Source organism: Xiphias gladius, chromosome 19 (genome assembly GCF_016859285.1).
Source record: "Xiphias gladius isolate SHS-SW01 ecotype Sanya breed wild chromosome 19, ASM1685928v1, whole genome shotgun sequence".
Taxonomy (NCBI): Eukaryota; Metazoa; Chordata; class Actinopteri; order Istiophoriformes; family Xiphiidae; genus Xiphias; species Xiphias gladius.
In genome coordinates, this window is record NC_053418.1 from 19,355,258 (window position 1) to 19,477,153 (window position 121,896).

Consider the following 121,896-nt stretch of genomic DNA (forward strand, 5'->3'; position numbering starts at 1 on the left):
GGGAAGATTGAAATCGTTCAAGGGTCCAGCCAAAGAGCAAGGGGAGAGCTCTATCTGTCACCCTCTCCGAAACACTGGCCAACTCACGCCCGTGCGCACAGTTCTGCGGCTCCTTTTCTCCTCACCTTACAGGAACACCTCTCATCATATCCACCCTTCTCTGTGTGTAAGGAGTTGTAATTAACCAGGTTAATTAACAGATACGACAGTAGTTGACTACTACTAACTACCATCAACCTCTGAACGAATGTCTACGTTTTGTACTAAATAGTTGTATTATTTTGTAATTCCATGACAGGGAAGGCGTTGCTTGCTGCAGAAATGTTTATTTTTAACAAGCCATTTTGAATCAGGCTGCTCTTAAAATATGTGGAAAAAAACTTTCCACTTTTTCTCATGCAAAAACGCACTTAATGCCGCAGAATGAACCTATAAAAAAAATATAAATATATACATACAAAGTTTGTGGCCTAAAATTAGTTGAAAGAAGTGCATTTGCATTATTGGAAACAAGTGAAACTACCCCTTCTTAATTAACCTGTTTAACATGTTTAAAAGGGAGGGGGGGAATTATTCAGTGCATGCCCAAACCACCCTTCTGGTGAGCCAAGCAAAGCCACTTAATCAGCGCGCAGGTCCTCGGGGGTTGAGTGATCTTGGGTGATGTTGAACAGCTTTGCCATCAACATTGTCTCCCAGCCGCGTTATTAGTGTTCTCAGGCCACAACAAACAGTAACATTACACCTGATGTTGTGGAAGTGGAGAGGCGGCGGCGCCAGCCGGCGATGCATGACTGAGGCCGAGACGCGCGTCCACGCAGACAGGAACAAGGACAGACACGGGCTGTCCCACGGCAGGATATATGGAGGGCACTTATAGGTCTGAGCAGGGTTTTCAAAGGGGCGATTGAAAATGTTGATCGGTCCTTTATTTAGAACAAGAGGAGCAATACGAAATGAAAACACACAATGGAAACACGTTATAATAAGGTTTCAAAGCAATGTTAATGGATGCATAACTAATGTAGAACTCCCGGTGACGCAACGGATTACAGCCTCCATCCTAATCTCTCCCTCTCATTATTTAGAAATGATCAAATCACTTCGATTGTGTGTGTGAACGGTTGATGCTTTGATCAGCTAAAGAATGCTTCCCACAGTAGTTTGTACTGTATGTGCACACGTGTATTGCAAAAAACCTGCGGCCCCAGCAAAAAAAGATGAGACTCAGACTCACAAGCTCAAAACTACCCAGCTGGTTTAGTTAGAAAAACAACAACAACAACAACAAAAACAGCCTTTTCACACGGCTCATCTACAGGATGGATCCTCAAGAAGGGATAATAATGCTGGTGTTGCCTTCTATAATGGCCTTTATTACTGATATTTATAATGTGCTTTAGTGCTGAATGCAGTATATAACACATTTTCAGATCATTACATTGCCACAAAACTGATTGCTATATAGTGAACTTGAAGCCACCAGGCTCTCTTGAGGTTCTGGGGCTCCCCAGACTTGGTATTCCAGCCTTGGCTCCAACCCTGAGAAAATAATTTTCACAAAGGGATTTTGAACTGAATCCATGATTTACACAGAGTTAGTTAACCTGACCTGCATGGGTGTGTGTGTGTGTGTGTGTGTGTGTGTGTGTAGATTCTACACATCTTCTTACTGTGAGGCAAGTGCTAAGCCTTGATGCAGGGTGATCATATATTGCAAGATTCTTGGATAACTTTTCAATAATGATCTACCATTTTAGAAGGGTTGACAAGTAAAGGCACAATTTCATTAACATAACATGAACTTTTATTCTCTGGTTGATGATATTCTAATGAATTTCATCATTATTAGCTTGTAATACCCTAGTTTGGGATTTTGAACTATATATAATTGACTCCACTTGATGTTTTTGATGTACTCTATGGCCTATAATGAAGTTAACATCCCATCATAAGCATAATCGTTTTGTTGTGCCAGGTCCAGCAAAATCCAGCAAATTAAATATAATAATAATAATAATAATAATAATAATAATAATAATAATAATAATAATAATAATAATAATATTTTGCATTTGGTAGATTGTTGTGTGCTGTCTTCAACATCTTCATTAGCTTTAGATGCTGCTTTAGCTGCTTCAACTGCTTCCTTGACCTGTTGGTTAAACAGGACCTTAAAACGTAATGCAATGCTTAGGTTTTCAACAGTGATGTTCTATGCACTCCGTATACTGACAAACCAAGAAACCTGAACCTCAGAAGCAGTGTGAAAAAAACTCACAAGTTGACTGTGAATTGTTTGACACCTTGGGGATTTCAGGGTGTCCAGTTTGATGGGTAAATTACTTAATCACAGCAGGAGTGTACTCTGAAGGCTCGGAGCAATGCTCTCTCTGAGTCACTCCAGTTCCTTAAAATCAAAGCCTTTCCTATTGATTCAACCGCACGTTCCCTCACTGTAATATAAGAAGCTAGCTAAGTACCTTTTACCACAGAATACCCCTAATTCATCATATAGCAAAATAGGAGGTTGATAGCAGCTGAAAGAGGAGATGGAGCGGCCTTGCACTGAGTGAAACTGAACCCAGCCTTTCCTTTGGCCAATATGCAACTAAAGATGCTCATCAAAATGTTATGTGACATTGACTAGACTCATCCAGTGGTCATGAGATGTGAAAGAGTTTTCTTACATTCTCTCTGCTTTGTGGTTTATACAGACACTCACTGACGACGAAACATGCGAACTCTGGTGAAGATTCCTGTGAATGATTTTAAACACTTTCCACCTTACCAGACAATACAGGGGTCATTGTTACCCATATTAAAATCAGTGTTAACATTTTAACAATCATTTTGCTAAATCTTACTCACTATCACCTGCACCAGTTATCAAACTCTTCTGGTGCACCTGACCAGATACATGTCACTCCAACCAGTTCATGTATCATCTCCCGCTCTTCCACGCCCTCGGAAAACATTTTAATCTAGTTTGCTCGAGGGCATGTACACCTGTGGTAATGCACCATTTGTTTTAGTCAAGTTTCAGCCACGTTAGAGCCAAATTGCACCAGTGTTTGCGATAATAGTAACATCTTACCCAAACTATTACTGCCTTACTTATTCAGGATTCCTCTGGGATTCCTGGTAATGATACTGTAATGTTTGTGGTGTAATGGACTGAAATAGAAATTTTAAGATGACTTCAATATTACACCTAACGTGTTGAACATACAAGCCAACATTGCTTTACTTATGTGTACTATACCTACGTCTTTGATGGCAAATTTTGAGTGGTTGTTCTAAAAAGTATTTTTATAATTATTGTTTGATTAACAAAATTATGGATGACGAATTGCAACAGATGAATTCTAAGAGAGTAGAACAACAATCAAAATGACATATTGGAAATAACCATATAAGTTTGGTATGACAATCTGCTATCATTACGCAAGCTTTGGCTAAAGTGTGGATTTGTCCCTCTATATGAAATTACGATTTGTTAGATGAAGCTTTGTGTCCTGTATGAAGAAGTTGGTGCAACCTGTTTTTAGCCACTAGATGTCTCTGCCACATTGTGTTAATTCCGAGGGCTCCAATAAAAGGATGGATTTATCAACACTTGATGATCAATAAGGGAGAGAATATCATTCATTTATTATGTCAGATATTATAATGTCCCGCAGAGTGCTGATGAATTGACACTTTATGTCCAGTTCACAAATTACAGGATGCACTGATGCAAATACAAATTTGCAACAAATTCAGTGTCTCTTTAACACTGGGAACTTCTTTCTTTCAAACTACCACAAAAGCAAAGTAGACACACACACACACACACACACACACACACACACACACACACACACACACACACACACACACACACACACACACACACACACACAAACGCACACACATATATATATATATGTATGGCTCAGTCTTGTGTTGTCATTTTCCTCCAAGTCTTACAGAAGGTTTCTTCACGTCTTACAGAAGGGCTAAGACGTAGTGTAAGACAAGTGAAATTGATACTGAGGAAACCATAAATGATCTCTGCTTAAAACTAAAACAATGTTATGTGGAACAGGCCTTCCTCCATATTGGTGAAAACTAACTCTCTTTTCCAATGTTCAGTGTTCAGCTGGAGAGCTGTTAAAATAGTCTGGTGCTGCAAAAGAAAGCAACATTTGAGAGTGTTCAAGAGCATTTCAGCTGCACCAGTGAAGTGACTGAATCTGCTGCTCAACTGGCTTCATCAGTCTGATCGGCTAAGGCAGACATTAGGTGCATAAGAACAATAGTGTTGTGCAAATTCTAAAAATGGACGCTGACAAAATGCAGTGAACCTATTACTTACTATTTCTCTATCTACCTATATTTTCTGTGCAGCTGTGCAGCTAGAGTAAATGTTTACTTGAATGTATTCAGCATATCCAGAACCGAAACTGCATTGCATGTGATTCCAAGACAAAATCTAGAGATGCTTTGGCAGAAATGGAAAATGCTCTGTTTCATCTCTTTCCCCTGCCAGTCCAACGCTTTCTTCAGTAAAATTTGATCTAATTTTCTTTCTCGTCCTTGGGTATTTCCCCACAGAAATGTAGGGATAGTGATTGCTGGGTAAGATTGGAGTGGATCTAATCTTCCACTGCTCTCAGTCATACTCCATTTCACTGCACATCTAATTTGTCACACTGCTGATGAATATGCCACAAGTTTCATGGGAAAGAGAAGGACATAATGAATATAAAACACAGTGGGAGAGGGCAGATGCAATTGCCGTACCACACTAACCACAGTGCATTGTTCATTTGTCCCATCAAATTGCTGACACTCTGCATGCGCCATGAATACATTGCTTTCCTCCCTCCGAATTTGATCAAGAGGTTAAAACAGTGACAAACAATGGTGGGTTTGCTGTTTGCCTGCAGATTATAGGCAGAAGGTTCATGGTCATTTATGATTATCGGTTCAGTGTCCAAGGAGGGCATGCATCCCGCTGATGAAATCAATGCACTTTTTAGAGGTCTGCTTGTAAAAAAAAAAGCATGCATTTATTGCTCATATTTGGCTGACTTTGTGAGCATTGCAAGCAGATGTGTTTTCCAGACATGCACGTGCAGAAGGTCTATACAACATCGCTCCAACGCAGAAGGTACCCTAACACTGTATCTGAATTAAAAAAAACACAAGCAGATGGTATGAATTGCATCTGCATAATGATATTCTAATTTCGTAATTATTCATTATTACTCTGGTTATGATTGTCAGGGTGGTGATACACTCGGCAGCAGTCCAAGCAACAGGCAACAAAGTGAATAGGCAGGGTCAAAAATCTGTTCAAATGTTTCCTGGCAACAAGATGTTTCTGTGTGTTGAAAGCAGTAATTCCATCCCGATTGCCTTTAAAAGCTGCCCACTACATAACTGCAGCAATGTAACTGGGCAGAAAGACTCAGTGAGAGACAGATGTCTGCACTGACCATATGGAGAAATTCAAAACTGTCTTGTTCTGTCCATCATGCTTGTATTAAATTCATTGATGAGTTGAGAGTGAATGTCTCTTTAAAGAGGGAGATGATAGAATCTGTGTGCAGAGCTGCTGCATCACCTATCCATGAGACTGGAGAGCGGCTGATGAGAAAGCCCTTTAGGACTCTTCTCTAAATAGGCATGAAATTATATCTCCCTCTGACTGAGATTAGCGTCCATGGAGCCTCTTGCGTTCTGCCCCCTCTTTTCCTCAGGCTCTCAAACCAAACAGCCACTTTGCAGTTTCAGCTCGTTTGTCCTCAAGTTTAAGAAAGTTCATTTTCATCAGGAGGTGCTCTCTGTGTCCTTCATCTTCCTTCATGGGTCCTGCATGATTTTTCACACGTACAGAGTACTGAAGAGATGAGGTAAACCATAGAAATGTTATGTGCTCATGATTTGTGCTTAATAGAGTAGCTACTTTATTATTCATCGGAAAGAATCTGATACACTGTTAAATTCAGCACATGCACTACATAGTATCAAAATCAATTTACAATAGAAAGCACAAAGAAACTTATATATTAAACAATTTGTAGGCAAAGTTGCATTATAGATTTAAATGCAGTCTCAGTCACTCTAAAGTAAAGTCTAACGCCGGCTGTAAAGAAAAAAAAAAACTCACCAAAAGAGACAGTATAGAGACAAAAGAAGTTTCTATACTGTGAATTCTATCACTCTAAGAATGTAGGGACCAAATGCGGACAGAGCCGAGAGCTGTATGGTCAGGACGTCTGTGTTATAGAGACACTCCAGGCAGAGGCCAGTTAACAGTGATTTCAGAGGACATCTATTCGAAAGAGAACCTTGACCAGTGTAGGAAAACTGGCAGCTCAACGTTTCAGATGACGCCTGGCTAGACAGTGAAAGTGTCAGGCAAGCATTTGCTGGCCAGAGTAGCTCAGACTAGAAGAGGAGGGTTGCTGTCATGTTGGCTCACCACCTCCAAGGTGAAGTGTTTTGATACATTATCTGTTAGACTTGGGGGAAGAAATGGAGCTGGAGTCAATGCTGTGGACGTCAACTTTGGAAAACTGGTTCCTGGTATTTGAAACATAATGTGAACAGGAATTAAGCAAAGAATGTTTGCTAGCTCAGACAGTTAACTTGCGTCCGCATGACACTTGTTACTCTCACATGACACACTCTTCTCAGTGTTAACGCTCCCTGGCATCGGAGATGTGTCATACCCAGGCTATGATCAATACTTTTATATAACAATGTATCAAATGAATATGTATGATTTAAAAGGGGAGAGTTGTTTTGTTAGGGTTGGTTTTTCATTGCGGGGAGGTCAGAACATAGACCCCCACGTATAATAATAATAATCAACAATCAACAATGAAATGTGGCAGGTGTCTGATTACCTTGGGTCAAAGGATGGTGATCAGGGTTGCCTGGGTTACATGTTACTTTGTTTAGAATAAATTTAACTGTCTTCCCTGCTTTTTCCTGAGTTCCATGATCAGCTGGACAGTTGAAGCTGAACCCAACGTAGATGTAGTTCTTTAAAATCTGGTGCCAAGTGTTTGGGATGATGGCAGCTCCGAGGACCGATTTCTGTTTTCATTTTTCTTGTTGCTGAGGAAATTAGAAAAATGGTAATAGCCCTGGATATTAATGTGATGTCATGGGTGACACATTTATTCTAGATGTTGTGGTTTTTTTTGAAGGGGGCGGTGAGGAAGGGAATCGACGATCCAGAAAATCCAGCATTTTAGAAAGGTCAACAGGTCACGGCAGTTTGCCACTTTTATGTTTATGTGTTTTGTGGTTTTTGAGGAGACCTGTGAACATGTTCCCAAACATTTTATGGAAGGGGGGTTGTATTTGTACTGCCATAGCTGTGAACCATAGAGTCAGAACATAATTGCATCCCTAACCAGCAGTGGGAGGGAAAACATTTCATCAGCTCCCATCCATTAAACAACACATTTTGGGGTTTGCTGATAGATAAACCAAAGTCATGACGTCAGAGGCACTTTTCTGAGTGTTTGAGGGCAACTGATGGAGAAGAATGTCATTAAAGGACTTTTTAAATCGGTCCATGTTGATGTAAATCTGTGCCTGATGAGGGATCCAAATGAGTGAAAGAAGAGCAAAGCAACATATTTCATACCGTATGCCAGATATGATAAATATTTTATTTCTGATCAGCAAAAGACACACAATTGATGCATTTGTATCTTTCATGACTTTTCAGTACAGAGGAAAAACCCAAACATATACACAGTATGGGTATATATGTATATGGGTATATTCTAAAGTGCAAGTGATTCACAAGGGTCAATCATGCGTTACATAGCATCTGTAGCAGGAACCTCAGTAATCTCCTTAAATCCTCGATAACTTTTTGAATCCAATAGTAAAATAACTGTCACTTATATATGAATACAAAATAAACTCTACTAGTCACTGAAGCTTTTTGATTTTGTTTAAGCACAACAACATTTATCAATCTATTTCAAGTCTTGAGAGGAAAGAGTACCATGAAGTGCCAGAAGTGAGGGAGTCTTTAGTCTCTAGTATTGACAGGAGAAACAGTTTCACAAAAGTCACCATGGGTCAATTTAACAATACTCCAGTACCACCTTAAGCACCCTATACTTGAATTAAAATCTAAAACAGAAAGAAATCGAAAACCTTATACTTTTCTCACTTTTGTTTTTCCCAATAGCCTTCATGGGTCACCTAACTTGGGCATGTTCTCGTCGAAACAGACATTCAATATACAGGTACATTCTCTGAAATTACCGTTACATTTGACTTGGTGAGGAAACAGTCAGTTTGCCCTTGCCAAATATATATTGACACAAGGAATGTTCATAGAAAATAAATATGAAGACGTGGATAGACATTAAAATGCTTAAATGCAAATGTGGACTGATGCTGAGCTCACTGTGTGTTGGCAGAGTGGCCACAGTAGACGGGCATCTTGACAGCATCATACAGGGAAGTAACAGTTTAGCAGCAGCTGTTGGGTTTTGGATTTACCCATGGACAACAAAGATACAGACATATGTATCAATAGTACATGAAGAAGCCCTGACCCTTCAGGATGCGAAATATTCAAACTGAGTTCCATTCACTGGGTAAATAAAACATGTCTCAATTGCACATGTGCTGAATGTTTCAATGCCCTTTATAGTGGTTAAGATGCAAAGTGCATATTTAACATAAAATAGTAAGCTAGGATATACTACAGTGTGACTATAGCTCTTAACTTCCCAAATGATTCCTTCGGAACTGCTGTCCTTTCGCGCCAAATGACACAAAAGAAATGATCAGATTCACAGAACAGAACAAACACCAGTTTAGAAAAACCACAGAAACAGAAAGCGATACAGAGGAGCAATGCCTTCTCACTGTGAGTGCAGTATGAGAGCACACATGCTGCCGCTTTATTCATACAGCATCAGCTGGCGCTGAATGAAATAAAGGTCAATTTCTGTGTTGCTGTGAATCCTTTGTGTGTGAGATTATTGCATAGTTTGGAATTCTTAACATAGCTATTAAACTGACACTGAAAAATAAAGCATTTCTTTTTCTGGTCTGTGCTTCACTCTTATCAATCCAGGACAATATATACAGATTCACTTTTTTTTTCCCCAAACAGGACTGGTTTCAATTCCTTTCATGAAGTCAAATTAACAACTGTAACAACTGCAATCAAAATCTGGCAAGCAGAACCTTTTTTGCTCAATAATTCCTTATAATTTTGTTATAAAACAAGTTTTATCTTGACCAGCTTGCAAGGTTTGAATTTTCAAGAAAGGGAATTTAATGAATCAAACTGCTCAGTAGTGAACTGAACCCAGCCCTGGTTCCAAGTTAATCTCTATATTGCCTTTTCAATGTGCACAAAGATTTGCATTTTACTCCCAAACCGAAACTAACTGAAGCCATCGAATCTCTCATTAAAGTTACTGGCGCCAAACCACCATCAGCCTACCAGGTATAGGTAAAACAAACACCAGCATGAAGACCCTTCTCCGTGAGCGTGGCTCTGTACTAATCTGCTGACTCTGAATGATTGTCTTGATCTTAGATGTAAGAGAACTGCTTAATGTATGCAGTCTTCTGAGACTTTTTGTACTTTTTGTTTGGGTTCCATAGAGTTTATAAGTGTATATATTGATGTTCCCCTCATTTTTATTTTGCATTATGCGCCGTAGAAAGAAACTGTTAACCTTTTCAACCTTCTGAGTGACCTCTAGGTAGGAACACCACCACCATCCTGGACGACACCGCTCTCTTAAATGCTTCAAGAAAACATCAACTTCTCACTATGAGCGACGTGGTCCTTCATGAATCAGCGATTTGGTTATTTCACAAAAGAGATTTCTGTGTGTGCTATTTCTTTCTGTGCTCTTCTCACAGGTTTGAAGTGGGTGGGGTGGGCTGGATTTGGTCGTCACATATTTCCGTGCACCAATCAGGACTTGGCAACATCTGAATCGGAATCTGATGACGGCTGTGGGATGTTTGCTATGGTTTCCAGTCAGTGTCAATCAAATCTGATCAAACCACACCCACACATTCCTGACGAGGCAGATTATTTGGGGTTTTGAGCATTAAAATCCTAAATAATAACTATTGTTGCTTATTTAGTTGTGAATATTTATTGATATGGGAAAATACCTAAGAATTATAACCAAAACTCTCAGGGGCTTTGTGGCGACCAAGGGTTGAAGATGATACCAACAATACAGTGTGTACTCCTTTGAGACATGTCATCCTTTCTCTAATGTGTAATGTCAGAAACGACACGTTTTAAAAAAGAACATAAAAATCAGTAATAACACGAAAGAAATGCTTGGGATGAAGATAATAGCTGACATTAGCTACGATTAGAATTTGTCATACACGGCGCCAGCCATCTTAAGGAAAACTGATTTCACCCTATGCAAGGAGAAGCACCAAAAACCAGTGCAGAGCCACCAAAAAACATCACTTTGAGAGTACTTTGTGCTGGTGTTAGTTTTGCTGTGATTATATCCCCTCAGTCTTGAATAACGTGCCCAAAACCCCAGCACTGAACCAGCACATCTAGCAGCTGCAATGACAACCCTATTTTTAAACCAGAATGAAGCTATAGTTTTGTTGTGGTCCCTTGTAACACCCATAAAGTAGATCACCTGACCTGAATGACCAACCTTGTTCCCCTATGGCCAGCACAGAGTCATGACATGGGTCCCATTCAGTCACCAGAGTGTCAGCTCACTTTTTTTTTCTTTTTTTTTTGGCATAGAGCTCATGTTCAAATAGGAGCCATGACTGAACTGCTTTTTTAAACCTGGAAACTAATTAAAACTACAATAATGCATTAAAATAATAAACATTAAATAATATAGTAGGAAAATAAATATCATTCCAACAAGGCTTTTTTGTTTTAAATAGTCAAACTTGACACTGGAAGCCAGCGTGTATGTCATGTGATTCACCTCAGAGAATGATGATCATCAGTCCAAGAAGATGGCTGCTCTCAGTCTCATCAGTGAACGTGCTAATCAGCTACTGCACATACACCACTGCTTCACACTCAGTTAAGAACATGGATACAGATTCCACTAAACATGGTCCCACATATACTGTAGAGCTCAACAGTCTTAAGCGTTACAAGTGTCTGGATACAAGATATGCAAAAATGTATTTTTTTCTGATAGATAGACTTAGCCATGACCTGGACAATCCTTATGTGCAGGATGACGATTTAAAACACATGACCATGACTACATCAGCCATCAGAAGAAAAAAAAAAAGAAGAAAAAAAATTATAAGTGCTATAGCTATACACTATTTTGGTATTTCATGAATAGCATTCAGGGCAGTTTGAAGTTTTTTGGTCAGTTTAAGGTAACCTCTCAAAGGTTATGATGAAACCTCTGCAGACCTCACTCCGTATGAGCACTCTCTTTTAGAGGGCTTGCTATGGCTGTCTCAGATAACTTAGTATACAGTACATTTAAGTGTTATGTTAGTTTCAGAAAATTGATATGAAACTCACCTCCACATCTAATGCTCACAACTTGACTGGTCGCATTGCTGAAATATAAGATACGTCTACCAATAATTTCCCATTTCTATCAGTGAACTAATAATAATCCAACTACTGATTTCTATTCATGAATAAATGTCGGAATTATGAGATTGTGTTTTTATCTTTTAAAGTACGGACTTTGTGCTCTAGAGGCGTGAACCATGACGGCTGTTTTTTTGTTTCTTTCTTTTTTTGCTTGGCATCAAAAGACTTCTGAAAGATTGAAGGAGTGAACAGTACCATGTTGCACAGATGCAACAGCCACATGTTCAATACTAACTGTGAGCGGATACATTTGAAAAGAGTCGATGGAAGGGGGGGTTCTCTCAAGCCTAAAGTGTAGGATTTACAATATAACAACAATCAAACTCTGATATCAACTCTATGGGCGTTCCGGCATTCCCTAGAGGTGCATATTTCTGTAACTCCCAGTCTAGCGAGGAATGGATTTTGTCACCCCTAGGGAATAGAGGAGCTTTCGTGATGTTTTGAGGGGCTTGTGGAGTTTTTTGAATCTGAGTGGGAGTTAGGAGCTGTCACTGGCGGAGCGCTTTTTGCCAAAATGACTGGCAGAGTCTCTGTTTCGCAGATTAGGCTGAATCTTGTACATATGGGGACTCATGGACCAGCGCCAGCTCCCACGGCCCTCCGCTCCAGTTGGGATGGCGGCAGCTGCAGCCACAGCAGTGGATGGGCAGGGCTTGTTCTGCAGCAGCTGAATAAGCATGGTCATCTCTGGGCCCAGCCGTGACACCATGCTGGTCCTAACGCGGTCCACCGTGTCCTCATCACAGTCCATCAGGCTTTGAAGCAGCTTACCATAAAACCTACCACAACAACACAAAGCATCACAGAATGAATTTTTAAGAGCTCAAAACCGAAAGGGACAAAATGTACAACAATACATTTTTCTCAAATTGTCATATAGTATTTCTATGTATTTGTGCATGTGCTGTAAGGTCTGATGTTATCCATATGGGAGCGACCATCCAGTCACTCCTAAGCCTTGTGCTCCACCCTCCTATCCTTTTGTATCCACTCCCAAACTGCAATCCGACATGTATTACAATAACAATAGGAGCGAAAAAATCCAAACTTGATATTCCTGTTTTGTATTTCTTTCATTGCATGAAAGAATATATGAAGCAGATGGTAACCAGCACATAGAAATCAATACTAATATAGACATCTGTTATGCTACATAAAACAGGGCTAAAGGGGCATCTATTTGTATTTTTGTAATATGAACTGCACTTTGGGTCATTGTATCTCTCATTCACTTTAGATTACCAGCAGATACACTTCACTATCTTATCTTCCAAGACTGTCACTTGACAAGCCTTTTAAAAATGTGTACTACTGACATGATAACCTCAATCAACTTCTAAAGTATATACAGTGGAGGAGGAGCTCACCTATTGGGGAAGTGACTTGGCAGCTGTGCCACTTCACCAATAGCATCTGGATTAGATCGGGCAACAGTGCAGATGTCCAGCTTGCTGTAACACTCTTCTTGGACCTCAGATATCATTCTTTGGAAGGTGGAGCAGCGGCGGATGGTGGGGAATGCCTTCGAGGTGATGCCATTGGCAATGCACTTAAGGCTCTCCTTCACAAATGCTTTACCCTGTAAAAAGAACCCAAAGTGCTTCACACATTCTTGCCCTGACAGTTACACCCATATAATACTGCCCAGCTCATGTGCACATAGACATAGACAAAATGGCATACTGTATGTAGGCTTTGTGAAATGAATTAAAGCGTATACCTGAGTGTCAAATTTAGCAGCACTGTATAGGAAGGACTTGCAGATGTCATGCATGCCATCTGTGTCACAAGTTGAGTTTTCCAGGCAGGCGAAGGCTCCGCAGCCAACTTGGAGGGCACTGTTGAGACAGCGCGCCACATCTGCTGTGGGTATAGAAAATGAACCATCAGCAGGGGAGCCAACAGTGGGTTGACTGGGAATCACTGCACACCCACTGAGCTCATTACACGAGGGTTGCCAGGATTTCAGCTAAAAAAAAAAATGTGACAACCTAAAGAGAATTTTCATACTTTGGTGATTCACAAAAGACATACAGTCACTTGGGGCAAAAAGTGACTTGACTGGGGATTGGACACCTTACAACTCTGACACTCTCAGACAGTATTTGGCATTACTGTACTTTTCTCTTGGCAGAGACCTATATTCCACTGTTTGGTTCTTTTCAGCAGAGCTTGGATGAACAGCACCAGAAATACCAAAGAGTTTCCTGAAAATTGTTGGCGTGCCTTTAGACACACATAAACATACACTTGTACCAGTGGCACACACACACAAATGCACAGTGCCACTAGACTCTGTCTTCAATTATTATACACAGGCCGTACTTGTCAAGCTGAAATTGAGCGGTCTGGCTCCAAAACACTTTAATATTCTTAACTATTAACTAAGTACATGTCACAGTCCAGTTGCAGCTCCAGAATTGAGCTCATGCACATCTACATAATGAAATACACACTCAGAAAACTCTGCCATTTTCATATCAGGAGCATTACATGACTGGAAGAGTTATTAGGCTGATTAACCCACTAGTAACCCTGGTCCTCATCATTGTAAAACCTTTGAAACAGCCACCCTAGAGCAGCATTCAGTCCTTCGATCCATTTGCCAAAAAACAATCTTGGCCATAAGGGGCACGGCTCTAAGTCCATGCAGCCGACTTGAAATTTTACACCAAGACAGAGCTATAAAACATAATCTGTAAATCAGTGTATCCAGATAGTTGGCTTTGCTTATTCTTCATCCCAGAATCCACAGAGATGGCAAGCAGTCTGACTCGAATCCTTTGTAATAACCATTAAGAAATGTCACCGAGGATCCTAAGCTTACTTGGCAGACTTTGAATCTGGGGCCCCATGTTGACCTGCACAGTCAGATAAAGTCTGCCTGCCATCAGGGACCAGAGATTGCTCTCAATATACAGAGAGTGAGCTGCAAATCTTATGATGATGAAGCAATTCCTGCAGAAGGGATTCAGCATCCCTGTTACCCACTGCCTTTTATCACTGGGCTGTACCTTTTTGATAAGAAGGAAAAGTCAACAGTTGAATGAAGCCATGCAGATTTATGCTTTGCTGTGTCATTTCTTGATGGTTATTACAAGGGATTTTGACTTAGGTCTTTCTTTTCTTTGATTGATAAATGTCAGTTAATAGGGTTACATGTGTTAATAGGGCTGTGCACTGGGGCTGTGCCTATTTGTCCAAATAGGCACAGCCCCAGGGACAAACAGTGTAGCTTTTTCTGAGGCATGCTGAAGAAAAGGTACAATGGTGTAGCCTACTTCTGTTTTCTGATTTGAAGGCTACACAGGAAGCTTTGTGTTTTATGCATTGAAACCCCCTTAAGTCCACTATGATGCTGGATAGTCGGACCTATGCAGCAGCCAAGGCTACGAGAGACTATCAGCATGACACAGCCTGCACTCTCAGGTGTCAGCACCAAGCTCCATGCTCATCTGTTGCCGGCAGGACACCGGCAAAAACCACAGCGTTAATCCCGCAGCCCTCTCCGTGAATCAACGCGCTCGTTTAGACAGAAAAGGCTGCATAGGCCAAAAAAAGAAAGAAAAAAAAAAAGACAGAAAGAAAGAAAGAAAAAGAAAGGAAAATTATGAGAAAGAGAAATCTCCACATATTGAGAGAACAAAGGTAAGGCTATGCATTGTATCAATGGTGTGTAAGAAGGCAAGCTGGGCACTCTGAGATATGCAGATGGAAGCAGCGTGTTACTTACAAGGGCTGTTGGCAGAAAAGCGTGCTCTCCTTGGCGAATAAGACTCGTTTTGATCCAGTTCATATGCAGATGCGTTCAGCACCATCAGGAGAAAAAGTCCGGTCCTAAAAGGCATCGTCCTCTCAACACAGATAATACAACTAAATGTAAAGAGACGCCTCCTGCTTTGTCTGTAATTCATAAGAATAACGCTCCAAAAGCTTCAGCGGCGCCGAAAAAAACACACACACACACACACACACAATAAATGTAGGCTAGGACAAGTAGGCTGCCAGCAAATTCTCTACATTGGACTCCTCACTATCCTTTTGACTTGCATGACAGATTGCACCGATGTCAAGTCTGCATGGGTTTATATGGGAGCGCTGAACATTACGAGTTCGGCGCTTGGACCAATCAGAACGCAGCGTTCAAGTCCGTGGTCCTGGTCTCTCCACTACTAATTGATAAAATCATTTCACAGCGGCCGACAGTGTACACTGATCTTACAGCTCAACATCACGACTCTGGGTTATTACTTCTCGTAATGACCCTAAGAAACAAAACATAGGCTCTATATGTTTCTAAGAGTTACCTATAGGGACTTTTTTTTTTTTTTTTAAATCACCCTTTCTATTACCACACGCCACAGGCGATACATCAGTGGCTGTTTCGATCAATATAATTGCACCTGTTCTATCCACATGTGAGTTAGGCTTCGGCTGCACCTCACCTCATTACTGAAGCGGAATTAACCAGTTATCTCTATGATCAGCGATTGTGAGGTGATCCCCGATGACTTACGGACCGGCCACGAGGCTTGAAATAAGGGCTGTGCCCCTGATAAGTGGAATAAATGGGTATATGGGTGAGTCGTTTCACGATAAAAGCGATATACATAGAATAAGCATTTCTGTGGTGCACTTTCCCTGAGGGGAGGCTTGTCCTTCCTTTTTGGAAGAACTGGAGAGGACATTTTATTGTTTTTCTCAATCTAGATTGAGAGATTTATTTCCAAAGTAAGATTTCTTGGAATCAAATAGTTACATTGAAAAGATGGACTTTATGATCACTATTTCAAAGGGAGTCCAGAACTTTATTTTTTGACCGTCACAATCAAACCAAATGCCACAAATCTGACCACTTCTAACTTCACTTCTTCTAACGCGAGCATCGGTGGCTCTTTTTGAAAATCATTATTCCATTATGCAGAAATTAATATTTGCAGTGATATTTTTTATTGTTTAGCCATCAGTTTCTTTGAATTATTTGGAGAGGATGGTGTAGTTTTTTCTGAGTCAAGGGGCTTGTCCAAAGAAAATATTGATAACCCTGAGGCTTGGTTTTTTTTTGGGGGGGGGGGGTTTGTTGTTTTTTTTTGTTGTTTTTGTTTTTTTTTAAACAGAAACATGAGATTCAGTCCTCCTCTCCACCCCAAATATAACTAAATCATTTTTCTACCATCCCAAACATCAACAAATGGGAGAGTATTTAACCAGCCACTTTTTTTAATCAAATGTGGTGTGTACTTTACCAGACTTAAATGCCTTTGCCCAAATATCCACCCAGAACATTCAAATGACATGTCCTTTTTATCACTCTGGCATTTTCCTGACCCTTGCTCAGTGATGACATCATTGTTGCCTTAGCTTAGTGAATCTACTTAACGTGGAGATAGATTACCTGTGTTGCTGACATAAAATGTGAATAATGATTGCTGATGACCCAATTCGCCGTTCTCCTCTTCCTAAGACTGTAAAATGCTGGCTCAGAGTCCACTAACTTGCAGCTGCACGTGCCAGCACACAGAGGGTGATGTGTGGGACTCTAAGCTATCATTTATCATGGAGGCCTCACGCCTCTTCACCCAGTGCAATGCTCAACCATTACAGACCGACTCAGACACTATGAAGCGAAATTGTCCTGATAATCATAGAGTGGAATAAAAGAAAATGTTTAACAGTGATCTGAAAAGACTTTGGAGAGACGTCTTCATTAACTGAAATAAATTCCCTTTCAGGCACCTGAAAATGTTTGTCCTCTTACCACATATACAGTTCATTATAGGTGTCTCTGTGCGTCATTACATTTAGAAAAGACATTAGCTATTTTCCTACCATGCTCTGTCAAATCACTTTTCTTCTCCTGTGGTGTTTCAGGAAGCGCCTCTTCACGTCTTTCCTCTGTGTTCTGGTTATCTTTGGCAATCATTGAGCTATAACCCTAATTTCTCCCATGGCGCTGTCAGGAGTTTGGGCATGCTGTCAAGCTGTTGTCACCTTCTGTCTGCTGGGGAATCCAAATATGTGTCCCTGCCAGCTGTACCAATAGCCTTTCTAACGGAAAGATGATCTGAATGTATCAGCCATATGAATGAGCTATTATCTACTGTCAGAATCAATCATAATCAGCATCTCAGCCTAAGAAGGGCCTGAGTTACATGTTAGACAAATGATTTTTGCGGAATTTGGACAGTCCAAACTAAGTTGGATCACGGATGACTCTTTCAGATGAGACCAGAGAACATAGGTCTGTGATTTGAGTTACTTCATTGTGTGAGGATTTGTCCTTTTTTGGCACTAAATAGACCATTTTAGTGCTTTTTTTCATTTCTTTAAGAAACATGTCCATATTTCCAAAATGAAGTTTACCTATCCATTGTAAATTTTACTCTTTCTTCCCTTCTGTTACAATAAAGGAGTTTCCAGAATGATGGCTGGCTCTCCTCCCTGCAAATCAGGTGTGGAAAACAGTATGTCAAAGACTGCTTATTGGTCATGTCAGCACTCCTAAAAAAAAACCTGAGGGAGACAACAATGCGAACAATGTGTAAGATTTGAGTCAGATGCTGGGCTGATATTCATGCTCTCCATGAATATGTTGCTGCTCTTGCATCTATTGCTTTCCCATGCCGTGTCTCAGCTGAAACTGAAGACATGAGCTGAGAGTTTATTCATGAGTTTGGAAGTCGGTCTCATCCTTGTTAGCACATCACTGCAGACTCTTCCATGCTGGAATGAAGCCACGCCATAAACACATTTTCGAATACCACTCCTGCGTCCTCTGGGGGGAAAGGATAATGAATTCCTTTGTCAGGTAGAAGAAGGCGATTCACCTTGTTTTCAGAAATATAACAGACAACATAGAGGGCAGAGTTCACTGAAAGGACAAATCTGTTACAGAGAATGAACGTGCAGTCAAAACAGCCTGCTGCAGCTAGATGGTTTTGCATTCATTTACATTGAGGTGGATGAACTGATTCTCTGATTAGAAGTTACTTTGCATCTAAGTTGAATGTTGCCCTAAGCTTATTGCTGTTTGCCTGACAGCAACTTCCTCCATAATTATAAGATTACGAGATTGCTCATTATGAGCAAGAGATTTGAAATTAGTGTAACAAATGGGAGGTTCATCTTTTATCAAGCACCTGCAAATTAATCACAAATATCGCTAACACCTGCACTACAGTTTTTTAACGAGTTTATATAATGGGTTATATAAAAGCACTTGCAAGGAGAGAGTGCAAGTCTACCTGTGTCCACAAGAGGGACCTTAGTCAGATGTTACTGACTTACATGAGCTATTACTGGGAAGTTTCACCTCCAAACAGTCTGGTGTCTCTGGTGTATTGGTGGGATGGAGAGTAAACCTTACGATTTGTACACTTTGAGAGGTGGAAAGGATACAAGACACCCTGCAGGATTATAATCACATCCAAGTTACCCACATGTAAAACCAGTCAACAGTGATGTTTTGGCACCCACATTTAGATTTTTCTATGTGTGTTTTGATATGTGATGTTTGGTCATTTTGCTTTCTAGCAGCAGATGATTGCGGTGTTCACATGAGAATAACATTTAATTTTCTGAGGAAATATTTTGAACAGGAGGTGGGGCATGGGCAGCAGCTCTGCACAATCATGACAGAAAGAACCGTGCATTAGACAGAGCACCCTGCCATCAGCTGTCAGAAAATTGAGAGACCCCGAATGGGAAGAGAGAGACAGACAGTGTCGCTTTTAAATCTCAAGAAAAGATCTGAAATAAATACACATCCACTTATAAAGCTCTCAGAATGCAGAGAAATTTGATTAATTATAAAAAAAAAAATGTTGACAACCTTTCAAAACCCCTTCCACAAATCAAACTAATCACAGTTATATGTAGTCTGCATTGTTAGAGGAAAGTGTATTGAAACACCAGAAGTGGAGCAACCAGACTGAGATTTGGTTTCTGTGGGCACACTGAACAGCTAAACCCATTTACTATTGTAAGTGGTATTCACCATTCAGAAAGGCTGAAATTAGCAGACACCTCTGTGTATAGAGCTCTAATTTTGTTGTGGCCTTGTGGAGCTCCAAAGAAAAACTATGGTTTTGACTGACAAAATACTCATTGTCACATCACCAGAATGGAAGGTGTAATGTTTCAGCTTATTTTCTTAAGAGTTTAAATTCATTTCTTCCTCTGTAGTATCTGAATGGATGGCGTTTTTCCTCAAACAGATGTCTGCATGACTTGAACATAACGCAAAAACTCAGGGGATCTGCATTCCTGAATGTGTATCCGATAGGAACAGCATAGCAGGACTATACATCTGGAGGCTGGAATGAAAACACACTGCAGCTCTGCACCATGAAACGTTAGGAACAAAACGTTGCAAAAGAAGTTAATTGCTACAAATGTTTTCACATTTTCACTTCTATGCAAAGGGAATGAGAACAAAGAAAATGTAGAAACATACAGTACATAACATGTATAATGATCATGTTTGAGGAATATGTATGGACGATTGTGGAGGAACACTTTTCCTATTAAAATTTCTTTCTATATACATTATATACAGTATTCTGTGAAAAGGTATGGTTGGTGAAAACAGCTGGTGTGAAAACACTGCACTTCAATAACTTACAATGAAAACTTCACTGTGTATTATGTGCACAGGGGTCATCATGTTGAAGTTTGAGGTGGGGCGTCAAAATGCAATCCTAAATCCAAAATCCTCTCTAAATATTGTCCACTGCATTTCATTTTGTTCATTTCCAAGCCAGTTTTACAGCCAAAATTTACTTCATACAGCTGCTACCAGCAGAAATTGCAAATTGTTGGTAGCTTGAACATCACAATCGTAAAAAGACAACTCGCAGCATGTCCCTCAAATGCACCTCTGAAGAAGACTCTCTAAAGAAGCACTCTGCCACCTCACCTTTCCTTACATTGGAGATGCGTGCTCACTTGGTGATGGACTCGCTCGGGGTTGCTACTGCAGCTGAAGGCATGAAAAAGGGTTCCTTTCGCAGGCAATGAGAATCAAGGTAGTAAATAAATAGATTAAAACCTGAGAACAAATAAAACATACAGATTGATTAAACGAAGATGAATGAAATTAACCAGTGACACCATGATGTTCTTGTTCTGCACTGTCATCAGTGCTATCACCAAGAATTTTTGAGTGATATATTTTCATCAACATATTTTTTTCTGCTTGTGTGAGTCATGCATGTTCTACTCATGCTTCAGGTTATATAGTATTCTGTGACTCTTATCAGACTCCAAAACTGAGTTGCACTGATTTTTGCCCCTGCTGAGTCTCTTTTACCAGAGTTCACCCATGGCTTCAGCATGTCTTCTCCATCATCAGTATGGTGAAGTGTCATGTAGTCAAATACTAGCATCCGTGCGGCTGAAGTGTCCTTGAGCAAGATACTGAATCTCAGCTCCCAGCCCCACTGGTGTGGCTCTGTAGCTGACCCCGCACTTTTACCTCCCTGAAAGACTACTGAGATAACTAATTTCTCCTCAGGGAATTCAAATGATGTTGCTCACCCAGTTCAGGAGCCCAGAGTCCTCTTACAGGGACCAAAAAAGGGAGGCTTTGATATTGTGTCTGCTTGTTGTGCGTGTTTTGCTCCTGTTTTCTGTTGAAAGCAGCTAAATCTGATTGGAAACATTTTTAATGGGAATGCTTTTGAAGTAAGATGGTGGAAAAAACTATTGTCTGCTTGTGTGAGTCATGCTGTGGAAGATACATCTGAAATGCATTAATTTATCAGACCCACACTATTTCTCGAAGGGCAATGCCATTCACAGAGCTCTGTGAATCACTAGCTTTACAATATCATTCCCAGAGCTTAATTGCTCCTAATCGTGCAGTGGCGTTTTTGCAGTTTGCTGTTTGAGCGCCTGCTGTCTGGTAGGTTTTTTTGTGGGTAATATCCTCTGGTGCAGCAGCAAGGGAGAGTCCATTGTAATACAAAGAGGATTTACTTTGCAGTTTGCTTGAGCAACATCCACTGTAGATAAAGATGACTGACACCTTTATATATTCTGACATCATCATCAGAAAATCTAAGGAAACTTATAGTATCACAGTACTTGACAAAAATGTATGGGAGGTGAACTCTGGGATGTGCACTTCAAGAACCTAATGAAATAAAAGCACGTGTAGAGATTTGCAACTTTTTCAATGACTTATTCTTCGTGTCAGACCTTGTAAATCAAATGTCATGGCTCCTCAGTCAAACATGTTTGTGGATCAGTCCAGTGTTTAAATGCCAAAGTTTTGGTTACAGCCAAAATTGTCTGTCAAGAACAATGGAGTACTTTATCCGAGCACCTGAATTACAAGGTGGATTTTCTTGTTTTTACGGAGTGTTATAAAGATTTTAGCTTAATGTACAGTATAGGTTCATGTATACAGTAGGTATAGTCATATTATAAGTATTATCATTATTTTTTTTTCCAAAAACAGGACTAGCTAATTGAATAAGGCCATAGCTGTTCTGTAATACCTCAACAAATGTCATCAAATAAAATATACCTCTCGTAAATTTTAGATAATTAGTGTATTACCTCTATCCGTTCCACTGCCCAACCACACACTTGTATTTGTGCATTAACGCTTGCAAACATACACATACTCACACACACACACACACACACACACACACACACACACACACACACACACACACACACACACACACACACACACACCAAGCAAAATCACAGTCCTTGTACCTTAGAAGGAGTCCGTCTGTATGCAGCATGCAGTAGTACCTAGGCTATGTTCCCTTCACCCAGCCATCTGGTTTCAGTTCAGACCCATCTGGATCTGTCTCCAGCCCAGGCATCTCAGGAATACATTTTGGAGGGGTGCCCACATCCGTTCACGCAGACAAGTGTTTTCAATTACTCAATTTTAAATGTCTCTAAAACCCGAGTGATTGAGCTTTTTTTTTTCTTTCTTTCTTTTTTTTTAAGGCAGCACTACTTTAATAGAGCTGCTTCAAAGGAAGATGGGTAACCAGCACATAACACATCGACTGAGTTACACCTTGATGGCTGGCAGGAGCATGTCACCACTCAACTCTGCAAGCCGAAGCACAACTACAGCTCACATACTCTGCGATCACAGCACATACTTGTTTGCTGATTTCAGTGCTACCGCAAATATCCTCTGAGCCGACATGAAGGAACTGGAGAGCCGAGAAGTGATGAGAGCCATGCAAAGAGCTCATCTCATATTAGAACTGACAAGATGATTCCTCAAGCTCCCACACCAAAGGGAATGAGTTAGCTTTATGTGTAGTTGAGGTTTGAATCATGAAAAACAGAAGACATTTTACATGGGCCTTGAGCTCACATTAATTAATACTGATTTATTTCATAGGTATTGCAACATCAGTTACAAAATTTCTTAATTATAATTTCCTTATTCCAATCCGTTACATTTATACAAATCAAAAATTTGATACAGGAAGTTTTGGATTCTTCTTCTTGGTGTTTCAAGTATTTTGCGAATAAAGTAAAATGCAGTAAAACCAAAGGCCCATTTGTATGCATTTTAACCAGTTGCCTTATCTATTACTGACAAGAACTTTACCATTTCTTTAAGAGTTGTGTGTGTGTGTGTGTACGTCACATCCTCATGCATGAATCCACCCTGATGAATTCTGCTGTGTCAGAGTGATGCTTTTACCTGAATCTATTTTAAATTGTGACCAACAACGCATTTTAATGACTTCTACGACTAAACCAGTGGAGACCTTCCTCGGGATGCCCATGGGCATGTACTCATACAGCTGCAGTATTTCACATGGCTGTGTGATAAGGTCTATAGTGTAGCATTTATACATTGTCACAGGCAGTGGCAGTTAATCCAAAGGAAATACTGCCCCTTTTTTCAATTTGCATGCTAATACCATTCCTGATTTAATCTGATATGAGCTGCACAGTGGTAGCCCTCATATAAGTTCCCCATCAGGCATCCAGTCCCCATCGTTCACATCTATCTTGAATTAGTGCTGCAGCAGCTCTCAGCATCCTATTCAAATGTCGTAAGGCCTCCTTTACACCGACAATAGCACTGCGTCAAAAATGTAGCCTCCTCATTCATTTCGGTGAGACTGCTGCATTGTCATGGGGTGGAGAGACTGTGGGGCTGGGGGGGCAATCATAAACAAAGTATTGAAAATACTTAATCCTGGCTCAACTTTTGCCGCACACTGCAATGTCATCCAGCAATGCAGCTTATTGACCAATAAAAACTGAAAAAGAGAGGGCTTAAGCACTTTCAAGTGTAGCTGAAATTAGCAGCCGTTTGTTTAAAAAGAAGACCAAGAGTCTACAGGAGACTGTGTTCCACTAAAAAGAGACTGACCCCACTGGTCATCTGTACAAGCAGCTTATTATGACCCATAGTTGCATTTTATTGTCAGGTGACCTCTGGCAGCCAAACACAAAATACTGGACTTTCACACAGGAAACCGTTTCCTGTTTCAAACCGATAGTCAGTGTTGTTTCTTTCCTCCCTACCGTTCCCATAACCCTAACCGTGAGTTAATTATTGTAACCATGACGCCAAAGGTCGAACAAAGAACTTATTTTAACCCAAGCCATAATCTTTTCCTAAACCCAACCAAGTTGTTTTTGTGCCCAAACCTAACCAAACCGTGACCAGCAGACCATAAAGCAATGTGCTTTTTTAATTGTTTCACATCATCCCTACTTGTATCCGATGAACAAGTGAAATATCATTGAGCAAGCAGATCATTTGAATTAAAAAAGGGCATATTATTAAACTCACCGGCATTGTGTAAAACCAGGAAGTCTCACTAAAGCTGAGAGACACAAAATGTCTGTCTAGTAATCATGAATATCTATACAAAATTTTGTGCCAAACTGCCTAGTAGCTGTTGAGATATTCCCCAGAATAGGTGAAAGTTTTGACCTGGCGGTGGCGCTACAGGAAAGGTCATTAGGATTCATCCTCAGTGGCCCATAAACCCAACAGTGTTATGCTCATGCTACTAGAATAGCAAAAAATAGAAAATACAAGACTGTGTACATTATTTAACAACACTTGCTCCGAAAAGTATTCTTGAAAGTTTTTCCAGAATCATGAAAGACTCTTCAAACCATCTGCATGAAAATACAGTATATACTGTCCACTACACAATACAAAAGATCTTTAACGCATTTCCCGAGTTGCAGCTTTATTTCCTAATATAAACCAAGATGTTAGCCAGAAATGACATCTCTTTGCTAAATTTGTATGATGTGAGCAGAAATTAAAAAATTTTCTTATCAGATGTAATTGTCAGTATTACTTTCTATTATTTTATATTTCGCACAAAACATAGCGTTTATATTTGTATTGATTTGTAAAAAAAAAATCGTAATAATATGTAATTACTGACTTAGATGGAAACTAGAGTTGTAACTTGGGAAAAAAGTTGAAAATCTTTTTTTTTTTAATCTGCCGTAGAATTAATATTTTTCAAACAAATGGTTAAAGGGGTGTCGTTAAACAAACTTCTGAGTTGGTCACCGTTTATCTATCAGAAAAACAGATGCTTAGCTCTGTGCCACAAATGTCATGAAAACACACAGGAGGCGCAAACTGATGGGGGTATGTTGGTCTGAATGCAGCCCTACTTTGACCAATCAAAATATAAATTATTGTATGCTGTGTACTGAAAATGAAATTGGGCATTATTTGAATCTGAAATAAGCTATTGTCCAAAAGAAGTCAGCGGTGTTGATATATTGCAGCATGTGTCTTGTTCTATAATGGATAAATCTCGGTATGAACCTTGTCTGCATATGTATGGGCATTTATGGTTGAAGTCTACTCTGTGGTTAAATGGGTTTCCATTAAGGACCAATTATTTAGTGGAAAAAGAGATAAAACAAAATTAATGCACGAGTTTGTAAGTTAGATACATTCTTTTTGGAGCTGTTGTTCTCTGCTAGTGTTTTTGTGCGTTGCTGAAAAAATAAATAAAGCCTTAAAAATCCCCACATACACTAACAAGCTATAATTCTCACCATTACACTAATTCCCATGTTGTTAAATGTGTTTTATATACAGCTTTTTTTTAAATGACCAGAACTGAGCAGAGCATCAAATCAAGAGGATTGTTGTGGTTTTGTTTTATGATACTGGAGTGTTTCTCAATGGTCTTGCGGTATTCATCACATCTATGTGTAATCCATAATCAGGGTTATGCACATAGCACTCCATCAAGAGCCCTTCAACATCACTCAGAGAATGTTGACTTGGTAATTGAATTTGAGCATAGCTTATGATGGGAACATAAGCCAGATGCCAGGATGTTTATGGCTCTGTTGCTTTGTGGGCAGCAGTGTACACAACCTCTGGCTCTCTTTACAGCCAGATTTTCCATGCCCAGTGCATCCTTATGGTCAAAAGTAATTACTTGAGTTAAAGTAATGAAGCTCGTTTTAGCAGTGATATGCATCAAGTACATTCATTACAGCGCTCTGTGAGATGCTGGGGAAAAAAAACACGACTGATTATTATTCTTGTTCAAATGTGTCCACTGTTATCTTCTACTTCTATCACAGTATGTAAATCACACGCTGTGGTCTTTAAAGTCACCAGGTCTCATCCAAATGAGCGACATGTTAGACAGCGCTCTCCACTACCATCATGACATCACCACATGAGGGACGATTGTTTGGAAGAATGGTGTCCATCCCTCCAGCAGAGTTAAAGAGATTTCTACCGTATGTGCCAAGGAGAACTGAAGCTCTTCCAGAGGCTTCTGGTGGCCCAACACCTTGCTATAATACTTCCATTTGTCACCTATCTGTAGCCCTGTATTTCTAGGAATAACATCCATATTGTCATGTTTTACATCTAGTACCAATGTTCAGCATCAATGCAGAAAGTAGCGTGTCACTTATGTAGCGAGGTGGAGAGGGAAATGGAGTTTGTGTCCTGTCACAGATGTTTGACTTTTTATGAACTGTAAACACTATCTTTTTCGAACCTTCACGATATGTTTTAGAGAGTCCTAACCATAGTGTATTTTCCTGAACCATGAAATTTTCCAACCTTAACCACAAGGTATCTGCTGTGTGCAGATCTTGTAGAAAGCAAGAACTGTCAAAACATTGGAATTCAACCTAAGAAAAATTCATTGAATGTAGCGGATTTTTGTACCCAAGGAAGCAGTAATCTTCTCCACTTCAAAAGCACACATCTAGCAAAGCAACAAGCAAAACACTGCACGGGAGTAGTCCTACTCAGTAATGAGACAAAGTAAGATACAAGTTAGCTGGATGTAACTCCAGTCATATAAGTATATGTATGTAGCTCACCGTCATCTGTGTATCACAAATAATTTGTTTAAGTTTAAATAAAATAATACATACAACCTGTTGTATAAATTACTATGATGTTATCGAGTGTAATCTAATTAAAATGAACATAAAAGCATCTCAAAGTCAGGCCCCCAGGGTTGCAACCACCATGACAACCACAAATCAAACAGACATTACTACAGTCTAATTACAGACATTACATGTAATTAGACTGTAATAAGTGAGAGAGGCTGTGGTGATCGATAGAGCATAAACGAAAAATACAACATTCAACGGAACCAAACTTTTTACAAATACTGAAAGGCACAAATGAGCTGGACACAGAACACAAGGACCGTCCTGCTCCAAAACCAGCATCTACCAATCCTGCATCCACTGCAACTGACTCTGCTGCCATCTCCGCACCCAGTTGAATGTCATTAGCTGTTGTTTGTATCAATTTTTTTTCATTGTTCTGTTTATGTATCTGAGTTACTTGAGCTAAATGTTTAGGTTTCACTTTCCCAGTGCTCAATAAAGATTGATTACATAATTTGTTTTGGATTATGCAAAGTGCTTATGAGAGGAGAATTTGATAGTAACAATGCTGGTAATTACAAAAGGACAATTATTCACTCATTGGCAACATAAGCAACTTTTCTACACTGCTGCAGTGATCTAGCTGTGTAAAGCGCAGCCTTGACCTGCTTCTCCAAAGTTGAGTTCAAAGTACAGAAAAAAGCAAGAAGCGTCTTACCAAGCCACAGCCCACTAGTTTCATGGCAGACACCCTAACCACACAACCACTGCGGAGGTAAATCAGAAAGCAATGGGATTTGTAGTAAAAGCACTGTGCATCCTCACTGAAGTACAGCTTCCATGTCTCCCAGAGCCTCAGCAGCTTGGCCAATTGCTGTGAGAGAATGCAGATGGGAGAGATGCCCAGTAGTGGAAAACAGGGAATAAACTAGCTTAATGAAAGCATCATGGCACAGTGAAAAGCCAGTCTAAGCCATCAGTGATAATACCCTGGGGGTAGGAAGATGGGCTGGTGTGCGTGCTGGGGGCTGGAAGCTTGCCTAGATCCAGGAGCTCTGTTGGCCCTCTGTGGGCTCATGGCAGTCCACTTCCTCAGCATGCACCCCTTCCTGGGAGCAGCCAGAAAGCTGATATGCCATGTTACAGGTTAGGCTCTGAGGTACTAAGTACCATATCAGGCAAATTAGATGCTTAGTCGAGAATGGCAGCGGCCCAAGCTTGTCTTTTACAGATGGAGTTGCATCTGCATTCAACGTCCTTGACACTGTCAGGGGGAGAAAAAGCTCTGATTTTACAGAATAGCCACACTAGCTGTGTCTTTGTAGAGTTGTCGGACTGATGATCACCATCAGCTGGTCAGTAAAGAAGTGCAGCTAATAGATATATTTCCCCGCTGTTCAAGATTTCATGCAACTGTTGCCTTATATTTATTTTCTTTCAGTTAATGCCTCCAGGCGTTTATTGTAATTCATGCTTGAGTTGGATGTTTACTGTCACCTTTGGTAACAGTTGGGTGCCTCATCTCAGGAGCAACATGTAAGTTACAACTAAGTTACTGATTTGTGTAGTTTGGATCTTTTAAAGGTGCACTAATTGATAATTATTTGTCAGCAATGGGTCAAAAGACTATGTGTAACATGAAAAGTTCATAATGATGAACTAATCATCACCCGACTCTGCAATGCCCCTCAGCTCTACGGAGCATTCTTGTGTCTTTCAGGTCATTGTTTCACAGTTACGCAGCATCACTGTTCAGGCACTGTCTCGGCACTCATCACATTGTTTGGTTGTTTTCAGTGAAAAAGCTCATATAAATCAACTATACATTATTTGTCTAGCACCAATGACAGACAGACAAAGTTAACAACCAGTTGGTGAGCATAGTGGAGAATCAAGCAGCTAAAGAGCAAGACAGAGTTGGTTAAGACCAAAACAGAGTTGAAAGGAGAGTGTATATTGGTCCTACATTTGTCGTGACCTTGTTCGAAAGGTGCTGTAAACTTGCTTTCAGCCAGATAACCTTAATTAAAATTCATCCAAAAGATCAATCTAAGTGTTTTAATGCCTGTCAGCTGCAGTTACAGAATACACTGTGTAGTATTTTGCATATCAGTTTTTGTTTGACATTTATAAAAATCCTTGTATTTAATTCTCATTATACTTAGGGCAATAATGAAAAAATCATACAAACGTATGTATGAGTTTACAGTTTGCAAAAATGTAATAGCCCTCTATGTAATTTCATGTATAATATTTGACAGAAACAGCACCGTCTGCTCAGCCTTCATCCAGCCAGCCCACCACTTTCTCCTCCATTCTGTCATCAATTTTTTCTTAAGGGTTATATAATTTTCATTCACAGTCCAAGATAAAGATCTGGGAAAGGAAAATGATCTAACATCTATTAGACCCGGTCAACAGCCTTTTAATTCAGTATACTTTGTTTAAAGTTTTTTTTAATCCTTTTCTCATCGACTTTCATTCCTGCAACTATAAATAAAGTCTGTCAATAGAGGCCATTTTTCCCTCTCCACAGGGTGAGAGAGCTTCATTATGAAGTTATCTTCTCCAAGGCTCTGTTGTATAATGCCACCTATTCAGTACTTGCTGCTGTTTCACTTAGACAGATGTATCGCCCCTAAACTTACCTCACCCTCCATTTATATCCATGTATCTGATTTTTCTAGAAAGCAAAACACCGTATTAAATTTTAATCTGGAATCTTTAGACGCCATAAAGTATGGATCTGTGTTTCCAGTTACAATCTTTCGGCGCTCACACCACCGATACATTTATATAAAATTCATATACAGGCCATTCTACTGAATTGGTGCAAACTGCTGCCCCGCAACCAGAAAAACTAATTTAACAAGACTAGTCAAAAACCCAGTATATGGCTGGACAGCCCTTTACCTGTCTGCTTTTCTCCTACTCTCTGTGCTCGTATATACAGTATTTTAGTACAGCTGAATTCCCAACAAAGCTGTTCTCATTTACATGTTTTTCAGTTTCTGTTGTCAGACAATGGAACAAGTATGAAATAGTGACGGAAACGTGACCCATTAAGACTACATGTCAACCAGCAGTCACTTCCAAGGCCTTTCCAAACTGCTTCTCTGCACTGCCATAATCCTGATTTTATAACCGCAACGTCGTCTAACAAAATCATCATACACGTAAGTTAAAGACAACAGCTGTGCTGTGATTTCAGCTATATTTACTTGTAGAATGATAACTCCGAGAGAAAGTTAGAAACTCATTCACATCTCTGTCAATTGAATTTGATGCATAGAGAGGTGTACCTACGGAGGGAAAGGCCAACCTCGCGCTTGCGGGGCAACAATGACAATTCTCTAGATTTGTAACTAGGTTCTTTTGTGAAGAAAACCTGCTAAAGAGGTGTGAAAAGTTGGTAAATCTAGCAACAATGGCGCTAAATTGGCAACACTACCTGTAAACAACCCCCTGATGACGCAATAGAAACTTTTTGCGCCAAATTTGAAACAGCGACAGCCAATGGGGACACTCCCAACACTCGGCCAACCAAACAATAGTGTAACCAGGACTCAGTCACGTGTCACTTGGCTGGTGTAACTTTATCACTCACTCACTCTCTCAGTCACAGACATTCGCGTTTATAGGGATGCCATGTTGTTGTGGTGCATCCAAAAACCATTTAAGTATTCCGTTATCTATTGAAACCCAAAATAATATTTGAGACAGAAGTAAACTTAATCTATATAAAAATCATTCTTTAAAAAAAATCTTGTCCTGCATTTTCATGTCACTGACAGAAGAGAATACGTTTCAGTCCATGGGCTGAGACTGAAATTAGCCACACCCCTACATTTTTGGTCTTGAAGTATGCCTGCATCCTTCTCTCTCTTTGCTGGATGGTGAGTAGATAGGTCCAATCATTATAAGTAAATGTGTTCATAACTCTGAAAATCAATATAAACTGTAAGGGATGTCATCACCAAACACCAATTTTTTGCAATTAAGCCAAAAATTTGGTTTTTCCTGCACAGCTGTGTGCAGAATAGGTTCAGAATTGGGTGTTATTGTAGCAAATTCTTTTTTTTGGCTGTACAATTATTAAGAATTGTGCTAGCTAACCATGTGCTGACTAGTATCTTTGAGATAGGCCCACAATTATCTCACATTATGTCACAACTGAAACATGTGGTGAAGTTTCAGTTGTGACATGATTGTTTTGGTAGTGACAAAAGGGAACACTTAATCCTTTATTTGGGGGAAATAAACAAAATTTTAGCACAGTTATGCAAATCAAAAGTATTTTAATATAAACCCTGTGTCAGTTAACATTCTGTAATGTGGTTTAAATACATGTTGAAATATAACACTTACTTAAATGTGTAGTCCAAGTAAAAGATTGTTGATATGAGCTCAACAGCCAATCAAATTATACCCCTCCCTTCCATGCTCCTGAGTCAACGTGATGATTGGCTGGAATAGTGTGTGGTTCGGTCCAGAACTGTGTTTTTGAGTGCAAACAGAACGGTCAGCTCGAGGACCACGAGGAGATATTCTCTGAATTTGACTAAAAGTGTATAGACCTTTTTTGTGATTGTAAACAGTGATGACTTGTTTTGCGGATGGAGCCGAACTGGTGGTAGAAAGTGACAGTTAGCTGTGTCAGGTGTCAATTTACAACATAGGAATATGGATCAACCAGATGCCTTCTCCAATTTTTTTCAATGGATTGCCAGCAGAAGACAGCTTATATAACTGAAAAAGTGAACAATGAGGGAAAAACATCTGGACTTTCCTGGATCCAAGGATACCTCCCCCTGTAAGACACCATCAGTCACTACGTTGTAACACCAATAATATTATGTGGTCCCTTGGCTTAAGTGTGTGCACAGTCATTGTGTAAAGTAAATGTCATAGCACAGATGTAATGTTACCGTATGTCCCATTCATTCATTAAATGTTTGGATAAATACTGAGTCATGTTATAGCTAAACTGTCCATGAGCAATATAGTTTGTTTACATGCTCTTTCTGCTGACACACTAATGTTGCTAACATTGGTCAGTGGTGTTTACCATTATGAAATAGCCTACCGAGAATGCCAGCTTTGTGGTTGTTGCTGTTACTTATTTATAGTTATTAACTACATCATTGATTTTGTGTGTGATAAACAGAGGAGATTTTATCATTCCAGTCTGGCCGTTTAATGGCTTGCAACCATAAATGTCTGCATTTAGCTTCAAAGGGCGTCTACGACGACTGTATGCTATAAAATTAAGGTCATCATTTTGCATTTCTATTCTGACATCCAACAGCAAAACAAGACATTTTTTTTCTTTATTCCAGGCATCTTGCCTGTTTCCCTCCATTTTTTTCCACTGTTTTTCTGCCACCACAATATGCACGCAACTGCAATGATGCAACCGTGATGTCCACTCCAAATTGGTCTGTTAGATTATAAATGTGGACTGTACCTTTAAGTCAGCATGTTACATTAGTTCAGCTAAATACAGACGCAGGTGAATAAAAATACACAGGAAAGACAATCTGCAAGTAAATGGCATTGTCACTGTAATTAAGAAAAGATATTGAGCAGGTGTAGTCTGGCTCAGAGTAACACTGTTTTTGCCACTGATTTTGAATAATGTAGTATTGATTTCAATAGTTAACTTATGCATGGAAAAGACATAAAACACCAACATGCCAAAAAATCAAGATGGAAAAACTGGACAAGAGAGACAGAGAATACAGACAAAGGTTGAGGGATGACCCAGTGAAGTACCAAGAATACTTAAATGTAACTTGAATAAAATAAAAATGAAAGGGATTCTGAAACAGTCTACTTTGTAAGATGTTTTTTTAGGTAGAAGAATCAATGTGTGTGCATACTTCTTCTGAGATATTTACTGTCAGATGTGTGTCTGCTATATGTGCTGGCTGCATATGTGCAACATTTATGAGTGATTAGTTATTTTTATTAACATAAAATGTTGACAATCTGATTTAGCCGTGGCAAACAAAATATTGTGGTCACTACCAAAGCATTACTGTCACTACATAAAAGGGGCAATTACAACCAAAGCATGGGATGTTTGTCAAAAATAAATTATATTGAGTTATATATATATATATATATATATATATATATATACCTTCTTTTTACTTTATATATTATTGTGTTTTGGTACAAATTTTGGGAGAGGAAAAATATTACAAAACTGTCTGAAAACAAAATTTGAGAATTAAATGTACAATTAATTAATTAATAGAAATGAGTACCTTAGTTATTATACAATTTACATACATTACATACAAGTTTGGGAAAAAAATATATTTATTTCATGCTTCCAACTCTGACTTTGAACCAATTCTGTAGAATTTGTTTGAATCTGAACCAGACAGTGATTTTTCCCCTTTTTGTACATCACATTGTACAAGGTAAGTTTACATTTACAACTTTTACAACTTCCAAATATGTCCTCCTGCATCTCTGTGACTGGCTAAGATGGTGAAGTTGCCATGATTTTCCACCGATCCATCAAGACCTGAATCTAACTGTGAGAGCCAGGGAAGTGCAAACAAGGCGAGGCTGGGTCACAGACTCTCCTCTTTGTCTCTGTTAGCATTAAGGCGGATATTAACCTACAAATAGGAGATAAGGCAGATAAATTAAAAGGTGACACAAAGAGAAAGGACACAGTCAGGAAAAACTCTCAGTTATTTTTTCTCTTATCTCTCATCTCTATCACAACAATAACTATTGGTGAACTGGTGCACACACACGCGCACACACACACACACACACACACACACACATACATATGTATATATATATGTAAATATACATATATAAGCTGTAAACACAGTACTGAAACGCAATCACTTTAAAAAGATGATGTAGAAAACATATAGCAAAAAGTGCACCTAACAAACCAAAGTGTGATATTCTCTCTCTTTTTAGCTTTGTTTTGTTCTCCACCAGTTCCTTGGAGAAATATCTGTGTTTTTAGCTGCTAAATGCTCCACTGTGTTCACTAACTTTGTCTGTCTGCTATTTGGTGTTGGGCAGGTAGCACACGGTGGGTTTATCAGAGCTTTTTCTCTGCAGCTGCCTTCTGTGGCTAAAAGTAAATGTGTACCATGTTCACAATTTTAGTTTAGAGTGTTAGCGTGCTAACATTTACTCATTAGCCCTAAACACAATGCACAGCTGAAGCTGATAGGAATGTTTTTTGGGCAAATTGAAATTTTGCCCTCATGACAGTTCTGTGATATGGATGCTTGTAACACATTTCGTGGCAATCCAACCACTGGTTGTTGAGAGATTTAGCTAAAAAAAAAAAAATGTCAAACTGCTGTCGGCGCTAGAAGAAAAGTCAGGGGATCAGTATGCCTCATTTCCTGAAGAATATGAAAATATATTCTAAATTTCATGGCAATCCCTCCAATAATTGTTGAGATATTTCAGTCTGGACTGCAATTGACCAATATTGCCATCCCTAGAGAAAAATAATAAAAAGTTGTGCAGCTTTAAAGCCTAAGATCCTGCATGTTGCTAAATGTCTAAATACCTACTATTTAGACATTTAGCAACGTGCAGGATTTTAAGTTGAAAAGTAAGAGGTAAGAGTGAAGATTCTAGGAAGCAAATAAAACACACAGTCAAAATTAGTGAATGGTTCGTTGTATAGTGATTTGTCATTTTTCAGCTGGATGTAGCATGTTCAGCGAATGTGCTACATCAGAGAGTTAAAACCATGAGTCCAGTGGCTTTGGCATATAATCACAACATCTTTCAGTCTTTTCATTGGACCTGTTTTGGAAAGTTTGAGACCAGTTTACTCCTTACTGTCCACAAGCATTAGATTTAGAAGAAAGGGAACAGGAAAGTCTTGCTAAAGGTATTTTCTTGCGTGGCTGGTTTGTATGTGTGAGTCAAAGGGAAAGTAAATGAGTGGTGTTTTTATGACTCCTTTTCTGTAACACTTTGGTCCCGTGAGTTTATATAACTTTGCAGTATAAACCACATCGAAAACTCACAGTGAGTGGGACGAATAACGAAAACAAGAGGGGTCCTTGTAACCTTTCATGTGAGCATTCTTGGCAAATCCATGTTCACTTCCCCGAGCCATTTTAAATTTTCAGCTGCCCGGTTGGAGAGCTCTTGAAAGAGCTAGAGCTATGATGTATTAATCGGCACCCATATTGCTCATTAGCACGTGGATAGCGCTAATTTCAGTGTACTTTAATACTCACAATTACAGATTTGGTAGGGTTTTGTGTGTCTGAGCTAAGAATAGGCAAGTGTGTCCTTTTATTTGCTCCCACATACCAAAAGTGTCCAGAAAGGATTTGATAAGTTGGTTTAACCTCATAGTGAAATTGATGATTTTAACTCTGACTCAACTCTCAGTGCTTTCAAAAGCCTTGGTTAATTATTAGAGTTCAACAGACACCACCAGTGATGTTCATGGTGTTCTCGTCTGGTATTTGTTAGTGCGTATGTTTGCATTCTTGTCTAGGATGACAGATAAACCAGCTTTGCTTGCATGGAAAGCAGAATTGAAGAATGGTTTTGTGCACAGTGGGGAATGCATAAACCACAGTATCTGCAAATGTCCTCACTAGACCCCAGTGAGGTCTTTCAGGTCCCTGCACTCTGAAGATGTAATGGTTTACATTCACGGCTGGCAGCTTGGCGGGCCTTCATTCATAGTCATTAAAACCAGTTGCCGATTTTAATGTTGTTGCAGATATAATACCATACTCAATATCAGAATTGTCAAATATTTATCGCTTCACCCTGGAGCCTGCAGTATGTGAAGTATACAAGACTGGAAATAAAAACAATTTGATTTTTTTGCATATAACACATTAATGGAAACTCATCTTGCTGCATGTGGAACGCATGTGACACAAAATCTGATCAGGACGTTTTCCCACATTGTTTGTGTTGGTGAAGCATTTACCGTCATATAGATGAGCAAAGACAGACTTTCCAGCAATCATGAATCAGATTACTCATTTTCACTACTCTGGGGCAAAAAAGATTTTATAAAATGCTTGATTTTATAATAAAGGTCTGGATGGATTTGAAAGCAAAAGTTAGTAAGTTAGCAGATTTACCATAATCTTAATGATTAAAAAAAAAAAAAAAAGACTGACAGTGTCTACGGAGAATATCCACCCAAGTCTATTTTTTAGACTCTTTTGAAATACTGTATTCAGTGGAAAAGGACCTTGTAGAGGCTAATGTGAAAGTATTTAATTCAAATAGCGTGTAATAAGCTTTTGATCAGTAGCCCAGGCCAATTAGTGGTACAGTTGTTTCAGCTTGGTCTTCTCTTTAGTGGTTGCAACTCTGCTGAAATGACTGAGTAAAGGAAAAGAGAATTTTCTACTTCAGTCTGTTGGTCCCTACAAAACATTGTTCATTGCATAGAAGAATTACCCTCGTGACATTTAATCAACAGGTAAACATTTTAGAAATACTGTTATTTAAAAACTTGTCATGCAATATGTAATGTTTAGTTTTTAATTAATTTAAAGAAGAGTACTAGGTTGTTTTCCTATTTTTCTTCACTTCTGTCTTACTCCTCTCTGCTTCCCAAGTGCACTAACTGGGGAGGAGACATGATAATTCAAAGGAGGTTAAAATGAAAACTGCATAATTTAGAGACAGTGGTTTTATGTGGAAAAGGAGAGGCGTGCACTTAGTAACGCATCCAACAACACTGGCTGTGGCTTTGTTGGGGGTGAATATTTTCCATTAAGAAATTCATGAGCTTGTAAACAGCTCTGGTCCTGGGAAGCATGGATACAACTGTGATGATAACCAGCCTGTTTGGAGAAATACCACTCATTTTGTTTTCATTGACATACCCTTCTCTGATTTTCTGCACAAGAACAGCTCCAGGCACACTTTGCAATAAGCCTGTCACTAACTCTGCAGGAAACTCTGTACAGGCTCCAGGCCCTGTGTTCGCCTCTGTTCCAAATTTTATATTTTTAAAAACTTTTTCAGAAGATTATATGCTGTGTGTGTGTGTGTGTGTGTGTGTGTGTGTGTGTGTGTGTGTGTGTGTGTGTGTGTGTGTGTGTGTGTGTGTGTGTGTGTGTGTGCGTGTGCATGTTCACAGCTGCCTTTCTTTCAGTGTTTAGCAAACTCTGCCTGCGTGTGAGCATGCAGGTGCACCCAGAGCCGTGTGCTGGTGAAGATGAGTCAGTACAAAGTCACTTAGCAGCTTTATAGAGGATATTTGTAAACTTTAAAGGGCCACCTGTGAGCAGCCATAAAGCTGCTATTGTGCCAACCGTGTGTGAGCTGAGTCACATCATTTTACCATGCTCCGCTTGCATTTCTCACGTCTTCTTCTCTGGTCCAAGCTCTTTGGTGTGACACTGCTTACTGTGGCTGATGCCAACATCACAGTGAGAAATCCCCCTCATCTGTGGATGACGTCTCGTCAGCTTGCACGCAATAGATTTTAAATTGGAAACATAAAATAAACCCATCAGAATTTAGATTCATGTACAGAATAATTACCAAAGTCAGCGCTAATGTAAAAGCAAAGGTGATTTAGTAATAAAATAATGAAATAAAATAAAGCAAATTAACAAGAAAATATTGGTCAATTCAAAGGCCCAAATACAGTGGCATAAAAAAGTTTGGGCACCCTGTATAGTCAGTACTTAGCAACACCCCTGTGGCAAGTATCACAGATTGTAAACACTTGTTGTAGCAGGTAAGAGTCTTTCAGTTCTTGTTTGGGGGATTTTCACCCATTCTTCCTGCAAAGGGCTTCCAGTTCTGTGAGACTCTTGGGCCATCTTGCATGCACGGCTCTTCTGAGGTCTATACATACATTTTTGGTGGTTAGTTCATTTAGGTCGGGGGACCGTGAGGGCCGTGACAAAACCTTCAGCTTGCGTCTCTTGAGGTAGTCCATTGTGGATTTTGAGGGGTGTTTAAGATCATTATCCTGTTGTAGAAGGCCATTGTCTTTTCATCCTCAGCTTTTTTTAGAGATGGTGTGATGTTTGCCTCCAGAATTTGCTGGTATTTAACTGAATCCATTCTTCCCTCTACCAATGAAATGTTCCCTGTACCACTGACTTCAACACAAGCCCAAAGCATGATCGATCCATCCCCGTGCCTAACAGTTGGATAGGGGTTCTTTTCATGAAATTCTGTGCCCTTTTTTCTCCAAACATACATTTGCTCACTGCAGCCAGAAAGTTCTGTTTTAACTTCATCAGTCCACAGGACTTGAGGACTTTCCTAACAATGATTGTGAACAAGCCATAGCCCTAACAATTAAGGTCTGAGACCTTGGTAAAGTTATCTGAGAGCTCAAATCTCTTGGGGTGTCCTAACTCTTGAATGGTTAGGGTTTCCTTTTTTTTTCACTCTAAAATTTTACAAAACAAAAGGAAACACTAGTCTTGCTTAAAATGTTGAAAATTATTTTTCCTCTTTAACTTTATTTGTTTTGGAGATCAGTTAATCTTCTATCCACTTAACTATTTACAGTAACAGAAATTTTGACCAGGGGTGCCCAATTTTTTCATGCCACTGCAGATCTTACCACTGTCCTAATGCTTTCAGTCTGTACTGAAAGTGATTACTAACAAATGCCATGTTGGTCCATTAGAACATAGCTCTATAAAGTATGATAATACAGGGTCATGCTGTAGATTCAAAACAAGTCTGCATTACAGAGTAATTACTTCTTCTTGTGGACATGTTTTATACTATATTTTATTTCTTTTTTTTTATCTTTAATTTTGTGCAAAAATCTGGTATTCATTTTCTGTTCCCCCCATCGCAACGTGTGGTGCCAGAGGTTTTTAAGTTAACCTTCCTGGAAAATATTGGTTATTTTGCTAAATATGGGGCCTGCTGTTATTCACTTTAGTACGTCTCATGCACTTAATTTGTGTTCTGTGGAAAGTCTGGCTTTTATGTTCTAGGATAAAGATGATTTTTGCAAAAAATCCAAGAGCAGAAGAAGGAGCAATAACAGCAAATTCGTAGGTGAGTAAATGAAAAGTGGTAGCAACACAACCTTTCTTATGAAACAGTCAACATGTCAGTTAAATGACAAAGTATCACATTGTTATGTTTGAAAGCACTACTGATAAATGTGCACAAATACCCAGAAGCTGTGAACGATTGCCTTCTCAGCACTCAGAATCGTTAACACCAATTATTCACATCTTAAACGGGAAGCTGGGCAACTTCCTGTTCACTTGACTTCAGTTCCTCCTGTTGCTGTTACTGTATTGTTTATCCTGTGTTTCTTCCTCTGCGCACTCTGTTCACATGTAGATTCACACAAGCATCCGAGATGCCTTTCCAGGATAGAGTCTATCCATCATGAACACTTCAAACGACTTGCCTTTCAGTCTGCACTCAACAGTCTTTCCCTTTCACACTTAAGTTGGTTCCCATGTGTTTGGAGAGCTGTTCAATCCTCACTTGCTCATACTGGGACTCATCAGCATCCCAGAGACTCTCTTTTCAGACTTCCCAGGATGCACAGCTGCTTTTCTGTGCTCCCCTTGCTGGAAAGTCTATCTTTGCACAGATAATATTAGCTACATCCCCTGTTTACTCAATGCTGAAAACTGAACCATTGTATGTGGAGCAGTCAGGGTCCCTGGTGGCTCAGAGTCACAGCTAGAGACAGTGTAAAGGGTGTAGGATTCCCTCAAAGATGAAGGATAACACTGTCCTACCTGCACCGTGACTAGAAGACTGTGGGAATAAGATCTGTGAGAAATTTAAGGTGACAGTGCTATGTCCTCTAAAATGATCAAAACTAAAAAGAAAATCAAGCCTTTTTACTTTATTGACTGTCTCTATTGCTGATTGTGCATGCAGTTGATCAAAGACAGAGGGATCAGTTGTATGACTGCATAATTCTTATGAAATGAACTTCAGAGGTGGTTTTGAGATTTGTATTGACTGATAAGAATGTCAGTAGGTTTTGAATTTAAAAAAGCCCACACTGCAAAAAGTTTCATGTCACATTGTTCCTCATTTGTTCCTTACTCATACCCTGGGAACTACTTAGTATTTTGTTTTCCTTATTGTAAAGTGTCACTCACTATTTGTAAAGTCCTGAATGCTGAAATAAACATCTCCATATTGTCACATTTAGTAAAAAAAGAACTACAGAGGTTATATTGTTATTTTTTGCAGAAATTCGAACTTTTTCGAACTTTTTGTAACCACTTTTTCTCGCAAAAAGTCACGTAATAGCGAATTCTTCAATAAATCATAATGTAAATGTTAAATTTAAACACAAAGCTGAGTCTAATAATTAAATCCTAAATATAAATGTTACAATCTTAATCATGACAGGAACATTATATCGATCAGTAAGTTCCATCTCCATCATACTCATGCTGTTGTAGGTTTTCATGGTGGGTAGATGTCAGCTACTGAGATTCTAATATGTTTTATCTTCAAGAGGGAAATTTGTACTGTTTTTTAAAGGTTGTTTGGAGTGGTAAGGTAGCAACACTGAGCTGTGCACTTGAGCACTCACCACTTTACAGCTAGAGCCTGATATAAAGAAAGTGTGGAAGTGATATAGTTTGGAGCTTACTTTATCTTGGACAAACATTGCTTCCAAGAAAACCACAATGAGTTATTTGTAAAGTGGGAAATATCCTTCCCAGTTGCAGCTTTGTGACTCAACATGAATGAGGTGGAAGTGGTACAAGGCAACAGAGAACAGTGCTTTCCTCTGGGTTATGAGTGCAAAAGTTTGGTGTGTGTTCTCGTTGAGTCACAGATCCTTTTCCAAACCAAACTGGATCAAGGCCACATTACCTCCTAAAACTGCTGTACAAATGAGATTCAAAACCTCACTCTGGCACACCTTGCAGCTCAGTTTCACCTCCACATTGGAATAAACTCTGGATCAGTGCTTAAAGGAATAAAGAATTCAAACCAGCAACCTTTTATTAACCTGTCTAACATTAACTGAAGATTGTTGCTCTATGACCTTCTGTGCACTCAAAATCAACAACATCCTTTGTGATAGCTGAGGAACTGACTGCTTTCCTTGGCACCATGTCATACACAGGGAGATATTTTTAGGCCGTCCTGTATGAATTAGGCAGTGTTCAGTGTTCTCTCTGTGGGGCAGTTCAGATCTACCTGATTCTAGGGTTGCTATAAGCCCTTTTAATAAAGGCCAGATTGTGGGAAAACTGGTAGTTAATGTGACCCGGCTGTGGCTTGCTGACAGACGTTCCCACCAGCGGTGTAGGACAGAGGTTGCTCCATTTTCCTATCCACAGGAAAAATGCTATCAGCTCCCTCAGTGCTGCAGACTCTTTACTTGCATTATTTTCCCTTGAGAGTTTTAATAGCCTTCTATCTTACTCCTGACATCAGCTGCGAGATTCAGTGACTTCATTTTCAGTATGAGTCCATTCACTGCTTCTGTCTTAGAATGGCAAGAGCAAACTCAACTCTTCTGACTTGGATACAAAAATCCAGTCATATGCCTGGATACTGCTGAAAGTGACGGGGACGAATGAGAATGGTGTTTTATCGTGCAGATTATCTCCAACGTCGCAGGTTTTTAGAGACCAGTGGTTTAGGTTGAGTTTTTCAGCATCTATCTCATGTCTCCTTAAGAAATGTATCATCACCCTAGACCCTGCTTCTACATGTTGGCACTTGTTTGAGCTGCATATACCTTGGCTGGCTCCTTAGGGTCTGGGTTTTACCTCACACAGATATTGCCTGAGGTAAAATGATGTTCTCACAGCTTAAATTAGGCAGAAAAATAATACAGTGGAAATTATCCACAATATGAGAAGAGAGCAGGGGATGTCCATTTTTCAGTGCTCAGTGGGCTGCTTGGATTTCCTTTCTTTAACAGTGTTAAATTCATGCTGTATAGCAACAGTTGTTTTATTTTATAACCAAATTCCTGATGTTTTAAAAAAGAAGCTAGTGGCAGAGAAACTTGTGGCCATTTTGTTGTTTGTATTCATGTTGACGGTGGATCAAATAACTATGTGAATGCATACAGAATTACCATCCACCTCAACTCTAAAGAGCATTGTAGCATTTTTTAAATGTACTGTTTTGAATCACTTTTTCCACTCTTTACGTGTGTTATTTCCAGATGCAGTGGGCTGCTTTTTTCAGCTCTGGTAACCTCACTGTTTGATACCAGGACCAGGATGGCAGGAGAGCCAGCTGTTTTTCTCAGGAGTTTTTCACAGAGCTGTATATTTGACTTTGATTCAGAAACACAACTCCAAGTGAATGCTTACGTCTGCTGGATGTGTAAAGTGACAACTGTTTTCTAGCACATTTGCTGCAAAAAAACTTTATAAGGTGATCGTATTTCAATTTTGTCTTTACAGCTTGTTGCAAGTGGTTTCTTAATACTGCAACGTAGTATCCCGAATGTAACTATTTCAATATTTATCTTTTATCTACCCATCAATTCCTCTACAATAAAATACTATTTTTTGTCTTTTCAGCTTATTCCACTCATCCCTAGAGGCATATTCATTTAACTTATCATAGTACCAAAAGTCAGTCAAATGCTTATTGCTAGCATCTGGCTTGCGAAGCGTAGGCGGTAAAAGATTAACTGATAGACTCCATAGACCAGAATCCATAGCAGCCATAATAGTATTATACGTTAAAAGTTTGACTTTTTCGAACTAGAAAAGCTCTAACTTGTGTTTGTTATTCTATTACTTATGACATACAGTAGGGTTGTCCTGAGGCATTGTGGAAAATAAAACTCATGTAGAAGTTGGCAAAGAAAGCTGAGATTATACAGATGTTAAAAAAACAAAAAACGCTTTTCTTGTGAGTTTTTTGACTAATTTTATGCCGCTCTATGCAAAACCACACTCTACCTCAAAAAACAGATCCTTTCCACCTAAATCACATAACAAAGCCTCTAATTGGCACCCAGCTTTGTACCCTAAAACTTCAGACACACCAGGAGCATGGTGGAACATGCCTGTCTCCGTGGTCCTCTGCTAATGGAACAAGCTTGTCGGCATGAGACCGGTTAATTCAAGCTGCTGCGTGATAATTTCTTCTGGGTCTCTTTGGTGCCAGGCCAGCAGGTAAGGCCTACACAGCCAGAGCATCCTGCCCCATTATCCAGAGAGGACCTCGACTCTGGTTCCCACAAGATTTTTTTTAATAATTTGGCTCATTTCTCAGAACCCCCTTCAAACACGCAGGTATAGATTTGATTTGTTTTTGTGTAGAAACAGCTACATTATCCAGACTTTCCTTCAATTAAAAAAAAAAAACAGTCAAATTAAGTCTATTTCATTCTTAGTGATTTTTAGGTGCTTTGTATTTGCTTTAGCAATTTTACGTTTTTAGACATGAAGTTTGCAGCACTTCCACAGCAGATGTACAGAGAAAAGAAACAAGATATGACAGAGGTCGTCAGCTGGAATCAAACTCACCACTCCACTAGTACACAATACAGTATGTGCTGAGCTTAGAGCGAGACAAAAAGTCACTTACCCTCATAAACATCCCTCAGCGTACTGCTACAGAACTGACGCTCTTTAGTGGAGCTGAGGCACAAGCGTCCCTCACAGTGGGACAATGTGCTCGAGGATAATCAGCTCAATAAAAGTACATCTGCCTTTCACACTGCTGTTTACTGAGACTGCACAGGGTCACATTGTCCTGTTTTTTGTGTTTCACTCCACTTGACAAATAATTTCATGCTGCAGGATAAACATTAATCTATCCCTCTGTACATGAGGATTTTCTCCTCTTTAAAACTATTGCAGTGATTTTAGGAAAAGTTGTTAATCGCTGGGTTTATTAAAGGGATATGCCAACTGAATTTTGGAAGACGTTGTTTTCATGTTTCTTGACAGCCCTGTCTGTCTTACCTCTGAAAAATGATTTCATTGATTAACCTTAAAGTGGCCATAATAAATATTTTGATGATAACAATGTGAAAGCAATGTGAAAGGGGTCTCTCATGGTAGGTAAACCTACAGAGGATTATCACATACAAGCCGCAAGGTTTAAACTTTTGTTGAATAATGGTGGAGTGAGGAAACTAATAAGATAAAGTAATACTGTCACAGTATCCATTTTCAAAGTAAGGCCACTGAATTTATGAAGCAAATTTAGTTACAAGGAAACTCCATGCACTTTGCATCAAAATGCATACAGAAATAAAGAATAATAGAATAAAGAAAATACAAGACTGCAATTATAACAAAAAAGAAAGAATACAAAGAGATTTGACAACTTACCAGAGCTTTCAGCCACATTTTGGCCTTCATCAGCAGACTCACCTCCCCCGCTCCAATTATGTTATCACATGACTGAAACTTCATACTCAATTCACGTGATAATAACTGAACTGTGTCCATGACAACTGAGCCAACTGAATCTTCTGAGGAAGGCACCGAGATGTGGCTGAAAGCAAGGGAAAATTTCTAGTAAGTGGACCAATTTCAAAGGTCAGTAATGAACCTTCAATCTCAAAATACAATAATTTTTCTGCCAAACATCTGACAGCACCAATCCTATATAATAGTGGACAAATAACTTATGTATTGTCATTTGCACGTCTTCAGGCTGCACAACATTAGTATCATATCAACTTTCAGTTTGAAAGTTCCTCCTTTTTATTATATATACAAATATTATTGTATTGCCACGGGTGACATCATATTGATTTAATGTTACAAGAGTAATCTTGAAAATGTCAGTGTGTCGAACAGGTCGCAGTGCACTGCAGTGTTACTACAGTCTGTTCAGCATAATTACTTTTAATAGACCTTCCTTGCTTAGAGACTGGTGTTGAAAAGTAAAGATTCAACCCCTGCTGGATTTACTTCCTGTGTATGTGTGTGTGTGTGCTATTCTGCCAAAAAACACTCTTCACTCCCATGTCTGTTGCACTGCTTGCGCAGCTGATTTCAATATGTGTCTCTGAATTCAAGAAATGGAAAACATGCCAAACACTGTAATTTGTTAAACTGATTTTTACAATTGAGCCTTTTTAAAGTTATTGAATAAGCTCTGGCCAGACTCACTGTCAAAAAGGAGAATCATTTTACTGAATCACGTTATTTTTTGGAGGAAGGTTTTATTTATTGGAGAGATAATCATCAGCATTTGATGCTGCAGATGGTGGGAGGAAGATTCAAAATGGTGCACAGAAGCCAGAATGAAACTCCTGGACTTTACCCATGTAAGAATGAGGAAGAATGAAAAAAAAGTTTAAAAAAAAAAACCCTGTAGTGAGTGCCCAAGGGTGCCAAGGTGCCGCCTGAAGTCTGCCAAATTGTAATGGCAGTTTGTTTTTTGTTTGTTTGGTTTGTTTTTTAAAATTTATTTATGAGGATCTGTGATCAGTCGGGCAACTGAGGTTGAGATGCTTGGATCTTTGGTCCTGTGTGTCAGCTCTGCATATAATGGCTAATATAAACATCTGAGCACAAAGGCCCTCTCAGAGTATTTTAAAAACGCCCAGTTATTTGATTATATAGCAGAAGACTAGATTATATAATTACACAACAGAAGTGAGAAAGAAATTTTCGCTCAACTACTGTATATTTGTACTCCACAGTAGTAATCCAGACGATACCACTTATGAGGCTCCCAGACCTGGAACAATATTTTTGGGGTTTCCCGATTTTTGCAATGAAAAATATTTTAGTTCTCATAAACTAATTTTATCCATGAAAATACTGAACAAGTACATTTGGCAAGCATCTATTTATATGTTTTGCATTAAGCCCACTGCGGAAACTAACAATATTGGCTTCCCCAATTTTGTAAATTACATGGCAGAAAGTACAAGGTCTTAAATCTAAATTTGGTTGTTTTTGGCTTAGGTGAACATATTTTGGCAGAACAAATTGTAATAGTTTGTTTTATGAACACACTTGTTTCAAGACACGGTGCCATGGGAGCAGAGACGAGCAAAGTAAGCTCAAAATGTGTGGGCAGCAAAGGGCCAACCTCAGGTCTGAATGTTTTCCTACACGGACAAAGTAAAACCTGTGTATGAAGTTCTCAGTCCATATGAACAGGCTTATATTGACTGTGGTGTTATTCAACCAATATTTTTGTTTAAATTGTTATACGATATTGTCCTAGCACAATCAGCTAATTAAATTATATCTATAGTGATGTTAATTTCCAAGGCAACCAAACCAGACCATTACTTTTTAGCCATTATCTGTCCGCTGATCCAAAACTTTGGGCCAGTCTAAAATGACATTAAAATGACATTAGCAAATAACAATAATTTCTGCCTCAAGATGTATTGTGATAATTGTTATTGTTATTGTTATAGTGTTAATACTTCAGCTCTTTCTCTAATGCCATCATCAATTCAAAATTTTCATCTGTCCAACACATATGTTTGAGACAAAACACCTGCAAAACTAATGAAATTCCCATCAGCCTCAGCTTTACTTTGAGTTAAGTGCTAATTAGCATGCTAAACTATGACAGTGAACATGGTAAACATTATAACTGCTAAACATTAGTATGTTAGAATTGTCATCACAGGCATGTTAGCATTCTGATGAACAGTACCACAGAGCCGCTAGCAGCTCACATGTGGCACGTATGATAAGACAGAATAATCAATGTTTAATCACCTAAATCTAACAACAGGTGTACAAAAGCCCTTCCCAAAACATGAATTAAAGCAGTAAAGAATTAAAAAAAACAGTAGGTGCAATGGGAACTTACAAAAATAGTGAAAAAACAACATTACTTTGAAACAAGTATGTAAACAACATCAGCTTAAGGATATGTTAAAAAGAAGATACAAACTTGGCTGTCATTAATATTTCCAAATCTACATTTTAGTAGCCTACAGCCAACCAGTAGCTCACCAAGGACACCAGAGTTCAGTCTTTCTCACAGGGGGTTAAAATATCTTATAGCTAATCATGCCACTAAACCCCTCTTGATGCCGGTAAAGTGGTCACGCATAAAAGTATGAACATGGTTCCCTTCAATTGTAAAATCTGCGCAAACAAAGCAGGGTTTCTGGGATGCAAGCACAATCTTTGGTCTTCTAGAAGTGTTGTGGGCATAAACACTGGTGAAAGAAGGCATCTGCCTGCCAAACCTATTCACTGTAGGTAAATGAGTGAGATCTTGTCCTGCATTGTGACCCGTTTAAAATTATTAATTATCTGGCAGTGACTGTAAAAATGTCTGCGTACTTCTTCCTGTCCATGGTAGAACAGTGCAGCGTCTTATGTCTGTGGTCTCCCGAGGCCTGTAAGTTGCACCTGGCCACTCCTCCCATCTGCCTGACCCCGTCTGTCTCCAGCTTGTCCCCTTGTCGGAGCAGCCCACCCTCTGCCTGTCTCAGCTCTGCCGCTGAACAAGTCCGGATCTCGCCTGGGAGGAAGTGGAATGTTTTTACTGGGAAGTTTGGGATTAGGCAACCATTGCAGGATTTTCATTCCATCTCTTGGTAGTTGCACTCCAAAGGAAGCCCCCTTTTTTTCTTACATAAGTAAGCCATCGCCAGTGTGGATTAATGAGCTTTATCCCATGCAGAAAAAGCAAACGAGACTCTGTGTCCTAAAATTGCATTACAGAGTGTCCATGACTGAAGGGCAACAGGGTCTTGGAAGAAAGGCTTTCTTCTCTCGCAGCCCTTGTTTTATGCTGATGATTAACTAGCATAAAACAAGTTTGTAGCGAGTTAAAGTTCTCATTTATTAACCAGTGAAATCAGCCCTGCCAGTGTTTGTCAATTTTTAGTCTGTGTAATCGTGTTATTTCTGTTACAGATTTGGCTTGTCACTCAACCGATGGCCAAGCTCCTTTCTATGCTGGGGCTGGATACGGAGGTGCCAACATCCCAGTGCAGATATTATCTCCAGTTCCTGAGCTTACTGGTATTATCTTCGAACACCTACTGTGTAATCTACCCCTGAGCTCATTCGCGGCCTCGTTATCGTGCAGTGTGTCTCTATAGCACTGAATACATGTGAGTGTGTGACAGGGAAAGATGGACATTTCTTTTCCATGCAGGAGACCCCCAGGGAACTTCCTGTATTTTCGTAACCCGGATGAGAAGCTGTTGATAACATGAGTGTGTGGGCGCCAGCAGGGAAGGTGACATTAGCGACAACTCAGAGGAAGAGGAAGTCAATCAGCAGTGTGAGAGGGAGGAGGACAATAGCGTGGCATGAGAGGAAAGCCAAGTGGGGAAAGTGGGAGTAAACACACATGTGAGGTATCTCTTTCTGCAGGTCAGAGGGAATGTGGGGCCGTGTCTACACGTGCATGCACGTGTGCTCATTTGGGCATGGCGTGTGTCTGTGCATTTAAGTGCATTTGCATGTGTGTGTGTCTGTGTGCACGCACATGTGGGAGTGTGCGTGTGTGTGTGTGGGATCACGTAATTGTCTGTTTAGCACCTGACCGGGCCAGAAGTGAGTCAGCAGTGTTGAGAGGTTGAGCTGTATTCCCTGTCACACTGCTCAAAGTTTTGTTAACCTTTAAGACAAAAGGCTGTGACGTGTGTGGGCTTCCGCTAATCCTGTGAGGGAAGCCATCTGAATGTCATGTATTCTTCTAGCATCCATCAAATTCTGATTTGCAAATGTGTGGTTGAGGTCTCTCGGGAAACCATTCAGCAAGTCTAACTGAATTGTAAGGACATTTGGTCACTGTGAGTCTTCCTGCAAAGTGTTGCTCCAATAACACTCAAGTTCAGGCTATTGTCATTTTTACTGGAGACCCACACTTTGACTGCAGTATAATTAGATGGACCCACAGCACACAGGAAATCATAGAAGCTTCCACAATGATCTGCTGCTTTGATCTGCTGCCGACTGTCTTTCACTTTCAAAGGTGACTAAACTATGTGTTAATAAAAAGCAGTTGTTACAGGATATAAGGCCAAAAAACATATTTCAATGTTTTCAGTTATTCAGAAATGAGTGAGAGTCATACTCATTTGTACTTTTAAGATCTCTCCTAAACCTGTTTTAACTTCTCTGTCCATTATTTTCCACAAGTGACAGTGTAGAGTTTATAGAAGATAAAACAGACAGTGTAAAAATCTGAAGTACTCCACGGATTTTGAAAAACTGTTAAAATACCATTGCCCTCAAATTCACCATCTGACCAACAGCCAAACCAAAAACCCAATAAAGGCATGAAGCTGATCACTGCGGGTACAGTTTGTAGTGGCAATGTTTATTGCTGCCAGCGTGGATGTAGACTTCTAACCTTGTTTAAAAAAATAAATAAACATATTTATTACAAACATATTTATTTAAGTAAATAGTAGATAAATATGTTACTTTTGTGTCTAGTTATTCTTCACAATTCCTCTCTCATTAAACTGGCACAACAGGGTCATTTGAGCAAACACATGTAGACAGTCTCCTGCGTTTATCCTGTTTAACACTCTGGCTCACAGGACTGCAAGGATGGAACATAACTATCCTTCAGATGCAAAGCCCAGAGAATCTCTGCCCTGTACAACACAGCGTGATCTAATGTATCTACATCACTGGGGGTGAAATGTCACAAGTTTTCCCTGGAAGAATAAAGGCTGCCGTGTGACGCGTTCTTTCCTGTCAAGTCAGTGACGTCACCTGGGCTGTAGAATTACAACAGTAATTCTACACCTGAAAAAGCAGCCTTTCAAGCTGGCTGTGAACATGACAGCCTCATTTTTTTTTCCTTTTTCATGTGGGCATGCTGCTTCAGTCAACTCAGTGGAGAGGAAGTGATTAAGTTCCTGTAAGATGACTACATCAAAAGCCTTCAACCTGCTTTAACAGACCGCACAAGTGATGTACAAAGAGGAGCTAGGGTTAAAAAAAAATGATTAGAAAGACGGGGTTGGTGACAGATGAGCTTGATGTTTTTTTTTAATGGTGACTAGTACGCAGAAAAGTGAAGTATGAAAACCCACAACACAGTAAACGCCGGCTACATTTGCCTGTGTTTAGAAAGGCTTCTATGGAAACCTTCTTAATGGAGGTACTAAAGGCAGGATGATTCACAACAGTATGGAGGTGATCATGGGATTAGGAGAGTTGTTAGAAGCACTATAAGTGAAGAAACCCCTTACCCCTGGGGTGAACTGTCACATCTTTCTTTCAATTCTTTTCCTCAGACCACTACATTCATGCCCTATGGGAGGGGTAATCTGGGTACTCACTACTTCCACCCTTAAACTAAAGAGTTCCTCATGAGTCTTTGGTCTAAATGGTTTTTTTATGGTCTCAAGCATATGTATTTATAGAAAGAGAAACAAGAGGACAAACAAAAGTAAATGTAAGACTATGGATGACAATTGAGGCGAACATGATGTCAGGTGAAAAAATGGTGATGACAGCCTGTTAGGATTCGTAGACCTCAGATTTAACATAATTCAACTGAGGGTGTGTCATAACTGGTCAGTAAGTGAATTATGAAGACGTATCTGACCTCTGGGTGTGTACACATAGATGTACGGCAAAGATAGTGAAGTCAAGATGAGTAGAAAGAGGAAAAACACCCAGAGTCACCTACTGTATTGCGCATACAGCCCATAATTCCCAGCTACGCCCGTCATGTGCACGCCAAAGACAATCAGTCCCTAGCTGCTGCCATTGAATCTTCTCATTCCCGGGGTGAGAAAAGGTCCTGGCTTTGCTTGGCTTGAGGTAAGTAGAAGCATCATAAATTCAATTTTGAAATAACAGAATCCAGGATATCCTGTGGTTAACCACCAAGGCACAGACATCCGATTGTCTAACCAAAAGGAGAACCCACGCCTGTAATCCTGTCGGCTCTGATAGATGGAATATGGATGTTTGAGTGGATTTCATGAAAACAGGAGTGACTCCAGATGCCCTTTGCCATGAGGAAAATCACTTATTTAGCTTGCTGAGTTGACTCTTGATAGCATTTGTGTGGCAAGTTCATACTCAGATACTTCAGAAAGTTTGTAGTTGATTCCTTTGGAAGATCTAAGACAAAATATTACTATATATTGATGTATTAGGTAGCACATCTCACAACATTGTCAGTACAATACAAATGATTTGTAAGCGGGTGTGTTTATGTCAAGACCTACACTGAAGCCAGCCACTGTTGTGATACGAGGTGAAACTTCAGCGGCCACGCAGGCTCAGCCCCGACTACGCAATGAAGACATCCCTAGCGATGGTCTGTGTTTACTGCCGGGTTGTCAGGGAGTCCTCCATAGTCAGGCAATAAGGAAGGGGAATATTTGCTTTGGCGGTGGAAGAAGGCTCTAATCAGATAACTGTGACATGTGATCATGTTTGTGTTCCGTGCCACCCAACTCTCTCCATCCCTGCGTAGTTTCTGTTCACCTTTCACCTGCTCACTTTGGGTCTTCCTGTCTTTTTGTATGAACGGTTTCTCAGGTTGTGAAACATATCCGATTGAACAGATGGAGTGAAAGCATGAATGACTACGAATCCAGTGACTGCTCAGTTAAACATTTTTTATGTATTTACTGTACATCAATCAGAATAAAATGGCTTAAAACTTCTGTCTTCATGTAGTCCCAGGCAAACATTGAACAAATATCTCACACACAAAAATCTTGACAGGCTGCATGTATTATTGTTTATTTTTCTCTCATTTGCTCTTCCATTGTCTTCCCTGCTACCCAGCTTGTGAAAAGAAAAAGCACAACATAAGGTAGATCAGTCAGGTTGGGGGGAATTGTCAGGTCTAATTGCCACATCATCTGTCTTATCTGATCTCGCAAGGCTATTATTGTAATGAAACACCAGTGGAGACGAGCCAAGAAAGGTGAAGTTAACACAGAGTGAGCCATTCATGGCACAATCCATCCCTTCATTTCTTTGGGTTTTCCACACTCCCACTCCAGGAAGTATAGTGGGGCATGTGAGGGCTGGATGTGGGCTGGAGGAGGATGGTAGAAGAGCTGAGGTAACCAGTCTGATAAGGGATGCATCTCTGCACTGCATTGTGCATTGTGCTTCAACAAGAGAACCCCATTGTGAACCACCACCGTAGAGTTAAGATGCAACAAAGGATGATTATTTTCTGAGATGGAAAGGTCAATTTCTGTCAGGCCTTTCAATACTTTAGGGTGAGGAAGACTTTAGCTGAGGAGGATTTCAACACATCTTCAAATGACAGTAATTAATGATGAATACATTATTTCATCAGGTCAGTGTTGTTTGACAAAGCCAAATAAGTGGCTTGCATGACTTTGGTGCACTCAGGTATTGCCCACTGTTGTAGCTTTTTATAGCAATTGCAAATTGTGAAATCTTCCCTTGGTCTGAATTATAATGCTGCCTTTTAGTGCCCTGCCATGGTTTCTGTAGGTATTGCAGTACTTTATTTTTTCATCTGATCATTTTTTGAGAGCTGGAAACTTCTCTCTTTTTTTTTACCTCTAAACCAGGACCAGTAACCTTAGTGGATGATAAAGATAAAAGATAAATGCTGCCACATTTTCAAGTTGCACATGACAAACCTTATTTGTTATTTCTAAATTACAATTGAACTGAATCTTACAGTCCCTTTCTACAAACATTAAGGGGGGTTGAGTAATTAATTAAGTTGTCTATGTCCAAATATATCCCTTAGATACATGGGTCTGGAGCAGATGTCTGATGCGTTTTTGTTCCAATTCAGATTAAAGAAGGAATTTGTGGTTGTATTTAATGGAAAGTAACAGCAATTGTTTGAATTATGGTTTGGACTGAATTATGGGTGTCACTCACGTCTGTTAAGCTGCCAACAGACAAGATCCATGTAAGACAAGCAACAGAGGCCCCTCTCTCTCTTTCTGCCAAAAGGTATCCTTTAATGACATATAAAATAGTGTGCTAAGTAATCAGAGTTGTTTTACTGCCTTTTTTATTTGAATTAGTTGACACTCTGCTGTGTGCCCTCAGTGATGACAGTTCACATCATCCACTTCTTTCCTTGTCTCAGGCAGGAGGGCATCTTTTGTTTGGTCCCTCACAGTTTTCAGGAAGGTCGTGATACCAGAGCCGCCGGTACCCCTCTCCTCCAGTGCTGTGGGTGCTTTGCTGATTATCTCCCGTTCGTGATCCTGGCTCTGTTTACGGAGTTGTCGGGCACGGGCAGCAGGTACAGTTATGAAGCGGCTGACAACATTGATGTGGTAGCTGCGAAAAGCCAACAGTTTTGTGACACACAGATGAAAAGCCTGGTTTAGCCGCTCGCTGGCCTGCTTCTGGACAAAACTCCTCAAGGAGGGTTGCAACGAGATGTCCTGGATCAGCCGCTTGTGAGCAGGTGGCATGTAGTTCCTCATGCGGGTTAGAAAGGCACCTAAAAAAGGCAGCATCATCACAGTGAGTCCTTTTTATTCCTCTCCTGCACTGATGCAGTCATTCAAAGGACAAAAAAAACATCCATCATACCACTTTTTCCTTCATGTTTAACTCCCAGAAGTTCATCAAAGCAGTGCAGCAAGCTGCTCTGTGCAGCACTCCCTCCTGAATACTCCATTGCTTCCGTCTGGACCCCTTCATAAACCAAACCCTTTGGCATACTGGGGTTGTCTTTCCACCTGTGCATGTGTACATGGACACAAACATGCACACATTTCAAAAACATTTTCCACTGTAAAAATATATTACTAACTAATGAAAACGATATAAAACAATTTCTGTACCCAGATAGATAGATCCTCATGATGCCGTAGAAGACTGAAGGCTCCACGTACACTTAAGAAAAACCGCATTAATCAAAAATACTCGTTAATGGGATAAATATCAATACATTTAAGTTATATGTCTGAGTGACTACCATGCATCAGTTTGAGTGCATCTGTCATGTCTTGTAGAGACTGGCTGATATCCTCCAGGGCTCTGGCCACATTCTCAGTGTCACCACACCTGACACCATTGATCACAGTGGGAATTCTCTGCAACACAGGTCAAGTTACAGTGGCTTTGTCTTAAATTTCTTTCATGTTACTTTTATAGTTTTCAGTTAACAAATAAAACAGTGAATCCTCATATTGCTTTTTCACAAGTACACATTGTATGAATTTACTTATTTTTCAATACATCTTCACCCTCAGTGCAGGAACTGCCGCTAGCTCCACCAGCAGAGTGACCATGAAGAAACCCCGGACACTGTCTCCACCTGGGAGGCTGATCAGCAGCTCCAGGTTCCTGTGTGACGTAGATAAACCAATACATTTTTCATACATCTGAATATTAGGGTACATAATGTGTAGAGGAACCGAACTGAAATGAAAATGTACTCACTCCATGTCAAAAGGCCTGAAAGAGGAGATACAAAGAAATACGTGAAAAAGAAAGAGGGAAGATGTATCCATGACACTTATATGGGGCATAATCAAACCACTTGCAGATGGTAACTGGCCTCACCCCTCAGGGTCCTTCTTCTTCCAGTTAGCCAATACTCCATCAGCATGGGTGAGAATTGGGGGAAGTCCTAAGCGCTGTGACACTTCCCAGTATGGAACAGCCAGGTTACATGGCAGTATCTTAGAGGAAGATAATTAAAAATGGAAAATCATTCAGATAAACTGTATGTTGCTCTGATACCAGTGCAGGAAGGAAGGAAGAAAGGAAAAAGTAATTATGACAAAGAGGAAAAATGATAGACATAGAGTTACCTCAACTGTGTCATTCTCTCCCTCCTGCCAAACATAGCCCATGGTCATCACACTGAGGGCCAGGTGGGCCAGCCGTAACTCCAGGTGTTTCTGCAGAAAGTCGCTGCTCAGCATCGGCATCTGGACAGATGGACCAACAACACTGAACCATGGCTTCCCAACCATAGTGAACTGTCCTTGCCAGTTTACTGTATTGTCCCCACTTACCTTGTTAATACGGGAGCGCAGCACGTGAGAGTGCACGAGCTCTGGGACTTGCAGGGCAATATCCATCCATGGCTGGTAGTAAGGTGGAAGTTCTTTCTTTGAATGTGAAGTTGCAAGATAGTGTGCATCAAGAGAAAATGTTCATCACCATGGCAAAAGAAAAATGAAACAAAACAATGCACAGATGTGAACTTGCAAATAATGGAACAATTAGAGACATTGTTATTTTAAATTTTAAGGCTTGTTAGCCGAAATTTCAGTTTCATTCAGAGCTTAAACAAAATGTGATTTTGTAAGCACATTCTGCCTGAAGGAATAAAGTTCAATACACAAAGCAAACATGAACAATGCCAGATGTCAACTTCTCAGTCAGCTGATCTCAATCAATACCACCAGCCATGAGTTCACAGTATTACAACTGCTAAACTATGAGTTATGTGTATCTGCCTATATAAGCATCAGCACCATTGGAATTTTTTTCAAATTAAAGTCCTGTTTTCAGTATTACTCAGATACTACAGTTTCCTGGCAAACAGTTAGTTCATTGTGACTGTGTAAAATGATGTAAAAAAATTAAAAATAAAAATAAGTGGAAGAGAGCTTTTCCGCCTACCAGAGGCTCAGGGAGGATGAAGCCGAGCTCCTCAGAGACATGGTAGGAGTCCAGAGAGAAAGGAGCTTTGGAGTCTGTTTCAGCAGCAGCCATAGAGAAAATAACAGAAACCCACAGAGAGCAGCAATCCTCTGACTGTCCTGATCGTTCAAGAGACCCTAACCGGACTGGACTCTGGCACAGAGTTCACTGTACAGCTGTTGTCATCAATGGTTATTGCTTACACAATATTCATCCCTCTATTCTGCTCTTGCACAATTCCAAGTAAAGTGTGGCAAATCAGTACCTACACTTAACTTTGTAAATCATTAAGTAAAAGTTTTCCACTGTTAAATCTACACTTTCAAAAGCATCTAAGCTGAGAAAAGGGTTTACCACACTCTCTTTATTATTGTATTATTTTTATAAAAACAGAATTGCAATTGTTTAGAGCCCTTTATCAGTCTTAAATTGCTGTTGGGAAACTCTGCAGTAGGAAAAAGCAGCCTAATGCTAAAATTCCTACTTCAATGAAAAGTGGCTGAATGATCAAACATTCAAAAAAAATAAATTGTAAAAACAAGAGTAAAAAGGAAATACCAGAGGTTATATCCAAATCTATCTAGTCCCGTGTCGTCCTTGTTGTCCCCATACTGACACCAAATGTAGGCTTTCATTTGCGTCCCATTTGAATGTGTTGTTATCATATATTTAGAATTAATTTTTACTTGTTAATGTTTTCTGCTCATGCAAACTGACATTGATTAATTGATTGACTACTTTAAAGTTAATAGATAACTCTTACTTACAACAAAATTGCTATAAAACATATAAGGTATTATCTTATTATATATTTTGTGTTTTAGTACAATGCATTTCTTCCATCTATTTTATTTTTAAGGAAATTATTCCACCCCTTTGTTCTCTGTATATAACTTCTTATTGCTTAGAATTAAAGACAGGATTAGGGAAATGTAGACTGTCAGCCTCACCTAGTGGAGCAAACTGATCATTGCAGGACTTAAATAAAGCAGGCTATATACTGTGCAGTAGATAAAAGATGTCAGCCTCCTGGTTCAGTATCATCCAGTCCTCCAGAACAACACCAAAAGTGCATGTCATTTTGTGAATTGGCAGAGGTCATTTAGGAACGTGTATATGCTTTATCCACTTAGACAAGTAACTCAATAAAATAGAAATGCAATAGGACATAAATCTTTTTAAGCATCACAGGATGGTCCTTGTTGCAATCAGCTTACCAAGTTGAAGCATTTACTTTACAAGAACTGCAGTGCAGCTTAGAACGTCATGCATTCAACTGTAATTTCGTCCTCTTGGTCCCGGAACACTGATGTACAAACTCTGGATTGCATTGTTCTGCTGTGTAATTTGACTGACTTAGTTCAGGGCAACACAGAGTGACGGTGGTAAAAGATAAAATAACTCTAGAGATAGTGGTTTATTGTGAATTGAAAGCCTTTCCCAAACTGCATCATCCGAGGCTGTGAGGAAATAGTTGCTGCATCGAACTGGAGTGGAAAGGCTGACAGTGAAAACTGTCTCTCAGTAGGCCTTCCACCACCTGTGCACTATGGCTGTCAGTACCTGCGAGTGGTAAGTAGCTCTCTGTTTATCCAAGGCCAATCATGGTCAGTAATTTCTTTGCTCTGCATCGTTTGAGGTTAAGTTATCACTCAAGTATTTGCATTGCCCCAAACTGCTAAACAATAACTAAACTGACTGCCAATAAGAGCCATTTCTGCGTGTGTCTACGCTGTTAAAAGCAGAAAGGAACCATTCTCCTCTTCATTAACACTGTACCAATAATTATCTTGGATAAATGTCATGATAAATGTGATTGTAATGCACATCAAGACTCAGTAACCTGACCAATAACTGTAAGGTGGCATTGACTAAATTCTTTTTCAGGTTTACTAAACACACTTTTTAGTATTGAGAAAAGGTTTATTAACTCTGAGACAGAGATTCATACACCCTTAATCATTCTGAATTACCCTGTTGGTCTTAAATATGGATTTTAAAAAAAACTGCAAACAGTTCGAACACTTTATTAAAGGGAAATAGTAAGGCAACATTGCAAACTGGGGACATTTGCGTGACCTATAGGAATTAGAAGTCAAGATACGTTGGCTCCTACTTTGACTTTCACCCTTCTTTTAAAAACCTATTCATTTGTCCCTGTTATATTTGATACAAGTCCCCCAGCTTTATGAAAGTGCGGTGCTAAATCACTGCAGTAAAAGAGCAACAAAACTCAAAAAAGGGCATCAATCTAATTTCCATTAACAATGCTCATTATATTTTAAGGTACTTGAATTAATATAAATTAACTTTTCTATCTAATTTTACATCAGTTTATTGCAAATGTTTCTCCAGAACCAGTTAGTCAGTAGAATGATACCTAAAGAGTTTGCTTTGATCAGTGGTGACAGATCAGAAAAACCCATGCAGAGTCATAATGCACAGTCTATTTTTCCTTTTACTGTGCTCTTGAATGATACAATGATACATGGATCCAATCAGACAGTTTTGTTATTTGTGTGCCAGGCATCTGATTCCTGTTTTTTAGTTAAAGTGGTGTCGTGTAGACAACCTGCCACACGTGCAAGTGTGTGTATATACTGCATATGGGCTATTTACTGTGTACAAAAGCAAACATACACACAGAGACAAGTTAATCACTATTTTCTGTCGGTTGGATGAGACCCACCTGTCCCAACGGAAAATGTGGTAGAACCGCCCCTTGATACAACACTATCAATTATCGCTCAAAGGAGCTGACTTTTCATGCGGAAGGCTGTACTGCAAAACTGTGCACACTTTATTTAACCCAGCCTGAGTGCATGAGGAGTGTAGCCTATAATGTATTTTTTCCCCCCAAACTCTCAACATAAACAAACTGTGCAAAGTACAAGCCAGGTTCTGAAAAGGGAGAGACTAAAGAAGTGCTGGACTGGGGGCCAGTCTATCTAGGCTGCTTAGGAGCTGCGGAATGGGATTTGTGCGACTTTAAAGTGGATCAGTGTTTTGTAATGAATGGGTTTTTTTTCTCCCTCGGTGCGCCTGCCTATTATTAGCAGCGGAGGCCTTACAGTACGTGGAGGTGGTTCCATGACGGCCAGGGCTGCAGCTCTGCAACGCGCCGGCAGGCTTCAGATCAGCGTTCGTATTTTGGTCAATGCAAGCGGACTCGTCGTCCTGATCCAGGGGACTCCTCCTGAAACATCCGCGGTCGGCCGCCTATTTTCAAGCCTCGTTCACCTTTCCTTGAAGATGAAGTTAAATACGAGCTGCCGTCAGGTGCAAGCCGCATCCGATGGAGCCCTGCTTTTTATCTCGTTCATCGACCAACCCGATGCAGCACTTCCTTATGTTGCGGTAAGGGGGGGGGGGGGGGCGGTGAAACATACCATGCAATCGCTGCTTTTGCAATGAACACTGAGGCAGATAAACAGGCTCAAGAGTCAGTGACGAGATGTTACATAACGTGTAATGCAGCAGAGCCTCATGACTAGTGTCTCGGTGGTGGAGGGACTGTTCGGTCCTTCTGGTAGGATATGCACAATTTGATCATCTTTGTTATGGATGATAACTGAGGCTACAAGCTTATTTAATGGCGATGTATTGAGGAGGGTCGTCTGAAGGCGCTGTAGGGGTTATATAGAATATCTGACCATCTCACAAATGATTAATTATTTCGAGAGTTGCGCAGTGTAGACTGTAACAGGAATGAGCATTATTAGAGGCGGTGTATCTCTATTGTGTCATACAGGCCCAGCCTAAGGTCAGACTCGTATATATATATATATGTGTGTCTGTATATATATATATATATATAATATAATTTTTTTTTCATGGAGGTTACACCTAGTCTAGCCTACAGGGATGCTGATTTTTATGAATGGCTGCGAACTGCAAGTGACCGTTGGAAAACAATCATAGCAACCCGTGATAGTAATCTTCAGAGGGTTGTATGGATCAGAATATAAAATTCTTGCTATTAGAAGTAAAGACTGTATATGATTGTATCACGTCATCCTAGAGAGTCAAACCTTTGGTCGTAGTGTAGGTGACCAATAGCGATGTTTTAGGAATCATAGTGAAAACGGGGGCAGTAGTTTCTTTATAGTGGGCCTTTGGGGTCCAGGCAGGTACAGGCACACCATGTCTAGCTGATCTCATTCATAAGAAGATCACACTATCTGAGAACCTAAATATGAATGACTGTTTTGATCAAAGGTTCCCAGTGCAGTAACTCTTTAAAGGGGGGAAGATGCTGGCACAAAACTCAAATCGTGGCCTGATGTTTAAAAACATAGGCTCTGGATCTGGCAGTCAAATATGACATGAGGAAGTTTGGGACGCATGGATATTCAGTGCACAGTGTTTGATGTCCTGTTTGTGCTGTGGTGGCACAAATTAAAACTAAAATAGGGCTACACAACTACACTAACATAGCATTTGACTACCACAGCCGTTATTGTCATGTTTATATGCTGCTGCTTTTGTAGAAAAAAATTGAAAAATCGTTATCAGTATAATACATGGAGGATTGTAGAGACAGAGTACAGTTCCCTTGGAAACCAGGTACCTAAATCATCAGCCACCATTTTCAAGAGACAGAAATAGTCTGTTTACCTATTCCCTCCATTTCATTTAATGAAGGTGCATTTGTGCATGTCAAATTTCTAATCACTGCTATGAATTAGGGCTGTTATGATTGAAGCTAAGCTTTAGGTCATGGTTGTTTGGATTGTAATATAGCAACTGTAAACAGGGAAAAGTATTTTAGGCTTGCAGATGGTTGAAGGGGTTACAGAAATATCTGGATTGGATTGTATCTGCCTTTATGAACCCATGCAGACAAACTAAAATAGTTTATTTTGAAATAGGTAATTGTTTTAAAATTGAATGTGCTTTTCTGTTCCAATTTAACTAAAGTGTTGAAAAATGTCATGTTATTTTGCAGTGATGGGCATGTTGTAAATTCTTTTTTCTTTAATTGCCCCCTGCTTGTCCCTTTAAATTTTTTTCTATATCAGGAACAAGAAAAGGGAACTTGTGAATGGGCACAGGGAAGTCACAAGACCATCCATTGATACCGCTGCAGTCAGAAAAAGCAGTGCAGATGATGAGGAGCTGTCACAGTGTCTAATATCCATATTGATCTGTGTTCAATAGTTTAGGATTTCTGGTCCTGATGCAGCTTTCTGCACTTCTATTTCGACAGGCCCCAGTTGACAGATTCTGATATGGACTATGAGAGGCCAAACGTTGAAACTATCAAGTGTGTGGTGGTAGGAGACAATGCAGTTGGAAAGACCCGCCTTATCTGCGCCCGGGCCTGCAATGCCACACTGACTCAGTACCAGTTACTTGCTACACATGTGCCCACGGTCTGGGCAATTGACCAGTACAGAGTATGCCAGGAGGTGAGTTTGCAAACTCTTAACTTTACCAAGATCACCTGCATGTTTTTTTCTAAATGTGAAACATGTTTTTAAGGATTTCAATCTCTGGTAGCTTGGCTAAATTTATACGTGAGTAAAGCACTTGTGCATCATATGTACTGTACCTTTAGCTTTGCAGTCATTCACGAGTGATTTACAGAAACTGGTTGTTAAATATGCATGAATGTGTTATTTCTTATTAGGTATTAGAACGCTCCAGAGATGTAGTGGATGATGTCAGTGTGTCCCTTCGGCTATGGGATACTTTTGGAGACCATCATAAGGACCGGCGTTTTGCATATGGCAGGTGAGATACTGTAAAATTCAATGTTAGTCTACTAGCATGTGCACTGGTGCCGTCTGAGTTGAGAGAATTCATCCTTCGTCTTCCCTTCAGGTCTGATGTGGTGGTACTGTGCTTCTCAATCGCCAATCCCAACTCTCTGTACCATGTGAAGACCATGTGGTATCCTGAGATCAAGCACTTCTGCCCCCGTGCTCCTGTCATCTTGGTGGGCTGTCAACTGGACCTGCGCTATGCTGACCTGGAAGCAGTGAACAGGGCACGGAGGCCTTTAGCTAGGTAGTCGGACTTATATTTGAATGCAATAATTTGAAATTTTTATGTGGAAGCCAGAGTTTGTTGGAGATTTGTTTTGATTTACTCTTTTCTAGCGCTTGAATTGCCTTTGATATTTTTTTTCTTTTTCAGACCCATTAAATCAAATGAGATCCTTCCTCCAGAGAGAGGCCGGGAGGTGGCCAAAGAGTTGGGAGTGCCATATTATGAAACCAGTGTTGTTGCTCAATTTGGAGTCAAGGACGTCTTTGATAATGCTATCCGAGCTGCGCTCATCTCACGCCGCCACCTGCAGTTTTGGAAATCTCACCTCAGAAATGTGCAGCGGCCTCTCCTTCAGGCGCCCTTCCTGCCACCGAAACCTCCCCCACCTATAATCACTGTGCCTCCTCCCCCAACCACCACAGAGGAGCATCCAGTCGGTCTCCTGGAGGACCCACACTGTGCTGATGTCATTCTGGTTTTGCAGGAGCGACAGAAAATCTTTGCACACAAGATATACTTGGCGACATCCTCTTCAAAGTTCTATGACCTCTTTATCATGGACACACAAAATGAGGAGACCGAAAGGCCCCCTCGTGGTCCTCTCTCTGGCCGAGAGCTGCTGATGCGTGCTGCCAGCTTTGATGTTTGCGAGAGCAGCGATGATGGTGACAGGGCCAACCTGAGGGCCTGCACTAGTGATGGGACCCTGAAAGACTCTGAGGGGGGCCGACGGGGCAGACTGCTCTCCTCGTGGAGCCGAGCCTTTGTCAGCATCCAGGAGGAGCTTGTAGATGACCCTCTAACATACAGCCCCAGGACCATGACTGTGGTGCACATGGACCAGTCCATGCAGCTCGGTCCTTTCCGAGCAGTACTTCGCTACCTGTACACAGGTCAGCTAGACGAGAATGAGAAAGAGCTAATGCACATTGCACACATTGCTGAGCTGCTGGAGGTCTTTGACCTGCGGATGATGGTGGCAAACATACTTAACAATGAAGCCTTCATGAACCAAGAAATCACCAAAGCCTTCCATGTACGGCGCACAAATAGAGTCAAAGAGTGCTTGGCAAAAGGCACCTTTTCTGGTGAGTGGAAATCATCGATTCATGTTTGTTCGTGTGTTCTTCTTGACATACAGTGGATGCAGGTCTAAGTAAGGCACTACGTGGGTCTCACTTCTGTATTGCAGATGTAGTATTCAAGCTAGATGATGGGACGATCATGGCTCACAAGCCTTTACTCATCTCTAGTTGTGACTGGATGGCAGCTATGTTTGGCGGGCCTTTTGTGGAGAGCTGCACCAAAGAGGTAAGTCAGCTTACATCACTGCTTTGTTGGGCTGTAAAATAAGACCAACAGAGCTTAAGTACAGACCAAAGTCAGTGCCGGGTAAAACATTTATTCCAAGGTGTTCATCATTTCCAGTGGCGCTCTCATTGCCAGTTGAGCAGTAGCATTTTAAAATGCAATTGCTTTATAATTACACAAAGCACAGTAGTGCAGCAAAGATCAATACATGTACTGTACCATTCCAAGTGGAGCACCAATGAACTATTTGGTCTGTGCACCAAGTATAATTTAATTAGAGGATTGCAAATCTGTCGTAATACAATTACGGTGGCTTCTGTGATCCAAACATACTGTTGTCCTAATAATACTACCGAAAGATAAGACGTGATATAAGAAATACTTCTGCAGGTAGTTTTAGATTTAGATACTGTCATTTCAGATGATCAATAATCAATCATATGGCTTTTCAAAGTTATTTTTAGATGTACTAATCAATTATCATCTTTGAGACACTTGATGAAGTTTTTCTTTTGTGTTTTTCTATTGTTTCTGTTAAAGTAAATAATTATTTTAAAAATAGCTACATTTTCTTTAATTTTATTTTCATTACATTATATAATTACAAAAGTCAAAAGTAGATTTCTTCTCACTTTTCTGTTAAATTCAAAGAACAACAAAAGCCTTGGGCCCCAAAGACATGACTGTCACATGTTCCTGTTTCTCTTAAGGTGCTGTTTCCCAACACAACTCGCAGCTGTATGAGGGCTGTGCTAGAATATCTCTATACAGGGCGTTTTTGTTCTCGGCCTGACTTGGATGCAATGGAACTTATTGTTCTTGCCAATCGTCTTTGCCTCCCCCACCTGGTTGCACTTACAGGTATTACATTTGGTATAGTTATTACCCTGTAAACCACAGGATTGTATTACACAAGGACATTGTTGTGTGTTTCTAAGTTAATGCTTATAGTGACTCCTTTCATGCTTCTTTCAGAACTCTACACAGTAACAGTATTGACAGAGGCAGCGATGATGGGGGCTGACATTGATGGAGATGTGCTGGTGTACTTGGATATGGCCCAGGTAGCGTGGCCTGTCAATCATCTCAAAACAAGGACAGCAGTTAAAGCACTTACATGATGCTTTGCAAAATTGTATTTTTATTAATGAGGGCATTTCTTGGGGAGAGCTGGTCTGGAGGCTGAAGTAATCTTTACACCCAGTAGATGGAGCCTAGGAAATGCAGTGTTTCAGAGTGCAAGTCAGCTATTTGGCAAAATGAATGCCAAAGGACCTTTGGCGAAGTGGACATTTAGGACATAGGAGTCAGGCTCAGCACTTTAGTTTATCTCAGATTCAGAAGTGCTTCTGCTTCATCAATAGTTTCACTTCAGCTCACGCTCATAAGTGTAATATGCAAGGCTGGATTACCAACCAAGCAAATATAGTCATGTTCATTTTGTGGTAATTTAATTAATTGCTAATTTCTTTGATAATATGCACCATTAAGCACAAAAATAAAATCTAAATTGAAATGGAAGGGGTCTTTAGTTGTTGCTAAAATTATCATGCAGATGGTAACACGTTAATGTTAGTATTAAGGTTAAAATATAAGTTAAGTGCCTGAGTGCAGCTAATGAGCAGCAACTGACGGTTTAGTATGAACCACAGCAATGATTTAGTGCAGCTAAAGCTGATGGCTGTTGCACAAACTCCCAAAATATCACCAAGCAGCTGTGAACATGACAATCTAAACCTGGGGACACCTGAAAATGGCCACTGTACTCTTGTAAAATATAAATAGAGTATTTTATTCATTCATGCATCAGTAACCATGGCTTTTTAGAACTGCCCATTTAGGTTTAGCTCAAATAAGGAGATGTCTGCATCCAAAGCAACAGGAAAACCCCACAACAACACTTGTCGTGTACCAAAGTTCACAAATACAAAAATGACAAATAATGATTTTGTATGTTTGACAGTTCCATGGTGCCCAGCAGCTCACTGGCTGGTGTCTTCATCACATCTGCACCAACTACAACAGTGTCTGCCGCAAGTTCCCCCGAGACATGAAGGCCAAGTCCACAGGTAATACACATGTGATCTGGTAGCACACTAGCGATCTGTGATACCCCTTCATTCACAGTAAACACTAACCCGACATACAGTTTGGCAACAAAGCCCTGTGGGTGATACAGTACGTGAAGACTTGTTTGTCTTGGAACATGGCAGCATGAAATAAAACAATGTTTAACAGGCTTTAAAGAAGGATGGCCAATTTAAATGAAATTTGTAAAAGCAAATTAAGCTCAGTAGACCCGTTCCACCTGAGCAAGACTTATATTTTGTTCTTTGCGCATCAGAAATAATCAAGGACTCCTAAAATGAATGGTTACTGCCTACACTGTACTTGTTTAATCAATGATTAAAAAAAAGTCTATCAACGTACTATGTAGCCAGTTTATAATGTTGCAAAAATCAATAATTACTCACCTTTTCCTTTATGAGAGCTGTTATTTTTGCTGTTATACGTGATGGGAATTAAGGATGTGTTTCTATATTAAACTATAATTTTAACAGTGTATACCATATATAAAATAAAATATTGTTAAAAATATGCAAATATAACTTAAATCTGTTTCTTCAAACTGATATGTGCTACAATTTGTTGTTGTGACCAAGTTCAAAATGCAAAAACTATTGTAGGGAAATTAACTATTGAAAATTGACTCATGAAAACCCTACACAGCATTTTCCTAAAACAGATTATTCTGACGCAGAGAACCAAGAATACTTTGAGAAACATCGCTGGCCGCCTGTGTGGTATCTTAAAGAGGATGACCACTACCAAAGAGCACGCAAAGAACGCGACAAGGAGGACTACTTGTACCAGAGACGGCAATGTAAACGCAAGTGGCTCTTCTGGAACCTTCCTTCCTCCCCTAACTCGAACTCTCCTTCTTCTGGCTCATCCGCTGTCATCTGACCGAGTGGTGAGGCTAGGTCCAATCTGGGGTACATTAGTATGGATGCGAGTGGTGAAAGATTCAATAGAAGCTAAGCACTGCTGACTAGGTACACCCAAATTATTCAGGCACACAGTTTCTCCTCCTGTTTGTTTGCCTCTGCAGTCAAACGGCACTCCTCCAGGTTTGCAAGGTCAGCTCAATCTGGCAGTTAAAGTAGAGTTTTGTTCCTTATATTTTTAGTTTGGTGTACATGAGACTCAAACCACAGTGATATGAACCTCACTGACAAATGGCACAGTGTAACTGGCGCAAATAACAACTCACATTGATTGTTATATGTTCCACTATCTGAGTTTTAAGTTTTAAAAATAGGACTCTGCTGGCACAGAACTTTCCAACTATGGTCATAATTATCACCAATAACCTGAACTGATAACCAAGTGCTGCTTATCAGCTGCAATAACCAGCAATTCAACACAGAACTTAAGTCTCAGAGATATAACACTTTGCCCTTAAGTGTTTGTACAATCTACCAAACTAATGTGTACAGTATGATCTCATCAACAGGATGCAACACTAGTATAGCCTGCCAGGAATCAATTATAGAAGTCATTCACTCAGACCAAGCTGATTATGATCGTGTATGCATAAATGAAAATACTGGCAAGCTTATTTTTGTACAGTCATTCTGTTTTTTGAATGTTTGTGTACGGCTTGCACAGCTAAAAGTGATGTGAGTCTGGACACACTCAGCATTTACATATTGTGATCTTGTGATTTGTGGCCTCTTGTCACAAAAGGGCTTTAGTTTACATAAATGCATTCAGTGTCCTGAGACACAAGAGATCCCAAATCAAGGAAAATATCTGTATTTTCTGTAAAATGCCAGCAAAAACAAACCAGATCACTATTATTTCCTGTGTGTTGCTTGATGAAGCTTGTTGGCACACGTGTTTCCCGAGTCCTTCAGCTTTACATTGAATGGTCCCATCAGCTTGTTCACTGTCATCCTGGAAAGCTACACATAATGCATCTCAGAACCCATAGCAGCATTTCCAGAGCTGAAGCAAACACATATACATTACCATTCCTCGGTGATGGTTTGTTTCACGGATCTGTCCCTGGTGGTGAATTGGCCTTTAGAGATTTATCTTAGCTGATCAGAGGATGCCCCCTGACTGTCTGCAGTTGGCTGTGTAAGACTTGTACATGCAGGAAGCTTCCTCATGCCTGGGTGAAGTCATCCATATTCTTCTACACACCTCGAGCACTTTCTGGACTCTTCTCCGCAGAGACACACACAAAAACCTCCAGTAGCAGCATCCGGGTGAACGGCACTAAAGACAGTATGGTGTCATGACACGCTGCAGCCAATTTTAAAAAAGGAACTGAGGAGGAAGCAAGACTACAATATTTAAAATGTTTAAAAAAAAAAAAAAAGTTGCAAAGAGGTTTAGATCAAATTATTTTATTTTATTTTATTTCTTTTGCACACCTAACAGTATATGTTCAAGATTGTCATCTGCTGTTGTAATTGATGGTAGGATGGACTGCAGCATTATTTGGATTTGTAAGCATGGAGCTCAGTGAAGATGGGTAGTGTTGTAAATTGTACAAAATATCAGATGAACTGCAAGTCACTTGGATCACTCTGATGTGCAGTTATTTAATATTGTGCACTGCAGGCAGTGAGCAGAATCATACAGTATTACTGAGTAATACATATACTGAATATAGACTTGACCTATGACACTTAAGTTTAGTTACTGTGCAGCCAAAAACTCTGGTTGAACTCATAACTCATCTTGCTGACCTCCAGTTATGTCTATTATATACTCTAGTATACATGCAAATTACAGGCAGTTCATATGAACAGTTGACTAGTAGTAAAATAGGATTACAGTGCAAAGTAAAGTAGACACGTTTATATAAATTACATTATAAAGACTTATGGTAAATCCATAAAACACACCATTGTTATCAAAAGAGTAAATTCTGATTGCAGCATTTGCTTTTGCAGCATATGTTAAAGAAAGGCTTGCTTTAATTCTGCATACGATTGGTTATACTTTTCCATACAGTTTTTTGACTAGATAGATAGGTAGATAGAGCCCAACAAACAGTGGTATGAATCAATTCAGTGACAAAACCAATTTCTTGCTTGTAGAAACTCCTGACCTAACTACACTGCATGAACAGGGCTCGTGGAAAAATAGATGAAGTTTATTCATCGTCATTTAAAGTGTAAGCTATAGATAAGTGATGGTGCTGGTGCTCTAAGCAGTAGCTTTAAATTGTTCCCAATTACACAGATTTTGTCAATTGCTAATTAAACATAGGAACTGTCATTTTGAATATGTTAATTGTTCAAATCTTTTGGCATACGTAGTCAGACATGAGGCAGAGGGATGAGCCTCAAGGGAGCATGGTACTCTTTTACAGCCATATTTATTCCAATTCTGAATGTTTTAATTTATTAATAAATTCAATTAATCAATGTATTTGATTAATAAACAATAATGTCCAGTTTTCACACAAAATACAGTTCATTATAGTAGTTTTACAGCAGAAGGGTGTATATTTTTATGATTTGCCTTGGTGTGTGATTGATAGAATTCAAAGACATTCATTTCATTCCTCAGTGCATTGCATTTCTCAAAGAATCTACTGCTGATGTTTTGCATCAGCAACACCTCATGCCTTAATGTACAGTGTAGTGTATGGTATCGAATGTAAAGTAGTGTTACTATGGTTACCTGTTTGTTTGCTGTATCCTATGTTACCATGGTGCTCTCTAGGCTGTGTGTGTATTTGTAAATGTACATAATCCATAATTTGGATGTAAAGCAATCAATCGGTGTGTGATTCGAGGAGTCAGATGAGTGTGCTTTAGTTTGAACGCTGCGTAGGGTTTATGGCCTCTTAAAGATGAAACACAATACTAATTAAAGACCACACTAGACTAACACAATGACCATTGACAAAAACCATCAATTTGTGACATTAACCATGAATTGAATGCAGGGATTTCAATTTTGTTATATTATTTTAAAGCTGCTTGAAGATAATGAGCTCCATTTTTTGGAGTCTGCATAGTTACAAAATACTGAGACATTGTGGACATTGGAAGTAAGATTTTAACTCAAACATGTAAATATAAATTGTGGTATGATTAGCAATTCAAACTTGGCATAGCAATTGATACAGCTATTGCATAGTTTAGGTAGGTACTGTTTTTGAACTATGCATACTGAAATGTCTGACTTTGAAACTACAAACTTGCACTGCTTTGTAGCACCAGGTTCTATTCAAATTGCATTAGATGGTATTGCAACATCATTAGTTAGGTAGACAACATCAGGTATAAAAAAAGAAAAAGAAAAAAAAAAGATTAGATCATAAATTACAAAGAAGTTGTCACCGGGGCCCTTTTCCATATGTTTGGGTGCTAATATCACCGCTGCAGAGAAGCACAAACCAAAGGGAGCTTTAGCAGCACCAGGAATATATTATATATGCTGCACAATCACTGCTGCATAGTTTAAGAGGCCTTGTTCAGAAAAATGGTTGAAAATTAAATAAAAAACAATAAATGAAAAGAAGAAAAACTTGAATGTTTTCTCAGTGTTCAAAGCCTGGATGACATTTTCCTTAGTCGTCAGGTATTTTTGTTCTGAAGAGCTGTTTTTATTGTTTAGGAGCTGTAAATCTGAAATTCTGTAGCATGTGTTCTTGAAAATGTGTAAATAATATTTACTAAATAAAAATGGAGCAATGTGTGCAGCTTGGGCATCGCGCCAGCCTTTTTTTTTTTAATTTTTTTTTTTTATAAAAGCTCTTTTAACTAAGTCATATCAAACTTTTGCTGCGTCATACGTCACCAGGATCCTGCAGTCCGCAGATCCGGGAGCAACAACAGCGCCTGAACCAGAAGAAGAAAGCGGCTGCAAAACACAAGAGGGCAACGTCTGAGAGATGGTAACATTAATGACAAATGAATGAAGCTACATTAACGCTAGTGTAGAGGACTGCGCTTTTATTTAATGTCTGTTGTCTGACCGCGCGGACGCTTGATAAATTGCACTGAATCGACATGTAACATGCGATACACTGCATAAATGTAAACACGCTAAAACAAGTGAAGGCTCAACTTATGCTAGTGCGTATTTTACAAAAAAATTTTAATTCTGTCAAAATTTCTTTCACGAATCAAGTGAGAGTCATGTGTTAGTTGGAATATAAGCCTGAAGTTGACATGAAACGACATGACATGAAGTGGCACTGCCGCTTAGCCAAGTTAAGTTTAAATATAGTAACGCATAAACACGAAGTACTTTTTTTTTTTTTTTTTTTTTTTTGCAATGTAGCTGGTAGCTTACAAATTTAAAGTTGTGATATTGACTTTAATTAGAAATACAAATTAAGACCAGTGGCTCTTTTTATTTATTTATTTATTTATTTAATTAATTTTTTTAATGTGAACTAGGACCCTTGTAATTGTATGCAGTGTCGTGCGTAGTGCTGCCAATGTGTCATCGAGTTCAACAGGTGTAGGGGTTCAGGTGTATACGCAAGCCCCGATTGGCCGTGACTGCACAACAGATGAGAAGAGGCCATAGTGCTCATATAGCAGGACAAGTACACTGCTCAAAAAAATTGAGGGAACACTTTTGAAAACACATCCGAGCTCAATGGGGAAAAAAAAAAATCATGCTGGATATCTATACTGATATGGACATGGTAATGTGTTAGGAACGAAAGGATGCCACATCGTTCTGTGGAAATGAAAATGATCAACCTACAGAGGGCTGAATTCAAAGACACCCCGAAAGTCAAAGTGAAAAAATGATGTGGCAGGCTAGTCCATTTTGCTGAAATTCCATCGCTCCTAATGAGACGACGGATTGTGTCCTGGGGTATCTCCTCCCAGATCTGGACCAGGGCATCGCTGAGCTCCTGGACAGTCCCAGGTGCAACCTGGCGGCGTCGGATGGACCGAAACATAATGTCCCAGAGGTGTTCTATTGGATTTAGGTCAGGCGAGCGTGGGGGCCAGTCAATGGTATCAATTCCTTCAGCCTCCAGGAACTGCCTGCATACTCTCGCCACAATAGGCTGGGCATTGTCGTGCACCAGGAGGAACCCAGGACCCACTGCACCAGCGTAGGGTCTGCCCAGGGGTCCAAGTCAGGGTGCCGTTGTCTAGCCTGTAGAGGTCTGTGCGTCCCTCCATGGATAGGCCTCCCCAGACCATCACTGAACCACCACCAAACCGGTCATGCTGAACGATGTTACAGGCAGCATAACGTTCTCCACGGCTTCTCCAGACCCTTTCACGTCTGTCACATGTGCTCAGGGTGAACCTGCTCTCATCTGTGAAAACCACAGGGTGCCAATGACAGACCTGCCAATTCTGGTGTTCTGTGGCAAATGCCAATCGAGCGCCATGGTGCCGGGCAGTGAGCACAGGGCCCACTAGAGGACGTCAGGCCCTCCGGCCACCCTCATGAAGTCTGTTTCTGATTGTTTGGTCAGAGACATTCACACCAGTGGCCTGCTGGAGGTCATTTTCTAGGGCTCTGGCAGTGCTCATCCTGTTCCTCCTTGCACAAAGGAGCAGATACCGGTCCATCTGATGGGTTAAGGACCTTCTACGGCCCTGTCCAGCTCTGCCAGAGTAACTGCCTGTCTCCTGGAATCTCCTCCATGCTCTTGAGACTGTGCTGGGAGACACAGCAAACTTTCTGGCAATGGCATGTATTGATGTGCCATCCTGGAGGAGTTGGACTGCCTGTGCAACCTCTGTAGGATCCAGGTATCGCCTCATGCTACCAGTAGTGACACTGACCCTAGCCAAATGCAAAACTAGAAGATGAGGAGAGAAAAAATGTCAGTGGCCTCCACCTGGAAAACCATTCCTGTTTTTGGGGTCGTCTCATTGTTGCCCCTCTAGTGCACCTGTTGTTAATTTCATTAACACCAAAGCAGCTGAAATTGATTAACAACCCCCTCGGCTACTAACTGATCAATATCCCAGAAGATTAATTGACTTGATGCAATACTCTGATTAACAAGTGTTCCTTTAATTTTTTTTGTGTGTTTTGTTGAGTGTTTTTAATCCAGACCTAAAGTAGCACAAAGTTGTCAATTTATGAAATATATACATCAAAGTAGAGCTGAAATAATCAGTCAGATAATCTATTAGTCAATCAGCAGAAAATTAATCACCAATCATCCTGATAATTGCTTAAGCATTTTAAGAAATTTTTCAAGGACAAATGCTTACAATATTCTGGTTTTGGATTCTCAGATGTTAAGGTTTCCTGCTTCTCTCTTTCTTATATCGTATTATTCTCATCTTGTGTCTGGTGTTTTAAACTATTTTTTAAAATTCTATCGAGCAAACAATCAATTTATCAACAAAGTATTTGGCAGATTGTTGATAATGAAATTAAATGATAGTTGCAGGCCTACATCAAAGCTATAATTCAGAGGCACTTCAGTAACATTTACTTTCCACCACTGGCAAACACAATTTTTATTTACTTTTCAAAAACTATTCTGCTTGACAGATGAATGATATTTAACTTGAGATGTCATTCAGAAGAAATGACGTGGTGAAATCGTATCACACTCTTCTAAACCAGCCTGCCAGTATAGACAGGCCTCATTTGACCTTGACTATCATTGTGCAGTTGGCTGTTTTTTTTAGTATTCGCTTGGCAAAAGAACAATACTAACTGAATCTAACAGGTTCCCAAAATAAAAAATTTCCTCAACAAAACGTATTTGTTGAAAATAACTGCCTCTTGCGTAACTGAGTGCTGCTGTTCTTCAGGCTGTACCGGGGTCATTTCTGGTGTTATCAGCCTGCATTCTGGGGCTTTTCCATGTGGAAGCAACACCAGACACCCTGAGCTCTCTGGATTCTTCGTTCTGTCAGTAAGTAGATCATAATGCTTCAGAGAGCTGTGATCACAGTGTAAAGGCAATGACAGGTAAACCATACACTCGAACATGGTAAAGACAGAAGAACCTGAACTGAAGCTGCCTTTTCTCACTAAATGTTGTATGTAAGCACGTTATGCTCCATGGCAGTATTAGAACCTTTTAAATAAGTTGGCCATGTTTATATCAGGCTGTTAGCCTGTTCACTTTGCCCTCAATACACAATGCAATACACAATTGTGTAGAATGAGTTTCAGTTTTTATCTCTCTTCAATTAAGTGGTGGACTAGAAGTGATCTATCCAGAGCTGGACATTGACGAATGCATCATAATTCCAAAGGACCAGGAACTCAGAGAGAAAGTGAGCACAGTTTGGAAAGCCCCACAGATTTACTTCTCTAGAGGACACAAGGTAAGAGAGGTATGTGTGCGTTTGTGTCTCTGTTTTTATGCTGTTTGTTGTTTGGGAGGTTAAATAGGTAAATAGAAGTCCGAACTTTCACAGAACACACATATTTTACAGATTCCAAACTGATATCCATTGGTACTTGGCACTTCTTTGAATATTAAAGCTACATGCTGCAGATTTTAGTAAGCTTTTAATAGGAAATCCTCATATCTTTCATATCTATCATATCAGCTTATCATTCCTCCACCCTTATCAAACAGAAGCATATATATTATACCTCAGAGAAAGGGGTCTTAAATATGATATAAGGTTTTATAGGGATGTTTTTCACATTATTATGAGTGTGAAATCTTGTCTTTATGTAATCAGTGTTATTTGGCAAACGAGCACATGCTTATTTGTAACACTAGAGTGCAGTAATGGATAAAACAGGCTGCATCTATACCTCAACAGAGCAGGCCATGGTACAAGAAACAAAATGTTATAAATATTAAACCCATTTAATATTTGGCAACATAATGAGCATTAAAAAAAAATTTTAAATATCAATCTACTCTTCAGTTTTGAGCGCACATGTCACCTTCTATTATCTGCATTACCTTTACTGATTACCGGTTCATTGTAGTAATCTTTAAAACCAGAGTGGGGTGCTAGCACCTCATACTCGCTAGCCACTCGATGAACAATTGTGTTAAATCACAGTTAGGTTGTATCTGCACTTGTAGTTTGTACTATTTAGAACATCAGCAAACATAAATTGTGAAATTGTAATACTCTCATTGACATCTGTAATTCAGTAAGTAATGATACCTTAGTTTTTATCTGTAAAAACTCGAATCATACCAGTGACATTACAGACAATAAATCTCCGTCCACAGTTATTAGAATTAACTGCAGCAGACAGCAAACAAAGCTGTGCATGCCTTAGAGAATCAGTGTATGAAACTGTATTCTTTAATGGTAAGTCAAGTTTAAGAATAAAATAACTTTAACTCAAGTTTAAAAACACAGTAGCCCTAAAACAAAGCAGAATAAGATACATAGGTTACTAATTATAATTCATTTATCAAAATGACTATGCTGGAATCCAAAGTAATGCATTAAAACCACTGTTTAAAGCTTGAGTGTAGTGTTAAAATTTTAGATAAATTTGATGTAACAGACTTGTAAAAAAGTTGCAGTGTCAGAATGTTATTTGCTGATGATAACATAGTAATATTGGAAATGCTTGTAAGAAGAGCATGACATTAACAGCACAGCCCTTAAATACCTTTTATACCACACAAGCTGAAAAGAGAAACAAGTTTGGAAAATGGGTTGACAGAACATGAAGTAGGGGTTGATTGTCATGTAGTATGTTCCTCTTTAAATGCTTACGCTAGTCATTCCAGGCATAGAATCGTCACAGAGTGCCACACTCATTTATTTATATGTGTATTTTTCAGTGAATCATCTTCTGTGTAGTTTTATTGTGAGCCACAGTTTTATTGTGAGCCACAGATTGAGAGAGACACACTTCCCAGTCCACAGAACCCCTGCTAAAGTTGACAATGAAATTACATCAAGTGTACACCAAATCTTATATCTGTGAATTGAAAACTTAAATTGAAAGCCACCTCGATTTAGGAGCTAGTTTATGAATTCCAGAGCTAAGCAGTCTAGCCTGAACATGATCTATTGCCCTTCTCTTGCTCAAACTCCCTTTGATCTATGGTCGTATTATCTATAATGCTGTCTTACATGATTCTCTTTTATTGCCAGAATCGCTGCTAGACAGCAAAACAGATTACATGTTAGATTAAATCAATACAAACTTTATTTACTGGGCTTTGAAATGTAATTCTCCATTTCTCCTGACACTTAAGCAAACACGCACTATTGAAGGCTCGGATTGTTGCCGGTGGTACTGTGGTTGGTCTGCTGGTCCACCACGCGTTCTGTCACTGTGCCATGCTGCTAGCGTTGCTGCTATTCTTTTCCACTCAGCCCTTGTACCCATAAGCAGGAATACAGAACAGTGGTCGCTCAGGCTCAAATCCACCCACTGTAACACCCACTTCATTACTGGGACGAAATGCATGCCTGCTGAGTAATTGTAATGGAGCGCAATGGGCAGGAGTCCCATAAAAAACTCCTCTAAATAGGTGCTCATGACCGAAAACAAAAGCAAAGGGTCACAGAAACTGCAGATTTCTGTGCCCAAACTTCACAGCAACGATTCACCACTTGAACTTACGTGTTAGCAAAACCTGGCATATGTGTTAATGAAGCATTTTTAGAAGTCCTCATTACACTCAGAAGCCTCAAAAGCATTTACAGTTTGATACAAGTGGGATATTTATTGGCTAACGGGACTAAACTATAACAACAAGACATTTTTAGACTGATAAATAAAGGGAGTGCAAAGTGGTAATATGGATTGGAAATTAAACAGATCTGACAACATTCTTTCATGGGAACCTGTATACAAATCATTGTAATAAGTTGGAAGTTGAAATTGCTGAAGGTCACATGTAAATTTTAAAGGCCATGAACTTTCTTCTTACTTATTTTATGAATAGATTAACCTCTGAACTCTAAAAGAAACAACAGCAGGAAATGAAACTGTCTTCTGCTTCATTTCCTGTTGAAGAAGGTTATGAAATACTGTACCATAATTTTACTGTATAAACTAAGAAAAGAGTTGCACTTCAGGATAAAGCAAGTGTGTTGAGGGGAATGCATGACATAGGTGTGATAAGAATTTTGTTCCACTTAATGTTATATTCTCTGAAACGATATTTAAATGGGTTATGACAAGGCAGAGCTACAAATAATCTACATCCCTCATTCAAATGAGACCTACAGCTTTTCTTGACTGTTGTGCTGTTTGTGATATCAAAAATTACGTAGCACAGTGTCATTACTTGTGTCAGAAAAACTTCTTGTTCCAGTCTCGCACCCCCTTGGTAGATACCAGAAGTATCAGTTAACTTCAGTGTCTTCAAGACAAAGTGTCAAAAAAAAATGAAAATGACAGGCCGAAGATACTCTGTCAAATATAATTTCATTCGACTAAAATTCTCATATTTGACATAGATACTGTAGGAATGACTCCCGACAAAGCCAGATAATAGTGATGTTAACTATTATTTGACCTCTGGGAGAGAGACAGAGATTAGCAGAGAAGCTTTCACCCTTCGAAATGACATGGCTCAGCAAGTCCACATGAGAACCAGTGCTGTGCTATCGTAACACCCTTCCTGGTTTTCCAAACCAGCTCTTATGTTTGATCTGCAGTGACACCTTGCTGTTTTAAGTGTCTCTGAAGAATGATCTCAACAAAGAGATATTCTCAGAACCAAGGAATCAAACCTGTAATTGGAACCAACTTCTTCTACACTCACAAAATAAATATGTTTAGTTAGAATCCAACTTTGTAAATCATATTTGTGTGCTGTTATAGATCTTGTTTTGAAGGTGAGGAAGTCGGCCCAAAGTTGAATTGTATTAATGAGTTTGCCAGGCACAGGTCACTGCAAAATTGACCTTTTTGGTAGCATTCTGCTACCTGTATGTGAGATCTTTATTTATTTATTTATTTATTTATTTATTATACATCAGACTGCACCAATATGATTTTTTATTATCAATCATTTTATAAAGATTTAGATTGCTGAAAAAAGTTATAAATGTCGCAAGAATGTATCAACACACCTTGTTGTGTTTAAAATCTATACCCCTAGTGTGTCAGCATAACAGTATGTCTACTGTAAATGCCAGGATGCTTTTAAGATATTTTGTTTCACAGAAAAGAAAAAGCTGTACAGGTTCTTGATGTTGAAAGAGGCCCTTTTGAAAACAAGCTTTTCCTGCAGAAAAGAATAAAAGAATAATGAAAACTAAGATGAATGCTAAAATAACCAAAGATCTTTGAGTTAGAAGGGATTAAAAAGCTCTGTATACTGTATCTTTGGCTACATATCAGCTCATCCAGGTGTGATTTTGACACAACCAGTGAATGTCAAAATGGGTTTCTACCTCCTTTGAGCTCATTTATTTTGCAAATAGTGTGATTACATGTACTTTAGTATGACCAAAGTTTTGCATAGAAAACGGTTTCTTATTAAAAAAAAAAAAAAAAAAAGCATACTGTGACTTTGCTTTACAGCTGTTTTGGGGAAAAAAAATAATTTATCAAATCTAATCATCTTGAGTCTTAGTTTTGATACAAGTACGTTCATCTCTCCTCTGAACTGTGTGAAAACAACACAGGCCACAGGAGCTATCTATACCTCATAGTTACTCCAAAAGTGGAGACAGTTTTGGAGTTGTTGTTTTCTTTTTTTTTTTTTAATTTTTTCAGTAAGGACCGTAGCCACAGGGCACATTCTTAGACATGGTGGATTTCAAAGCCTTGTTTTTGGGTAGACATTTCTTGCATCTGGTGGATGGAATGAGGGTTTAAACCATTACTGCGATTAGAGCTGCCTCACTATGATCTCTTGAGCTTGCTTACTGCTGCTAATAGCTGTTTCCTCTCTATTTCCCTCTATCTTTTTCTTTTTCGCTTTCTCTCTCTCTGTGAATGATTTTTATGCTTTGCTAAAACATGTGGGGGCGTTGAGAGAGGATTTAAATGCAACGATCCCCCTCCTCTTTTTTTTTTTTTTTTTTGGTGAATCTCAGCGTTCTTTTCTGCAAGCCTCTGATGACGACAGGGCAGCTTTAAGCCTGGCAGTGCCCACGGCAGGCTGCCGTCTCAGCGCTGCCCACTCTCCTCTGTGTTGGCATGCTGGAGAAAGCGAGGGTGGGGTTCCTCTCTAGCAGACCCTGTCATTCCTAGGAAAGCCTACATGTCCACCCATACAGGATTCCTGATAGGTCTTCATGTTGGGGATGTGAGAACGCAAAGATATGGATTTTAGTTTCAGTAGGCGATGGTCTTTATTCAGTGAAGAGTCAAAGATGTATATTTAGATAAACAGACCTATGCAAGGCACTTGCTTGAGCCTTTACATGACAGTGTGGGTCAACAAGTGAAACATGTACTGTAATATCCATCTAATTGCATATTCACTGTCATCAGGTGGGTGTTTTTGGCTCTGCTGGATTAAATCAGTACGTTTGGCTGAGATTCAGGGAGTTTATTTCCTTAGCTAATGTTCCCCTTTGTCATTATAACACCATGTTAAGCTGACCCATGTCCCGCTCCATTCAGTCATTGCCCATTTCTACACAGCATATATGATTCATGCAAGCTTCTGATGAGGAAAGAATTACAACCTACTGCTACTAGTACAATTGATTATGCTTATTCAGTGGAATGAAGAGAGGCAATAAACCTCCAAAGCAATCATATCACACAGAAGAATGATTTGCTCCTCATGAAGCATGTCTGTGGCATGCGGACAACTACACGTGCAAGCAAAACTGTTAATATACAGTATACTGTATTCATACTGTAACGCTGAAAGATTTCAGTTTTGCCCTCAGCTGGCAGGACTGAGGGCAAGAGGATATGTGCAAATGCCGTTCATGCACAAGTGAGACTGTACCTGACACATTATTATCTCATAAGCAGTATTTTTTATTTTTTCCTATTTCTCTCACCTCCTGTCTTCTTCTTCCCTCCACTCACCTATGCATTTACTTGTGTACTGACAGTCTATTTTATTTTTTGAAGCTACCGTTTTGTACCCTGTTGTTGCAACAGCTTGGTATTTCTTCACCTTACATTTGTTCTACGCGCGTAGGTAGAAACACTTTTACTCTGTGGCTGTGAGTAAAATATGATTTCAATTACCATGAAAATGTATTGTATTATCAATGGGAGGATAAGGACAGATTAAGGAAGCTCTGGGATGCTCTTACAGATGACAATGGTCAGGTTTCTCTGCAAGCAGCGGTATAAGAGAAAATGATTTTCACCGTTTGACAAAAGCTCTGAGAAAAGGAGGTGGTTCAACATGGAAAGCCGACTCAGAGCCTGATATATTTAAGATGAGGTTATTTGCTTTGATACAAAGGAACTGATGATCGAGTGTTATTTGAAAGGTCAACTTTTTTTTTACACAGCAAACTAAACAATAAAAATACAAGCATCCATTGTTGGAAAGAAATGCGCAAAAGTTAAAAGTTCGCCTCTGTGCGAACAAGCTTCAGTACAGAGGCAATAGCAAACACTTCGAGAAGCGGCGGGTCTTTAATAAAAATACCACCTGAACCTGTGCCTCCTGATTATTATTCAGTATTCACACAGAAATTCTATCTTGTCAGTTCATATACATTGACGGCAAGATCTGTTCAAACAGAGATTCATAATTTGCATGGGAAGTGCATCTGCTGCTGTGGATACTTAAACAAACATACAAGATTAAATTTCTATTTATATGAGCCACAGAATCCTAACATTTGCCAGGGAATCATTGTGAGATTCAGAGACAACTAGGTTGCACTTTGGCACAGTAAGAAACTTGTACATTTTCTTAATGTGATCTGTCCAGCAGGGAGATGTCTTCAGTTTCATTACACCAAAAAAATATCACCTTGAAAAAACAAAATCAAGCCACTTGTGCAGTTTTCATTTTGTCTTCTTATCTTTTGTTTTATATGATCTCAAGAAAAGTCTCTGGGCCACCCATTTCTGGATGTTAATGTGCTTTTTTTCATGAGCTCCTTTCATTTTTGAGGAAGTTCAGGGCAGAAATTGAGAGGTAAACTTTAATTTAGGTTCTTAGTTGAAGAATAATGTATCTTAGATTCATAGAGTGTGAATATAAACACTCTTCAAAACTTTAAGGACAATAACTTTACTACAGTTACTGTAGTACTTGTACTGAAACTGAGATAATTAACTTCTTCTTCTTTGACAGCCTCTTTTCTTTTAGAACTAAGTAATTAAAAAGTAAGTAAGTGATCATGTGAAGTTTACTTAAGACCCAGATGCTTGGCTTAGTGGCATGTTGCCCAAAAGGTTTTGTGCTTCTCATTTGTGGTCCGGCACAGGGTTTAGTTACAGTTGTGTCCCAATCCTCTGATTCACCTTCTTTAAGAACAGCTTCAGGGCTGCTCATAATACTTAACACTCCATAATGCCATCCCCTTCATCTCCCCAGTGGTCTTATTGTCTTAACTCTGGATGGAGAGACAGCATGTTAAGAAAAAACAGGTTAATACACATTTGGCACAGTGAAAGTAAAGTATCTTTTCAAAAATACGCTCTATTCAAGTTTATTTATTTATTTATTTTGAGAATGTTTTTCATCAGATGATTCCTTTTCTCTCAACTAATTACCTTGTCAGTATGTTGTACTGTTTTTTAAGATATATTACCAGTGATTTATTTTGCTTTTGACATTAAAAGGCTGCGAGAGGTAACAGTAATCAGGTCCATTGATGTGTTGATTGATCTGAGAACTGGGGATCATAAAACTGCCTTCCTTGTCATTTTCCTGATCCTGTAGTTTGGAAGCAGAGAAAATGTTATGCAAATGATTTGTTAATCCCTTTACATTATTTGTTCCATTTCTCCCTTTCGTTTTCACACTCAATTTCTAGCACAGCGAGCTGACAGGCGGACACCCTCAGATTGCTAATTCTTAAGATAGAAAAAAAAGTCTGCCATCCATCACATTTAGAATATACTTTCTTCAATTAATTAATTTGACTTGAATAATTTAACAGAAAAATGCGCACTGACCTTGAGAGCATTTCAAGTACTTCCTTCAACTTTAACCTCTTTCTCTTCTTTCATGCATATTTTTTGTAAATTCTTTCACCAGCAGATTAACAGTCTCTCAAGAAAAACATTGACCTGCACAATTAAGGATATAGTATCAGCATAAGCAGGATAAGGCAGCTGAGTCTAAGCCGAGAGAGCAGTGGCACATGAAACTGTGACCAGTGTTTTTTTTTTTTTTTGTTTGTTTGTTTGTTTTTTTTCCATAGTTTTGTTGTCCCAAAGGTTGGTGTTAAAAATAATAAGAAAGAGGTGGGATGGTCTTAGATTCAAGAAGCTTAAAATGCAAAATCTCAAATAAGCCCAATTTTCCCTAGCCAATCGCGTTGCATTTTGGTGGGTTTGTGTTGATCGTCTCAACTGACTCATATACCGCCCCTCCCCAAATAAAAACACTAGAGATTTACGTGGCTTTTCAAAAAATGTATCTAGACATTTATCCAGCTTAATCTTCTTAACATATTAAAGTGATTTGCTTTACCCTGAAGTGGCTGAAGCTGCAAGCTCACCGCCCCTCATGGCACTAAGACCTGAGAGGCATTGTGGACATCTTCCGCTCTTGAAAAAGAGAGAGGTGGGCAGAAGTCAACCTGCTTCTCAGCTGTGGAGATGTGGCTTTCCCCACTGTGCGTCCATTTTATTTATTTATTTATTTTTTTGTTCTGTTATTAGTCCAACTGTTGCACTCAGTAAGTGTTCTTAGGCACATGGCTCTGCCAGCACTGCCCACACTGTGGTGTGGAGGTTTGGAGCTCTCAGCTTTTGAGCTGAACTGAAAGAGCTCTCTCACAGAGTAGGTGTTGGCAGGATGCTTTGTTTCTTTCTGTGAATGTCATGAGAGGTATGGATAATGAGAAAACTGAAGCACAGTGATGGCATGACTTATCTGGGTGCCAACTTTATGCCTGACTGCAGATTTGGGCATTTTCAGATTGACAATGCGCTTAACCTTTTCTTCAGACGCGACACAAATCTGAGAATCAGTAGTGACGGTTACAGTGTGTTTTTTCCTTAAAACACCATTTCACAGGCCGGGCAGCTGAAAGGTCTTGGTCAAACTCAAGTACTGCTAATGTCCTTATTTGGCATGATGCTCTATGGATGTGCCTCAGGGCATTAATTTTGCCAGATCGCATCAGCAGAACTGTAAGTTTACACTTGGAGACATTCATTGTAGCTGAAGCCAGAGTCCATTTATTGTCTTCATGGTATTTAGCTTAATGTCTGTCAAAGTTAAATCAGACATGATGGGGTCAAAATAAATGTGGCCGTGCTAAAAGCCTAATTTATTTTTATCTGGATAAGAGTTTAAAGAGTTGCCTGAAATTTAGTGCATTTTTTAAAATGATTTTAACAATTATTCTGCAAATTAGTTTTATGTTGTTTTATTTCACAGATAAATGGGTTTTTTATGATAAATGGAAATGGGCTTCTGGTCGAGAACTGCTATATTAGTTACCTAATTAAGATAGCAGTCATTCTGACGAGCCAAACCAAAAGCAGTGTACCACTTTTGTAACAGTAGCATATGATTTCAATACTATGGCTATAAAATCAAATGTTAAATGCACTGTGTATGTGTATTGTAGGGCTGCAACTAACGATTATTTTCAAATCCTCACAATTAAGAAGCTGGAACTAGAGATTTTTTGGCACTTTTGCTTGAAAACAAATAATTAGTTATCAAAATAGTTTCTCATTCATTTTACAGTATGTCGATCAAATAATCCTTTCAGCTCTAGTTTCATACACTGACTGCAATTATGTGTACTGATTTCATTCATGTACTATGTTTCATCTCAGACTGTTTCTACATTACATGCATCCAAAGAATGTAATGCTCTTGTCAACTGACTCAATAGAGACAGTAGTTTTTCCGATCAAAGAAGTGAAGGAAATGCAAATAAAACATAGAATTTCATTCCTTTTTTTCTCTATACAGGGAAGACATCGTGCAGTGTTTGTTATTAACGGTAATGTAGCTTAGCTTAGAAGATATTGACTGTGCATAGTAAAGTTTGCATAAAATGCAAATATAGTTTGCAGGAAATATATTTGCTGCTAACTAAACAATATAATTTTAATCTAGGCTTGAGACAGATATTACTGTAAAACTGTTTGCAGTTAACAACTTGCTAACAAGAAAGCACACAGTGATTTCTTACTCTTGCAGAGAACATATATCCCTGTCCTATGTGTGCTGTGCCATAATGATTTAACAATGATGTGTTTCTGTCAATTATTTTTTGCCACTTATTAAAATACATGATGAAATGAAATTTAGTGTTTTACTCTCTCTTCTCTTATTCAGACTGGCAGGTACTTGACCTTTTGTACTGGGGGGTAATGTGTGACAGGTGTTAAAATCATACACTGAGTCTGTCCATACAAAATGCTGTTGAACGTAACACAGCTCCACACAGACGAGCACTTCAAACAAACTATGAGTGGTTGCTTCTTTTCATATCACAGAGAATAGGAGAAATTGATTGGAACTGGGAGGCTTAGGACTGGATTTTCCTCAACCATAATATTTTTTCTTTAACATCTGCAGCTTAAATTTAGATTTTTTTTTCTGGCTTTGTTTTTTATTTCTTTGTCCAAATCCTATCGAGTGGTGCTTCAGGTTTTTCCTTGAGTAAAAAGTTGATATTGTTGTGGGGAGGGAGAAAGGACGTTTTTTTTTCATGTGTGCAGGAATGTAGATTTCTTCCCCCCATGAAATCCTAATTGTGCCTTGGAGGGCTGGTAGGGTATCTCTGCTCGGCTCAGCTCAACAGGATTTGTGTCTGTGTATGTTAGAGTATGTCTCTTAGCTTGAATGCGGATATAACCCTTTCATTGCACAAGCTGCTGATTCTTCATATTTGCTGATAGGCTGATCCTGTGCACGCAGCTTTTTGTGGAAGACACTGAAAGTTTTTGTGAGGGAAGCTCATAAAAAATGTTTTCCCTTAAACATTTGATATTTTTTAAGAGTTAATGCCGATAACAAGTGGGTCTCATTCTGTGCATCGACCATATTTGAAAATTAAGCTCCTGAGAGCAGGCCTTGTCAATAGTGTATAGTCAGATTGAGAATATATCTCAGGTCAAAGCAGTCTGTCCTGTGTGCTTCTTGAATTATTGCTATGCATTTATCTATGCAAATCCAGGATAAGATCCTATCTGCCTGCAGCGACATATCCCCCTGGATTTGGTCTATGCGAGTTAGGCAGGTTATGGTTGACAGTCAAAAAGGAATTGCAACAACATATATGCGAAGATTATTGCTGTAGTCATTAATTGCTGCTTGAAAAGGGATTAGGATTACCAGTCCTATAGAACACTCTAACACCTGTCCTTCCTCATATCTAACAATGTTACTTCAGTTTTCCTTATTTCAGTATCAGTTCAAGTTGGCAAAATAAAAAAGGCTGATTTATTCAAATGAATCATCAACGCTGGAAATGATTCAATATGTGCCACATTCAGATGGGTGATATATTATTCCCTTGGGGAGAGGCAAAGATGGAGCTGTGGAGCTGTTTTATTTGTGCTGTCTTTATCAGTGTGTCAGGCAGAGAGGCTGAGCTTGTTCTCTATGAATGGACAAGCCCTTGAACCATAAACCTGTACCTCCTCTGATAACAGTTTCTGCATTGTGATATAAGTGCCATTATCTGTGATGTCCCCTCTGACAGCGCTAAATATATCAATGTACACAAAATGATCTGTCAGACGAATTATTTTATTTCAACCAGTTCTCTAAAAATAAGGATTTTCAATGTGTTGTGTGCAGTGTGTGTTTTGAAGACATAATGTGGATTTTGATTAGGATTCAAAGCAAAGCGCAGTATTGTGGTTGTATTTCACCAGGGTTTGCTGTTCATGCTCTTAATGTTTTGCCTTCAGCTGAACATTTTTACTGTACTTGTTTTGTCTTGCATACGTTGCGCTGTTAAGTATATCATTTAATGCTATTTCTTCTGCTGGGACCTCAGACTGCTCTGACGTCTGAGATTGCCACATCTTTTAAGGTGATAAGAGTGCTCCCTGAATTACTCAGAGCCTGTGTGATGACATGGCCCTGATTGTCAGACGGGTGGGCTGGTGACACTGGAACACAGACGGTGCTTGTCTGTTTGAAATATTCTGTTTCAAGCTTCCAAGCCCTGGGCAGTCCTCTCTCCCAGTCTCCCAACACCCATCTTCGCCCACTGAAACAAGACTCTTCCATACTGGAAAATCCGGCCCTGTCAACTGGCAGTCTGGACTAGGTTCAGCCCACATGCCAAGCACCCCCCCACCACCACTTCCACCCCTTAATAGGCACTAGAGTTTGCCACCCCATGTAGATGCCTTTTGGTCGCCATCCATGGATGGCGTCAATAGCATCTTCCTACACACAGTGAATGAACGGAGGGCACAAGAAAATGTGGGAATAATTTACACTTTCTCACTGTACTACCATCAGAAACCATAATTAATCATGATAGAAAAAATGTAGAAGCCATCTTGGCTGGTGAAACACACAGTGCCTGTGAACAGCCCTGACACCTTTAACAGCTCTGATGGCCAGATAGGAATAGGTGTCAGAGTGCTTATAACTAAGATCCCTTCATGGCAGCATGTAACCCATCCTCTTCAGAATTGTGTCTGCTACATGATGGTTCTCCATGAAGTGACTGTTGTAAGCTTTTCCTACATTGCGTTTAAATAAAATGCAATTGTAGACAGTCTTGAGTCCTTGAAAATGTGGCAGTATGTGTCAAAATAAATGTAACAATACCAAAAATTGAAAATTAGACTCCACAAGAACAAAGTACCTGCCAAAATAAAATGTGATGACCCAGATAAAGTAAAATTTTAAAGCATGTTAAATATGAGCTTACATTTTTACAGAAATGTAAAAAGAAAGAAAGAAAAGTCTCATGTCATGCACTATGTAAACTTGCTGTTTTCAAGTTGCACATACACTAACTAAAATATCCACTAATCACAGTAGATCTTTATAATTTTACTTTTCATCCTTCAAATTCCCCTAAGGGCTTTTAGAATCAAAATAGTTGATTCAGTTTCCCAAATCCTGGTGAATTAATTAGAATGTGCTCACTATTAACTTTTATAGGCTGCACTTGGTGGTAAAATAGCAGATCTATGACTCAAAGTGTGTGTGACATGCTTGACAGACTAATTATGGATATGAGTCCAGTGCTGTAATTTGCCCTGTTTGACTGTGTTGTGTTCTCAGCAGCCAAAATACATGACAAAAATATTTCCCTCTTGCCTCATTTAGCACAGGCTGTATCTGAGGCTCATATCCCAGCGCCTGGCTGCATGTTACTTCAGAGTACCTGTTAGTGGTAGTTACTGGGTTAGAGCATGTGCATTTGCAGTAATGCTTTCATGGCAGTGAGTAGGTGTATGTGTGTAAAGCCACCACTAGAAAGTGTTGAAAGCCTCAGCTAGCAAGATCGCATTCAGGGTGACTAATAAGCTTAACATGAGCACGGCTGTGTTCGCAAGCATGGCGCGGTGAAAGAAGTCTTCGATGTTGAGAGAAATGCAGAAATGGTTCCCTAGGCTGCCACTAATTCCTTCACCCCCCTCAAGCTTCAATCAGACTGTGAACCATCTTACTGTTAGCTATGGCCTCGTAGCAGCTCCAAACTGAACTGCAAAAGTATAAGGCTTTACAAACAGAGTACAGGGCAGACTGCATTTAAAAATGCTCAGATTTCATAAAGGAGCTGTTCATTTGCAGTTAAAAGGGGCCAAAATAAAATTTACTGTTCAGGAATTTTCAAGCGATTAAGATACACAACAGTTAATTCTTTAATGTGCAGAATTTATAGGCTATAAATGATGATGCATTTTCCCGTCTTACCTTCTGTCATGTGATAATTTGATTAGAATATAGCATTCTAATGCATATTTGTATGTTCAAAGAAGAAAAAGTGCTGATGCAATTATGTAATTATGTAAACTTGTGTTTCATATTCTGCTGTGATTCCGCTTGACCCGCTGCCTCATAGCTCACTCACTCCTCTGTTTGGCTACTTAGTGGAGATCTAGTAGCTGTGTTGTCTTTAGGCCTTAAATATATGTTTGTATCCACATGTGGCTTTCCTTTGACCATGTGGCTCCTCGAAGTGTGGATTTATGAGCCACTTCACACTCCACTCCTGTGTGGGAGGGAGGCTGAGTTAAAAATAGGCAGGTTTGGAGGTAGTGAGCAGCCCGCACTGTGTGAGGCGCTTAAGAACACACCGCAGAGTATTGGCATTCTGTTTGCATATCATTTATTTATGTCAATAATCAATCTGAATGTTAAACCAGTAACTGTAGTTGTTACTGTGTCTCGTGAAATTCCCCAAATCATCTTGTATAATACTCTCAGAGGCATCAGTAGCACTCAGAGCTCACCAAAGTGGCAAGAAGCACTGACATTGTGTGTTATATAGTTTAATAATAAATGGTAGTGCATTCTCTCCTGAATTACAACATCTAAGACATCAAGTTGCTTCAATTACAAAACATTACCTTTACTTTATTACCCAATTTGCACCTGTGTACAGTGTACATGTACAGTTTGTGTTCATAACACCTACATTTCTTTAATATACCATCTTAAAGGGGCATTCCAGTGATTTGAGTATTGTGCTTTTCATGAAGTTGGGGGACTTCTGAGAGACATTTAAAAAAATGTCAAAATTGAAGCAGAGGAGGCTGATATATCCTGACTTTTAGTCAACTCTGTCTCCTAGAAATTCCATTTATATACTACTAATCTGTTTTGCCTACTATGTTTTCAGGGAAGTGCAACTGGTGCCTGGATTATGTCCCATGTTCAATGTTTTTACCAGTAAAGGAAGTGCTGCATTTTTGTACCGCACACAAAAATCTCAAGGAGGAGGTCGGTGTGAATGATTGATGTCCATCATCTACAAAGTGCAGGACTGTGACATTGGAGTCTGGGGTTAGCATCCTGAGTACCTTGTGTGGTTAGGTTAAGGCGAAAAAAGAACTTTGGTTAAGGTTCGGTTAGGGAAATTTCAGTTAAATGTTAAGAAACAATTCACTTTTGATTTTTTTTTTCAATATTTAACCAAGACATCGAACTTTCTCTAAACCAAATGCTTTGAGCACATTAACATAATCTTGAAGTTACCCTGTGGATTTTATAATTACTACTGGCGCTACAGAGCAATGGTTATTTTTATTTATTTATTTTTTTAACAAACTCGATGACCCTAGTTTGCTTTGTTAAAGGGGCAATATGTTAATATTTTAGTTTACAACATTCAAAAATTCACTGAGATATTAAACAGAATTAGAAAAAATAACAGTTTTGATGTTATGTTGAAGATGTCTATTGTGTTGCAGAGTTATCTAGTGAAGTTAGCATGCTAATCAGCTAGCCTCAGTCCGTCTCATAATATCATTTTGTACCTCAAGAGGTAATAGGGAGCCACTGTAAGGTCTAGTCTGCCCTCTGTCCAACATCAGACGATGAAGAAGTAGTATCTGCGAGTAGGCAATAAACCTGTGTTGCAGCCTACCTCTCTTGGCCACATTCCTCCACTCTTTCCGAAGGCTCAGCTACTGATGCAGCTGCTCCAGCTGCTCTCCTTCTCCCTCACGTTTCTCGACCTCTTATGGCTCGTCCTGTACTCTTGCCACCACTACATCTTCCCTGTTTCTCCGACTGGGCGGACTGGATGTGAAATTGTCGTGTCAGTCTAACAACAACCAAAGAAAAACCTCCTACCAGTTACATAATCAGATTGCAAGGTAAAGCTGTTATTACTCCCCATTCCATGCAGGTTCGGCAACATGTCAACAGCTTCTCTATGCTGAGGTTAGATTTATTCAAGCTAACGTGAGCTCAACTTAAAGGTGATGATTGACACTTGGCTGTGAGAGGCCAGTGAGCCCAGTCCCGGAACACGCATGCAGCATGCTCTCATGTGCATCCCAAATGACAGGTACACGGAGTGGGCCATTAAAGAGACAGACAGGGCTCGTAAGAACTTTATGGAATTTTTGACGGCCCCCTGGCACACCAATGCATCGGCCCCTTGGGATTTGTCCCGGTACGCCCGATGGTGCATCCGACTATGGCACGGGGGGGGGGGATTTGCATTTCCTTTTTACTTACGGTAGGGTTGGACACCCCAACTTTCTGGTTACATGCTGCCCCCTATTTGTTTGGAGTATGAATTCGACAGTTTGCCAATTAATTCACATTGCCCCTTTAAAGATTTGTAGTTTTCAAGGCCAAACTGAGATTAATCCAGTGACCACTTGAGTTATTTTCTCAGACTTTAGAAAGCTCCATCCAAAGCCACAGCCACTGTTTTCACAGGCTGAATACTACCCCCAGTTACAAGTAAATTGACTTAGACGTGTAAAATTGGTTAAGCATTGTCCCTCTTCACACGTTTTTTTTCCTTTTTATTGGTACCTAAAAAAATGCAGGCAGGTGTAATTGGACGTGTATATTCTGAAAGCCCTACACAAATAAAAAAGCCTACCTGCTCGCCACCTTCAGCACACCTCCACCTGTGAAGCACTTTGAAACATTTGTCTTGAAATGTGCTATACAAATAAATCTACTTACTTTGAACATGGGGATCAAGAAACGGTTCTAGGTATCTAAGCGAACATTTTTATTCAAGTCTCAGTAGTCATAACAATACCTTATTGCTAGAATAATAACATTTTGTTTGACAAGATTTCATGAAATACTTACTGATCTGCCCTTTATGACTGCCTATGAAGGAAGTTTTATAATGCTGCTTGCAGTGAGTAACAATGAGGTTTCAAAGATTCTGCAGATTAGGGGTGGGGGTGAGGGGCTGTTATCAATGACTATGAGGACTTCCACACCTGTAAAGGTTGATGACCTCTAGGTGAGTACCTTTGCCCCACTTTTCAATCTCTATTTCATCTTTGGGTCTACAGCCCCCCACTCTCTGGTCAGGATTCAATTACTGCTGCCTGGCCTACCCCTGACATCCCTACCACCAGGATGAATCTCATCTCCTGACCCTGACAGTGGTAACACTGTTAACCCTCTCCCATCACTTCTTCCCTTCTCACTGGTATCCTGCCTCCGAAATGAGACCTTAATACTTTGTTCTCATTATATAAGTTCACACGTCTTTGCTCTATGAGTTCACTCCATACTAGAGTGTATATGCAGTGTGATTTAAAATCTTTTTTAATACTGTTTGGCTGCAAATAAAATGAAATTCTAGCTGATATTAATTTTTTCCATCATCTGACAAATTTATTTTTACCGCCACGTTTTAGACGTTTTAGTTTCTATTTTTCAGTGTCTACAGATCGATCTTTCAACCTTGCTCCAAGCTGCAGTCGATGGTTGTTAAGCCATTGCTGTCTCTTAATCACAACACAGATACCTGTTAATTACCAAACGAGTTCAAGTATTTTTGCTACTTAAAAAGGGATTTGGGATCGATGCGCTGCTTTGCTCTGGGTCGAGCGGTGAGCACAGTTGACCATTTAATGAAACGTTGTGGGTTTTGTGCACACAGGCTGAAGGAGATGAAGAACAGGGAGGATAAAGCAGTGGGTATATTAATAGGCAGCTGCATGGACGACACTGTTTGGTATTGGGTCAGGGATAAAGCATGAACTTGTAAACTCACAGAGGGGCCTCTCCTCCCTCCCTCCCTCCCTCTCGCTAGCTCACTCTCGCCCTTCGTGGTGTCATCAGTTAGCAGAGCTGGGCTCGATAGCCCAGGCAGCTCTACGAGAGCAGCGATTAGACGTCTCTCTGATTCTCAGCCCCAGCAGAGTTCACTCAAAGGTAAGCCAGTAGTTTACATCCTCAGAGACACTGGTCTTCCTCTGACTTTGTTCTTCACCGTCTTCTGTTTTGCAAATACTGTATCTTTTCGGTGCTACTGGCATGGAGTGGGAGTTTCATGTCATCTCTTGAAAATACAACAATATAAAAATGTATTTCAAAAAACTAAACCTCCAGTTCTATAACATATAATCACGAAGAGGTCTACAGTCCATGTATTCTTCAGTAAAAGACTCCCCGTCCCCCATCCTCTATAGGTGTCACTGAAGAGAGCACCTTCCCCTTTCCTCTCTACCACTGACCAGTAGCTGTAACAGAGACGCCCAGTCAGCTGCATGGTTTATTCCAGCTGCCTGGCGTCTGAGATGTGGTCCCAATGGACCGTTTTGCTGTGATCACAGCAGGCAGTGGGAGGTTAATCCCAAGAGAATGCAGGCTCAATCTCCCCCGCCTCCAGCCTGCACTCAGGAGCCTCACATCCCCTCCTGTATAATGGCCCGACGGAGCATTGTGGTCTGTGACTGACACCTACCCAGATTTTTCACTTCTGCTCTGAGATCTCAGATTATTATGGCATTTTAAAAGTCCTATAGCTACAGAGAATAACAGAGCGAGCAGCTAACCTCTCACCTCTTTTACAATAATCTAAGTTAAGTAGACAAAAGAGATTAAACACAGGAACATTAAAACAATTTGAAGTCTTTATTGATAGCTTTGTGTGTCCTGCAAAATATAGACAGCTAATTGTTATCAGTGATAGATTCGATTTAGCTGCAGTGTAAAAGCAAATCTAAATTTCAAATTATCATCAAGGCTTAAATGTTAAGTTTTCTCATTAGTATTAATGATTAATACTAATAAGGTAGAGCTCCGACGTATTCTTGGAAAATGTGTTTTACAGTATCCAGCTATGAGAATTAGCACTGTTTTAATATACATTTAGTTTTTTTCAAGCCCTGATAAATTATTTCAGATGGCAGAATATGCATCTGTTTTTCCCTGGAGTCGTTTACACATATCTGTGTGCAATTAAAGTGGATTTTGACAGATGGAGAAAAAAATGTCCTTGTAAGAGAGAGGGGTACATGCCACAATGTGTGAAGTGCAAGCACAGAGGGAGCTTCTTGTATTATTTGCTGCCCGTGCCAGCTGGACCAACCAGATTCTTACAGGTAGAAACTAAAGCACTTATTCTGTGCGGAAATCATTGGATTTCAGTGCCTGATATAAATAGGCCATGATTTTGTTGTTATAGTTGGAAATGAATGTGAAATGTTCTTAATGTTCTAAATTTGGCTAGAGGAAAACTACGCCTGTCCTATACAGTGCATCTCTATCCATGGTAACTTTCGTGAAATATCCAATAAGGTGCTATTTCTTTCAATGATAATTGTGACTGGAGGTCATTTATAACTTAAATGCTTAAATTGCCTTTTAGTCTGTGTGTGCGCGCGCGCATTGCTGTCGTTTGAAACCATGTTATTTCTGAATGCATCAGGGTCTCACTTAAATATTAGTGTAACTACATTATCACAGCGTCTTTGCCTGGTAGCAAACATGTACAAATGAGGATTACAACTCCTGAGAAGGCAACAGGTCATGGTTGGTAAGCTGCCTGGGGGGGTCACTGATATAGAGTCACTTTTGACAGGCTGTGGAGGAGGCTCTATTGTTGCTGGTGTGTCTGGATGTTACCTGCAGGCACTATCAGTGAGACTACAGTATTATCCTATTATTAGGCTTAGTTGTTTACGCTTATTACTGCTTGTCAGGTAGGCAGAGAATCCTTCTGAAAATGAGCATCTGCAGAAAAATACATGACTACTTTATCTCATTCAAGTACATCAGCTTAATTTTCAGAGGCCTTTAAAAATGTCTTGATAGGACACAAAAAGCAGAAATTTAAGGTTTATGTTTAAATGGCAGCATTTGATTCTATGAAATGTTTCACCGCACTACAAACAGCGTTGTTTGGCAGTCAGTGTAAGAATTTAGGAAATACTACATCTGTTTTATATGTATTAAAGCTGATAACATTATGGTCTAGCTTCAGTTGAAAGTACATATACAGTTAGAGGACATTGTGGATTGAAACAGCTTCGATTAATGTCTCTGTTTGTAGAGGAAGTGAACAAAATAAAAAAAAGCCCATCATATGGTCTGGCAGATTTTGGGCACAGGACCAGGGATGACAAATGTGCTCTCGCAATAATTCAATCTGCTCTCATAATTCTCTAACTTTTAGGGACAGACAGAATGAACATTTTCCGGCAATTAAGCCGCCAAGTCAACGTCCAATAACTGTGTTCAAGTGTTAGTTGAGATGCTTTTTCTCTCACTTTATCTATTGACAGATTGAGGGGTATAAAGATACTGGGTAAGTGGCAGAAAGTTACTGTGAATATGTTAACGAGAGGAGCTGGTATCATATCCAAAACGTTGTCATTTTTTTTGATGTCAGTAATTACATTAAGTTTAAGGAATAACAGAGACAAGACAGAGCTGTACTCTTTTTATAAAAATTAGTGTATTGCAGTTTGTGATTAGCACAGCGACAGTACATATTCTCAAGTGTGTTGTTGCCTTTTTGTGGCAGTTTTCTTTCATGCTTTTTATAACAATATTGTCTCCTGTCAATTTATTTCTAACATTTTAGCATTTTAGCCTTGACAGCTGAAGTAAGACTGTGTTATCATCATGTGTGGAGCCAATAAACTCAAACCCAGCCTTCTGGTATTAGCTGCCTTTGTGATCTTTCTGTACTCAGTTGAGAACACAAGCAACTACGTAAAAGAAAAACCAAACCGTACATTTTATGAATAGAATGAAATTCACACTTTACAGCATTTTTAAGGTACAATAAGTTAGAGCTAAGAAAGTAAAATGAGGCATCTGTTTTGAAGGATTTAATCTAAGTATTGAGCTGCAGAGATGGCTGTCAAGCCTTGGGCAAAACAGCACATGGCTGCATTTAGAAAGCGAAAGGGATCAGGTACCGCTGTTCGTGGAACTGCCTCTGGGCTAATCACAATGTGTGTGGTACTGTGGTAAAGCACTTTTTTTGTGTTAAAAGTAATGATATATGCATCTCCTTCTGTGTGCAGAAAAAGAAGTATGTTCTGGTGATGGTTGATCCTGATGCTCCTAGCCGCACCAATCCAGCATCTGCTTACTGGAGGCACTGGCTGGTCATGGACATACAGGTACAGTAAGTCTGCAATAACCTCTGCTCTCACTTAAAAGCAGCCTTGTGTGTTTTGGTGATAGTGACACGGACAGCATTTCTTATTGGATTAGGAACTCATATGGTACAAATTTATGAAGTGGTGTTTGGATGTTATTTTTCTTGAAAATTGTGCATTTTCATAATCTCAGGGTCTCACTTGGCATGTCTTGTGTTTACATCTGCACTGGGGCCGATCGCAAGGCTGAAAAATTATGAATGGTTTTTAAGCCTAACTTGGTGAAGAAAGGATGCCAAGTTCAAAAAATGTTAATTTTTCATATCATGTATCTTGTGCAATAAATGCCTGTGACAAAAGTGTGGGAGTAAGTCTTTCTAAATGGCTGTGAAAGTTTGCAAGGCCCTGTCAGCAGCAATTTCCCTCTGCTGCAGAGAGCCTGGGACGTGTCAATGCAGGCGTGTGAGACTGAGATTGAGGAGAGCAGCATGCGAGGCGCACACTCTTTCTCCCATAGAGCTCCAGTCCCTCAGCTCCCCCTCCAGTGGAGAGATCTTGGCAGAGTGTCCTCCCTTCATCTGTTCCCCCAGGCAGAGCAGCTCCCCCAATGATCCACACTTCTCCATATTTTACACCCCCGAAATGGGCACAGCTCCGATCCCCTTATTTCTCTTCATATTTCACTCCTTTTTATCCATTCGTTTGTGTGTTTTCACATTCTTGCATTCTAACGCCAAATGCGTGTTGAGTTGTTGATTGCCTCAAATATTTGGAGGTTTGCAGACATTTTATAATCCCGCGGGAACTGGGAGATCAACCCTGTAGATTAAGACTAGTGGTCTGAAAAACAAGCACACAAAGACGCTTCAGCGATTTATCACTGCTCCCGTTTCATTTTATAAGGCGTTGCTGTACACTAAGTAAATGCCACATTGATTCAAAGATCCAAATGTGATGAATCTGGGATATATTTTAGTAAACCTACAATAGGCATAAATTCTAAATTTTGTGATTCAGCTCATCTCTGCTGCACTTGAGAGATGATTTATGCACCACATTCCTGCTTGCCTTTAAGAATCTCTGAATATTTACCTCATATCACTCACATACATCACTGGTATACAAAAAAAAAAACAAGTAATTTCCACTTTATAAAATTGCATTAGGCATCACCTTTGCTTCTTATTTTTAAACCCATAAAGTCTGTCTAGCCGCATGACCAGCTGTGAATAAACAAATGTCTTTCAAGTGCTCAGACAGACCACATTCTCTTTAGCAATTCAATTGCCTGTCACTTGTGTGGGTGTTGACCTGCGTTGCCCATGTAGGGATTGGCCAATGTGACGGGATGTTTTTCTGATTGTGACTGGTGGTTGGTCAGAAGGGTTAATCAGCCTTTTGAGTGATGCCAACCCATGGTGGGAGGTGTTTAATTGACCAGGGTGGCTAGGTGACATCACACAACCTCAGTTTTGTTTTTTCGAGTGTTGATGTGAATCCATTGGATTCTTTTTCAGTGCAGTTGTGATTCTGACAGCAGTGTAGGTCAATTTATGAACTGATGCATTTTTATATCATTTTTAGCAAAAAAAGACTAAACTAGTGACCAAATATGATATAGAAATTATTAATTTGCTCCATCCATATATAAGGTGAACAAAGTGATGTTCTGTATGTTTGGCATTTGAATTGATATTTCTGGCGATGTGTTGGATGGTAGATTGTTTTGTAAAGCAAAGTAGTTCCTATAGCTGAAGTCAGGGGTCATGCTTTCAAATGTCCAATGGATGAGTGTTTTGATCTTCACTCATCAAACAGTGTGAGCTGCAGCAGCCCTATTCTTTTCATATATATTCATTAGTCCAAGGTCATGTAGTCTTGCCCTAGTTTGTGGATGTTTCCATAATTAGTGTGTATTCCTTATCCATAGGCACAGCTATGAAGGTAAAAGATTTCCTTAATTCAGCCAAGAATGACGTGAGGTCAGGGTGGACTGAGCACCGAGGCACCGTAGATTTACACAGGTTCTTTAGCTGAGGTCTCATTAGAGAAGCAATGGTAGCAGAACAAGGACACAATGGACTACTCTGTGTATTAGAGACATATCACTCATCTTGCTTTGAGATATATTATCTTCACTTACCAAACATGCGCTGAGGATCTCCTCACTGTGTGTCAGCCACACCAAAACCCTCTTGAACCACAGAGAGAGGAATTTGAGAGCCTGATATTTTTTGCCCCATGCTGTACAGTGCCTCACATACATACAGTATTCATCCACAGTCTACTACAGTGTAGAGCCATACAGTATAAGTAGCAGACTTTAGCATTAGCTATAGAAACAGGGAGGTTTAATGGTACCCTGAAGAGAAATAGGTTTTGTTTGTTACACTGGATACACTTTTCTAATAACTTGAGTTGTGTTTTAGGACGAGAGCCTCTGTTGATGCAGATTTTATGTGTAGAGCTTTGGACAGAAGACAGAACATTTAATTTGCATTCTTATGGTATATGCAAGAATTTATGATCTTGTCTGACAAATCTGCCCTTAAAGTTTTCAGGCTGACTGGAAAAAGTGAGTAACAGATGGATAGGATGTAATGCCTTCATTTTATGTCTTTCAGACTCGTTATTTACCAGCAAAAAAATCACTAACAGACCATAGGTAAGACCTAAAAAAAAAAACTGAGCTATGGCCTTGGGAAAAACTTTATGAAGGGAAAACACAGCATCAACAAAGAAAATGTGTTCTTTAGATCTTCATCTATCATTTGTTAATAATTACTTTGATAATTATACGATAAATCAATTTACAATTGAGTATCGTGCACTTAATGCTACTCTGCTGAGCTAGGCTACATTCTGTTAGCAGGACCAGTTCAGCAGTTTTTATTCACCGGCAGCATTTCACTGGATTTGGCTCTCTTGCTTTGTATGTTTGGTTTGGTTTGGTTTGTAGTTTTTTTTTATATCATACATTTGTATGACATAAGTAGAATTATATGTTAAAGCAAATATCAAGAAGACAGACTCTGGTCTTAACTTCATTTTGACTAAATATGTAGTTACTGAATTTTGGTTTCGTAAGCCAAAAATATTTCATCGCTGCAACAGTATTTTTGGTGTCTTATAAGTCCATGTGGGCTTTTGTATGTGTATTACACAATAAATAATGTAAATAAGTGTGTAGGAAATAAATTTTTTAAAATTAATTTCAGGTGTCAAATCTTTTATTTGACTGGCTGTATCAGTTGTCACATCATTACATTTAACAGCCAAGAACAATTTACTCTAGCAGTTAAGTGTAAACGGTTTGATTGGGTGTCTCGTGTTTTCCAACCAGCTGTCCAGTTTCTTCTAGAACTGACATTATTAGATGCTGTATATGCATTTTCATTGCAACTGCCCATTTTCGATAACCCCTTGAGCTACAGTAATTTAGAATCTTCTGCAACACTCTGTGTTTTACATCAATTATGGACAATTACCAAAATAACCATCAACAGATTGTTGTCTCGCTCTCAAAGTCGAATTCCAGATTGTGAGCCTCTCCCTCCCTCTCTCTGCTCTCCCAGAGTCTAAATCAATGCAGATGTTCCGGTATGGTCTCGCAGCGATAATTACTGTAACAAGCAAATCATTAGTATCTGAATAGAGGCAGCTTACATAAATACAGAACTGGGTGTTACTTTTACTTGTTAATACGTATTCTCTCATTATAGTTTTGGTGGTTTGAGAGTCAACATGATGCAATATGAACTTGCAAAATAGGGCTACAGTTAATGCTCTTTTCTGCTCTGAGAAAAGCCAAAGTGTTCATTATCGCTATAAAATCCCATTTAAACAGAGATGTACAGCCCTAGGTTTATATGGATTTTTTTCTTACTTTTTATAATGTATAAAGTTTCTCGGCTGAGGGTTTGTCTCCATGAAAGGTTTTAGTTGTCTGACTAACTTTATTTGCTTCTAATATTGCGCAGAAAAGTTAACATGAGGATAGTTATTGGAATTTTCTGTGGTCAAATTATTTTTTGTACAGTGATTCTTTGAAAAATCAATTGTGAAAATATTCAGACTGTATGTATATCTCCACCAGAAGCAAAATCATTGAGGCTATTAACTTTGTTTATCGTTTATTTGGGCTGAATAGCAGTTTTCTTACAGACAAGCTACATGAAAGATTCACAACCCCTTGTAACCTGTTCACGCTGTAGTCACTGTGTCCCTCCCAGTCAGAACAGTTCTTTACTTCCAGATTCCCTTCAATGGATTGGAAGCCATCATATGTTTGCTAATGTCCTCTCCCTGGCTAATTGAGGGCCAGTTGGACAGTTCAGCACACAGCGTGCTGTGCTCATTATTATGGTGCATGAGGGATATGCATGCTTTAACATCCATCTCTGTTGTAGCAGCTCCCAAAGGACGACGCAGCCTGTGTTCTGATGCTGGTCAGGCAAATACAAACAGTGAAGTATTGTGAGTGTATCAGACCAGCTGGCTTTGTGTTTGTGAATTCTGTGGCCTGCAGAGATCGTCTGCTCCACACCTCAAGATGTCTTTTAACTGCAAACTATTAGGCGTGTAACTCCTTGCAGTATTTCATTCAATGTTTAGCTTCTAAAAGGATAACGCTGGTGTTATTTTGTCTCTTTGTTATTATCACCATTTTTTCTTTTTTTCTTTTTCTTTTTTCAAGCAAGCATTTGTGCAGTTCGGATTGTAATGAAGAAAAATGTGTGATAACCAATGTCATGATATGGCTCTTTTACTAGCATTTCATAGTTTTGGTAACAACAGTAGTTCATGTCACAGAGGAATAGGTCACATTAGGTTGTGGCTGCACAGACAATACTTGCTAGTAAGATGAAGAAGTTTAGTTTGGGTCTTAAGAGATTTCTCTCATAATATGAGTGATAAAAAGATCGAGGTAAACCCAGCTTGTCCTTAAAGTGCAGTCGGAACAGTCCTTCGGTGAGGTATGGCACAGCCTCTATTTCTTGTCACAGAAACATTTCTGCATATACACTGAGTGACTGGAGTATACAGTTTGTCTTTATCTTGTTATGCTACAGTTGATGTCAAGTTTTGAAAAACCAGTCTGTCGTACATCATCAGTATCTGAGCAGCAGCAAATGATAGTACCAAGTGTTTGACATTACATTTTTTACCTCTGCTTTATCCTTAGAGTTTGTTTTAGCAAAATACCTATCCAATGTTGCAAATAAATATACATAATTGCATTGTTCTTTAGCCTGTAATTATCCCTACTGTGCCATGTTATGATTTAAGCGTTTATTTTTGACAGACAGCTGCCCCCATATGGAAGCCAAAACTATTTCCCAGAGGCCAGACAAACCATAGCTAGCTTCATTGTGAGAACAAAGAGCCATTGGTATTATTCATAATTAAACTCTTATTGTGTACTCTGCTGAATATTTCCATTCTTCTGCCTCTCTCCTGCTCACTTTCTTTTCCCCTCTCGGTACTTTGCACCTCGTGCTGGGAACATCTGTCTGGCGTCAGAGTGGAGCCTGGCTGTGCAGATTGGAGCAGGTAGAGGAGCACATTGTAGCCCAGCTAATGATGAGAGTGTCTGCCCTCTCTCTTGGAGGAGACGCAAGCTGCTGCTTCACGCTCGCTCACTCCACTCATACGCCCAGGGAAACAGATTTCCAAACATATGCAGTATGTTTTTAATCCAGTTGAGCACTCCATTTCCCAGCAAACACAAATAACCTTACGGGACATCCATATCTTATGACAAGGGGGTGGGCGCAAAGGAATTGAACAATTTTTTCCTTTTTAATGTGATTTTTTTTTTTCTTTCTTTTTTTTTTTCCCTCCAAAGTTGCTAAACATGCTCATAACCCAGGTTAACAGTTTGCTTGTTTATGGTTTCACAAACTTTTACACAGAAGTGCCTCCTGGCTCCAAGTCATATGAAGCAACTTTATACAATCTAAACTCCACTCTGTGCACCTGTTGTCATCCTTTGTTTAAAGTTAAACTGACAGCATAAACACACATTCTCTGTGTGAATTGCCTTAAAGAATTTGAACAGATTGTTGTCAAAAATATATATATGTGAGGAGTCAGCAAACAAAGCACCGGTTTATGTGATCATCCCAGAACTGAAATAAATGTTTTAGGTTTTAAGATAGGATACAGCATACAGAATACTGTATTTTTTTATTTTATATTGCAGCTTGAATTAGTTTGACCCTTATAAAGTTTACAAGCAGGTCATTCATTCATTTTTTCATAACTACCGAAGCCTCCCTAGGTACAAGTCAACAATAGTCCTTCACATGGAAGCCCAGCTGGAGGTGCTTAACATTTAGAGCAGTGCTCATCCTGCTGTCAGCTACAGCCAGACAAATGTCAGAGGTGGTACTACATGGAGTTCAGTTTATGGAAGTTATCGCTCTCCTCACATCCTCTCTGCCAGATTGGGATGCTAGTGATTGTTAGTTTTTTTTTTTTTTTTTTTTTTTTTTAGCTCAGCTTGGCTTCTTCTTTTTTTCTTTGTCAAAGTTGCACGCACGTGTCTGCTGTCTGCATGCATAGACTTGTGTGTATGTGTGAGAGAGTCGGAGAGAGGCTAACAGAGCAGAAATCAGTGCTCTATGGGGTGACATGCCAACTTCCTACCTGACTTTGCTGACATATCTCAACCCATCCCACCCCCTGGTCTTGTGTACAAACACCCTGTAATAATCCTATCGATCTCATCTTATCTTAAAGCTTATTAACAAACAGGTTCTTCTTCAGTGTGGGCTGCTGCTCTCACTGTTCTCCGCCACCTAAAGGGAGAATTACATAAGAATCCTCCGCTCAATTGTCAGCTCCATCCCCCGTCCACATACAACAAACACACACACACACACACACAATACTGCAGCTGATAACCCACCAAGCCTCTTGCCATCTCTATAACAACTGACCTCCCTGCTGTGGTTGCCGTGGTGAGATGATTGAGGAGGTTTCACTGCATGAAGAACATGAGCCGCTATGGTTTCCTGTCAGAAGTTATGAATGCTGTTTGGGCAGCAAGGGAATAATCATCCATAAAGTACAGTTTTTACATGTTGCCTAATAGTTATTTGTAGGAAACCAATTTCCTATTGATTTTATCACATGGATTTAGTTTCTTTTTCGGGGTGAAAGAAATTCATATTATATCTCTTACATATTTATTTTATTTAAGGAAGAAGGCCTACCGTGTGTTAGTGCGCTACCTTTATTTCTACCCTGCACACTGTCCTGGATATATCACGACTACTCTCCAAGAAAACAAGGACAACCTGGAAAGCCCTTTTTGATCCAGTCTGTCACACTATAGCCTAGGAAAAAAAAAAGAACAGATTGGACCTTCTCCATGCAAATGCAGTTTAAAAACCAGTAGCTGTGCACACATAAAGGCGCTTCTTTTAATATGTGCCCCCTTTCTTCACACCCACGACCATTGTGTATAAAATCCTGTTTTTCCTGAAAAGATTTCTAGTCGCAACCGCAGACAATGTTCCCCCACACAAGCTGTCGTCTTTGTCATACCCGCACCCCCCACCCCCATCCACTTCAGTCAGTAAAGCAGGATCTCTGGCAGTCGGCCCCACGTGCAAATTTGTGCATTTCTGGGTACAGGTGGGGGGCTTGCCGGAGTCTGCCTACCTGTTCCCCCTGACATGGACAAGGGGAAAAAAGCAGACATGGAAACCAGAAGGAGGGAAAGAGGGGCGGGTAAATGAACAAATGTCAGGGTTAGTGGGGGGTTGCTGGGGCCGTGGCTGTGGAAAACGCTTCCTCATAGGGGTGTCTCCTGATAGGGTACGGTAAAGGGGAGTGAGGCATGCTGATAAAAACAACTCACCAACAATTATGCTCACCGAAAATAGCCCTTACTTAAGTAAATAGCATGCTTGCCAGTTAATTGTACACAAAAACAAAGACTTCACAAAAGACCTCCTGCAGCCAATGTATTTTCTTGTATTTTGGCATGATAATTAAGTGTGACAGCTTTGAATGCAAAGTTGGCAGATATTATAGTGGCCTGTCTAACTCTACATACTGATTATGATTGTTCGTTTTCCAAAAGTTATACTAAACTATAAGATTAGAAAACTGCAGCGTGGATTGTATGATGAACAAATACTGGTATGACAGCTCCGATTGTGTATTATAAAATGGTTTGCACTCCCATACCAGAAACAGTGAAGCTGGAATCTGCCACCAATATAAAAATATTTAGTACATCAGAGATACCAAGGCTTAGTGATGGAAGTTTGACAATTATCTGTCGATGTAGATAGAAATCGTAGAACAGAGTCTGGCTCTGTTTTACTGATATTAAATAAATATTCTGCCTGTTTTTGTGAATACTGCGAGTACTTGACAATTGCAAACACTGCACAGGAGAATGAGTCCATTCTGTGCAGATTACATCCCATATCTGTTCCTAACCAAGCAGATGACTGCATGGGATTTAATGACAGCGTTCCTAATATTCTCAGAAGATAATGCTTTTCATAATGGCGAATGAAAAGCCACTGTCAATACAATATGTGCAGTTGAAGCCAATATTCTGTCCATGTTACACTTGAATAATTTTATCTGAATTGTTCTCGGGATTTGTTCAACTTGTTCTTATTGATATGCTGTAGGACTAACAACCATGAAATCTACTAAGACCTCTGATCTGTGCTATTGACCATTATCATAGCCAAGAGGTTTGTTACAATGTGGTATTTTTATGCTACAGTTGGTGTGAAACCTGTTTACATTCCAGGGTGCTGTATAGTTCACTTCTCTCCGCAGCTTAGTCGGATTCCAAAGCACTGTATAGATTTCTTTCAGCTGATGAAATTAAAAAGACAGCAGTGTGTGTGTGGTGTGCCTTCCAGCAACGCGATTTGCCTGCGAGTTCACGATACGGGTTGAAAGGGGAGTTCCTTTGGGGGGGATTAAATAGCTCCCTCTCTTCCTTCCCTCCTCCCCTGCCCTCCATACTTGCAGAACACAAACAGCTTGCAGGGCTGTACAGTACTTGTACAACATGTTTGCCACAGTGCTGCTCACAGGTAACAATAAGCCAAGGTCAAAGGTTAAGAGGGATTGTGGAGCTCGGATTCTTGTGTGTTCCTCTGGCAAACATTGTGCACACAGGCACTGGAAACAGTGCCCATAGTATCGCTGGGAGACAGACCGAGACAGAGACAGAGAGAGCGAGTTGGCTCGGTAGAGAGAGGGTGTCAAAGAGTACAAGGCCGGGGCCAGTTTCACAAAGACATATGATACAGATCTAGGAGGTTAGGACAGTGTTAGACGGAGCTGTAAGGTTAGGACTGTCTTAGTTTGGCTCCTAGACTAGTCTAATGCCAGTTAGACAGTGGCTCAAACACTAAGACTGATATGTGCTGATTGTAGCAATTGCCCCTGCTGACAAATTGAGATGGCCTCCTCCAGAAAAATGACAGCATTGTGGGGTTTTTCAAGCTGCTATATGAAAAACAAAAATCAAGTGTTAAAAAAGGGTTTGAATTTTTCTCGTGTTCATGTCCTTCTACAAAAAGTGAACTTGGGTTTCTTTTAACCTTTAAAAAAACTCTTTCCTTAACCTAAATGTTTAAACTGACCTTTTCTGATCTGCTAGTTTTAGTTACCTAAAATCAGTGGGTAGAAGATGTATTCAAATCCTTTACTTAAATAAAAGTAGCAATACCACAATGTAAAATACTCCGTTATAATTAAAACTCCTGTACTCAAACTTAAATAAAAGTAAAATATAGTGTAATCAGCCAAATGCAGTTAAAGTATCAAAAGTAAGGGTATTTATAGGAGCTTTATTATTATTTATTATACAGTATTCATCTATGTTACTACAGATGCACGCACATGTAAAAAGGATTTTAATATTGTACATGATGAGGTTGGGGTTAATTTTAACAACTTTATATACTGTTGGGTAGTTTAATCCTTAGTAATTCATCATGATTTATATGTTTATTTGAAGAATCTTAACCTGAAACTAAGTGGTAACAATAACTGAGAAATAAACGTAGTGGAGTAAAAAGCATAAATTAGCAGAAAATGGAAAAACTCCAGTGAAACACACAGACCTCAAAATAATGTTTAAGTAAATGTAGTTAGTTACATTCCACCACTGCTTAAAAGTGTCCATCTTTTCACCATAGCGGCAGCAGATGGGTCAGGAAAGGGTGAGATTTCAATTCAATGACAAATTAGGGTATAAGGATTGTGGGGTAAAATAATCATTGATATCACCTGCTGACAAAATTGGAGATGTTGCAGATGCTTGGAAATACACTGAATGGTACAGTATAGGTATTGTTGTAAAATGCCCTCTAAATTCTTCTATAAGGGTTTCTGTTTTTGTATTGAAAAGAGTTGCAATTTAACCAGAAAGTTACTTTTGCTTGAGATTGTCGAAAACTACACAGTTTTGAGCAACTGATGAACTTGGGTGTCTATCTGAACTCTGACTGTTTGTTAGATTTAAGCTGTAGTAAAAGTCTATCTTTGTGAAACCAGATTTCTGCCTCCGTCAGGCTCTTTGAATGTGAAGGAGATTATCCGTTTAATCTCTTAATCATGCACACTGTACACATTGTTGGTCCTGTGCCTAAAACCTCTGTCCTGATGAGATCTATCATAGCCACCTTTTGCGATGATTCCCTCTAACCCACAGACTAATTCAGGTTAGCGCTGACACTGTTACTGTTCATCTCCAGCTGTCAGAATATTAAACCCTTGGTGCCCCGTTAAAATGAAACCCAGACCTACGGTGCATAAAATGGAATGTGAAAATATGTAGATTTTAAAACACAGCTTTTTAAAATCCCTCATTCCCACAAATGTATTCAGAATAAAGACAGTTGTTTCATAACATGAATTAGGTTACTGTACATTTTGCACAGTATATGTTCCCCAAAAGTAGGAATTAATAATGAAGATGCTTTTTGGCCTGAAATTGCTATTCAAACAATTATGTACTTAGTTTCTTCCAACAAATGCATTCCACATTATTGTTTTGCCTCCTAGCAAAGCACCCAAAAGACTAAAACCTTTCATTCCAGCAAAGGCCGCTATTGGTCACCGTCAATAAAAGCATAAAAGCATTTATTTCCCACGTTTGTCAAATTAACAGCATACTCCATCTCCCATAGGACTTGTAAGGTTCATTAACCTTTTTGTGAAGTGGGACAGGTTTCCAGCAGTTAACATAACCTCTGTCTCGCTCCTACCTCAATTATAATAGAAGAATTAAACATCCGGCGATTCAAAACAGTAATGCTGCCTCTTAAATCCCTTTGTACCAGCTCTCAGTTGTTAATGACTAAAGACACTGAATGAACTATAGAGTTATCAACAGACATAACAGTGGACAGAAGCAAATCAAATGGCTACTCTTAACAGCAGGGATTACTCATTATACATATACAGTTTTTGTTTGATGGCCAGAATTTACTGTTTCTAAAATTATTATTCGGTCTTTTAAATGGTATGTTGCCTTGGTTCTCTATGAATAACACAACGTTGGATTGATTTTACATAAAACTGTTATTATTTATTGGGAAAACTATGCCAAATCTGTGTGGAAACACTTGTGGCTGTTTATTAGTTTATTAATTATTGAAAATTTTAGAATATTTTACCAAAATGTTCCCATCTTGTTGCATGCTGGCTCACTGTCCTTCTAAAGTCAAAAGAACTAACTGACCTTGAACTAATTAAGTGGTCAATTACACGCCTGTTGATCTCTTTTAATTTCTTAATAATTACATTAATTGTGTGGGCAAATAGTTCGTTCTCTTGTCCACCTACTCCTACTCCTCCTTCATCCTCCTCCTCTGACTCTCACTTCTTTTTCTCCTCCTCCGTGCCCGGGCCCACAAGGTTTCAGTACTCATTTATTTTGTGTCACTGTTCACACCTCAAAACTATTTTAATTCTATGCCTTTGACTGTTTAATAAGCTTAATCTTCTTCTTCCTCCCCCACCCCCTTACATCTCCCCCGTCCCTTCATGTGTTAATCAAAATCTAGCACGTGCCTAGATGTATTTGTAGGCATCCAGCCCTATTATAATCTATCCATTTACTATCTCCATGGAGGCCTCATGTTTGTGTGTGCGTGTCTTCTGATGCTACTTGTAGGCAAGCTCAGGCTGGGATTTTCCAGTGCCACCCCCGTCAGTGGGAAGCCCTATATGGGGACATGTCAGTGCCTTGTTTGCTTGTGCTGATGAAGCTGGGGGTGGGGCGAGTGGGCAGTCTTGTTCAGGTTCCAGGATTCCCTTCAAATGAGTCAGCCAGCCCCCACTCAAACAGACTGTTACCTTGGGAACTCAGGCTTGGGCTTCCCTCACCAATACTAAAGTACAGACTCATCAGCACCCATACTCACAAACACACACATACACACACACACACACACACACACGCACTAGCTGGAAGGGAAGCAGCACCCAGGTTAGATGAAATTAGCTTATTAAAACGCTCTCACTTTGGCCTGTACTCTTCCCTGTTAGGCCCAATCTGCTCCGTGAGAATGAGATGACCAGCCCGGCACAGCCACTGTGTCAAGGTGAATTTGTAATGTATGCAAATTAGACTGAATAGATGGATGTGATAATGAGTTTGGGTGGCTAGTTTCTTAAGTCAGTGATTTGTGTAATAGTGTGCTTTCTTACTAATGAGCATGACCAAAGGAGTGTAGGTTTGGTACATCACAGTGTGTCGGGTGATGCCAGTGATGGCTGGAGTTCACTTAATAACTGGACTGTTTATGTTTCCAACTCAGTTCATTACCAAAGTCAAATGAGTTTCTTTACTAAAGCCATTAGTCCAGCAGGCTATAGTTAAGTGGGTTAATTTGTTGATGCACTGATGCAGATCAAGGGTGACTCCCCCACTGGCTTTCAGCCTGTCCTGCTGAGCCAATCCAGTCTGCTCAGCTGATCACCATTAGGTTTCTCTACCAACTATTCACCCCAGACTCAAGCCTATTAGGTTTTTACACAACACAGGCTCAAAAAAGAGACTCAAGAAAACAATGATTATATGGCTGTTAAATGACTTAATAGGGGTCAGTAATATCTGCTTTTTTTTGTTTATTATATATTATTTTATTTTAAATTGGAAAAAAAAAAAAATTTGTTCATATTTTATTGAAATTTGGAATTTAACCAATACATTAGTATGTATGTAATGTGTTAACTGATGTAATTTATTAAGTTTATAGTTATTCTTATATGTTCTGTGTTGTGATGTGAGTGGGAGAGTGGGGAGTAACTACTTCACACATCACTACAGGACAAAAAAAACATACCTTCCATATGCTACAACTGGCATACACAGCAGCATCACCATTCATGGCCATCTACCAGCTGCTCAGCCAAGAAGTAAAGCTTGTTCGTTATAAAATAAAGGCTGGCATTCCTCCCAGTTCGTGCAGCACTGAGCTTTGCCGAGGTCTATTTTGGTGCCACCTTGATATACCTGAGAGGCAGAAAGTAGCTGGTCCTAGCTAACTATGACCTGCATAGGCCACTGACTAGCTTTTGAGTAGCACCAGAGAGGTTTCAGTAGAGGAATAAGGCATACCTCCGGTTTGCAGTGCAGTTGAAAAGATGGAGCCATTCTTCAATAAAAGCAAAAAAGCAACTCTAGGAAGTCTTTGACCATGCGGGTTGTCTCCACAGAGACTCCTTGACCACCATCGGTAAGATTTCATGCTCCAAGGCCAGCTGGAAGTGTAGGAGAGACTGCGTTTGGAAGGAGCCTTAAAGACCAGTAAAGAATCCTAAATGGTGTGTCATCTGTGCTCTGCGCCCCATGTGACTACAAGAGCTAAATACTCACAGGAGCTCACAGAGTGTGGCTGTGGAATTCCTTGCTCAGTGTCTGGATTCTTTCTGACCACCAAATCCCACAATCATGTATCAACTTGCCTAATTATGTCCTCCTTTAGCCTCTTCTGAAGGTCAGCAGAGACATTGCCCTGCGGGGACTGGTGGTTGAATGATGAGTGGTAGCCCAGAGAATTGTTGACTACTGTGTAACTAAAGTCAAAAGTCAGGTGATCATACTGGTTTCTTTTGTGTTGGGGGAGGAAGAACTTGTATGAGAGTCTTGTCACCCTTTGTCAGTTTAAATGCAGAAGTGGCAGATTAATCTAAAATCTTCATTTTCCAGCATTATTTGGAGAGAAGAAATAAGGTTGTTAAGGAGAGAAGTTCTGTGTTTTACCTTCATCAACATAACTAAGTCCCCCAGTCTAGCAGTAATGTAAATTTTCTCTTCCACTCTGAAAGAAAAACTGTGTTTAACCTGTAAACGGTGAGGTTCCTTGCGAGACACAGACTTTTAATTCACAATAACCCTGCAAATGAATGGGCTGATTACTGAGGCGAAGATGAGGAGGCAGTCATAAGCACTTGGCTTGAGTGGAATAGGCGGGGGGGATGGGGGTGGGGGGGCTGTGGCGGTACAAGTCCAGCCTCAGAAATAGAGCTGTGAACACCATCTGTCATGCTCTCTCTCCCCGTCTGTTAGCCTGACTGCAAGTAAAAGGGAGAATGATGCTCTCAGAACTGCATTAGAAGGACGTGGGTGCTGATTGTCGTAGGTGTGGGTTTACAGGGTGTGCAAGGGAGGGGGAGGGAAGCGGTGGATGCACAAGTAGGTGCATGAGTAACTCTTGCTGACAAAGGGAAGCACTCACCCACACAGAGAAGGAGAAGGGTTGTTGGGCAAGTGGGTATTCCTGGTGAAACCGCACCCCTGCACCCACCCACCACCTCCTCACAGACTCCTACCTATTGGCTCTTGTCAGAGGATTCCTAGCGGAAGTTATGTAGACACATTATACAAACACACTGCTCATCTTCTCCTCTAAGACCTAGAAAAGTTAACAATTCATATATAGTATGAAGCTTAATTTCAAACATTGATTAAGTGTACCCTGGAGATGCCTGCACTTTCCCCAGGAGTTGCATCAGTGTCCCATCAGTTATCTTTTTCAAGGGCTTCATGATGGGAATAACAGTGCTGAACTGAATAGTCTGGATCAGCGGAGGGGCCATGCCAAATCACATGTGCAGATGGTGATGTACTGTGGCAACCCTGAACGGGAGCTGCCGAAAGCCAACACAGTGGTTCTGGATCAGCCTTGGTTGTGTTTCACTTAGAACAGAGAGGCAGAGTTGTCATGCTGAATATCGGTGGTTGCAGTGTCAGGCTATTGCATGACCCACAGAAAAGGCTCTGCTGCATAGCTTTTTCCAGATTTTCAGAATTATTCACTGCTCATAACGTGTAGGTTGTTTGGGATCCTTTCTGCTTTTGTCTGAGTCAGAGTGTGAGATAGAGTCAGTACAACATGAAGGCATGTTGGGCTACGATGAACAGCAGGGAGAGGCAGGATGAAGTGTCCGTAACACACTCACATTAGTTAGATCAGGTATCTAAAGGGGTAACTGGCTCCTACGTCTAAACAGAGCAGAGACAAACTTGAGAAAAATCTTTTGTGAAAATTGTTTCTTTAACATTTAGAAACAAGTGATGGATGATCTGTTTAATAAGGTCTTCCTATGGTAATTTTTGTGTTTAAAAGGGCAATGCTGTTTTCCTTTACTGCCCTCCACAGGCAGATCAGAGGTCAGGATTGGCTATACAACAGCTTGTAGAGACTCTGTCTTTTTCATGTGAGCATGATTCCTGTTGTGAAAAAATTCAGGCCCCCTACCCTGTTGCCCTTTCTCCCACTCCTGTTCACTGCTCACTGGTTTATGGGCTATTATATATGAAGTAATGCCCTCCAGTTGAAAGATTTAAATACCTTTATGCTTCCAAGTTTTATTAGTAACAGGCCAAAGTGAGTATTACTCTTTTCCGCTAAATATGCAAAATAATAAACAGCCATATTGATGCTTTCAGTGTTTATATCTCTGTTAGTTTCTGTTTCTCCCACATTGCTCAGTGTGTGATTGGCTGTCACACCTACAAGAATGGGTATTCCCCTTGTATGACGATGCAAAGTGCAGTCACATTTTGTCTGACTAAATAACTCTGGAATAAATCTACATTAACTTAATCAAGATAATTTATTTCATTCTCTGTTTGTTTCATTGGGGTTTGAAAGAATGGTTTGACTTGTCCCCCAGTAAACGTGTTTCTTTAGTTTCTTGATGGTATCATTGCATTAAATGATTTGTATTTTTGTCCAAACACTTTCTGATGATCACAAAATGTCCATGTTGTCATGCTTAATGACAGTTTGCAGTCACATGACTTATAGTACATTTATTCAAATTAATACTTTGCACAAGGGTCAGTAAAGTCAGTAATTATAGTATTTATGTCATTACAACAGTGCTTTAAACAGCTGAACTGTTCTCTGTCTTCTTATTGGCAGATTTTTATAATGTGACCCTGGTATTATCATTTACTTCAATATGAACTGATACAATACTTCTAAACAATACTTCAATACTCTGTAGTGTGAGAGTTTTATAAAAGTTTTGTCACATAAGAAGAGTTTAAAGAGCAAATATCTTTCACAGCTCTTGAAAATATGTGCTTTTGGTACGAATATTCCTTAAAGATGTGTGCAGAACAGTCCAAATGGCCAAAAAGTTAGGTGTTATTGTATATAGTCACTTCAATGAATGATTGAACATAGAAGAAATTATGTGACGTATGATACTTCTGAACATGTATTTAAAATGTAATGCCTATATGAGAAAATATTTATAGAGAAACTCTGATAGTGTGTTCCTTGGTAACTGCATAGATAATGAAGCCATTCCTAGTCTTTTGCAACTTTCAACCGTTGAAATGACATAACTTGCAAATTTTCAACAGCTTAAACACCGACACAGTGGCTGTGAGTACTCTGTTGGGTTTTACTCATTTTAATATTCTGCTGCTTTTCTACTCAGTGTCTCAAATAAAAAAAAATGTTTACAGAAACAACTAATGTGAGTGGATCAATATGTTCATTGTTTTGTTTTGGATGAATTAGCTGCATGCTTCTCATTTGGCTTATGAGTAAACACATACTACACAACAGTAGTCCAAACTACTGGTTTCTCTGACATCTGCATTATGTAATGTAACTTTTATCTTCAGCTTCAGGTCAGCACAGACAATCCAAAAATATAACTGTTTATAGTTGGTGAACATAGATGTTTTACAGCAAAAGAGTTATACTGTTTACTCTCTGTGTATATGTGTATATGTTTGAAGAAGTTTGATATTTTGCTAAAGAGATATACGATGTTAGGGCACCATAGTATATCATACTGGACAATAAAGTATATGGGAAGTAACAAGGAAACAGCACACTTGCTTCACATCAGATTGTCATCTAAACCATAATGTATCATTATACATTTGTTACCTATTATTTATAAATGTATTAAGGAATTTCGCACAACACTTTTTGGCTTTAACATAGTTATGCATGGTGTATAAAGTCCATAATGTTCTTATTTTTATTGAGGCGCTTTACCGTGTCTGAGGTGCAAAGTCTCAACGCTGTTAACCTGTCTAACCCTGAGCTCAGAGTATCATTGTATCTGAGGGGATCATTGATTGAGGATAAACTTCATCAGTGCACTATGTGGTTTTTGATTCCCCCTTAAAAAAGCTGTAATAGACTATATGACTATATGAATTTTGCATGGGTAGGGCTAACAAGAAAATCATTCAGCTGTGTTGAGAGACATTAGGGGGAACTGTGTCGAATTCAAGCCTGACAAATACAGTTTGGTATGCATCATTATGCCTACATACATGCCATAGCCATACAAATTAACATTAATTAAAAACTATGCAAGTGTAAAAAAGTGATGCACATATGAAAACCCATAGGCTACTTTGAGCTGAACCTTTCTTAATAAACACAATTAACGAGGCGAGCAGCTGTCAGTCATTTAGTGGTCAGAACTTTACACGCTCTGTGCCCCACCTCCATATCAGGGTCCCTGAGGGAGCCCGCCCACCATGTGAGAATGTCGGGTAGATTAGTGTGAGCAAGTCCTTCACTCCCCAGTGAACATCAAGAGTCAGCAGCCTCAAAACTGTCCTGTCCTGTCACACAACTACTGTAATACCAGCTCTGCTCTGGAATAGATAAACCACTATAACCACAAAATCAGTTTATTTTTAAGATTATGATATCTTGTGTTTATTAATATATGTGATTCTATGTGAGTTCTGCATATCATTGACTTGGCGGAATTTCAATATTGCATTAATTTGCTGTTGTTTTTCCACTGTGTATTATAATGAAATTAAAAGGGTACAGGGTGCCATGAAGAGTGAGTGAGAAGCGAGCATTAAGATGTGGGAAAATGTTGCACACTCAAATGTTGACTACCTGTTGCTATGGCAATAGGTTTGGATCCTGCAGGCTGCAGGACTCTTGCTATTTCTAAATAAAGCTTTTTTTTCTCACTGATCAGTGGATGAAGATACTCACAGTTGAAATTAATCTTCTGAATTGTATCAGACTGTGTAAAGACTGGTGCTACATTAATAAATGTATCGTTTCAAAGTTTTTAAGTGCATCTCAGTTATCCTGGCATAGGATTACAGACACACGACGTGCTTATGACTATAGAGTTGTAAAATTTTAACTGGCACAATGTACCATGTCATCTCCAAACCACATTTTATCGACTGCCAGGTGACAGGTGCAGTATTTTCAAAAAACAGTCAGACGTTCATTGGTCCAGTGTCCTAATCCTCTCTTCCACATTTATCTTGAAAACGAAATGAAATCTTCCCTGTCAAGAAACACTGATACTGAAGTTATTTATTAGGTTACTGATATAGGGGATCAAGTTGTCTTTCCAACGGTGTACTGTGTTTATCCCCTTTGAAAAGAGATCATAATTGCTGAGACTAAAATTTGTTTCTACCTTTCCAAGATGAAGAAAAATAAACTCTACAAAACGCTGCTGTTGCTGTTTAGTCTATTTCCCTAAAAAGAAATACAGCTTAATGTGTTCGTCCAACTAAAATCTTTATTTTATCTAGTTCTATCATCCAGCAAACTGAAATCTCTGCCTAAGGATCAAAGGAGATAAGAAAACCGTCCCCTGTCCTCCACGTCTTTTGTCTTTGTATGCTGTCCAGTAACACAGTACCTTTGTCACCCTGTGGGGGGAGCCTGTGTGTGGAGAAAAAAGGACAGGAATAGGTGCTGAGACCAGATATTTGATGCCTGTGATGGGGACTTCCATGCTTACCTCAAGTGGGTTTTGGGCCATTTCACAGACGAGATATTTAGTCATTTTCCTCCCACTCAAGGATGCAGCCGTCTTGCAGTAAGCAGCCAAGTCTATTAAACAAACATTCTTGTGTACACAATTTGCAGTGTGAAGTCCCTGACTGTGTGCTTCCTGAGGATGCGGGAGTTTAACGTGACAAATATACAGTAGAAAATGAAAAATATCTGTGCTTCACATCGGTTTACATGATATCTGTTTCTAGCAACAGGAAGTAAATATGCCATTAATAATATCAAAAATTACTACCTGGAGATCCACTGAATGGACAATTCCTAGACAGTCTGTCTGGGATAGTCCCTTTATCTTTAAATATTTATGTAACAGATCTTTTATATATTTAACTTTGACATATTTTAACCAAGGGTTTTGATGTAACCCTCTAATGGTGCTTATCTTAATGTTTTTTTCAATTACAAGGGAAAAATGATTATCTTTCCCCAATCATCACTTAAACTTCAATGTTTATTGGGTCTGTATTTGCTAAATCCCCTTGCTGTGACAATATATGTCTGCTTTAGTCAAAATTCATCAGGTTAGACTATAACAAAATTAGCTCGGAATAAAATTGGCTTGCGAATAAAATGGCCTCTCCATCCTCTCTCTAGTTGGTGCAGTGGGTGCTAATTCAAAGACTGACCGCTGTGCTGTCTTTCTTGTCAAATTATTCGTTTTTATGGTCATTCCTAAACAGCTGTCAGGTTTGGGGCAGAAGTGAACTGTTATCCTTCAAAATCTCCCAAAGGCTTTGCCTGACTGACTCTCTGTCTGAATTAACAGGGAGATGCACTCAAGAGAGGACAGATACAAGGAACCACCCTCAGTGGTAAGTATGGTTTTCAATTCACCATTCATTTTGTAACCTTAGTTACTGTACTCATTACATGTTGCTTTACTTTAATTACACAAGCATATCTGACCTATTTACTTTGTGTAGAATGTGGATGTACAATGGTCTGTGGTACATTATATATTTTTAGTTGGGATTATTCCACAATATCATTTTAGACTGTTGCAGAATTCATTTAATTATTATAAATCCAATAGTTTTTATTCCATTGTCACTTACAGCAATTAAACTTAACTGTGTTATTGTTATCATGACCCCTTGTCTCTGGGCAATTTTACTTCCTACCTGCTATTGTTTTGCAGCAGACATTTGTGAATGTAACGGGTATTAACAAGTGCAACAGTAGAGTCGAGCCCAGATGTGAACTCTGAAAGAGTGACGTTGGGTGTTCTTACTGTCTTGCGGTGTTGGTGTTGATTAAAGAAGATTCATCCCACAACCCAGAGTGACGGAGGAATGCTAGGAAATCAGGGTTACAATTTTATACATCTATGGTTTCCCTTGGTTTATTGTAATCTAAAAAATAATCCAGATGCACGACAGGGTTTTGAGTCGTAAATGTTTAGAAACCTTGTAGAATGAAAAGAATTGGATATCAAAGATTTAGCCCACCATACGATTTTACTTGCATCATTGTGATAATCATATGTAATGCTATGTAATAGCCTCTCATTCACCAGTCTCAGCTCTCCTGATTCTGATTCTTTGTTTGTCCATGCAGACTATTATCCACCGACCCCGCCACAGAAGTCTGGTTTTCATCGCTACCAGTTCATGTTGTTTGAGCAGCTTCCAGATGCGCCAGTGTCACTCACCAAGCAGGAAAAATCATCCCGTGGTAATGACTCAACTCACCATTACCCTGAGTTCAGACCCCTTTTGGTGACTGCCGGATCATCTATCATATACCAGCACTGATCAACACAACTGCAGACAGTTAGTTGTTGAATCAGCAATAGAAAGATTACACCGAGGCATTGAAACTCGAGGCCTAAGCATTTTCTCTCAAATTAAACACTTTATAGGATTTTTGTGGTAATAGGTTTTGTGTTTTAAGAACCTTTATAGGCTGCTGCAGGTATTTTTGTAAGAATTAGCTGGAGGATTATTCTACTTCCTTATATATAGTAGGAAGTTGTGTCACTTTACAACACTAGTTTCATTTGTTTGAGTGAGCTTATTTAGGATGAAATTTTACCATATTAGGTTTCAACTAATGTATCAGTGACACGACTGAAGCGGCTATTATTAGTGACTTTATTTATTATAGAACGTCCCAAGACACTGCAGCCAGACACTGTCTAACCATCTTTAAGTCCAGATTTTTTTCTGTGGCTGTTTGGTCTTATGAGCATTTAATCGAGGCATTTTGAGTTGCTTCAAGAAAATCAGTTTCTCAAAGTGCTTGCACTTGACAAGGGAAATGTTAACGAGGTTAGTGAGTAAGTCTGCTGCAGTGTTAATGCCTGCAGGGTCAAGACAAGTATTGTTGGCTCACACACATACAGTATCTGCACCAGTCTGCCTGACCACGTCTTGTTAACCTGTGCCAAACCTGAAATTCTCATCAACCTTGACAATAGACATGAACAGACAATTTAGTTTTAATCTTAAATTACTGCTGATATTATTACCAGATCATTTCCTTAGTTGGGCTCTCAAAAGACAACCATGTTTGTCTTGCAGAAAGCAGAGTTATTGTTTTGTTTATACTTCAGGTTTTCTGACGTTTCCTCCCCCCGAAGAAAAGTCTCTTGAAGGTGGGAAACTGCACTTGGATGTACAGTACGATACCTCACAGGAGGCGTGCCTGTCTGTCTGTTCTACTCGGGCCACAACCGGTGATTTGAGGGGAGATCAGGGCGTTTTGAGACTTCAAGCACTGCGGCCGTGAATGAGTGGAGCTGCCAGTCTTTACTGTTTGAAGTTTTGACAGCTATGTCAGCAAACAATCCAGGCACATTAGGCTGAGGTCTGTTTGATGTTGAAACCTCTGGAAAAAGAAATGTCAAAAGAGATGTACTTTGGAGTATTTTTCGTATCCGAACTCACAATTGGGGAGGTTGAGATGAACTCTTATCACATTGTTAGGGTATTCAAGGTGTCAGAACTGGTTAAGCTGAAGAAATAATAGCATGAATAATAACCTGCTATTTAGAATATTTTTATGTACTTTTTGTGCAAAATAAACTGGAGCATACTAATTTTCTGCTACCAGCTCAAATACAGTAGTTTCCCCCACATTATGAAGCGATTGAACTGAGTGGATCCACCCATCCTTAATCTACTGGATGACTTAAACTCCCGCTGTAGTGCTTCCTCTCTCCTGCTAACTGTTCTCTCCATTCAAGGGAAATGAAATTAAGAAATTCGCTCTTGGATAATCAGATGTTTCATTGGATGGGTCAATTCTGGAGAGGATAACTGCCCTTGTAAAGAGGGTAATGGAACTAGATACTGTGTGACATATTAAGAATGAAAGCCTGATCATGGTTTATGAATAGAAAAATATTCGATTTTACACACATTATTGGTTTGGCGCAATTCAGTGTTGTACCTGCTGTATTATTATTGGTCTCAACTTGGCCATGAGCACGGTATTCCCGCACAGGCAAGAGGAACAGAGGGAATCCCATGTCTCCCCACCTCCTCCGTTAAGTATGTTCACTTATTAGCGTCTGTCCTCCCTCCATGTGGTATGACACAGAGAGCATTTTTCATAGCCCATGACATTAATTGATGTGATTTGTGAAGGGAGAGCATTTAGTCGTGGGTGGGAGACTCCTAATGATCATTTTCCACTTCCAGTAGCGCAGTCATTGACTCAATTTTATCGCAAATTTGTCGTCTTTTTTCTTTTCATCTCTGACCATCACTTAAGTAATAAAGGGGGTGAACAATGAGAGGTGGAGCAGGGCTGTTGTGAGGAACCGTGGGAGTCTGCTGTGCCTCCTGTGTTAAGGTTATGAATGTGGGTCAGTGAACTGATGGAGACAGCTGGTTTGTTACACAAGGAACTACAGGGGGGCTGCGCTCTTGGCACCGGGCACAGGGGCGTGATCATAGGGAATCCCCAATGCTCTGGCTCAGGAAGGCTGTCCCTGAATGGAGGCTGTCCCTGTGCCAGGGTGGGGGGCAAGCGTGGGCACACTGGCCCTCGTGATACTTGTCAGCCACTTGGCAAGCCCTCAATATGTCCTGCTACTGTTTAGTGCCACCAAGTCAGTTTGTCAAGGGAAACAGTGTTACAATGCCGGGAGGGCCTTGAGAGAGGCCATCTAGTGTTGTTTCAGCCTACAAGGTGGTTTGCAAATACACTGTTCCCATATCCAGCCCTCTGTCTCCTGACTGGGATCTCAACAGATACTGTAGACTGATCAGAAACAAAAATTTGATGAAAACAAGAAGAACTCCATCAGGATTATCGGCTAAGAAATAAAGTGAAAGATGAAAATGAAAAATTGATGAAAATCATCTATCTTGCCCATTTTTTTCTTTTATTTTTTCTTTGTAAATTACAAGGGAGAGGATGTATGTGACGATCACGTTGTGTGAGTGAATGGATCACAGTGGAGTTAGCTGCTGGATGGTGCACGTTGCTCATCTTGCCTCCTAGAGCACCTACTGCCAGCTCAGCACACTCCACAGTAATTGAAGCCATTTGCAATGTTGCAGTGTGGTAATGGGCAGATCCATGTCTACCACCCACCCACAGCCTCTACCATTAATCAGAGCTGCGTGGAGTCAAGAGAGCCAGGATTTGGTTGCTACAGCAGGCCTGAGTTTCAGCCAGGAGTCAGCTGCCTTAAAGGAACACTGCGACGTTTTTTTAATTTTGGCTGGATGTGGTTTATTTTTTCTTCAACAGACACGGGTTTAGGGCAAAAGTTTTGGGATTTGTCTTCAACTTCACTCACTCAGGTTCATAGTATTGTTAGAAGTCATTGATGAAATTAGTCATCAAAGTAGAGCTGAAACAAGTTGATCAATCGATTAGTTGATCGACCGGAAAATAACCAATTATTAATTTACGTCATTTTTATAAGCAAAGGTCAAATATTCCATAATTCCAGCTTCTCAGGGGTAAAGAATTGCTGCTTTTCTTTCTCATGTGTGGTTATACAGTAACAATCTTTGCGTTTTGTGCTATTCATCAGATAAAACAAGGAATTTGATGATGTTACCTTGGACTGTAGGAAACCGTGATGCTTTTATCTGTTTTATGTCACTGTAAACGGTATTTTAGATCTTTGACAAAACAAGACATCTGAAGACATCATCTTCAACACTGGAAAAGTGGATTTAACATTTTTCAGTATTTATTTGATGTTTTATAGACAGATAAATATAAATCATGTGCAAATTAATCGACAATTAAAATAGTCGTTAGTGGAAAGCCTAGTTGCAGCCCTTAATCAGTGTGTAATCCTTGTAATTGACCAGGACAAGCATTCCAAGGAAAATGAAGAACAAATACAAAACATTTTTCCTGCAATGTGACAGGTGAAGAATACTAACCAAATATAATTCAATGTATGACATATCCCATTAAGATTGACTATGGAGTCTCCGGCAAGGCCACAGCATTCGGTAACAATGTAGGCTGCTATATTGACAGCAGTCTGTCAGCTGAGATCGGCAGCCAAACAGCGAGACACTGTTCTTCGACCCAGGTCCCTCCACAGCAGGCGTCTGCCTTACTGAAGCATCTCCGAAGCACTGTTCTGTGGCCCCTGTAACCCCTGACCTCTGACGGCCGCTAAGAATTTCCCCCTCATGAAATTAGGAGTGCATTAGTATTACTATGACTCTTATTTAAGAAGCTCAGGGAGGTTTTAGCCTGATATGGCTGCTGTTACTCTGCTGCAATGAACAGGATCACTTGGTTTTGAGCATTTCTGAGACACTATAAGAGGTTTAACAGGGACACCACCCACACCACTAAATGTAGCAGTTCTGTGTCACCTCACAGCAGTCCTGATCTTCCTGCCATACCCAGACAGAGAAGCAAGGTGGAAACGAAAGGGGAGGCAGGAAGACTTTAACATCGCCCTCAGGTCCCACACTATCTGTCCTTTCCATGAGCAGGCAGATGGGAGAGGTGGAAACACGTCTCTGCACTACAAACAGACACCAGCCTATTTTAAGGTCACTTGTAAGTCTAGGCATTTGCAGGGTACCAGCAAGCGTGATAGCACCAGATATTGTGAATTTGCCTCATCTTGGATTGTGCCCAATGATTGCACAGCTTTAGACAGGATTATGTGTGTAAAGCCTTACAAGCAGCGCCTGGTTTTGACTCTTCGTTTGATCATTATTCTACAATAAAATGATCTTCGGCGTGACATTTTCCATTAGAGGAAATGTTTCCTAGCACTATTGTAAGGCAGGTTCTCCCCATGAAAAGGGAAAGAGAAAGTCTGAGAATATACACATGACTGTCATGAGAGTAGAATTTGCCACATGACTAAGGCACTATATCCCAATATTCAGTGTAACGTTTGTTGTCCCCCAGCTGCCTCACCCCGCAGCTTCCTTTATAGCACAGCCTCTGAGGGGTGAGGGACCTTGTTCTGGACATGCAGGAGATTCTGGGATCTGCAGAGGCGGTGCATTATCTGCCACTAAAGCACAGGCCAGAGGGGCCACCAGGCCATGCCATATCATACAGACAGGTCACTTGACTCCATTGCCCTCACTTGATTATTGGGGCCCTTTCTGTAGGCAATCCTCCGTCAAATAAAGGACCTGGCGAGGTTCAGGTACTCATCTGCTCATCTCCCAGTTATTATTCATCATCTTCCCCAGCTGAGCTCAAAACCTGACCTGACCTCATGGCAAACCCAGAGACACTGAGGTATAACTCTCATAAGCTAAACATGTAGGGAGGATCAGGAAGGCTGCACGAGTTGCTTGACTAATAATTTGGTAGTTCTTTTCATTTTATGTTTTAAACTTTTCCAGTTGAACACTTACAAATAAATAATCTGCTTAAAGACTTGAGAGGAGTTAAATACAATAATATATTCTTTAAAAAGCCTGAAATCACAGCCTTGAATAAGTCATTTTGTCTGAAATGTAAGTGAATCCTTCTGATGGTAGGTGAGTGCACTTGATGTGCGTGGCACCAGTTAAGTGTATTTCTTCTCCCAGATCTCCTCCAAGATACAAAATGTGGCTCCCTGATGGTGAAAACAGAGACAGCGAAGGACTGTAAAGCAGCTGCACCAAGAGATCTAAGGCAGTAATGTTTCTATCCAGGCATAGTCAGATTCGACCCCAACTGTGAGACCATTCTCTCTACAGATTTGGACCATTTCAATAGTTGGCTTTCTTTTCAAAAGATTAACTTTCCTACGCTATTCTTGAGCAGCTGTTTATGTAATTACTCCACATACGGAAATACCAGAATGTCAGCGATTCCCTGGATTACCAAGCAAGGCATTGTCTTATGCACACCCAAACGTGAGGACACAGACAGACGGACACTCGTTTCTTTGTATAATCTGTTGAAGTTTGCAGGTTTAAAGCACACATGATTTTGTTGCTTTGGAATAATAATTGTGAATTTGTCTTTTTTTTTTTTTTTTTTTTAATATAGGGAGGGAAAGCTGCGGTTGTCAAAATCTAAGAAGTGATATTGTCATACCAGCCGGATGGCCGTCTGGTGTTTGTTTAAAAGGGGAGGGAAGAAAAAAAAAACAGTCCAGGCGATTGAATCATATCTTCTTGCCAATACGTCCTTGTGTTCCCACCTCCATCATTACAGCAACATGTTTTATTTTCAGCAGTGCTGTTCTCAGTGACTCACATCCCAGAGCCATGTGCTGCTCAGTTAGGCCTCAGATCCCTTAAACATGGACGGAGCGGTCATGAGAAATGCTCTTGAAATGCACCAGAGACTGCGCTTAGACTGGACTAAATTTATGTGGGATATTGTGAGGATAAAAACATGTTGTCTAATAAACTTGTGAGGTTTAAATGCTTCAACTTATTTTGGATTATCTGCAATACAATCTTGTATCAGACTGAAAACAAACCTGCATTTTAAGTACATTTCTCCTTCAAAAATCTGTAAATACTAAGAAATATCTGTGTCTGTGTCACCCTGCTGCCACAGGTAAATGGGATCTTCAGGCCTTCGTCACAAGGTTTGATCTGGGAGAGCCTGTGGCCACTCTGCAGTTTCTCACGCAAAACTACAAAGACTGAAGAATGCTCAGACACTGGAAAGATGCTGTGGTGGAAGAATCTGTCAGTTCAATAATATAAAATAAAGTTTCCCCACTTTCCTGAATTAATCAGCATCAGTTCTTCAAAGCTTGCAACAGGTCAGGCCTCTTTGCCTCTATCTTATCAGTGAGCTAGAAAGAGATTTCCTCTTTGTGTTACACCAGCTGCTAGGTTTTTGATGTTGCCCTGTATCTCTGTCACGTGGTCTGGAGCAAAGGATTTGGGAGATAGATTTTGACCTCACCGGGGATTTCTTATTAGTTTCCAAACACTGTTGACAAGAGAAGGAAGACGGCCTGATATCACAATTCAGTGTGGAAAGAGTTGATTCTAATTCAGGGGCGGAAACACGTCAGGGCCAAAAAAAGGAAGTGGAGGTGAAACCGAGACCGCAACACAGCCGGATGCTGCAGTGGAACTTGAACCAAAATACTCTACAGAGTGACAGGACAGGGGGAGGGGCTGCAGGGCCTGTTGTGTATTGGGTGAAGGGAACTTACTGTTTGTGTAATTGTTTATCATATTTCCATTGACCACTCTCACCTCAGTTGGAAACAATGAGCTACTTTCAGGTCCTTGATTGATTTTTTTTTTTTTTAATAATATAGGGAGGGAAAGCTGCGGTTGTCAAAATCTAAGAAGTGATATTGTCATACCAGCCGGATGGCCGTCTGGTGTTTGTTTAA

The 121,896-nt window shown here is 39.7% G+C and overlaps 5 protein-coding genes across 8 annotated transcripts; 3 read left to right on the plus strand and 2 right to left on the minus strand.

Moving 5' to 3' along the window:
* Positions 1 to 7,675: 7,675 nt before the first annotated feature.
* Positions 7,676 to 15,661, minus strand: stc1 (stanniocalcin 1). The gene is made up of 4 exons (XM_040156396.1): positions 15,357 to 15,661; positions 13,344 to 13,486; positions 12,991 to 13,202; positions 7,676 to 12,402 (listed from the first exon to the last, which is right to left on the minus strand). The coding sequence occupies exons 1-4, from the start codon at positions 15,535 to 15,537 to the stop codon at positions 12,102 to 12,104; spliced, it is 837 nt and encodes a 278-aa protein (XP_040012330.1). The 5' UTR covers positions 15,538 to 15,661; the 3' UTR covers positions 7,676 to 12,101.
* A 35,818-nt stretch (positions 15,662 to 51,479) lies between these two features.
* Positions 51,480 to 55,605, minus strand: ido1 (indoleamine 2,3-dioxygenase 1). The gene is made up of 10 exons (XM_040154459.1): positions 55,459 to 55,605; positions 54,846 to 54,941; positions 54,639 to 54,758; positions 54,388 to 54,506; positions 54,265 to 54,279; positions 54,069 to 54,168; positions 53,798 to 53,915; positions 53,664 to 53,715; positions 53,410 to 53,558; positions 51,480 to 53,317 (listed from the first exon to the last, which is right to left on the minus strand). The coding sequence occupies exons 1-10, from the start codon at positions 55,549 to 55,551 to the stop codon at positions 52,911 to 52,913; spliced, it is 1,269 nt and encodes a 422-aa protein (XP_040010393.1). The 5' UTR covers positions 55,552 to 55,605; the 3' UTR covers positions 51,480 to 52,910.
* A 3,208-nt stretch (positions 55,606 to 58,813) lies between these two features.
* LOC120805403 (rho-related BTB domain-containing protein 2-like) lies at positions 58,814 to 61,219 on the plus strand. Its single transcript, XM_040155617.1, has 3 exons — positions 58,814 to 58,836; positions 60,689 to 60,890; positions 61,112 to 61,219. Exons 1-3 carry the CDS (start codon positions 58,814 to 58,816, stop codon positions 61,217 to 61,219), a joined length of 333 nt encoding a protein of 110 aa, XP_040011551.1.
* On the plus strand, positions 61,151 to 65,924 carry LOC120805402 (rho-related BTB domain-containing protein 2-like). Its single transcript, XM_040155615.1, has 8 exons — positions 61,151 to 61,215; positions 61,306 to 61,491; positions 61,621 to 62,561; positions 62,666 to 62,784; positions 63,495 to 63,645; positions 63,760 to 63,848; positions 64,748 to 64,853; positions 65,546 to 65,924. Exons 2-8 carry the CDS (start codon positions 61,370 to 61,372, stop codon positions 65,749 to 65,751), a joined length of 1,734 nt encoding a protein of 577 aa, XP_040011549.1. The 5' UTR covers positions 61,151 to 61,215; positions 61,306 to 61,369; the 3' UTR covers positions 65,752 to 65,924.
* Positions 65,925 to 69,599: 3,675 nt separating this feature from the next.
* Positions 69,600 to 121,258, plus strand: LOC120804760 (phosphatidylethanolamine-binding protein 4). 4 transcript variants are annotated; one of them, XM_040154353.1, is made up of 7 exons: positions 69,600 to 69,712; positions 72,573 to 72,676; positions 72,962 to 73,103; positions 93,736 to 93,834; positions 113,908 to 113,953; positions 114,699 to 114,815; positions 121,098 to 121,258. In XM_040154353.1, exons 1-7 carry the CDS (start codon positions 69,710 to 69,712, stop codon positions 121,187 to 121,189), a joined length of 603 nt encoding a protein of 200 aa, XP_040010287.1. In that variant the 5' UTR covers positions 69,600 to 69,709; the 3' UTR covers positions 121,190 to 121,258. The 4 variants fall into 4 exon arrangements, with proteins under 4 accessions (XP_040010287.1, XP_040010288.1, XP_040010289.1 ...); XM_040154354.1 differs by having other exon boundaries at positions 72,962 to 73,094; XM_040154355.1 differs by lacking the exon at positions 93,736 to 93,834.
* The last annotated feature ends 638 nt before the right edge of the window (positions 121,259 to 121,896 follow it).

Bases quoted from the DNA above. Each gene is read 5' to 3' on its own strand.
- LOC120805402 (XM_040155615.1), top strand. From the start codon at position 61,370: ATGTGGTATCCTGAGATCAAGCACTTCTGCCCCCGTGCTCCTGTCATC. The intron at 63,646-63,759 runs GTATTACATTTG...TGCTTCTTTCAG, and splicing joins CCACCTGGTTGCACTTACAG to AACTCTACACAGTAACAGTA. The intron at 63,849-64,747 runs GTAGCGTGGCCT...TATGTTTGACAG, and splicing joins TGTACTTGGATATGGCCCAG to TTCCATGGTGCCCAGCAGCT.
- LOC120805403 (XM_040155617.1), top strand. From the start codon at position 58,814: ATGCAGCACTTCCTTATGTTGCG. The intron at 58,837-60,688 runs GTAAGGGGGGGG...CTATTTCGACAG, and splicing joins CAGCACTTCCTTATGTTGCG to GCCCCAGTTGACAGATTCTG. The intron at 60,891-61,111 runs GTGAGTTTGCAA...ATTTCTTATTAG, and splicing joins AGTACAGAGTATGCCAGGAG to GTATTAGAACGCTCCAGAGA.
- ido1 (XM_040154459.1), bottom strand. From the start codon at position 55,551: ATGGCTGCTGCTGAAACAGACTCCAAAGCTCCTTTCTCTCTGGACTCC. The intron at 53,716-53,797 runs GTAGTCACTCAG...GTTTTTCTTAAG, and splicing joins TGCACTCAAACTGATGCATG to TGTACGTGGAGCCTTCAGTC. The intron at 53,559-53,663 runs GTACAGAAATTG...ACACATGCACAG, and splicing joins ATGAGGATCTATCTATCTGG to GTGGAAAGACAACCCCAGTA.
- stc1 (XM_040156396.1), bottom strand. From the start codon at position 15,537: ATGAATTACAGACAAAGCAGGAGGCGTCTCTTTACATTTAGTTGTATT. The intron at 13,487-15,356 runs GTAAGTAACACG...CTATACCCACAG, and splicing joins CTTTTCTGCCAACAGCCCTT to CAGATGTGGCGCGCTGTCTC. The intron at 13,203-13,343 runs GTATACGCTTTA...TTCTTTTTACAG, and splicing joins CTGCTAAATTTGACACTCAG to GGTAAAGCATTTGTGAAGGA.
- LOC120804760 (XM_040154353.1), top strand. The intron at 93,835-113,907 runs GTACAGTAAGTC...CTGAATTAACAG, and splicing joins GGCTGGTCATGGACATACAG to GGAGATGCACTCAAGAGAGG. The intron at 113,954-114,698 runs GTAAGTATGGTT...TTGTCCATGCAG, and splicing joins ACAAGGAACCACCCTCAGTG to ACTATTATCCACCGACCCCG.